This window comes from Falco biarmicus, chromosome 1, assembly GCF_023638135.1.
Source record: "Falco biarmicus isolate bFalBia1 chromosome 1, bFalBia1.pri, whole genome shotgun sequence".
Lineage (NCBI taxonomy): Eukaryota > Metazoa > Chordata > Aves > Falconiformes > Falconidae > Falco > Falco biarmicus.
In genome coordinates, this window is record NC_079288.1 from 45,201,745 (window position 1) to 45,309,268 (window position 107,524).

General features: G+C 40.8%; 1 protein-coding gene across 1 annotated transcript; it reads right to left on the reverse strand.

Annotated features, from left to right (window-relative positions):
- Nucleotides 1-42,067: 42,067 nt before the first annotated feature.
- On the reverse strand, nt 42,068-100,348 carry CPE (carboxypeptidase E). Its single transcript, XM_056331806.1, has 9 exons — nt 99,992-100,348; nt 61,512-61,708; nt 59,505-59,672; nt 58,439-58,556; nt 57,300-57,482; nt 50,542-50,681; nt 48,127-48,226; nt 45,837-45,955; nt 42,068-44,801 (listed from the first exon to the last, which is right to left on the reverse strand). The coding sequence occupies exons 1-9, from the start codon at nt 100,278-100,280 to the stop codon at nt 44,703-44,705; spliced, it is 1,413 nt and encodes a 470-aa protein (XP_056187781.1). The 5' UTR covers nt 100,281-100,348; the 3' UTR covers nt 42,068-44,702.
- Between the last annotated feature and the right edge of the window lie 7,176 nt (nt 100,349-107,524).

Below are 107,524 nucleotides of genomic sequence, written 5' to 3' on the forward strand. Positions count from 1 at the left end.
TTTAAAGTCAAATTTAACTTTTCTGTCCATTTTACAGTAAAAGGCGTTGACTGCTGCCATGAAAATCAATAAATTCATACACAGATTTTCAGATGTGTTTCAAAACTGCCAGAAAATATTGTGCAGCTTCACCCAATTTAAGCATTTTGCTGAAACACTCTGAAAGGAGAGCTCTGCATTGTTCATGCCTCTTTCATGAGGGTTTTAGAGATTTGAAGACCACAGAAGTGAGAAAGTCATAGTGGGATAGTAACCATGCAGGGTGCAACTTTTCTAACCTGATTGCCATTAAACCTACATATTCATCTGTTTTACATATTTCAACCCCTATAGGCATGAGGCAGGTTGTGAGCCAAAGCCCACTGATCTCAATAGGTGCATTTCATTCACTGAAATGGTTTTGGACAAGACTCAGAACGAGCACTTATTCAGTCTTTTACTGATGTTGCAATTTCAAATGTAGAAAGCAAAATTAAATTTCCAGTTTTGAAAAGATGGTCCTGTAGGACTAGAGTTCCAATTTACTTTTTTCAAATAGGTATTTGTTAAGCACCTATTTTATACTGTAAGCTTACATTTCCATAGTTAACAAGCACTGACCTGTGTGAGATTACTACCTATACAATGTCATACATGCAGATGGGACCTGAAACACAAATATACAGATAATGGAGTATCCATTTATTGACATCAAAGGGAGCTGTGTCATTGATGTAAACGATTTCACCATGGTTCCTACTTTTCATCTGAAGTTAGACCAGAAGCATAATGAGAGGGCATGTCATTAGGCATCAGTGGTCAGGAAACAGGAGGACTATTCTTTGAAACTTGCTGCAGAAAATAGTACTGTTTTAAATCTCACTAAAAATCTACAGCAATTTTTATTAATTGCTAAATTTACAATCTTACTGATGTTTCATAACCATGTGATAAAATATGCATTGTTAGTATTATACTTTGGTACTACAATCTTAAACACCATGTTTTCATAAACAAGATATTTTGAAAATATCATTCAGTTCTATTATTCATATAATTTACAATATGTAAACATACTGAGGATTTTTTTATATATTGCCTCAGCATTTAAACTATAGTCAATCAATGGAATCTATTTTATACATTCAATAATGTGTGATTTCGGGCCCTGATACTTTTATATTATCGTACTGATCAGGTACATCTTCTCTCTCAATAAAAAAGAACACTCAGATAAATCTGATTATAGAAACAATGTCAACATCAGCCAGTGGCATTGCAAAAACCAGAAACCTATGAGTACTTTAGTCTTCCACATGGTTCTTCCCCAAAACAAGTGGACTTGTATACATTTAATAAACTGTCTGCTGCATCCCACTGCCAGTAATGTGTTCCCATGTACAGAAATAAGCTATTAAAAGTATGTTATAAAATGCTCCAGATTTTCACCCTTACCAAAGATGTATTAAAAAAGTGAAACAACGTTTTATTAAAATAGGATTGATTGTTTTTTAGATAAATCCCAGTGAGAAGACAGGTAGATTTTTGGTAGAAGTAGGTACTAGTGAGAAATAGAAAGAAAACTCCTTATGAGTGGGAAACTGGATGGATGTCAATGTATGTGCATGAGTTGGCAAGCTGTCTTGAACAACTGAACAAATTTCAGTAGTTCTGGTAATTCTTAAAGAATTAAATGATAATTATCTATGTAGATCCAAAAAAATGTATTTTTCAAAGCTAAAGATCATGTGGATGAGTTGATGGTATTCTGACAGTAGATTGTTAGCAATGAACAAAACTAATTTCTGTTATATGATTAAAGGCAGTTTCAACATGTTTATTCATCTAGTAAACTTAAAAAAATCAAAGCAAGAAATAATGTTATACTTGGGGGGGGGGGCATTTTTCTGACCACTTATGAGCAAATGAAGTCATTATGCAAATGCACAATCACACGTTTGGCACAAGGAATTTACTAGAGTAGAAAGACTCATTTCATCAGCTTATCACATTATGCAAATCTTTTTTCAATGCATGCTTCTGCTTATTATTAATAATAAATAAAGTTTTGGTTTTTAGAAGTCTCACAGCTGGCCCTTCATAAATCTAAAATGCCAATAGCTATCAAGTATTGCAGATACGCCTTAGTGAGAACATTCCAACTGTTTTGGTCATGCTGTAATTTTTGTTTCAGAAATATGGTTCTAATAGGGTTTAACTGGGGAAAACACTGAGTAGTAATGCTTGAATTTTAAACTTACACTTTAAATTACAAAGCAAATGTGGGAAAATAGGTGGAATCTGTGCTGCTAAACACTCCCCATAAAGTTGACACCCTTGAGAATATTTCTAGTACCATAAAAATATCCTCATAAGTGAAATAATGTTTCTTTGTTCCACATTAATCAAAAGTCTCCCAGAGAGCCATTTTTATAGATGAAGGGGGGGGGGTAAAGTCTTTGAAAAACATCAGCCCATCCATAAATCAAACGACACTGTGGTGTTACGGAGAGGAAGAATCGCCCTAATTGCTAGCATATTACAGAAAAGGAGATAGAGGTCTTTTAAAGGTTGCATGGACACGTCTTTAGATTTTCTTGTATCTTGTCAAACAAACTTCACATGTACCTATTTTCAAAATGTGATTTTCAGCTCTTCAGAACACTCTCCATGTCCAAAATCTCAGTGAGCAGCAGGAATGAAATATAAAGCTATCTTTTTGCTCTGGAATCTTTTCTACTGATCATAAAATCTTGAAACATAAAGCAGGAAGGGAAGTAAAAAGGTCATTCATTAAGCTCACTACCTCCACCAAGCAGGATCAAACTGCATGTCAGATATTCCTGGCAGATATTTCTCCAACTTCACTGTTAAACTCCTTAGTAACAAAACCCTTTTGCAAGAATCTATCTCAATACTTATTTAACCTTATGATTAGCCGTCACATTTGCTAAAATCTAACAGAAAACTTTCATCCTTTCGTGCTGCAGTTAATTCATTGCTTCTTGGCTTATCCACAGCAGACAGCTTTAGAAGAAACATTTTACATACTTGAAAACTTAAGATGCTTCCTTCTTGTCCCCTCTAGATTCAACAAAGGTTTAATCAGCCCAGTTCTTTCCCAGTTTCATTGGTTCTGATCATTTTGGCTCAATGACCATCTCCAAGAGCCCATCCCTCCAGAAAGAGTGGTATCCCAAGGCTGACACCACAAAACAGCTCCAAGGCTCTTGCATCTCTGAGTGGAAGCTCTTGCATACCCTGCCACACCTACAGCTCACCCCACTGACAGATTTTAGGATGACATTCGCTGTAAACCAGATTCATCTGTCATCAGTATCAGCCAAACTGAGCTCTTGCAACAGACGGTGGACCTGTCCTGCTCTGGTGAGAGACACAATACCACGATGCTCCCAACACTGATGCTTACGTCAAAGTCCAACCCCTACTTGAAACTGCTTGCTGACTCTCCCAGAAGAACACCATTTACAAAGCTAATAAGAACACTCTCTAAGCTACTATCCAGCTAGCTAATTAAGAGTTGACAAAATTGCTGAATATAGTCTTTGATTCTGAATTAATCTTCTAATGATTTATCTTGCATCTAGACTGTATTTCCTTTGCTTATGAAAATACCCATGGGTCTACTAATGAAACAATATTTAATACCTTCTCTCTACTGACAAGGTGTTCTAGGTGTAAATTAAATAGATTTAACATATTTTTGACAGGCTTGCGTTGACTACAATTTACCTCATTTTGTTACTCTCTTCTTTTTTTAAGCACTTACAGATCCTAGGCTTGATTATTTGTTCCAGTATTTTTCCATGCATTGAAGCAAAGCTGACTCATTGTTAATTCTTTTTCAGTCCTTTAAAAATAGACACTAACTTTATCATTTTGTGCCCTTCTGGAGTAATATCCAATGTCCCTGATGTAAAAAAAAATCCATTCAGTTTTTCTGCTAGACAAACTGTAAGTACTAACAAACTCTCTGCGAGGCCCTGTTAGATTATGTCAATCGACCTGATCCTGTTAGATCATATAAAAAACCTGAAAGTATTCAATTTTTTACTTAAATCAGAATTAGATACATGGGAAAAATTCTGTATATTCTACATAGATAAACATAACATTAATAAATTATTTTAAAATAGACATTAAAAGGTAAAATGATAATAGTTATATTTTTAGGAGTTCCCAGGTAACAGGAAAAACTGGTATTGGAAAAGAAGGATAAATATGTAAGACAGAAGAAGAACAATAAGAATAGGAGGGAAGGAACAGCTAAAACTGACAGGAGAAAGAATCAAAAAGAAAACAGAGGGCATGACCAAGTAGTAAAATCTATTAAAAGCCATTTAGGCAACAGACAACAGAAATAGCCTCAGTCACATTATTACAGTAGAAAAAAAAACATCAGTGGAATGGAACAGAAAGGAAAGAAACAGAAACAGAAACACAAAAAGAAAAAAGGAAAGCAAAGACAAGTGAGTGTAAGCAGAACAAACAAAGAATAATCAAATCTGGATTTAAAGTGGCTTTTAAAATTTAACCATACTCAAGATTTATTCTTTAGAAAAATGTTCAAAACTGTATTTAAAATAATTTGAACAACTTCTTAAAGTACTTAATTTTTGGTTTGCAGCTTCAGTTAGTATATTATGTCTCATTTGGATCACAATAAGATAAATGCCCCAAATTACAGCTTCACCAAAACAAAGAAAAAGAAAGAAACAGATGTAAGGATACCAAGGTCACTCCTCCTTATGTTCCTTGGCCACATACGACTTCTGAATCCCTTACACCAGCAGAGCTGGCAGAAATATTCTGCTTAGCTTCTCATTAAGCAAAGGACTACTATTGGTTTACAAAGCCTTTTTCTACTGGAAAACCAAGCCCTATGTTTGCTCTTAATTTTTTCTTTGCTGCAGCCACTTAAAATATAAGAAATTCTTATCTGAAATGAAGGAGGCTGTCCAACTTACATTTAAGACATGATATGCAATAGAAAATTGACATATGCCTGTATAAATAATTATGCATAGAAAACCCTGACTCTATTATATATTCCAGGCATCAGATGATGTAGCATCATCTCACACACCCTTTCTGTGGAAAGCTTCCCTTAAATTTCTGTGATCCTTATAAATCCACAAATCATTACTAAAACATTTAGCTTACAACCTGCAATATTTTTCAGGTTGCATTATGGGGTTTTTTCTCCACATCTCCCCGAGCTTCATGGAAATTTCCAGTAGTCCTGAAATAATGTTATGTACAGTCCCCCAGTCAATGCATGTGGCAAATCTTTAATGACATTGCTGTTGGTATTTTGAAGTTCATCCAGTGACCTTTGCAGAGTGTGTCCCAGAGACAGTGGGATACGATACCCTCTCTGAGGGCAGCACTGTACCCTCCTCACTCCCTGATACAGCAGCACCAAGGAGTCTTACTTAGTCTGATAAATAAACAAGACAAGACAGAATCCAAAGGATGTGGAAAGGCAGCTCTTTAAAAGATCAGTTAAGAAAACATAAAAAATAATTATAAAATAGAGATTATGAAGATAAACCGAAGTTCTCCTAGCTCACATTTGCCAATCTGATAAAACGTGGTTCCATCCCTACCACCAATGAATGTGAAAGTATTGTCTGCAGAGCACCATTTGTCTGCTGTAATGAGAAAACTGATCAGCAAGCACCCAGTAAAATTAAGAACATGAGAGAGATTTTTCAAGAAAGAAGTAAATAAGGCAGTAGGGAGGATATGAAGTTGCTGATGCTGAATTTTTTGCATCCAGCACTCCTTTTGGTTGAGCCAAAAAGCTATCTGCAGACAAACAATAAATGCAAAAAGCCAAGTAACGTGTCAAGTTATGATGCTGTAACATTGCTTTTTTGTGTGAAGCAAATCCTTTGCAAATGTTAATTATACTTCAGGAATCCTTTATGAAAAATTTATTTTTAAACAAAATTTAGAGAGGGAAGAATAATAATACAGAGAAGTGAAACAATACAAAGTCACACAGTAAGCCAGTGAAGTGGCTGGTCACTCATTCAGTTCCCTGGGTCCTGAATTATGGAATGATTTCCCCAGGATACCTCAGAGTGGCATAAACAGGAGTATCACAGAGGAGAAAAAATTAGAAGGACACTCGCAGTCCTCGGTTCCATGAGATGGAATCATCACTAATTACTACCAAGCTTCTCCATCTGGCATTGTGCAGAGGACTTTGGCAATGCTCGTTTTCCAGGTTCTTACACATTCACATTTCCCCCCTCTCCATTTCCCATCTGTACCAGCTTCACTGTTCAGATTCAATATTGAGGACTTAAGGTGTGGGGGGAAAAATGTCTTCAGGGCTATCACCAGCAGCTTTTCAAATGGATGTTAACATCTTCAGTACCTGGGGAACTATTTGCAAAACTGAATTTAATGGAGGTAAACTAAGAAAGAGACAGTGAAATTATTTTAACGTACAGTCTGAAAAAAACCCTGTCACATTTGCTAACAGAAATTAGTGACTTTCTCACATTGTCCTACTCATTAAGGCAAGTATATGATCGGATATTCCGAAAGCGCGATAGCTGGCTGATAAAACAGGGGAGTTGTGACACTGGTCATCATGGAAGCAGTTGCCATGGCAGCAGTTGCCATGCCACTTGAACGCCGAGCGCCAGCACAGTTTGGGAAGAGCAGGCTGTGTGCTGCACGGTGCTGGCTTGCTCCGAGTTTGACATCTCATTCTTCCACGCTTGCAGAAAGGAAGATGCTTTAAGTGAATTAGAAGATGTGCAGCAGCCTGCCAGACTAAACCCCAGGTAATTATGGAGAATAGAAAACTGCTCCAGGGTATGCGCTTACTTATGTGAAGATGTATTTCAGTGTACATACAGGATATCTGTACCTTGGCAAGTAGTACAGAGGACCTGCCGTTGGTGCTGTATGGCTTTTGGGGTGCTTACACTGGACGAGCAATGCAGCCTAACTCATGCACTCCCAAACACAAACCAAAATAAGATGAAAGGAGAGGATCACCAGCAGATTCATTTTGAAAGGATATGTTTGACCCAAATAAAAATGATAATACAGACACGTCATCAGCTCCAGCTAAGATGGGGTTTAAAGTGAAAGTCTCTTTTACTAGCCTTTTAGAAATGTTGTGAAGAAAACCCAAAACTCTACAAGGGCAACATTTCACAATCAATTTAAGGTAATAAAAACTGTCGTGATTTTGTGTGGCAAGCATACTGAGGCAAACAAATGCTTGAGGGCTGCCAGATGCACTACCCTAAATCTCCAGCTTCAGATTCTCTTGAGCGTTCAGTTGGGTGCCTAAGGGAGACAAGTTATTTTGCTGCCGCAGACTTTTGATGCAACTTTGTTCCTGTACTCCAAATTAACTAACAGGATACACAGCCTGTGATTACAAATCTTCTTACTGGAATTACTCACACCACAGTTTCTCAAAGCTTATTACACACACACACACCAGTTTTTTGTCAAAGAGTTGGATGAAAATCAAATTACTTTTCTGTATTCCTTTAAATAAAACTGCTAGTTTTTTAAGCAGCAGTGTAAACTTGGGTGTGTCTGAAAATTTAACTTTGGAGGAGGGAGGTCAAGACAGGAAGGTAGAAACAAATCTCTCCTGCACACATATGCTGTGATACACAATGTGTCTGTCACTCCCTCCACCAGAACTGTTTCACCACAGACAGACACTGTACAGCATTAAAAATGATCTAATTATGCTAGTTATGGAAAATCACTAGAAGTTAACCATCTTTTAGAGTAGGTGGAGCCTCCTACATCTGAACTGCATTAAGTAGGACGACACAGAACTCCACAATCTGCTCTCCAAGTCCAGTCCTTGGGAACTCTCTTCTATCCCCTTTTATAGGAGCTAAAGTTGATGGGCCAATTTCCCAGGAGAGATAAGCAGGGAAATAGTTCTCTACTTCCATCAAGATTTCAACAAACGAATGTCTATCCCATTTTAAAGAAAAAAAGGAAAAAAACCCAAAAACCTAATCATCACATTTACATTAGAAAACATTGCAATTAATGCTTATGGCTTATTAAACTGTTACGAGGACATAGTACGTTATCTAAAAAGTGCCAGATGTGTAAAAACACAGAAATTTGTCAGTCATCATGAGCACTCATTTCCCTTTTCTTCCCATTTCTGGCCCAGACACTTTGGGGTGCTGAATGCTCAGGCATCTCATGGAAAGCTTGGACAAACTTTCACAATTAGATTCTTCCAGGATCAGACTGAACGGGAACTGCCAAGTAATGCTATCCATCCTCCTAAGCTACTGCGAAACAGCAAAGCTCTGCAGAGCCTATTTCACCCCGGCAGCTGCAGACCAGGTTCCTCCCACCAGACTTACAGTGTTTCTTTGGGCTTTGCCAGTGCCTCCGGCCCGTTTCACCCTGCTGGTGTCAGAGCCTGGCAAACTAGGGATCCACCTTGACTACCTGACACCTACAGATTTTTTCTTCCCTTCTGTACAGTGGGAAGAACAAGGTTGTGTTTCTCCACTGGATACCTCAATAACTGCTGAGGTAGGGCTTCAAATCCCTCCCACTGGAGGTAAGGAGAGGGGATATTTAATGGCAATTAATAAATAAATAGATAAATAAATCCACTCACTAATGCACTGCAGAAAGCCTGCTGGTTATTTTGGTCTCTTTAAAGCTTACTTTTAAATTGAGTGGAAGGAGTGGGTTCCAGGCTTTATTATTCCCTGTACCAGAAGGATCGGTGTGTGGAAATCAGCTTTCCTGTCATAAAAGAAGCAAAAATCTGTGAAACAAAACTCACAACAGAAAAATATACTACACATAAATATGTGTAGTTTCCTATAATCCATAAGGAAATGAAAATGACAGTATCAAGTCAGATAGCGACTTCTGTTTGTGAAGTATCACCCTTTAACATAAAGGGGTTGGAGCCTGCTTTGAGGTGGGATGGAGGGGGCGGGGGCAGAGCCTGTTCGGCGAGGGGAAAAGTATCATCCTGGCTTCTTCCAAGGTCATCCTTACTGAGCTTGATGTCAACAGACAACATGCTGAAAATAATGCAGCAAGTAGGATCACTATCAGAGAAAGGTAGAAAATAACCCCGAGGTTAGTTTATCCAGCTCAGAAAGTCATTCCTAGACGTGCTAAATTTATTGTGCCATTAGACATGGTGATGTCTTAATTAATCAGTAAAATATTCTCAAATGTGATAAATTGAATCTAAATGGGGCTTATAATTGCCAGTTTTCATTCCATATGGACAAACCTACCTGCAGAAGAGTTAAAAACCTGTAATTATTAACAACTTGCTTCACTGTTGAGGTTCCTGGGTTTTGAGGTTTGGTTGTTGGTTGGTTTGTTGTTGGTTTTCATTCCATTGACATTTTAAAATCAAGTCCAAAACAGATGGAGAGAAAAATCTGAAGCAAAGAGTAATGACTTTACCCCTCAGTCACCAATATTTTCATAGCTACAACATATTTACTGATGACCTTTTTGGTGTAGAAGCTACATAACCTCAAGGTTCCACATTTCAGTTGGACTTTGCAATATGCATATTAACAAATCCATGGTAGGCAGAGATGCTTCTGAAAATGGGAGATGAACCCAGACAATCAGCTACCAAAACACAGATTATGTGGGCTATAAGCAATTAATTCCGGCACAGGTAGTCACAGACCCCTCAAACATTGCCTTCAGTGAAGTTACGTTTCTCAGCCTGCTTTGCATTAAAATACACGTGTGTGTATATATGTGTATGTATATTTATTCAGTCGTAAATGGAAACCTTGTGGCAACATGCTATGAACTGATCCTTGGATTTCAGAAGGTAAGGCTGATCATTGCATTAAACGAATTGAGAAACGCAAGGGTATTCTGTCAGTTCAGTTCTACTTGAAAGCAGAAATTAACGATAGTGTAGGTTCTCCAGCAGGATATTTAGGTTGAATCTAAAGGGGAAGGAGCTCATAAGATGTTTTCAAGCACAGTATTAAAATAAGTTTCTGATGCTACTTTTGTTAGGATTTTTTTTTCCAGATTCATGGCTCGTTTTGGGTTTTTTTTTCTTATTGTTTTTTTTTCTTGGGGGGGGGGGGGGGGGGGGGCGGAGTGGGGAATAGCTATAAACAATACTGCTTGCTAGGTGAAACACAGACCTGCAACTGCAAACACGTGTTAGGCTAAAAGGTGATTTCCTTTGCATCATTAAGTTATAACTGTAAAAAAGATAGCTTTAAAGGGCTGCCCTGAATCTGTGAGATTCTGCCAAAAATCAAAAGAAATCTTTGTTATAATACCCAGTTCCTGCTGGGAAGGATCCACAAAACACAGTGTGCAGAACTGACATAGATGAAATTTCTCCAAATTTTCTCTGAATTTCTACTAGCTCAGCCGATAAGCCCTTTATGTTCCATGAGCTTCAAATGTTCTAAATGCAGCATTTTCCTTCACTATTTTTGATCTCCAGAGCACTTTATCTGAGGAGCAGGCTGTGCCAGAGGAGCTAGCTCTTGAAAATAGCCTATTTTTTATTACCTTTCTGATGATTACAAGTTAGTTTGTTAAAAGTTTACTGTCTTTTTTAAAAAATACACACTCACAGAGAAACAATATTTGATTGGAAAAAGGATTCTAATGCTGAATCGCAAATCACCCATAAATTCAAGTAGAAAACAGATGAAGTCCTGAAAGTAGTTTCCATGGAATCAGTGAAAACTACTGACACAAAATAAAGTTCTGTTCCAAAAAGTAAAGTCATTTTACCCAAGGGCATTGTAGGCTTCACTTGTGCCAAAAAGCACGAGGAGGTGACGACCACACCATTCTAGGAAGTCCCGTGTAAGGACATGGTATCAAGTGGTAAGACTGGGTGAGACAGAAGTGCTTAATATTGTATTGGCTCTTTATTCCTATGAATCACAGAGGAGCTGATTTGTTATCAGTAATAACAGCCCTTGTCCCCACGAGAGGGGGACGATACAGGAAGCATATGCTCCAGGCTATTTATGAGGATGTTGCCAGAAACGGGTGTAACATTTTGAATGTGGTGACCTGCACCTTTAGAGTATAATTGTATGTGAAGTCATAAACTGGACAGACAGGACATGTGAGAGGGATGTAGAAAGGAAATATAATGAAAACGATTAATACGTGATAGTTTCCAATCCATTATTTTCTCAGGAAAAGGACAAAACAGCATATTGCAGAGCTCTTGGACTCCACCTTTTAGTTCCTTTATTCAGGAACAACTATATTCAGCTCAAATTTCTGTTGTATCTCTCGTAATGACAAACATCTCATCTAGCAGCACAGTTAATATTTGCTCTAGAGATAGCTACGTATTTCTGGCAACAATTAGGGAATGACTGGGATATAAGATCTGCACTGCTGGGTTCTGTGTCAGTGGGGTCTGCCAACGTTTACTTTCAGATACCTGTGGACTGTTAATCCATTTCTGCTATCACTCAGAACAAACTGTCAGTGAATTTGTGCCAATTTCTTCATAACTTAGCAATAAGCTTCATACATGAGAGAGTAAGCTGAGGTGAGATGGCTGAAACGTAATAACATTTAAAATTCAGCTTACATTCTTCTCAGTTATATCAGACATACAAAACTATTTTAATGTAATATTCACTACCAATTTCCTTTGTCTTCGCTCTGATACTCCCCAGATCTACCTTCTCCCTGGCCCCAAGGGTTACTAGAGCTGCGGGTATTCAATGTCTATGAATAGAGTTTCTCCGAGTTTATTTTCTGCATTACCCTTCTATCTATATCCAAATAATAGAACTGACTATTTTACTAGATCAAGTTTCTAATGACAGATGGGTTTCAACATCCAAATGCTAACATTTACGTCCTTGCAGAAAACAATCAATTTTTACTTGGCTTGCAGATCAGCAGTAAGCACAATTTAAAACAAAATCAGAAAAAAGTTGTATAGGAAAACCCTAAAGACTCTAATGTATGAAAGAATGAGAAACATTTTAATAAACCTATATGTATTCCTGGATGAATTTGTCACAATTAAAGTGCTTGTTAGAGAGACTTGGAATTCTCATTCATTCCATTTTCCATAGAAAAAACTTACCCTACTAAAATAGCCTTGGTGTACTAGTCAAAAATCCATGAGCTCTTGTTACACATCAGAAGTGGCTGTGGGTTTGGGTTTTTTACCAGAATGGATGATCAGCTGGCACTGCTGTCTGATCATATGGACTTCTGCACAGAAAAGCAGTTTTTCTTTGCACAAATACATTAAGCAAGAGTTTCAGACATAAAACTACAAATAGCATTGATGTGGTGTTTAGCAGGGAGGAGTTCTCTGTTAAGATCTTCATTCCAGTTACTTATTATGGAAGAAACAGATGGAATTCAATTTTTTCCCAACTGTTATGAACGATTAATATCTTTTCAGTCAATGCTGAGGGAGTACAAAGATGTACAAAACAGTCTGGAGACCAAAATATAAAATATGATTCGACATGCAGAATAAATACAACCATCTCCCGATTTGTTGATTCCCCCATCACTTCCTCACACATACTAGGCCACCAGCTTGCAAAAATGTAGTTTTAGGCCTTTCCTGTTATATATGTTCTGGCATAATAATTTCAATCCAATTCAAAGCCCTAATTCAAAGCCACTGAAATCAATCAGCACATCTCCTTTAATGCCAAAGGTTTCGCTGGCCCTAAGAAATCTGATCTTCAGGTCTTTGTTTGCCCTTCTTGCAGCTGGTCTTTGGCTTTAACCTCAGTTTAATTACTTGCCTTTCATACTATTCTGACATAGTCGTTTTTTCTTCCAAACCTTTACTCTAATTTCTTGTTTACTTCTAGTGGCTGAAACCCATCCTTCATAGTAATTATACTTTTTGAGGTTATTGTAGCTTCTGATATTGTCAAAGCAGAAATATTTGGTTGCAATGTTACTGAATGCTTTCCATATTACCTGTGAGAACCAGTGGCATTAAATATGGTTTATATTTTCAGTCATTTAAAGGGGTGGCGTGGGGGATGCAGCACTAAGCTGAAAAACATGTTCAGAGTCTGTTTTCTCCATGCTGAATCCCTCTCTCTCTCTGAAGCCACTTGGAGGTTTCCTACCAATTTAAACAGGAGACTGAGAGGGTTCTAAATTAACTTTTCTGAGATGTGCCCTCTCTGTTTTTTGAAAAGCCCTGATTACTTTCCAACATTTTCTTCTACTATTCTAGAATACAATATAAATCAGAGAACTTTGTTGTTTGTCACATGTTTTCCTGGAAAATTCATAGTGGGGATTCAAAGGAAGAAGATCAGTGATACATGCAAGATGTGTATACATATTTTTCTTTTGGAGTCACATCTAAGGTGGTCTTCAATGTTCTGTGATTTTTCCTGTTGTATGCAGAGTGACTCATTTGGACTTTGGCACTGTTCAATATTTTCCTGTTCTTGGGAAAAAAAAAAAAAAAAAAAAAGAGAGTGTGAAGAGGCCTATGCAGACCGGCTCCATCTGCGCTTCCTCACCGGCTCCTGGGCTGCCGGGAAGTCAAGGACGGGCAATGCTCCCCATGTTCCAGCATCACTTGCTCTTAACAGGCCATTGTTTCCCTAAACACTATTATTGTTTCTGGTTGTCACTAGCAGGAGATGTCACATGTACAGTCATTTAGGATCCCCAGGTCGCTGTGCCCTCAGAAGGGTGTTTACCCTTTGCTGTTCGCAGAGGCTGGCTGGCCGACACCGCTGCTGGCTGCAGCCAAAGGGCAGCTGAAGGACCTCTCCTCTCACCCAGGGACGGCCAGGCTGCTGTATTTCCCCCTCATGCGCCACTACACTGTGAGGTTTACATAGCCACGTCCGCCACTATAAAGAGGAATGTCAAGTTCCTTTCTAAATGCAAAGATGGTTCATGGCTGAGGTTTGGAGTACCTGGGAGTGGAAATTTCTCTGAAGCTACAGAAAGGCTTCTGCAGGGAGTGGGCAATCAGAGCAAAAGGATTTGTTGTATTGCTGTATAGATCATTAGTTAATTACAGGTCTTAATCATCTGTATATTGCAGAAACCAGCCATGCTGCAAATCAGATCTACTCAGCAAGCTTACAGACTGGCATAGAACTGAGTAAATGTGTGGGCAGCTCATAATCATCTCTTTAATCTGGTGGCACTGCTGCACATAACTATGTTCTGAAAGCAAACCTGATGCGTGTCACACAACTTTAATAATACTAGGGAAAACAAAATACAAATGTTCTTAAAGTTAAGGAATTTATAAAGAGATATAAAGAACATTAAAAGTAAGATTTAAAAGTTTACCATCTGCAATAACCTAAAAGAATAACAATAAATCTGACAACCCAAGCTGAACAGTTAAAATGCATTTGTATATTTTCAGAATTGCTGTGCTGTTATGAAAAATAATAATAATAAAAAGTCATAAACTATCCTACATTCATCAGCCTCTCTCATTATGCAAGGCTCTCAGCACACTTGGCTCACAGGTGCCAGACCAGAGCACAAGCCAACAGCTGGAGTCCTTCACCCAAGGATTTTCAGCTGCTGTGGAGCATCCATTATGCCCAATTCAGTTCTGACACTTACATTCAGCCTCAGAGGGGGGAAAAAAATACACAAATTCATATGACATGAAATATAATCATAACGAATGAGATTCAACTCCTGTTATGGGAGATTCACACAATACTCAGGTAACAACTTTCTTCTAAACAAGTTTTGGGAATTGGCCATGGATGCTTTCATCCAACACCTAGGGGGATCAGGAGGAATTCTTCCACTTGTCTGAGAGGATATTTTTTTATAAATAGGGACAGTCTAGATCAGATTAAATCACTTTCGTGCATTATGAACTGCCTTCTCATGATGCAATTTCTTTCCCTTTATTTTTGCTAAGGAAGTTATTTCTGCTCAGTAGGGTTGTGTGGCCTATTACATGATGCAAATACATGAAACAGCTATCAGAAAAGAATAAGAATTCCTTGCTGCCTCCCACAGGGGTCTCTGTCATGACCAGCTATGTAAAAAGCAACAGAAAATAGGCAGCATCTATGCATCTCATTCAGTCAAAAAATCCCACCGAACACTTAACTTGAATTAACTCGTGTCCATAAATTACTAAAAAGCATGCAGCCTACCAACCTAACCATACTGACAGTTTTCTACTGCTCAGTTGTAAGACAAGCAAAGGCAATGAACCCAAACAAAACTTGTTTCTGAAGTAACCACTAAACAAGCTTTTGGAGCTGTACTATTGACAAAAAGATATAAAAATACAGCTGCCACCCCAGCTAGCTTCTAGGAACACCCATGTGACAACAGGGCTGTATGATATCAACTGTCTTTATCGTCACTATGACGACACCACTTGTCCTTATGGCAGAGTGTGCAGCGGACCCTTCCAGACTTTTTATGCAAACCAGTAATTTTGCCAAATAAAGCATGGTCCAGGGCTAAGAGAAAAGAAATGCATGAACACATTCGCTTTCCTTGGACCAGGCTTTGTCAAGCTCAAAGAGATTGGTTTACAGTGCTGGGATAGTTAAGGCCCCTTTGTTGAACTCAAATTCAATAAACAGAGGAAAATATATTGTATAGTAGAGAGAAGACTAATCACTGGCTTTCCAGAAGCAGGAAGTATTTTGCACTTGCAAGCAATTTCCAAGCACTGGAAAAGTAGGTGGCTCTCAGCTGCAGCCTCTGCTTTCCGTTGCACGTGTCAAGCTGAGCCAGGTGATGCTTCAGTCTATACAGAAGCTGTCAATTTGCTTTACTGAACACCATCCACTTCCACCTTCCCCCACTTACACTGCAGCTGAAGGCCTAATCGAGGCACGCGTTGGTTGGTGCATGCAAGCCACCCAGGTCGTGCACTCAGTGCTTCGTTGCATTTCCTGACTGCCATATCTGCTCATTTTTCACCATGTATTTAGATGTTTAGCGTTTTGTGGCAGAAACCATCTGTTTGCTGTGAAGAATAGCTAATGAAATAGGTATCCCCCCACTGAGATATCTGGTTGTTAATTACAAAGAGGAAATCTTGCTTCTCATTTTTAAATAGAAAATACATTACTGGTTTTCATGTCGGTTATTTTTGTGGGTTTTTTTTTAAGATCCCTAATAAGACAAATAACACAACTTTGCAGAACGGTAATAGAGAAGTCCCTGTAAAAAAAGATTGCTTACCTCCTTCAAAAACACATTTATATTCTTACACCACTGGACACTATGTACATAATATCCAGCAGGTGACAGGGATCCAAGTTGAAGAACGCCACATAGTAAACGGCTTTGTGACCCCTTCCTCTTGCATAAATGTCTTTTTACTGTGTCTTACAATGAAGAATGTCTGATAAATAATTTTCAACAGTAAAGAGGCACTATATTCCCCAGGAAGCCAGGGTTTCTTTTCTAACTGCTAGTCTGCAATAGGACAGCTATCTGAATAGAAGTGATTGGAAAACTAGTGGCAAGGGAGGAAGTATGTATTTAATGGAAAGGAAATTATTCTGGTCCAAATAACGTGTCCCTACACATTTACACAGTCTAGCTGATGCACTAGAATTAGATTAACACAGCATTGCTCATTTCCAAGTGCAAAGGCTACGTGCAGAAAATGCTTAATGACAATACTAAGAGGAAACTTGCTGAAGCAGTAAGACACAGATGGCCAGAATTCAGTACTGAAACACCACAGGAGTCAGGTTGTACTGGGGCTGAGATGAGATCTCCCTGTGCACTGATCTGCTCCATAGAGGACAAAGAGTGATTGTGCCTACTCCAGAGAAAAAAGGAAATGTTAGAACAGCTATGTGCAGCAGATTTAGGGATGGAAATGTGCCAGAAGAAGGTTCATAATTTGTTTCTCTTGCCAATAATGAGCAAGCAGATTGAACATTTTAACATATAGATATCATTCTACATGTAGTTAAAAGAATAAAGAAAAAATCACCTCAAAATCTCTGTATCAAAAGACCTTGGTGACAGGGAAAACATCAATAAATTATTTGGTATTGCTGGATTTATACCGTAGATGCTTTGGGCATTCTTTGCAAATTAATAGTATGTACATGTCGAGATGCAAAAAATTCTTTTGCTCTCACTTGTTATGAGCAGGATTTAAGGATTGTTTTAAAATAAAGGATATTGTGAAGGAAGGGTGAGGTTAAGCACTAGGGAAATCAAAATAATCTCGTTGGCTTTACTACAAAAAAAAAATTCAGATGACATTGGGGCAAGTCATTCCATTTTGGTGGATTGGTTCTTTATCTACTTGATGCTGAGATTAGAATAATAATATTTCCTCCCTTCTGCTTTTGTGTGACTTGTGTATTTCACTCCCTTGAAGTCAGTATTTTCAGCAATACTGGCTTCTCTCTCCTAGCGTAATAGCTCACAAGTCTAAGCTGGAGACTTTAGGAATCGTAATTCTAACAAGAGGCATGTTTGTAAACCTATCATTTGCTAGTAGATTAATTGGACAGCAAAAGAAATATATCTCAGAGGTGAGTGTAAGAGTAACACACATGGACACATTTTTAACACTTTTATATGAGCACTGTTATTTCCATACAGAACTATCTGTGGTATCTATATACTGCACTGAATACAGATGTAACATGTTTATCCTCACAGCAGGGTGGAATTGTTCAGCTGGCATAGACATTGCAGGTAATATATAGAAAAAAAAAAATAATGTTTCTGGACCATAGACATTCATACTAAAGATTTCAACAGTACCCTGAAATCAAAGTTCATGAGCAAGTTTGCCCTGCTGTAGATCTTGAATACTAGATACTAATACTGTCACTTCAGAGCAACAGGTACTGCCCTTTAATGTCATTGTAGGTTATTTGACTCCATTTTTCAACTGCGATCAGCGAAATAAGGTCTGGGGCAGGCAGAGGAGAAACACTGCATTTACTTCGAAATGGAGAAGCAGAGACACACAAAGTGTTTGAGCAGCACTTTCTAAGTAGTGGTGTGTTATATCTGCCAGCAGCACGTTTCCAAATGTGTTCCCGAACAAGGGAAGAAAGTACATAGTCCCAGGTTATTTACACACGTTATGTCAGAAGCACCTTAACAGAGTAATTTTTAAGTGAGTGAGTGGCGTTTAACGTGCCAGCATTTAACCTTTTCACTTACTACAGAGGGGAAACTGCTTTGGTCCCATACATTTAGACATCTATATCCAAGAGAAACTTTAGACGTTTCAAATGACACAAACTTTCTGTAGGTTTCTTGACAGTTTTGCCAAGAAGTTATTTGGAAAGCCACAAAATGCATTATACAAAGTTCACTCAAAATCATGTGAAACTCACTGCTCTACTGCAATCCAGAGACTTCTCCTCCTATCCCTACAGTAAAGCCTATATTCAAGTATCTATTCTGGGTGCTACAGATTATTGGTATTTCATCACAGAAACTTTCATAAGGTAAGTTCTACAGCCTTACAGAATTAAATTGAAGACAGTCATAATGAAACATGGAATTAAACCTATAATCCGTGTTTGATTGTAGAATTTTGCAACTGCCTTATTCATCAAGCTGAGCTTTCCAGTGCTAAACCATAGAATGTGCTGAGGACAGTTGGCATTGTAATCAAACATCCAGACACACAATTCCAGGCGTTGACAATACATATGCACCTTCATGATCTGTGATTTAGGGCTTGTTCAAATCCCAGCAAAGGTCATAATCAGTGTCTTGTCTGGACTGGCATGCGCTCAGCTAGCTGAAGTCTCTGTTAGCGTTAACAAGGTCAAGTGCCTAATAAATATAACAGACAGAAAAGTCTTTAAAAAAAAATTAAGGAGATTTAAAGATGGATTTATCTATCTACCTAAATTACATACCTATATAGCTCATGTTTAGTTGTAAACAAAGAAAAGCTCTGAGAAAGGAACAGAATAAGCAAACACCAAATATAGTTTTTGTTAGTGTAAAAATAACTGTCTAGGTTAACAGGTTTGTCCTGTCAGATATTGCTCTGGTCCAGTGCTCATTTTCTCACAAACTCAGTGCTGTGCTGGGCTACCAGTAGGTCCTCCTGCTCCCAGGACTATCTCCTTAGCAAACACAGCTTCAGCAAGCTCCACATTCAGGCTGAAGCTGTGCACTGCTTCTGTCCTTTGCTTTTTATTGCTCTTAGGTCACAAAAATACCACAATGTCCCTATAAGAAAACAACCTATAAAATCTGTATCTAATATTAGGCACTTTTCACAGAATAAAGAATATATGTGAGTGGGCATGTAAAAGCCAGTCACAGAACAAGACAGAAGTATATGCAATTAATACATCGTAAAGGTGATGATGACTGGGCATTTTTATTTTCAATACCTCACCCAAAAAGTACCAGGTTTTTAGATGCAGAGAAGTAACTGGATTGTAATTTTGATAAATAGTCAAATGTATATTATCATTGATCCTGAACACACAGTCATGCAAAATATGTGCATTTTTGCTGTGGTTAATTGTGCAGTGTCCTTGCTCCTCAAGCTGGCTCAAGCCATTATACTACACTGCAAGTTCTAAAATAGCTAAGAATTAAATTGTAGTTAACAATAAATAACCTCATACTATTCAAAAGCCGGGCTTGCCAAAACTGCAACCTTCAAATTCTTTTTATGGTGTTTATACACAGCCTTTTTAGTTGTGGTCATTCTGAGCAGAACTGGCTGCTTGCTACAGGTGCTGCAGCCACCACAGCCCCCCCAGAGATGCCAGAAATGAGGAATGGCACTAGGGTGGGTGCCCAGGGTATAACACCACAGTCATCCGTAGGGTAGAGAGAGCCTGCTCTTTCACCAGACAGCAGAGGTGCCAGCTGGTAACAGAGATAACAGATATATTGCCCTGATGCATGACCTGCAAACCAAAGACAAGCAGACCAAAAAGCCCAGTTGCCGGTGCTCTGGTACAGAAGAGAGGGGCCAGGGCTTGCTGGTACCATCCTGGCCAACAGCGTTTGGCTGTGATGGCAAAAGAGCTGCACAGGTATAGGAAAAACTTTCCTACATGTGTGCCAAAACAGTATTCATCAAGTAGGCCTGGCATCCACCAGCTGCTCTCATGAAGAGCAAAACCAGGTGACAGAGACAGAAAGTCATGTTGTCTGAAATAATCATTAGAAAAGTCAGCTGCATCAGTCCCTCTCAACAATCGATTCAGTAACGGTGCTGAACTCTCCCCAGCTATAAGTTTGCATACACCAAGTGCATCCTGTAACCGATACTAAACAAAAAGGTACCATGGCACAGGTTACTTTTGTTATAAGGCATTCAGCCTAGGTCCAAACTGTTAGGTACAGCCCATGAAAATAACTCTGGGAACTGCTGCTCTGAATTAAAAATCTAACCAGTAAAAAATTGTTTCCTTTTCCCAAGTACTTTTTAAAATATTTATTAACACTTCACAGTGCTGTGACTATGGACAATTGAATTTTAGAAGTAAACTAATCCAAGACTTTTTCTGCTTCCAGAATCATACAATCTAATAAAGAAAAGGATATAAACTACTGAATGTGGCTATACCACATAATAACAGTAAAGACAATACCACTTTCACCACTATTCATAAAGCCTTCCTTTAATCAGTCCCAGCTGTCAAGATACCATCAAGCATCTTGTTTCATAACCCCTTAATCAGAATATTTTTTATTTCCACCTCTTTCTGTGATCCAGATTTTTCTACCTAAAATAGAGTGGTAGTTTAAATACAAATCAGGTTCTTTTCTTTTTAATCTGATTTTGAGAATTCCTCCCTGCTGCATAAAGTGTATAGATTATTTACAGTCTATAACTTTCAAGTACTCTCAGACACAGATCAGAAGCTAAAAATATCTTGAAGGCACATTCACCAATACATGTCAAACCCAACAGCTTAAGACTCGCTGCCTGGTGGCTTTGAACAGGCTGAGAGAACTGTGGTTTCAGCAGCAAAACTGAAGTCATTCTCCTGCTGAAGTGGTAGCATTCCAAGCTGGCAGCGAACCCCACCAGTCCTGTCCAGATGTCCTTCAGTCACCTTTAAAAGGCCATTTAGATAGGGAAGAGAACTGGTCAAATTTAAGGACACACAAGGGGGCTAAACACACAAAATTAAGTGTGTATGTCTGCCTGACCAGCTGTTCTTCCATAAGGCAGGATGAGTGACTACTGTCTCACACTTATCATTGCTAGAAGCATCTACACAGAATGACAGTCTTTCTGGGTCATCACAGTCAGTCAACAACTAGACAAACTGCTCCAAACCATGCTAAAACACAGGATTCTACATCTGAACATTTATTTACATAGATGTAGATGACAGAACAGGAATTCTTTAAACCAGTTCTACATTTGTTTGAAGTTGTATTCACTTGGTCAATTAAATAGAATAAGATTATTATTAATAAAACACTGTTTTCTGTTGGCTAGCTCCTGACAAGCTTGTATTTTCAGTGTTGCTGTTTTCCAGGTTCCCATCTTTTCATTATTATTTTGCTGCCTTACAATCTTCCTTATTTTCTTCTGGATACCCTGGGAAATATCTGGACTCTGCATGATTAAAGTTAATGGGAGCTTTGCCATCAGCTTCAGTGAACACAGGATCATGCTCTGTGCCAAATTCCATAAACCTTCTAGTAAGCCACACCTGTTTTCTTTCTCCTCCCATGCCTCATTTCTCTTCATTGCACATTTTTTCTCTGCTCTGACACCTATTAATCCATGCACTCTATCCAATCCATCATATTAATCTTTCTTCACCAGTTATGGTATCGTAGCTCTATGGCTGGAATTGGTAGGAGAGTGTGAACTCACTTATAAAAGCACTACTTTTCATACTGCCAAAATAATGTCAGTGCGGCACAGAACATGAGGCCAAAATGGTATGCAATGCCTTTTCATGCATCTTGATCTCATTTTACTTTTACTTCCAGTCCCACTTGGAAAATGACCACCCTATACATTTAGTCCTAAAGTGTTCTTATACCCAAGTGTTAAATCTTTGACATTGCTCAGTTTGTTGAATTCCAGCCTCCTCCTTCCTAGCAAAGGTAGTGAACATACTTTATTATTTCTGCCAAAGTGTTTCAGTATTTAAACTTTAGCAGTTCTTCGTTCGTTGTGCTAAAACCTTCGCTTTTTTTTTTAGTTTAAGTCCTCCCAAGTTTAATTAAAAACATGTCTTATAAAGCACCTATTGAGAGAAGCAGAACAAGTGAAACTATCTGAGGGAAGCACAGAGCTCCAGCTTTATATTAATAGTGACTAAGAAGAGGGAAAGCAAAGACAATCATTTGGGAACGATCACTCGGGCCAACAATCTCAAATACAGATTAAACACAGGGGGGAAGGGAAAAAAAAAACCCAACACTTTGGGAGCAGTTGGTTCCTTATTGAAGCAAGACCTGCTGCTCTGTCTCTTTAGCATATCCTCTCATTTGTTAAGACCTTTCATTAGTTGTGTGAATGTAATCCACTACTTCATCTCCAAAATGCGTGACAGGCCAAGCAGCAGGTGAAGGACATCCTTTATTCAGCTCCTTCTGACTTTGACTTTATTAGAGTGATACATCATCCAGGATTCAAATTAATGTCTATCCCAAGAGACATATTGAATGGCTTGATCCTTACTCTAAAGTGTTCTTTGAATTTGCTGTCTATAGAAACAAAGTATACTGCCATTAACAGAAAATTTATCTTCCCCTACTGGAAACTGTTCTGTGAAACCCAGGGTTCTACTCTTGGTAGTTTATACGATGTAATTCCCCCACACACCCATTTTTCTTGGGAAAAATAAAGCCTGAGCAGCTATAGTACTAAGTAAACAGCAAAATATTCTAAGTCCGTTCAAAAATCTAGCTAAATAGACAAATTCAGAGTACAACTGCTAAATGCTCATTGCTCACTCACTGTTTTTGTAAGTTAGAACACTGCCTAAAAGAGGCAATGACATCAAATATTTCATAACAGTACTACTGGAGCCGATTTTTATCTCTTTTATCGCTCATTCCCAAATACAAAATCAAGCAGTTCAATCCAATACCAGCACCAGACTGCTGGAGTCTCTGGTAAAGTAACTTGAACCAATGCATACACTGTTGCAATACACTACAGTCTCGTTGCTTCCACTATACCATACTTCATTTTTAATCAGCTGACAAATGACACCTTATCATTGTTGTTTCTTCTTCTGAAGATCAGACTCAAGAATAAAAGAAGCCAAGTAGCTCTGAAGCACTTGAACCAGAGCTAAAGGATTTAACAGCAACATCTACACAAACAGAAAACCAAGTAGGTAGATTCTTTTCAGTTTCCACCAGGTAGATGTAAGAGGAAGTATTAAAGCACCACCTTCAAATGCAGAATTTGCTCCTGAGCAGCACAAGCAGACGGAGGGGATACTAGCACTTTCACAGCAACCCCCATTACTATTCACCGGCTTCCAGAGCTGCTATTCCTTCCCCATCGTTCAGATCCCAGGGCAGCATTCACTGCAAATGCCCTGGTGTGGCTACATGTGTTATTCCACGTTGCTTTTATTTCCTCAGCTTAACTTCTATTGGCAATTCTTCTTTTCAGCCCTCTCCTAGGCACCTGATTCTTTTCGGTAATCAATATGCTTAAAATTAAATTTCCCAACAGGTTAAACCACTATTTAAGTAGTTGGGTAGAATTCAAGTTATTTTATGCACACAGAGATTGGGAAACGTTTTTACTGTGCTATTTTACCCAAGTAAATCCTTTAAAGAATATACTTTCAGAGTTTCCCCCCGCCCTGCCCACCTGCCCCCCTCCCCCCCCCCCCCGCCCCAGCCCCCTCCATGTGTAAGTTGGACAAAAACAAAAAGAAGCCAGTACTCTAAATGTTAATTTTCTTGGGTGGTTTTTTTGGGGGGGTTGGTGGTTTTTTTTTTCAGTTGATTGCAAGATTCAGTTTTAGATGTTACTAAACCATAGAAAGAAAGAGCTACTTCAGGGTAAGTTTTATTCATGTCACCATGCTGTATTACTACTTAAAATATTTCTCATCTAAGTTTCTTTCTATTTTGAGGGTTTGCTCTGTACAGTGCTTAACATCAGTGTAATTGATATTATGCCAACCCCTTAATCCACATTCCTGCACACACACATACTGCAAACCTCCGAGTTTATGGCATTGCAATTTACTTCAGCATCAACTGAACTGTACAAAACCCACTTGCACATCAATGGAATCACCCATTGTGGATTGGTTTTGTGTAGACAGAGAGTAAATCACCTGATAATCTAATGAGGATGGATTGTGTAAATAGTTCCACAAAGAGCAAATGTGCATAGATAGGGCAATAAATTGGAATGATTGATGGAACAAGCACCACGGTAAGATCAAAGACATGAGGCTGCAGCAAGCTTTTTAATCACCAGACCTTGCACTGCCATTAACCACTTCCCATAAATGCTCTATCAGCACTCTGCATTGGAGATTTTTCACTTCTTTCTGCCTTGCACCATTCAAGTTCAGTAGGATACAGCCTTTAGCAACACCAGAAACCAGGTGAAGTGCAAACAAGACCACTCTGAAGATGCATCTGCTTGAGTTAGGCAGCTCTGCATGCTGCTACATGAAGGCTTTGCCACCCTGGCTTGCCACCCCTGGGCTTCTGCTGCTCACAGTCTTGTCTTTCAAAGGAGGAGTTATTAGCTAGAATTGTGACTGCACTTTTGGGGGACCAGGGCAACATGACCTGACACCTCCTCCTACCCAAACCTTCTATGCTGTACCATGCTTTGTTTCACAAACGACCATGGCAATTTCGCCAGAAGAGCTCAGCATATGGAACGAGCACAGGATGCTGCCTGTCTCCCCTTGTGATTGTATCTTTACCGTGCTTGCAGTGCCAGCCACTAATCTGGGGGTTATCATTGATTTAAGCTTCAAAGTTCTCCCTCTGCCTTGAAAAGCTTCTCATTCTCCATTTGCTCTCTTCAGCTACTGCCTCCTCCACCCCCAGACCCACTACCTCTGTTATTCCCTTCCCAAATTTCTTGTAACCTTTATCCTTCGCACATCAATACTCCATTGCCAACTTAACCCCATATTTTCTCCCTGTATCTCCTCCAGTTTGCAATATAACTGCCTTACCACCCACCAGAAACTTCTCCCTAAACCTGAGCTCCCTTCCCAGGTGCCCTCCATTACTTCATCTTCCTCAAATGTTTGTTTCATTGCTCAACAATAGTCAGCTGCTACAGCAAGGGCTTCTTTTTCATCCAACTAATTATTGCAATAAATCTGCAGAAGATGCCAAAAGAGTGCTGAAATGCAATGAGAAATAAGCCTGAAGTACTCATTGCTCTTCCTCCACCAGATGGAAAGGAGAACATTTTAATTACCTGGAGCTTTGCAAATACTCAAATTAAAAAATCTTTTCCTCTGGTTCTAAAACTTTTCATAATCCTAAAGATCTTTCATCTACCAACAGTCACAAAATGAGGCTTCTTAGAGAGGGAAAAAAAAAAGAAAATAAATGCTCTTTTCACCTTGAATCATATTTCCTACACCATAATTTTATCAATATTTAATATTTTTTATTTATGTTTACCATCTGTAATCCTTTCTCTTTGCATTTTAGTTTCCTTCCACTGAAAAAATTAACAAGCGTGCTGACTGTGCTCCTCCAGAAAAAGGCCAACTTAGCTTTATATGCAGCATAAATACATTTGCTTAGGGGAAGGGAGAGGGAATTCAACATACAACACAGGCATGATGTACTTTTCAATAACTTTTTTCTTTTTTTAAAGAATCAGCGTATTAAATATACCAAAATATTAAGGAAACTTTTTAATTAAGAAAAAGAGAAATTTTCTTTGTGCTGAGCAGTGAGGGGGCAGTGCTTTGTTTTGTTTTGGTTGGTTGGTTTGTTTTTTTCCTGTCCTCTCCAGTGTTTAGGGCACGAAGATTAAAGATTCTCAATTAGACTTTTAAGATAAACCTGAATGTTTTGTTCTCTTTAAGAATGCAACCATTACAATCAGCATGCATCTTTTTTAAAAAATCATTTTGGAAAAAGTTTCCGAAAACCCCATACTTCCTCACAGTCCACCTGGTATCCTCAGGCATGTTTAAGGGACCCTGACTTCCAGATACTGTAGCTCTTAAGCTCATTCATAAGGCAGGCTCCCTGAGCAAACTGAGATGTCAAGGCAAATGCAAATGCTTGAAGAATCGATTGCTCAACAAAGGTTTGCAGGATTTTCTTTTAAATATGCAGGTCAAATTACTGGTAATGTGAAGGCAAGAATGAATGTTACTTAAATATTTTGGATTTGTCTTGTTTTTGAGGTAATAGCTGTGTTGCTTTACTCTTTGGGAATTTCAGTAAGCTGCTGTGTCTTCTAAACTTCAGATCTTTGCAGATCATCATAAGCACAGTGGCCATTTCTTACTAAATTGGTCAAGATTTGCTTGTAACTCTATAGTTAATCCATTTTACCCTGGAAAACAGAAAGTCAGATAGCAAAGCTGTCCAGCCTGAACATTGTAACTAGCCAGATGCAAAAGATTTGCAGTGGGAATTATTTGTACAACTGGTTTCCTTTTTGGAAATAGAATCCCATAATTAAAGAAAAATCCTTATGGGGAAGGTTTTGAACTTAAAGGAAGAGCACTACATCGCCAACCAGCCCGAAGACTTGATGGGCCAGTGTAAATCCAACTTAAAAAGAAAACAAATACATGCTACTGCAATCATCATCAGAGTCTGACTATAGGTCTACCTTACAACAAAGCAAAGAAAGAGAAAATTCAGATCAGATTTGTTATGTTTCACATAAAAAAAGCTGTAAATAGCAACAAAATGAAAACAAAATTTTGGCTGGAGATTGCAAAGCAATAATGGGCTGAGAATCTGTAACTGCCACAGACTGAGCTGGCACTCCACTGCAAAACAGTTATTTTAGCATTTCAGTCGTCCATGACTTGTTAGATGCTTCTTAATTTTGATTTATGTTGAGGAATTTGTGATCAAAGAGGGACATATGAAATTTTTCATTTTTTATCACAAAAAGTCAGCCATTCTGGAATCAAACAGCTTACCAGTAAAGCAAATTTTGATTTTTTTATTTTCCTCTTGCTTGAATAAAGACACTCTGCAGAATTTACTAGTAAGAACTGTGAAAATTACTCATGCGGAAGACTTATGTCTTGAGGCTAAATCAGTTACACTGACCTTTCACTCCTTACCTAATATACATTGTTTATATGTTAAAATAAAATAACATATGGAATGGCTCCTGCTTTTTTCCAACACCTGGAACTGTGCAGTACCTTATAAAGTGTGGACATTATCTCATATATAATATTCTGATGACATAAGACTATAGCCCCAAAATTATATAGTGAAACAATAGGTCTGCACAGGTTGCCTTGCTTTTCTACACTCAAGGAAAGACCGCTCCTCACTTGTGTAAAAAAGTTAATTGCATAAAATAATCTCTTTCATATATTAATCTCTTGCTCTATATGCAAGTGTGAAGACATCTTCCACCCAAGGCTGCTAACCTTAGACGTCAAAGGAATCTCTCACTCAGAAACTAAAAGGACAAATGTCTTAGTGTCGAAGTGTCAAATCAAAACATACATCAAACAACAGATGTTAACATATATTTTCTAACCAGCTGTGGTTAAAGTACAGCTACTTAAATATATATTTAAAAATTCATATTTCCAGCTTGCTGGCAAAATGACATAATAAAACGTCTCAAATGCAAGATGCCCCATGGTATGTGTGGCAATAGAAATGGAGGAATTTATCCTGTGACCCCTTCAGCAATCAAAGGCACCAAAAGGATTTCATGGGGAATTTTAACTGACTTTCATCTGAGGCCATACTACTGGGTTAGGGAAAGCATTTTCCATAAATTAATGACTTAATTCAGTTTTCACTTTTGCTTTCTGTTTCACTTTAAAAGAAAACCCTGAGGCTGGCAATACTGCAGTACGATGCAGACCCATGCTAGCTTGTCACAGGGGGCTGTTCAAGGATAGTGCCGCTGTTGACCTCAACTGCAAGAGCAGGTCCTTGCTAGAAAAGAGGCGAAGGAAGGAAGTAAAGTGCAGAAGCTTTCATCACACCAGAAGACAAGAAGGAAGAGATACAGTCAGGATAAATACATGAAAGCAATTGGTCATTGAAATGCAGCATTAAGCATTCCTACAGTTTTAACGTGTATGCTTACATTCAGATACTCGGTTGAGAAAACAATTAATTTATCTTAACGATAGGGTGAAAGCATGGGTATAAAGAAATAGTAACACCAAACCAAGCCATCGCAGGAGAAAACCAATCTAAATATTTCTGTTAATGCCTGCTCCCTGTGAGTGTGTTCTATACAGAAGTAAGGCAGGAGGAAGGAAGAGTTAGCTAAAAAGAGCAGATGGGTGGACAAGACGGAAATAATAGAGAGAGAAACTGCTTTAGTGAGGAAAATACTAGAATTATTAATTGGGAGACAGAAAATTAAGACCTGAGAAAAAGCTGAGCAGCTATATGGGATGTAGAAAGATATTTGACAGGGTGGATTCTTGAGGGACGTGTGGGATTACTGGTTGTTGCTTTGGGTTACAGCAGCAATTCATACCTAGGCATCAGAAATGGTGAAGAACATCTGAAGTGTCTCACTAATCCTTCATTGACTGAAGACCAAATCATGAATTTCACTAAGGAGCATTTCATTCTGATTACACAAGCAAGCTGCAAAGGGGATGAACTGAATCAGAACTTAAATCAAAAGTTCAACAGGGTATAATCGCAATATCAACTTTTTGGCTTATATTTCAAAAGATGTAACACAGCAATTTCCCTGTTTGATTCTTGGTGACAGCAGCACTATAAAAGAATTAATTAGAACTTCTGCTATGAGCTCAGGACAGCAGATACTATTTAAATAAAATTTAAGGGGTATGTGAAACAAATAAATAGTAATAATAATTTTTACAAAAAACAGTAAAGGAGAAAGCTTTTCAGTGTATTACGCAACCTTACTGAAAATTTAGATACATTACACCTTTTTTTACTAGCTATACTTGAATGAGGCAATCACTTAAATATATGAAAAATAAAGTACGGTACAGTATGTGTTAAATCAAATATCACAGGCTTGTCTATGCCTGGGCTAAATCCAGAAATCCACAGCAAAGCCTGAGAAAGAGGTGGACCTGCAATACACATGCAGCAGAGCTTCCTTGTGTCCCAGAAACATTACTAAGCTGTTACACAGCTTTTGCTCCTCGACAAAAGAGGAAATGAAAAGGGAACATCTGCAACGTCTAAAGTATTCCAAAGGGAATATACAGGAAGGATGTTTCAAAGCTATCTGAGCTACTGTCAAACAGGGATAGGAGATGCAAAGCCTAATGAAGGATATTAAACTACATGCTAACAGATTCTGAAACAATTATTAAGCCATGTAACCAAAAAAAAAAAAAAAGTTCTGAAAATAATTAAACAAATGGGAACAAGAATCAAACCCAGTGGACCTCTGTTGATCGAAACTGGTCCTGTTTAGATTTTTCCCTTGTGTTAAAATATTTGCTCACAGTAAGAGTAGAACGGTTAAGGTGAAGTTATTACTTTGAAAGAACTTGTAGCAACTACCCGAAAGCACTTTTTGTTGAATTCGGTGGTAACCTCTTTACACAGGTATTACATTGCCATCTAGTGTATGTAGTACATACTGTAAACACCAGGAAACAGACACAAAATTACATCGCGTAAAGGGGCTAATTTTCCCCTTAGCTGACTTTCCTCAATGCATTTTACCCTTCAGAAAGACATATTTCCTCCAGGCTACTGAATCCCAAGTAACATACGACTGGTGGTACAGAGAAACTCAGCACCATCAAGGAAGCACCACCCTAGAAGTAGCCACTCTGCTGGATCAGTCTGTGCATTTAGCCGGTACCTCCACTGAAAGGATTGGGAATTTTAACCATTCTTAGGTGGTTAAGGGTATATGGGTTCAATGGTTCTCCCCCGGAGGGGATGTGAGCCCTCACCCCTGACAGCAACGCAGCCACCCATTCTGGAGTGCCACTGGGTTGAGGAGAAGGGAAGTCTCTCTCAGGACACTTTTTGTAAGTAATTAAACTGTTATGAAGAAAAGGACAATGGCTAAGCTGCACCAACAAGTGCCTTGATGGCACAGAGGCACAAAAGACCAGTTGCTCCATGCAGGAGCCACGGGGTGTTCCCACCATGCTGCCCAAGCCCGGAGCTGCCAGCCCAGGCAGCCGCATGGGGGTCTCCCAGTCCTGCTCCGAGACAGGAGATTTGGGAGACTGGGGTTTCCCACAAGCACACCACCCTGCACGGACTGTTAGCAGTTACATATCCCACCCCTGAGCGCTACCCTTCCCTGCATTACTTGGTCAGCATCCCTGAATACACCATGAGCACTGCTAGGGGCACGGCCACCCAAGTGAAGAACAGGAGACACCTGGGTGAAAGGGGAGCTTGGCCATTTTGAAGCCTTGCCGCTTCACCAACTGCTGAGCAATGCCCTACCACACATTTGAACACACAGGCCTCACTCCGGTTTAAGAATTTGAGGTTTTAAACCAGAACCTCTGAAGCACATGTTTCTCCCATCTTTATGTATTTCTCTTTCTTAAAAAAGTTCCTTCAAAACACCAACAGGCCCAAATCCAGAATGCAAAGGTTAGCCTAAAACACAGTGAAGGCTACAGAGGAGCAAGTAAACACATTGGCACTGTATTCAAGAGGTGCTGGCCACCAGGTTCATCAGGGGGCCACTTTGACACTGCAAATACCCACCCCCACCCAGTCCTTCCTTGGGATCCAGGGTGCTGCAGTGAATGCTGAGCAAAAAAGAAAAAAATTATTTCATACTCACCCCATCTGCCAGTTCACCTGAGAGAGAAGCAGGCTCTCCACTGGAAAGAAAGAACGGGAAAGAATCCTTACCACAATCAGAAAAGGGAAGTTGTATCTCAGAAACACGCTTCTGCTTTCAAAATCCAGCCTCCCAGTTACAGACCTGAAGAAGCTCCTTCAAGACCCAGCATCAGTTACACATACTATGTTTTATGAGAACTGGCTACAGCTGTTCTTTTCAGTGCCTCACCATTTTAACAATATATCAAGGGCCTAATGTTATGCATAAACCAGCAGATTTTGCCTTCTTTTTGCTAGCTCCTAGAGCTTGAATTACTGGTTCTCCTTGTTAACACATTAGTGTTCTTTGCTGGTCTTACCATATGATATATTGCACAGGGTGTAGTAACAATAAATGCATTTAATAGCCTGTAGCCTTTTTTTTGGCCACTACGTTACACACTTGTATTTGTTATTACAATTAATATTCAAAATACACCCTTATCAAAGTCAGTTTTTATTTGTTACTGACCTGTATATATTACTTACATTGTACTTCAGGATGCAAACACACATGCAGCCCATAAACAGCTGAGCTAGGGGAGGCAGCCAGCTAGCACCCTAAATCATCTCAGTCTAAAAGAGCCAAGTAAGCAATAACCAACTATTTAAGCTAACCAGTGTACTTTTAAATGCAGCACTACACTGGCTCTGTCAGCAGATCTGAGAGGGCAGGCCCTTCCAGTAAGAAGGGAGGGGAAGGGCAATTAGGGCTGAAAATTTCTCTCCTTAGTGCAGCTGTTGGGCATTATGCCAAAAGAGAAGGTAGCAAGTGTAAATAGAGTTCTAGGGTGATTATAATTCCCTTTTTTCTAACTATGCTGAACACTAATTCAGCAAGATACTGGTAGCAGTATCTACCACCAATCACATAAATATTCCCATTCCCTTTAATAGGATAGCAACTCAAATATAAAAGTGAAGCAAGCACTTAAGTAGCTTGCTGAATAAAGTCTTCAATGTAATAATCTACAGATGCAGAACTAGTGAGAGATTTTAGTGCACCAACCCCTCCTGTGGACTGTCTCCCTCATTCTATCACTATCCTTAAACTTCCTCTAGCCTTAAATTCACAACTTTTCATAGGCAGACACAGCACCATCTAAGTTAGCTCAGACACTGCACTGTAGCCTTTTGGCATATAGTCAGAAAAAGCTGCCATTGCTAGAGCTAGAGCTTTTTGCTTTCCTCATTTACTAAAATAAAAGCACTTATGACTTATTACCTGATCACTAGTTTACTACATGATTGGGTAATAGAATAAATGGATGTCTCCTTCAGAGAGCAAGACATTAAAAAAGCTAATTCTTTCTATAACATGTGGTAGTATCTGCCTTATTTTTCTAAAAGAAAAAATATTTTCTTAAACTAAAATAAAAAACATTTTAAGCAGAAGAGATGATATATAACTGAACCTTTTTCTAATGATTTTTAATGGGTTGGGTTTTTTTAATCCAAAGTGGAAATAGCAAGATATTTATATAAAAATTCAGAGGAGAAAGAACTCCTCTGTTTAGATGCCTAATAACACAGAGATTTTAACAGCATCCTATTAATGAGCCTCAATTCGTTTGCCAGCTCTAGCAAGGCTATTGGGCATTTAAGTTAGCAGCTGGCCTTTCATCTGAACTCTGCTAGCATGTGAAAGATGTTATTCTAAGAAAGTAGAGGAGTGTAAAGAAACTTCTGAAGACACCATCCTACTAATTCCTAAGCTAGAGCAGAAGATGAAGCTTGTACTAGGAGAGCACTTCTGTGTGCCAGTTTGATGTCAAGCATCAGTAGCTGGCTGAAGTCAAACGAGGTTTCTCAAGCTGTTCACACTACAGCTTCACAAGGAAGTGTTTACTGATCATATGGTCACACACAATTTTCCACAGTAAAAGTATGTGGAAAAGCATTATTTGTACCCATTCAGCTATAGAACTGCTTCCCAAAGGCCATAACCTGTTACTGAGCATTCACCACAGTGGATAGCAAAAGTTCCCATGGAATTTAGCTGTGAGGGATGTGTATCCTCACCTGGAAGAAGAGGATTTTATGTTTTTGTCCTAAAAAATGGCATCTTCCATTTAAGCTTTTGCAGTGTCTTGCATGGTTACGATAGATAATATTTCTTTGTTAATAAAGGAAGCAGTATAATACTGGAGACAAAATTATAATATAGAGGAGAAAACCTCAGTGGAATTTCCTACAGCAGTGTGAGGCTTTTATTCACAAAAGGGGCAGTCATCTCAAATTTAATAACCAGATGTGTCCAGAACTCAATGCTTCCAAATATTTCAGGTATGTGAGGTTTCAGAACATGACACATTATGCCAAAAATGCACACAGGAGAGGAAACAGGTAATTGGGAGGGAAATTCCGCAGTAATAGCACATGCCAAACTGCCCTTGCTTAACGTGTGAAAGCTGGGAAAGAAGATCTTTGTGGTGGAAAGAAAAAGGACACAAGGTCATTTTCTACTCCCAAGGATGGCATTTGTAATGTAGAGTAGTTCACTGAAGTCAATGGTTTTAAATATAGAGTGGAAAATAGACTCTGGCTGTTACCCCTTTTTAAACACAACAGGAGGTGAGTCAGTTCAGCACATCTCTGTATCTTTACTCCTCCTCTCTAGGGACACCCAGGGTAAGGGCTAAACGGGTACCTAAATACCTGGATTTGCTGACTCACAGAAGTGTTGGATTTAGGGGTGGTACCTAAACGAGGATGGTCACCTCGTCAGCCAAAATCTGTTTGTCCCACCTCTCCAGCATGAGGATGCTACCCAGCAGTGGGGGTGCTTTGAGCACAATGCATTTCCCACTTCACAGAATTTCAAGGTGGAAACATAATAATGTAGTCTCAGCAGCAACAGGCAGCACAGAAGTGCTGTTTTAAGTTTTGTTCATCAAGTAACACTTAAATGGTATTTAGGGCATTTACATAGTCCTGAGTTTTATGATTAGATTTCCCACATACTTAGAATCCAAGTTTTTGTAGCTTTTTTTTTCCTTAGCTTTTCAAAACAAGTTTTCCAAATATTAAAGACTTTTGGGGAAGAAAAGCTGTAACAGGAAATGGTTGCACAACTTGATTTTTATCTTTTGGTTATTTTGATCTGCAATTTTCTAAGGGGAAAACTCAGTGGAAAAGTATGACATGGGAAATTTTTCCCCATTTTAGGCTTCTAAGTGCGTTCCAGATGGGGGGGGGGGGGGGGGGGGGGGGGGCGGGGCGATGGTGACAGGACAGAGAGCATTTATATTTAGGTATCTATTAATTTCTCAGATAAATAACCATATTATAGCTTTCCTGTCATTTTTTGTCCCAGATTGCTGTTTTCTTCTTTTCCCATCACCTAGACAGCAAGACAAAACATTTTAATAACTAAAAAAAATTACAGATTTTATTCTACACAGTCATGGCTGAGTGCTCTCCATTAATATCTTATCTTGATTCTGCAAGTGGGAAATGATTGAGATACATTCCTTGAACTTAAAACACAGATGAGAGTTGCAAAATGGTATAGGAAAAGCCTGTCATCTCCACATGGCTAGTTCCCATTATGTCTTTTCACGTCCTCCCCTCTTTGTAACCTCACTGTAAACAAATCATTGCGGGCTTATACATTACCAAGAGGTAGAAATGACATTGTTGGTACAAGCAAAATGAATATGACCTATTGCCTCAAAATATTCCAGCGAGTTACTGCTCGGCTGCCCTCAGCACAGATTCACAGCTGGTACATAGTGGTACACCTCCATTAGCTTCCTTGCAGCAACGCCAGTGACAGCCCCTGTGGATCTTCAGCCTCGCCTCAGCACCCTAAAGTTTCAATGCATAGTCAAGTTGCAAGGTTTCCAACATAGTATCTAGAATAAATATCTGGGAAACATCGGAAAATATACATTGAGATTGACAGAATCTCATTAATGGTAATTGTGACTCTGACGTTAGAGGAACTATAGGAGCATCAGTTATTTAAGTGATAACGGGGAGGTGTAGGGAAGAGTAAATCAAGCAGAATCCCCTTTGTAAGCCCCTCCCCCCCCCCCCCCCCCCCAAGTGTGAAAATCCATAGTACAATGATGTAATGCCCTGGAGAAGAACTGGTTTATAATTTGAAGTGTGGTGCAACTTTATTACTTTCCTTCATTGTACATTCCACATCACCATAAACACACAGCTTTCAAGTTCTCAGCTTCAGCTGTAGTCAGGAAAGAGTTGCACTGGGTGTGCTCCTGGATGTTTGTGCTCTTAGCTGCTTGGTTAATGAAGCTTATCCTGATATTTCCTCTCATTACTAAGCATGGTTTTGATTTGAAGAATAAGACCATTCAGTTCCTAATCCAAAACTAACAAACAATAAAGCAGCAGCTCAAACTATTTGGATGAAGAAGTTTTTCAAGTATTGAAATTGATGTGGATTAGGGTACTCAAATGAAGCCATTTCATGGGCCGTCCTCTCTTGGAGTTAAAATATGCCTTGCAAGGCAAATGAGAAATAGAATATGAATAAAAGTCCTGACGTCTGAGTCACCTACAGCTGACCATAACATACTGAGAAAAGTGCTGGGCCTTGTACCCTCCACTAGTTCAGTGAGAGAAAAGGCTGGTAATTCATTATTGCCCAACTAATACAGAGATCTGAGATAATCCCTATTCTTGCTGTTTTATGAAAGACAAAGACTAGGTGAGGAAAACACTTAAAGTGAGGCATTGAAATTCCAGGAAGATTAAATATATGTATATATTTAAATATAGAGAGATGTATATAGAGAGATATATACACACATAAAGCATTAATAATCTTTGTTTCCCTTCTGTAAGAGCTTTTTTATGGTTTGTACCATATCCACCTAAGTATCCATTTGCCTAAAAGACAGTGCAAGTTGTCATGGAGTAGTTCGCTCTAACACAAGAGACTTAATGGTACGAGGTACTGAGAGTGAAAGGAAGCAGAAAAGGAACCAGACTGCAGCTTATGATCAACCTTTCTAGCCCTGTCTTGAAGGAGAGGAATCCCCAAGTGACGATCTGGCAAGACAAGAAGTATAAAGACTACTCTTCAATGATTTCTATCCGAAGGCCCACAATAATGAGGTGGTTCATAAAAAATGATAAAGCAGTGCATGTTTGTTGACTCGACCTTCTATTACCAGCAGCAGTTGAGTTTCATCTTTTAGATAATAAATTTTTTTGTATTGCAATCTCTTTCACATTTACTGACCTGGAAACTAGCACCTTCTGCAGTGCACAGGCCATATCAGGGTTTTAGCACAGATCTTTGAGATACTGGAATGAAAAAAAGGAGGCTGTAGAGGAAGAACAATTACAAAAGGCTGAAGAAGGGGAGGAAAAATGTATGCCTTTGACAAGCCATCCCTTCCCATGGAAGCAGATGGATTTGAGAGGGATGGAGACTTGCAATACAAATAATTTTCTTGGCTATTATGGGAGCTGAAGCTGCTGGCATTATAAATATCACACAAGCAAGCCAGTCTTTAACTAGTAAATTCTAGGAACTGTGTATTTCCAAGAAAACTGAAAAACATGTAAGACTGAAGGAGGGGAGAAAGTCCTTCTAAGCATTTTAATTGATCTTAAAATCAAATATGTTCCTACAACATTTCAGCAGGTTTTGTTATATTTGAAAATTCAGTTCAAAATCAAAGCTAAAAAATCTTACTTGGCTTCATTCAGAGCACAGATAGTAAGGGAACCAACCACGGAAAATCAATACCCACACATTTGTAATGGCATACAGATACTGCCCACAGAATCCAAGCCTGAATCTCAGAATCGTGTAATTAATGCATCCAAAAATGGTCTTAGATTGATGAAGCAGAAGCTCAAAGGGATCTGTGATTGTCTAAAGCCTCAGGAAACAAACCAGATGGGATAATCAACTGAAAGGGCATACCCGTGAAGAATAAAGGATTGGTTCAGCCAAGGAACACAAACAGCATGTCTTTCACAAGGACAACAGTCTTGTTTAAAAAAATTCATGTGATGCATAATCAACTGTACAGCTACATGAACTGTTGCAAAGGTGAATAAGCCTCACTAAGAAAATACTGAACATTAGCCCTGCTTCTGAATTTGCCTAGTTTCAGCTGCCAACTATTTGGTCTTGTTCAGTCTTTCCTTGCTAGAATGTGAGTTCAGTTATGTGGCTGCATTAATAAAAATTATGAAACTAGCAAAAAATGCTTAAAAGCATTTTTCCCATAAAAATATACCATAAAATATCAAAAATCTGAATTGACATTTTTATAAATGAAAGATTCAAACGGAAGCAGAATAGTATGATTTTCAAAATGTTGCTGTTTATCTTTCAATAACCCTTATTAAAAATTATTTTCAACCTACAGTTTTCAAAGGCACTTAAGGCATCTAGGAAGTTTTATCATAAGTGAATTGTTTTTGTATGCAAATATTCACTGCAATCTTTTTAAAATCTTTTAATTCTGTATTTATTGTATTTTTATTTTGAAATTCATAGTGTTTTCTGTTTTCATCTTGGCTTTTCTTAAAGTTAAAATCAGGTTTTTGAGATCAATTAATTTTCAGTCTGAACTGTTCTGAATCCATGTTTAATTGCTTTGCTGAAGGAAAATTCCACTGGGTAAGAACTTAGTTCTTCTGTGACACTTGTTCAAGTGTATTATATGTCATTATTATTCTTTTTCATTTGGACTTCGTTTTCCTGGCAACTTTTTATCTGAGAATTCTTAACTTCATGTGCCAGCAACTTATGCAAACTCAGAACCAACAGTACTGAATATTTTTCACGTTAATTTGAATTTATCTTGGCAGCTTGTAATACCATCCAGTGCATTGGCAAACAAATATTGAATGACTTAACTTAGAACGTCCTCCAGATTTTGTCTCTTTTTGGTGGAAATCCCCTGCAGGCTGTGTCTAACTTTTGAGACATTACAAAAATGAGCAGAAGATTTTGCAGATGTTTAACATCTTGCATATTACCACATACATTAACAGGCATCTGACGCCGAGGCCTGTCAGACATATGGGGAAATAGCTAAAGACAGAATACAAAATGTATTTGGAAGGGGGTGTGTCATGTTCTGGTATCACAAACTTCAAAACCAGTTTCCCTTCATTTAGTCTTTCAGTTTCCTGAAGAAGGCACAAGAAAGCATTCCCTTCAGAAGTTTCTTTTCCAAAAGCCCTACTAAAACAGCCAATAGGATTTTTAGGTCAAAACGCAGTGACTGATTCAGGTCTACAGGCTTCAGCACGGTGTGTGAAGGGCATCTGGTGCACCAGGCATGATGCAAGACAGCCTGCACACTTGTCGTTTTAACACGGCCACCAACTACATTAGAGCTGTATGTTACATATTTTAAAATATTCCTGTAAGCAGCAACTGGATGCCATGCTTCGCTGGCCTCTTTGCTAAGGTGCATGCCTGGCCCTCCCGGCTGGGGGGTGCTTCCTTTTCTCCGGGGCACCTCGCCCATAACACAAGCGTCTGCCTGGCATTACCATATCTAATAACGCAGGTATCTAATTCAGATGTGATCCATAAAACCAGGAGCCTGCATTCCCTTTATGGCAAACAGAATAGGTGCATTCAAGGATTTCCAAGCAATTAAGTGCCTAAAATAGCCTGGAGAAGATGCTGTACGTTCTTGCTCTGCTCCTTTGCTCCCACACACATTTATGTTCATATGCAGACAGCGAATCCAAAAGATAAACTTTGCAGCATCGAAGCCTTTTCTTTGCAGTAAGAGCTTTCTGGGCCCTAAGTTTTCACCCACTATACATCAGCAAAAAGTGCCTCCCAACAGTTTTTATTACGTCTGTTGAAACCGAATGCTGGGACTGGAGTGAATGCCCCTCCTTTGCCACACAGCAGCGACAAACACTGTGCAGCATGAGGCAGCTAGCGCACGTCTTCCAGCCTGCTCCTGCTCCCAAAGCTGCTTCTGTATTTTATCCAAAACTTCTTTAAACTCAGAAGCATTCCAGACCCCACAGGAAACACAAAGCAGACATGCTGATGTACGTATATACAGAGATAAATATCACTATCATGATAAACCTTCAAATAAATTACCTGAATCTGGAGGGGAAAGAAGGTGACGCTGGGTTTACTACTATCCCTTTTTGGATGGAGTTTCTAAGTTCATGCCTAACCTACGGGATCCACGAGCACCTCCCAGCTTCCCAGACTTACCATCTGCCTGCCATGCTCTGACACGGAGTCCGAGGCATAGGCCAGATCTTTCCTTTTACACCACCAGCGAGGCGTAGCAGCTGCCTTCTAATTTCCCTGGAAGACACCTAAGCACGCAGGCCAAGAGCAAGCTACTGGTGGGGTCCCCCCTGCTCCAGAGACCCGAGGTTCAGGACACCAGGCCATGCTGCGGGACCCTCCTCCCAGCACAAGTGCAAACTTAGGATCTTAGGCACAAGAAAGCTCTGTAATCCACTCCTGATGGGCCTCGCCACAAGTGATCCCTGAGCTGCTCGGGCTGGGCCAGCTTGTGACACACCCGCTGAGCTGGCAGCGGCCGAGGAAAGCACGTGAGCCCACTTTAGCGAGCTGACGGGAGGGAAGCCAGGCTATGATCTCGTACTGTTCTTGGCAGCCATGTCCGCTCTGGAATCTTGTCCATAGTTTCTGAAATATGTTTAATTTACCTTTTGTGTCAGAGGTGCTGGAACGCGGAGGGATGTTGGTTCCGCGCCCCTGGACGCCAGCACACGCACCACGGCGGCCGGCGGAGCAGGTGCTCCTCTGAGGGAGTCCATGAACTGGAACCTCACGTTACCAGACGGCACTGCAGCACTGTGAGCCCCTCTGTCGCTGCCACCCACAGCCAGGTGAGAAGTTCATCCAGCTGGTCATGTAAAAGATGTCCCTGACCACATCCTCGGTGGGTGAATGTAACAAAAATGGCACCATGACCTACCCTACTCTCCTATCCTCCAGCAGTTCAGAGGCTTAGTGAGCTGAAGGTTGCCACTGGCCCAGCTAATCTCCATTATTTCTACTTTAGGTCTTGCAGTGTCTTAAGAAGTTCCGCGACCAATTCTGCACTTTGTGAAAGTGGGCTTCATTTCTTTATTATTTTGCGCCTTTCTCCAGGAGAAGATGAAGAACAATTACTGCTAATACAAAATCAGTAGCCTTGGCACCAGAAGTCCTGACTGCTCAGACTCCAGGCCTGAGGGTCTGATAAAAACCTCAGTGAAACTAACGGGAACCTTTCCAGAGGAGCTTTACCTGAAAGGCATGGACATACTGCACTCTTAGAATCCCATAGGCACATAATCCTATTCAGCCCTTCACTAAAGAATGATTAGCAAAAAGGTCTATAAAATCTATTTATTTCACAATACTAAACTGCTTTCAGTGCCTTCCCAGATGTCAAAATTCCCTCTCCCAGCACGGGAGACAAACTTCTCAGTCTCTCTGACAATTTCCACTGTGCACAGAGGGACGTGCGATTACAAAAAACTGTGGTGGCTTAACTGAATATGAAAGTAGAACAAAGCTACAATAACATGAAGTATTAACCATTAATTCAGGGAAAATCTAGCACTGTGATAAATGGTGCCTAATCATGGGTGTGTTTAAGTCATTGCTGAAATACAATGCCTGGGGCATGGAGAGGCAAAATAAGGAGAGCTGAAGAAATATCAGCACTGCAGAGCTATTTAACTCAATTAATATACTCCCATTATCACAGTTAGTAAAAGTAAACAGCAGTTGTTTCTAAATATCTAATTTTTATACTGCCTATTCCAATACTTGCTATATGTCTCAAAACCCCAGCCCCTGGAGGCATAGGATTACATCAACTTCTCAGCTGTCATTTTCTCCCATTAAAGCAGGCTTTGAAAATGGAAACCTGAGGCAAGCTCACTCAAAACCCTTATGAACCAGGAGACACACCAACCCACTGGGGGGTTTTATGGCATGACCTTCAGAAAAATCTCCCAAGTGTTCCTGTTTTCTGGGTTTAATTACAGAAGTCAGAAATACTGGAAGAGAGGCTGTGTCCACGACCAAACTTATGAGTCAAATTAACAAGCAGTAAATTATTCACAGCACATGTAGCTCTACATAACCAGAAACGTACAGGGGGAATGAAATACCAGCAAGGAGACAAGCAGAATGAGTTCTTTGCAAGATTCAGGAAGGCAGAAAGCAAGCTCTGCAATGATGTGTCTGGGTCCTGCATTTACTACAGGTAAGAACCAAGGCACTCCTCCCATGGAGCAGGCTGACTTACAAGCTCTAGACAGCTGCTCTAATTCATACAGAGGTAACCGTGAAACTGCTGCTGTTCTACAGCCTCCACTGGCCTGAGTCAAACTCAGCTGAGATATGGGAGAGAATCCGGCTCTTGGGAACTGTGCCTTTAACTTAAATCCCAGCTCCTCTAAACCTACTTGTCATCCTCCTCTGAATCCTCTTCATTTCATGGGATAGTTATATTGAATATTCCTAACACACCTGTTAGATCTGCTTAAAAAAGCTCAACCTGGCAGCGATTCTTTCTTATATACCTATCAGTTTAAAATTACACTTTAATGTATGTTATTATCAGCTCAGAAATAGCCACGACTGTATGTGAATTCACATATATCAATGTGAACACTACAATCTCGCAACAGGGAAACAATTCAGATGCAGCGATTCTATTTGACCGATTGCATTACTATAATCCTGATCACTGTAGTTATAAGGAATGTGTAGCATCACAGGTCTTTAAACACAGTGCAGACTGTGCTTTCCATTCCTAATGATTGGTATGGAAAAAGAATAATTTGTTAATACTGTGGAAGTGGGAGACACACAAAAGTGTATGCCTTGTCCCAACTGACACCGCATGGATGCAAAGCATCTCATTCTCATCCATGACTTGACTTGAAAACCTGCATGGAAAAAGCACTTAGAAAGACATATACACCAGGAGTATGCTCTGGCACAAAGTTAAGGGGTTATGGATGGCTCTCAACAGGATACCAGCATTAATCCCAGTCTCATTTCTCTGTTCAAACAGCAGATTAATTGGCACACACACTTCAGCAAGGATGTTCATTGCACACTTCACAGACATGCACAGCCGAAGTTTTGAACCTGTAAATTACTCACGCGTTTTACATTTTAAATAGACCTGTAGATTTATTGTACAATAGTACAGCATGTACCTTTTTAACCAAAAGCTCAGCATCACACAACACTTTAATCTTCCATTTAAACATACACAGTCCTACAACACAGCTCAGTTCAGCTAGGAAAGCTACATAATGAATGAATTAATTGAGAGTCCTGGCTATGCTGTTCTTAAGGGTATTTACCTACAGCAAGAACAGTGGCAGTGGTTCTGGTGTTGTAACATTTAATCACTTTAACCTGTTCTCAGCCCAGTAATAGCAGGCAGTCACCTAGAGCAAAATGAAGAGACCATTTAAGGGACACCACATTTAACTGCAAACGCATGAAACAGTAAACCAGAGGATCTCACACACATTACAAGTACAGATTAGAAATCTGTTATGAGATCACTTTGATGTAATGTCTGCACTAACTATGCCACACAATCCACCACACAGGAAGACTGGATGCATGACAGGCATCATGCCACATAGTAACATCATTTGGATTGAAACTGTTAGGTTTGGAAGGGGCAGAGAGGATGTTCTGTACAAATATACGCTTGCCTTATTACATTAGTTTACAAGACAAATGTAGCCTTTTGCCCACATGCCAGCAGTCTCTTGTTTAATTAATTTTTAGCCTGTTTACTTTGATTTTACCTGGTTCAGTTGAAAACAGAATCGTTACTTCCATACACTGTTTTGTGCTGGATCTTAGCCTTTCCAATTGTCATTAACACCCGAGTTGGTCTAACTGGGCATCCTTTACGCACGCTCTTGCACACAGCTAGCCACAAGACACGTTATCAAGACACGTTCAGGTAAGATTCTTTGTTTGCCACAGAGGTTCCTCATTGCAATGGAGATCCGAAGTTCATCACTCCATAACAACTTACAGCAACTGAAATTCCCCTGAAGTTTGGAATTAAAAATCCACTATGCAAATGAGCTACAGGTTACATAGCAAACTCTTCATCAGAGAGAGAACGTTTATGCCTTTTTATTGCTGTTCAATTTATCAATGTGTGTCAAACCTTAAGCTTGTTAATTTAAAGGACCAAGTGTTATTTTTATTAAAGAATTTCAAGTTCTCAGGCAACAGTACTTTCAGTAGGTTTTTAAATACCCAAAGGAGGTAAACGTCAATCCTACACCTGAACAGGTGATTTTTCACTTATGGCAGGAGCATGACAGTACATCATTGGTTGGTACCGAATTCCTACAGCATCAACTAAAATAATATGCTAATTTCAAAACACAGACAGTGATACTAAAGAAAGAGAGGAAGGAAATCTGTATCAAACACCTGATCTTGAATTAAAATAGACCAGCAATAGTGTGTAAGCTGTCATACAGATGAGATGCTTAGCTGCTATCAAGTAGCATACCAGCAGTGGTTTCAGAAGAATTATACCAAACTTGCACCCACTACAGTTCATGTGTATTCTCTGACTGCAAATTTCACTCATTTTAAACAAAAGACTAAAGCAAGTTAATTCAAGCACACTAAAAAAAATGGAAGGAAGAAGGATCTTTTAAAATCAAAGTTGCTTTTTGTATCACCTTCAAGTATTTGGGGAAAATTTCACCACACTGAAAAAATTTTCATTTCTCTGTCTTGCTTCTAGTAGTAGCCATGACTAACCAGCAGAAAAACAAAATTGAAAACAAAGCCCTTCTTGGGTTATAAGACTAAATGCATGTTCCCAGTAGACTTCCAGTTCATTGTCGAAACTGTAATGTATTAGTAGCTTTCCCTGAACATACACGAACTTTCAGCTGATTATCGAGACACCACTGACACATGTAAAGATTGCTGAAAAGGTAGTTATCTAATTAAAACAGACATCACCTGAAATGTTGGGGGTTTTTCTTGCTGTAAAACACACACAAGCAGCATATTAACAATTCGTACAAGCTCTTCTGTGCCCATTCAGAATTTTTCATTTGGTTAATAATTAATGAGAAATAATTAAAACCTGATCTTGAAATATGATCAACAGTTTAAGGAATAAAGCTCTGTTTCCTGACTTCATTCCATGACATTTTTAATAAAAGAGCTTATGCAGATTCCTTCTGCTTACTAAAATGAAGTCAGCTTATGTTTCTTACATATTTAAATTGCCCCAACACCAGAGACATACAAAACGTTATACTGAATTTTAATCCTTGTAAAACATTATTACACCGCACACTGTTATTATAAATCTTTTCAATAACATCCATTATCGAACTCAGTAAACAGCACTGTCTACTACTATGCACTGTCAAGTATTTCTGGCAGTATTGGGAATTGACTACAGCATATTCCTTTTTTAAAATCATGAGTTAACCTACATATTCTGAACTTGCAAATAATACACAATAGATTGTATTTCCATATAGGCTGCAGAGACATTCACTCATTTTTTTCTCATTTGTATATAAGAGTAAATTTTCTATAATATGAAAGAAAATTAATAACTTATCTAGCTAGGAAGCTAGTAGTTATTTGTAATCATATTAAACAAAAGATGACTGCAAAAATCAAAGTTAATTAAGTGCACAAAATCTAGAATTTGGGGACTTTCCACAGTACATTATACTATAGTCAACATATAATAGATTAAAAGCTGTAAAGTCAAAATCTTCAATTAAAAATTAAGTGTTTCTGACATCATCTTCCACCATTCCATCAACTCTTCTTTCTCCTCTTCCTTCCTTTCAGACAATGACTCCAGTTCAAAATCAACCTGAGTGAGGGAAACAATCAAAAACATTGGTAAGGCTTGTAGAAAGAGAGAAGTGTAAGCTTTTCAGAGTCATTTATTGAAAGAAGTTGTTTAACACAGACACGGGGGCTTAGGGAGGTACCTCCATTTAGGCTAGGTTTATTTCGAGGTGTCTCAAGGCTGATTTTAATACATGTAATACTAGCAAACCAGTAAAATAAACTTATCTAAAAATGCACATAGGTGAACAAAATTTCCAAAAGAAAGCAGACAGCTGTCCAGTCTTTGACATCTAAAAATGTTAACAAATATGGGCCACTGAAATTAAAACTGCCAGCCGTATAAATCATCTAGCAAGAAATAAAAAGTATTTTCAGAATATTACTAACACCTAGCAATGCAGACCCCTAACATATCAAAACGTATTCAATTTTATGCCATCAATAAGATCCAGGGAGCTTTCCTGACACGCGGCTCATTAGTGTAGATATGATGTGCTAGTATAGTATATCCCAGGATTTGATGGAAAAATGCTTCTAAACTCTTAGATGCAGCCTAGATCTTACTTGCCATACATGCTGGGGATCTACACAGAACAGCGCTCCATCACTGTTCCTGCAGAGCTGAACACTGGTTTTAACCTATGCAAGTAGTCACTTGACAAGATTAAAAATATATGGTCTCAATGAAAACCTCAACATCTCTTCCTTATTATGCTGCACTATTTCAATATGTTCTGTAAATGTTCTATCTGATTGGCGAGTCACACGTTAATCAATAAAACAAAAGTTTAAGTATCTCAATATTACCCTTCTCTGTGTCTTTTCATTTTAAGTAAGACAAGTAGGAGACGAAATGAGTTTACAATGAGATTACTCTCATGGGCTTGTGCAGCAAGTACTAGAAGAGTAGATTTCCAGACTGACTTCTAAATTAGCATATTCTGAAATAGTCTCAAAAATCACTTCCTGCTTATATGTATACCATGCATGACAGAAATAAAGAGGGTTTTTTTCATAAATTACAGACGATAAACCAACACACATGAGCACTTACCACAACTGCAGGGCTAAAGGGCACAGCCACTTTTTTAGTTATTGCTAGATAGCCTGGTGCTGAGGCTGTAAGTTTGTAATTTCCAGGCACAAGCAATCTCCAATAATCACCATCCTTGGCTGTAGAGAAGAAGCAGAAGAAAAAAATCCAAATAAATATGTATAAAACTCATTATGCAGCTAAGAAGGGACCGTATATCTTGTCAGAGCCTTTTGCATTCCTGTCAGTCCTTTCCTTTTGTCTGTCTGAACGGTTTCTTCTGTAAGGGCTGTATAAATACATCATTACAGATTTTCTTCTTTTCCGTTAACCAAAACACAGATATAAACTCTGAAGTTGTGCTGTAGCCTCCATGAAAGATTTTGCCCGCCGAGGCTGAAGGCTCTCCAGCACGCTGAAGAAAAGGACAATATGGGACATTATCCCACTTTAGAAGCAGTTTATCTTGCAGAGGAAGCTATAAATTGTCATTTCCTAGAATACTGCACATGAATCACCCCTGAAGCATCACCCATGTGTTTCAGTATCCAGGCAACATCTAGGGCTTTCTTCCACTGTTTAGCTAAACAAAGAAATGAAAGTTTGATCCAATAAGGTCAAAGCACTAAGGTCCTACTGCACTGAGTGCTACTGCAGATCATCTTTTTCAGTCACAGAAAAAAAATGCATCATCATCTTCTCTAGATATGACCCTCTCCCATTTTCACAGACTCAGATCCTCCCTGCACCAACCGTACACAACTGTCTAACTTGTCACAGGCTGACACTCTGCATGTCTCGATCTCCAGAAAACACTGCGAGCCTGTTCTAAAGGTCAGTTAGCACTGCCACTTAAAAGCCTTAGCCATGCTCTTACTGCCAGTTCCTTAAATGCTTTTTCAGCATGTCTGCAGCTACACAGAGCACGGTGGGAAATACTACTTAAAAGTCTGCAATTCGCATGGTCAAAACACATCAGTAGTCAGTCCAGTTGTTCCCAAACTTTTCTCTTCACAAAACAGAAAGGAAAAAAATACTGCTGCAGAGCTACGATAATGATCTCTTTAATTCCTGGCACTGGAACAAATTTTAACTCATGAACAAAGGAGCGAGGAAAAAAAAAAAAGCCAAAGAATATTTATGTTTCTTTTTGAATGTGCTAAAATTCAAGTACTTGTTTTCCTCAGTGTTTTGCAATCCATGCTTCCCAGGCTTATACACACACAATGATGTGAGAGAATTCACAATTAGATGCTTTTCTGTACTGTAGAGGAATGAGCTGTAGTACCATATGCATTACTCTCATACCCCAAAATACCGCTTTGCAGAGCTTATTCCCTTTTTATTATCCCTGAAAATTTATTTCCAGCCACCATACTTTTTGCCTTCTTATATACAGTGGAAGAAGGTGGCTATGCTATCACAGACTGTTCTGCTTGGTGGAAATGCTGGCCTCTTTGCAGGTGAAGTGAGAACAAATACAAACCGAAGCCACCTGAAGGGTCTAACAGTCCTGTTTCATAGTATCCTGCACCTCTAACAGTACAGTCAGACATGTCACTGAGAAAACGACCACAATGTAACTTCACGCATAAAGCAATGACATTTTTTTTTGTTTTTCCAATTATTATCTGGTGCAAACAAAATAAATTGTCATTCAGACTAAGAAAGTATCAGATCCACAGGGAAGACTGCAAGTCGGCACTGTGCGAGCTACCTTTGAATTCATTCCTAGAATAAAGGACACCACCACCGAAGAGGTGACACACAATTTTATATGAATACCAACATGATACTTCCCTCTTTTAGAACCACCCTTCTAAAAAAAAGGTCACATAACTGTAAACAGATGAGAGAATTTATCGTCATAGGAGGAAGTTATGTAAACTGAAAATCTGGCAAGAATTTACATACCAAAAGGTATGATTGCAACATTAAGTAATATAACACTTTTGAACGACAGTTTAGCCTTCAAACTCAAAATGGCACTGCCGACACGACTTCAGATCCTGGCAGAGCTGTGGAACACAACTCGTGCCACAAATCAGAAGACAAACTAAGCACACATAGCCAAAAGCCACCAGAACCAATTCACACCAGACCCCCACAAAGATCCAACAACTAGTTTCCAGCTACTTTAAGAGCACACTACAAGAGAAAGATTCACTAAATCCTGCAGGCAACAAACTTATTGAAAATTTCGCTCCCTTAAAGCTTCAGCTAATAAGCTCTGAAATGGCTCCAGGCTGCCAGGTAGAGGGAGAAGCACTATATTCCAGCACTTCTTGTTTTGCTGAGGCACAACACTCACCTGATGTAATGTCGTGGCTTATTCCCTCCACAGAAATTGTAGCATTTGCTATTGGATTGCCCTGAAGATCTTTAACAAACCCCTTCACTCCTCGATGAATCTAAAATAAATAAATAAAGTCAGTAACGCATGGGAAATCACTGGAAAATTCTTAAGGGTAGATGGCGTTTTCACCATATCCATCGGTGTCTCTAACAACGCATGTTATGGATCCCACGGTCTACAGGCTGAGCACTATCAAAGTTAATTACTAAACATCATAATAGAACAAACAGCGAAGAGGAAACGTAATTCAGCTGACAGTTAGACCACTCTCTCTGTGCAATGCAAGCATTTCTCAGAAAGATGCAGCAAATCATAATATATGTGAACATGGACTGGAAAGCCTTTGTCACCGGGGATTAATGAATGCACTGAAAAGCTCTGAAAGATAAAGTTGCATCAACTAAGACTTTAGGGCTAATAATGGACATAACTGCTTAAAGGTGAAACATTAACAAGGTTAAATGTGGGCACTTGGATTTTGACTGGCAATCCCTGTGTGAGATGCTTGAGCATTACTGTGTACCCAAAACATCCAGGCCTTTCAGCTGGGACCACATGGCCTGTGAGCGAAAGGCAGCGGTGGGCCATGCCCTAGCTCCTCCTTGCCTCTTCACAACACGCTCCAGGCAACAGCACCAGCAGTACCTAATCTGCCTCTTCCCACAACACGTGAAGCAAAAGTGCTGACTGACCACAGTGTGTGGAGAGACCAGTCCTGCTGGTATTTCTGTAACATGGTCTGAAAGCACTGAGCTCCTCAGGGGCAACCGCCCCTTCCCAGCCTGAGATAGGGAGCTCCCAGCACCGGGGAGAACAGGACGTTCTGAACCTGTGCAGGGATGCATCTCACTGGGAGCCTGGAAACGAAGTGCTGTGGAGTCCAGGCTTCTCTCTGGCTCTGTGATATTTGAAAAGACTTGTGGATCCCAAATTTTACTTTGAGATCTTGATGCTCCCCTTTATGAACTTGTGTGGTGCATTCAGCTGCTATGATTTAGTTCAGCAGATTCCTCTAATTTACACTGTGGGAGAAGCCTGACACCGATCGGCTCAGGAAAGCAGAAAGTACATATTTGCACTGTCCTCTGCAATCTCGGGTGAGCTGGAGCATAGAGCTGGGCCTCTTACCCTGTAAGAGGATAAAAACCAACGCCAGACAGACCATCTGAACTTCAAGGATAATTCAAGGATAAAGCCAGCAGCTCCACAGGAGCAAAGGAAGTTGGCAAAATAATCTCTTACACGTTAGTAATTTTGAAAATGCAGTGACACCATAGTTCTCCGTGATCAGAGAAAATTAACCCATGCGCAAAGGAGCTAACAATTTGAGATGGATCCCATAATAAATGGGTACAAATCTGCAGGGCAGGTACAGCTTTTTCTTCAGCCCACATCCAACTTACTAACAGAACAATGTAACTCAAACATTTCAAATAGTCAAATACTTCAAATTTCTGGTTAACTAAAGCATTTTTGCACAAGTAAGTTATTAAAGAAATTAATGTATTAATTGACCAGCTATGCTAACAAAGTATGTTTCTGATTTCAAGTCCCAGATGTGCAGCCATTAATGATATCAGATATATTTGTGATCTTTAACTACAATATCCAGGTTTCATAAATTTGATACTCCCACAGTGCTTGGAAACATCATTTCAGTGCAGCTTGTTACGCTGACATGAAATGATTAAAAAACCCAAAACCAAACAAAAAAACCCAAAAAACCCAACCCCAAAACACACAGAGAGATCTATTTCAGGAGTTTTAACTTCTAAAAATGCATTAGCACACTAAACTCATGACTACACTTCACACTTCCAACCAAATTTTGTGTAATTGTTAATGGAATCATCGCACTGACAGCTCTGTGTTGAGTATCAGCAGCTCACGCAATCAGAGAGCTGCAGAGTATCTACAAAACCAGGATCAAAGATGTCCCCTGACATGACACTGAAGTGCCAGGCAGCTACAGCCTAATCCAGCTGTGTGGGGTCTCTGCACACCCAGAGTGATTCATCCCACATCTGTACGCACACGTTCCTATCTGCAGAGGGCAATCCATCTCTCTCAGTATACACACCAGTGCTGGGGGAATTAATTATACACTCCGGGGATGTGTATTTCTTTTCATTGAGGAAACCAACACAAATCATTTAAATTAAATGTCTACAACAGCTAAAGTGAGATACTACAGTATTATCTTTCTTCTCCCCTCTTCTGCATATTTAGAAAGACCACACGGGGTTTACCATAAGAATTATGGAGCACCAATCGGGTTATTATGAAATCTTGAATTAGATGTTCTCACAGCACAGAGTTTACAAGTTTTATGTACAGTAACTAGAGTTTTGCCAGATTCTTTTTTGTTACCTGCTCAATGTAATTGATAAGGGAGTTCTTGTTGTCCTCCCAGTAGCCCTTCAAAGTTTCTTCGGGTGGGAATTTTTCACAGCTAAGCTCCACTGTGATTTCAAAGCAGTTGCTGCTGAGGTAATTGAAATCCTGCATTCCTACAATGGCAGAAAAGAGTTAGCGATGCATTTTGCATTGTTCTGATGTAAATAAAGGGGGATACGCGAGATGCTGGGGCTATTAAGAATAGCTGTAAATACAGCTGGCACAGTTCCATTTAATCAGCTTCATTCTGAATTCAGAAGCTTTAAATCAGAGAAACCAATGAGACATTTAAATCAGAGAAACCAATGAGACAATTCTCCAAAAAAAGTTTCCTTCCCATGGAAAGTTTACAGAAGACTTGACATCTGGCCTGTATACTTCTACCTGCTGCTGCACCCAGCCGGGATACTCCTGCTTGACATGTTTTTGGACAGCTGACACATTAATCACTTCTCTTCAGGAACAGAAAATTATTTCCAATTATGGCTGAAGTATTTCCATAAGCCAAGAAGAAGAAGGACATTTAATTACAAAGCAAATGAAACATGATAAAGTGACTATGAAAAAGAGGTTTGTAAAGATGGGTCAAAAACGTGTTGAGTTTTTCTTCTGAAAATATAGGGTATCAACTTGATTAACATTTTCCATAAAAAGCATCTGTTTGCTATTTTCTTTGTCAAGCTTTTGTGCATAGATTCCAAATATTTCCCACCAAAACAACAGATAAGCAAACCTCCTATAAACTTTATTTACATGGAAATTTTTCCATGGACGGAGGTATTTCCCACCCACTCGATGCCTCTGCAAAATCAATACTGCATAGCCTTCAAGAAAAGAGAAACATCATTATGAATGCAACTTTAATCCTAGGAATTTAGAAATATATATAGTAGCATCACTACTAGGAATAAAAACGTGATGGAAAAGAGGCACTCTTACATTTCTGAGCCCCTACTAGTACTACATGGGAACACTGGCTATTTTCTCAACTGTCAACTAATAACCAAGCTGGTGCCCAGTTTTGTAAATGCATCAACTAGCTGGAGAGGGACTGTGGCTGTCCCCAGGAGGGTTATAAATATATTCTTTTTAGAAGCTGATGTAGAACTAGCTCGTGCTTTCCTGCTCTATCTAGTCAGCAGAGTCAGTGGATTCTCAAATGGAGGACTGAAAAGAAAAAGGTTAACAAGCATTTTGAGCATCCCCATGGAGGTCAGGGAAGGATTTGAACGTGTTTCAAACACAGCTAATTCATTCAGCCCTGTGTTCCCCCATGCAAAATACATATGAGACCTAACACAGTCTCTTCACCAAAGCACTGGTATTGTTCACTGGTCCAAAAAAGTCCAGAGAGCTGATGTCCTATCCAAAAGAGAACCCCGAGGGCAGTAAATAGATTGAGTCAAGTGGGATTTTGCCAACACATTAGGGTGGAAAGTCTATTTTCTGCCAACCAGGCAATGACACTCCTAACTAGTGACAGCAACAGAGACTTTTCAGATTCCTAATAGAACGTTTTCATTTCAAAATCTTTTTTAGATGGCTGAAAAATGAGGACACAGCAGGCAAAGGTGCTCCTGGGAGAGAACTCTCATGTCCCACCAGGAAGAATGCAAGATGGACCATTCACTAGTACACAGTGCGGAGTTGGGTAAAATCCTGACAGCAGTGCTGACTGCCAGGCATCTGTGCCAGACACTAGATAATGCTGGTTTTCTTCATTTCTGTCTTCTTCTGCAAGAAATTACTTCATGAAGAGGAAAACTGGGAGCTGAAGGGCGTGATGTAATGTTACTGCGGTGCCAACAACTCTTGACCATTACTGCTCCAATTGTCAGGAAGTTTCTCCCTCCCCTCCAGCTCCCAAAGCAAGGTGACACTCAAGGATGCCCTAGTTTCTCAAGAACAGAATAAAAAAGCCATATATTTTCCAGTTTTGTGCATGTCCATATCCTATAGTTTGTTTCCCAGCTCCTGGCCTGGTCCACAGTTTATATGTGTCGCTTCTGAAAAAAATGCAGCTTGCATTGCTGAGCTGCAGGCGGTGATCTGCATCTCTGGACCGGAGAATGGCATGACGGTAGCCTAGATCTAAATGGTGGCCTACTACATCTGTAATCTGGAGAGCATTGTGCTGGCTATATACAATATGCACTCTTTATCTGCCTGTGCAATATGGTGATTAGGTGCAATACCCAAGAAATCAACATATTTCAGAAGTTTTAGTCAACACTGCAGCAACTTTGCTGCCACCAGCAAGCTCTAACTGCTCTATTCCTTCTTATTATGCACATGGCATACATCACATGGATGCACATCACCACAATCCCAAAGCCTCAGCCTCTTGTTTTAACAAAGGACAGCACAAAACTAACTTTCTTATACTTCAACAGAGACTGCTCTCTGAAGATCAGAAAGGCTTAGCAGACCTCAGATATAACTGAGATTCAGCAATGAATGCCCTTCATTACTGACCATGTGTAGGACTTTTATTTGAAACCAACCAACACAAACCCTCCTCTGTTGCACTGCTCTCCTACCCTGAAGGACTGCAGTGTCACTACGTTAGTACTTACATAAATAAGTTTCTAATATGAGACAAAAGTAATTTCTTCAGCTTTTAAAAAAGGAACTCCAACCATCACAAAGAAAGTGGAGTGCAGGGTGTGCCCCTGGCATCCAGGCATCAGAAGTACTTAGACCTTGAATTACAAGCTACAGCACTAAGCTAGTTCAGCTTCTATGCATATAAAGATAGTAACTTTTAGCAGGACAGGATGAACCTGAGCCTTGTGCATAATGGGGAAAATATGTGCCTCCTAAACTTGTTGTACAAAATCCTAAAAAAATGTACCTAACAGTGCTTCCAAAACTGGTAACATGAGAGGTAATTCAAGTTAGGAATTAATTGAGTGCCAAGAGCAATTTGAGAGTATCTGAAAATAAAAAAACCAACACTTAAACAATAACCTAATAGTACAGCAATGTCAGCTGCTTTGAAGTCCTATTTTTGTAATGACAAGAACCTGATCAGACTCAGGTGACTCTAATGACAGAACAAGCAGAACAGGCATGTGGTTATCTAGTAATTCATTACTATCTGTTCTTCTCATTTGCATTTCCAAATATATACTACACACAAAAGGTACACTAAAAAAACCATCAGTGCTGTTGAAAAGTTATGTGCTTAACAGCTGAGGAAATACCAAAACTAAAGCTATCTGTGCAAACTTAATTTGGCTTTCTCGTGCAAGTGAAATCATTAATGACATGCTCATAGGGCGAAGACCAGTGTTAAAAAAAGCATGGATATTATGTACAGGCTTGTTTTCCCCAAGGTCTGGTGACTAAAAGGGCCTTTCCTGAACACAGAAGAATGACCCTTTTGCCTTTGCTTGCTGCTCTCTGAAAAACCTACAACAATCAACTAATTACAGATGACAACTAATACAAAACAAGTGTAACAGGCATCATGGTCTGAGGTTTAGCACAAAGATGCTGTTGGAGTTAATTCCTCTGTACCCCTGCTCCACAGAAGAAAGTAACTGCTAAGCAGGTAATGGTGCAAAGAACCTCACAGAAAGTGTATTAAGAGACAGAAGCAAGCATCAAACATTCCTGTACATCATCTGCTCTCTCTACCCCAAAAGCCCAAAGCCTAAACAGAGAATTGCCACCTTGCATGAGGCTGATGAGGAAATCCTGAGGTTTGTCAAAAGTGATGGACATAACATGGGCACAATGGAGGTTCATCCTTACTTCCAGTTTGAGACAAAGGCTGCTACCAGATGGTTCTGCCACCAGACGTTCAGCCTTTCTAATGAAAGAACCCAGGTATCCAGAAAAACATGTGCAAGAGGAACCCATAGCCACATGAGAGAGCCACCCATATATTATCCCTGCATACTGAGGAACCAGCAAAGGAACTGCTGGCCCACCACGCACTGCTGTCTTTTAGAGAAGGTAGAAGTTCCTGTGCGTGAATGATGCGGGCAAAGAAAAGATGCTGCACAATTGAGGGCACCATAATAAGCTCTATAGGAAAACAGCAACTTCAGTAATTTATTAGAATGAAAAATCATCACTTCCTAGGTCAGAGTTCTTGGTCTGATGAGGTACTGTCAAAGGCACCATCTAGGAGACCGCAGCCTCTCTCACTTAGCTCAGCTGTCCCCCACTCTCTCCTTTCCCTTTCCCTTCCCACCGCTCTGCTAAAGCCATGCACCCCTTTGCACACCGAGCACGGCTCCAGCACCCACTCTCACCTATCTGCTATCTCTATTCCCAGTCACATTGCTCTGGTTCTTGTCCTTCTCTATAAACCTGTGGCAAGTCCTCTTTTCTTTTGCCTCTGTTCAACCCAGGGAGATGACACAGGGATGCAAGCCTAACCTTAGATCCCCACAGGGCACCGAGCTACTTTCACGTCCCTTCACAGGACCTGGAACATCCCAGAGCAACCCAACAGTGCCATGGCAGAGAAGCACCACTGGAACTAGCTCGGAAACTGGGGCAGGTACCATGGAGACAAGGTCTTCGGGGAGTTTCTCTTGATAAATTCTGAACTCTGGTAAGGATATACAATGAAATACTTTTCCTAAAGCAATACAAATGGCTTTTCAACAACTTACACCGCTGCTAACTTTAGTGCATTATCATACAGATAGCAAAAGGTCACGGATATAACCCATAATTTTACTGCCACATTTTGGTTTCCAGAGCTTTTCTGGCTAAAGCTTTCAAGAAAATTTTCACTTGAACTAAACAATGTTTCATTATTTTCCTTAGCACTAGACATGGAAGCAACAGAACTGTTTTTGCTGAATTTTTTTTTTCAAGTCTGCTTATGGCAAACTTTACCATGGAGGTTTTGTTCAAAAGTCACAGTTTGTCAGCCGATTTCTACACTTGGGAAAAAAAACCCAGATTCATGCTGCACGGTCCAGAGTATATTGTCATCTCAATTTTTTAATTGGCTGTACCATGTTAGGATCATAGATCCTGGTTAGAACCAGGATTCCTGTCCACTGACTTTTGTATAAATATATGAGAAAAAAGAAAGGGCTCACTTGGGGAATTTGCAGTCCAACTTAAAATAAGATCCAACAGGAAAAAATAATTCAAACTTTCCAAAAAGTTTTTCTAATGGAAAAATGTGCCTTTGGCATGTGCAGTTTAGTCGGAATCAGAGCATTTCATCAAAACAATGGAAAGACTGCTTTTTATAGCATTTTCCTAAGGGAAAAGCTGAAGTTAAATATGTCCATGTTTTTATAGTTAATACCTAATATTTCAATCATTTAATTTTTTAACTGAATTGAAACAAATCTTAACCATTAAACTTCTCAATATTTTGCTTGCAGTAAGGTTTTTTTTCAAATTATGCAAACTCTGTTTTGTCAAGGGTGTTTCAATTGTTCCAGTTCAAAGTCTCTGGAAAGCTTCACACAAAGGGAAATTTTTGCTTTTCAGTCATATTCAGAAATGTCAACATTTTACTTCACACCCCATCCCTGGTACCTGTGGTATCACAGCAAAGGAAACATGCTGCCCCTGGGAAGACTGGGAATAAGAGCCCTAAGAATATGCAGGTGAATGCAGACTGTGTGAGCACTACCTGTTATTGCTCTGTTTCTAATTTCTTCACATGACCTTAATTATTTTTCTTTTCTTGTAACACCATTACTGTAACAAAAGCAGAGTTAGGCTACCACCTAGGCTGTCTAATGTTTTGAGAGACTCCTACTCATTCCAGGTAAAAACTTAAAATTCTTTCAGAGGCTGCAATTGAATATTAAGAGGAAAGCAAACAATAAAACCGGTGTGTGCGTTCAGAGTTAGCTGGTATAAATTAACAAAGCCAACGCACAGGCAAATCACTCCAATGCAAGCTCAGTTTCCAGCTCAGAAATCCTCAGATCAGTTTTCATTCTGAAGTTTTGTCCAAGTTTAGCAGATACAGAAGACTCAAAGATTTAGGTACCCCAACACCTTTTTGCCTCAGTTTACAAAGAAAATGACATATCAAGTGTCTTAAAAGGAATGAAATGTCTCATTTCAGGCTACTCTTCTAGACTCCTAGAAAATTAGTCTTGAAGTGGCCATAGTAGCACTGCTGTTCTTAGCACAGAAGGCTCCACCAAAGTCTAGGGGAACATCACCCGGGCAAGAATCAGGCACTAATTAAGCCACAAAGCAGGGAGACACAATTATCTTCATGGCTGGTTTACTTCCCATAGAAATCAAAGGCCAAACTCATGTTGCCTGTAATGCCGCAAAACCAGGCCTCTCCAGTTCTTTCAGGGTTGGATGTTTTTATTATTGAGGTTAAAACAAGAGTCAGTAGCCTGCTTTCTCTCATCAGGGTTTGTCAGGGGACTTTGTATTCTTTTTTTAAAAAAGAAAAACAAAAGCAAAACAAACACCCAAACCCCCCTTAAGTTCTCATGACAGCATAGCAATTATTTGCCTGCTGCAGGACTATTAAATTTGCAATGACCTGAACCTTGACTGAAGAAAAAACAGTAAGAGAAGAATATTTTAACAAGCATCATAATGAACTTTATGGGACTTCATAAATGTACTACAGTGAGTGATCAGCCTTTGCTTTACCCTTAACCAGACCAAAAGTTGTGGCTAACCTGGTGGTATTCCAGACTATACGTAAACTAGTGAAAACTGTAGCCTAAAATGACCACCAGTGACACAAACCCCCACGCACTGGAGCTCACCTCCTGGGACACTGTACCATGCACCACCATTAGTTGTTCCATCCACAAAGCTGCTGTCATCATCATTTTTACGACACGGTGGTCTGTTCGGGTCAGACATAGCAGGATTAAAAGAAGAGTAACTGCGAGCCAGGCTTTGAAAAACAGCATCATCGGGACAGGAGCTGTACTCATGAGCACTGCCTAGGAAGGAAAGAAAGCCCAGGAGCAAGGATTATTAGAAGGGCAGTCAAACCGTCTGGGCTTGCAACCTAGATTATCAGCACTGCACAGCAGGGCTGTACCTGGAAACTACACAGGTATGTGTCACACAGCATCCCAATCTCATACAGCATTACCTTAATAACATAAACATTTTCCCAGTACTTCATCAATTGCCTGTATGAGGTTGCCCCATTATTAAGGTGACTATTTGGATCAGTCTCAATATACATGAAAATAGTAAAAGTTCACCACAAAATCTAAGTTATTCTAGGCTTTAGATATTTTCTTAGAAGAACCCACACTACATAGACAAAGGTGTCTCCCTGAAGAGTTTCACAGTCTGATATAAAAAGGATTTGCAATTAAACTGTGTTTTCCTTTCATCTACTTTCTCAATTACAAACAATACCACCATATCATGACCATTTCAGTCGTGCACATCCCCTAGTAGCAGAAAAAAAGAGAGTAATACTGCTGTGGCTAAATTATAACATCTCTGCTAAAATGCGATCCTTTTTATATGGGACCAACACTGAGAAAGTGGAAACAATGATAGTTGTTTCTATTAGCACACTACCACTTTCATAAATCCATTTTATTAATTTTTTAAAGGTGCAAGATCATACAGGCAGCCTAGACACAGCTCTCTTGCTTCACTTAACAGGGTACAGGCAGCCCCAGCTAATTTAAGAGTCAAGGTGCCTTGATTAAAATATCTGAGAGACTATGATTCCCTCAGGTATTACATCATTACATCTTCAAAACTAGAAAACATGGTCATACAGCAACTAGCTTTAAATGTGATTAATATGCTAAAACAAGTCATTACAATGCAGTGACACGATGTTTACAAAGTGAACCTCAGGTAGCAGAGAAATAAGTACAGAATGTAATCTCTATCTCCTACTGTTTCATGTTAGCTTCTATTTACATACCACTCCGTGTCTCATCATAAGGATAGTTTGCAACAAGGTCTCCTCCATGAAGATTCGCAGAGAGCACAAAGGGAATATCCATGATCCAGTGAATGACACCTTTGGTTTCAGGAGCAAGCTAAAACAAAATAGCATTACCAGCAGTTACAAACTGAGAATCCAAATTAGAAACTTACTCAATTATATTTAGTGGGCTTAACTCTTATCACATATACTGTGCAAGACATTTAATTGAACAGCAATTTTCAGTTCCAAGAGAACTTAATCAGTCCTTTACAACAGATTTATAATTAAGTAGATTAATATAAGTTTAAAACTGGTGTAAATTAGTTCAGAATGAGACCGCAAGTAAAGCAACCTCAATCTTTCACTTCTTCCTGTTACAGCCAAAAAGCTCCTACCAAATTTTAAACCAAGGAAAAGAAACTATTTCAAAATAAATAAAGAAATAAAATTGGCAGGAGGATGCAGTCTATTCTCTGCATAGAAAGTAAAATTACTACATTTAATAATTTGAAGACAGAATATTGCTATTAAGGCCACAGTCCTATGGGGCTACAGTCACAACACTGTATTTTCTAGAACTTCCTCTGGGGTAAACACAAGACAATGAAAATCTCTCCAGATACACACCTGTATATTTAAGGCTTAAGCTTAACAAAAATGCACATGTCATATGTGAGAAGAGCTATCTAGCTAGAAATGTAATTAAGCACAACACATGCGTGAATTTCTGGCAACAGTAAAAATGCAGAACATCTGCAGGAATAGCTTAAAACCAAGGGAGAAGGCTACACAATCTCTGGCCTTAAAAATAAAACATGTTTTGAGTGAGGAATTTTCTTAGGATTAAGCAATGTGGATCAAAAGGGTTTACTACAGCAAGCCATTTTGAGAAAAATTTCAAGAAGCATCAGACAGATAAATTTAATAAAATGAACCAAATATTCAGAAGAACGCGAGTTGTAAAGACCACGCACACAGCTCGCAGAGGTTGCGAAGTGTCTGCCTGCGTGAAAGGGCAGAGGTGGGGACATGAGTGCCCCGACATTCAGCCCCTGCTTACCTTCGGATTCTGATCCACAGCCTTTTTCATGTTTTTCAGCAGATGGTTGTTTGGACCACCTTCTTTCTCATTAACATAGACTATTCTATCTAGATCCGGGAAATTTCGGTTTAGATCTATCCCTTGGGCATTACTTCGACCAACAAACCAGTCTTTAAGCTCACCAGGCTGAATGGGGAGAGAGAATACAAAGAGAAGGGACATGAGCAGACTCAGGAGATGACATACCAAGCTTTATATGGGTATATTTAGCCACGCAAACATCAATCATGGGTTTACTTCTCATGTTCTCAAGAATAAGAAGGGATCATGTGGGAGCAGAAACTTCTGAGGCACCAAGAGCTGAGTCACCCATATTTCTTCTTAGAGCACTGTGGGAACAAAACCAGCCTCTAGCTCACTGAGGGTGCTGGAGGAGAAGATCACTCTCATGGTGGCAGATCCAGGCAAAGGATGGGCAAAATTACCGGCCTGTGTGGCCTTAATTCCAGTGCCTGATGAGCCTTGCCCCGAGCCCTGGCTTCTCCCCTGGCTTCTCCCCGTTGCCTCAGGCCCACGGCCATGGATTACAGGCCTCATTTTAGGGCACCTCAGAGCAGCTGTAGATTTCTCTGCCAGCCACAAGAAACATCTGTGCTCGCTTCAAAGTTCCTCTAAATGGCTTCAGGGTAAAGAAGGACCTTAATCTTTGTTTACATCAGATTTTGGTTTTATGGTGTCTGTCAGCTTCATTCACTGAAACAGTAGCACTGAATAAAGATGCAATGAGAATTACTGCAAAATCTTTTCTTTAAGCTGATTCTCTAAAACAGGTTTTGGCTTGCATTAAGAAAATGCCTTCAGAGTACATAGTTTTCCCTAACTTGCCTGTGTAAGCGTTCAGTACTCTTTTAAAGTAGGTTTAGCTGGTGACTGGCTTTAATCTAAGGGTACATTGGATCTACTGTTACACAGTGTGTACTTCTAAGTTAGAGCAACAGTGGCACTACAGCAAATCGTATTATAATTCACCTGTAACATGTAAGGCAACCATGTAAAAGGAACATACTTTGACTAGGGAGCAAAAGTTTGAAACAATATTATCACAGAAACTCTACAGAGAGGTATTTCAACGCAGTAAAATACCACAACTTGAGGACAGCTTCTACTTCGCTACCACGAGAGGGCGACACAGGACCGACTATGGTTTAAAAGAGGTTTGTGGTTTCGGGGGTATTTTTTTTTTAAAAAGATTTTGTAACAATCAGTTTAGCAAAGATCTTACTAAGGTTTGACTTATTTAATCATAAATAAATAGTCATATAGAAAGATTCAAAATTTCCATATTAATTTAAAAAATAACTACACTGCGTAAAACAAGAAAATTCTTACTGCTGTTTGGAACATAATACACGCCAGAAAACTCTATTTGTTAATTGTGCATTAACATGTTACATGTTTCTTGACTGAGTCGTCATCCTAAAATACATGCTAATTTTCTTGACTAATACCTTAACTAAAGTACCTCATGCCTGAAATTTAAAATCAAAGTTATTTGTATTAAAAAGATGGCTCACAAATATTGCTTGCTTTGGGATCAAGCTCTGATGAATGTGAATAACTCATGTAAGTGCATTTACATGAGACTATGCTCAAAGGAAACATCAACTTTCCCTGGTGTACCACTTCTGAAACATCATGTGTTACTAGAAGTTACTTTGTAGGAACCAGTCTGGTCAGTGAACTTATATGGAAGAATATGCATAAAGCATTGACATCATTATATTTTAAAATACAGTAAACTCACTTACAGGAGAGACAGCTATTTGTTGAAAACCTAAGCATAAAATCCTCCTTGTTAAACAGAACAAGACTACCGTACTATTGGGCAATAATTCAGTTATGCTGTTCCATTCAAGAATCACCACCAGGAGTTCAGGTATCTGTAGAACTGCTAGTCCAAGTGTCATTATGATCCTAAGGTTGACAGGCATTGATAACTATTCTGATATATGCAGCCGCACAAACCTGGGATGCTGCCTTCTCAAAGCCATCTGGATTCAGAGATGGCATGATATGGATACGCGTGCTATGGATCAAGTTGATAATAGTTTCATTTCCTTTCTGGTACTCATTACACAAGTACTGAGCCAAGAAGATGAGCAACTCCCTTCCGACAGCTTCATTCCCATGCATATTCCCAACATATTTAAATTCTGGTTCTCCTGCAAGAAAAAGGAAGAACATGACTTAGAACAACATACAAAAATAACCCATGGACAGGATCACACAGCACACCTGAGACGTAGGCATCGCTATTACCACGACTAGCCACAGTATCCCCAGGGAGCTACAAGCCTCCTTCCAAAAAGTGGATTTAGGTTAAACAAATTGCAATTTTCAGCTGTTTGCCAAAGACAGAGAAAGAATACCAGATGACAACACAGTATGCCAAACTAAATGCTAAGCACTGCCATCAACATTACTTTGTTGAGATCTAATGCAATTGATGCCCCAATACTAAGAAAGAGTGTCTTGATTAGGTAGTTTTAAAATATATAAACTGACACTAACAGAGCTTCTTGTCTTTAATGTTCTTTATAAGATTAAAGCTTATCACACTACACATGCATTAAACTGAAATTCTTTTACCAAAGCATTGCCAGTGAATAGCTGTTGAACCTAGTGATCTGCAAAAGCCTTATTCAGCTGATGCTCTGCATATTCAGCTCAGACTTTAGAAGCAAGGGCAATAACCTAACTCATAAAATGAATTGTTCCCACTTAACATTCAAATAAACAGTCCAATATTAAATATATACTTAAACTTTCCATATACATATATATCTATATTTGTGAATATGTATGGAATGTTTACGCATATATTCAATAGATATTGTATAGGCATATATAATATTCAATGTGTAATATGTCTTCAATATAAATTGTAGATCTATATAATATCTATAAGCCATCCAATATTCCCAATTGCTAATTAGTCTCATTCTTATGACCGTAGACATAAAAAACACACAAGATGTGTCTTGCAGAGCTTTACCTATTAAAAGACTACCTTTTGGGCCCTAATTACAGAGAGATTTTAGTATGCATGTAAATACCTGAATGAGATTTAAAGGATTGTTCTGGAACTAAAATGAAGAATATGCCGTTTTCTGGGTTGAAGCCACTTCTTATTCTTTTCCTTTTGCAATGTAGTTCTTCCGTTGTAACAGCTTTAATTAAACATTCTGGTGATTATATGCTCTGCATAGTCTTGGAACACATTTTGTGATGGCCTTTTGCACTACCACAGGGGCAAATTTAAGCCAGGAAGAGTGTTACACTAATAACACCTCAATAATTGTTAACGAAGCACACAGCTCTATCTATTTATGACTCCCCAGTCTGTGCTTGTTAACCTTAATCCAGTGCTAAGATGCTAGCAGACACAGTGCTATTATAATACCATGACTTCCTTCCTTCCAGCTAAGGTGGTTTTGTACATAGGGATTCATCCCTGAGGTTTTTTTGTCAGATAGGTTAAAAAGTTTTCTAGTTTCAGTGAAATAGCTTAATTTTATCTGATAGTCATCTTTTGACATTGAGCTCCTATTTACTGTTTCTTCCTACCTAATAATACAAGGGAATGCAAGAGATCTAATCATCGAGAGTAATCACACCATGCAATCCACCCAATCCCATTAAAACGGATGGATATGATTTAATAAAATACGCAGCACTGCACACCATGTATACGCATAATACTTAATACATACATATATTGACATGTTACTTATGGGAAAAGCACTTTCACAAGCCGAGAGACAAATTTGTTACTGTGGTAAATATGAACACACAGTTGCATTTTGCATTTGTACTTCACTAAGGAAGCCTGAAGGAGAGATTTCTTCTGATTCCCAGCCTTGTGCATTAATCACCTGTCTTTCTCTCCCATTTGAATTTTGCAGGCCTGGCTCAAATGGAGAAATAGAAACATGTTTCCCATAGGGTTCTGCTTTGCCCCCTCCCAAAGAATTGCTAAAAGTGTTTAGAAGGGTTGGTGAAAACAGTCACCGGGTCTGTAGTGAACCAAGAGTACAGCCTCATCTCCAGCGTATCTTTAGTAGTAATGACCCATCTCAAATGAACATTAAAAGCTGAAAGCAGATCATGAAGAGGCAGACAGTCACTGGAAACAGGGAAAGGCTTTCCTATGAAAAGCGATTGAAGAGATCATCCCTGTTTTCCTTAGGAAGAATAAAAAGGGTCAGTCAAATATACCAACTACTACGGCATGGAGGTAATGGTCTGGAAAGCGGCACTTCCTGACACCACAAAACAAGAGACAGTGATTTTTAGTGAAAAAGAACAATGACCATTTTTAGACTGATAAAGTATCATTACTTACAACACAAAGTGTGAAGCAGTATTCAAAGAATCCTGTTGGCAGTGAGGTATCAACAGAACTCCAAGTTTTGCTAGCAAATCAAGAGTTAAAAAACTGATCTAAAAGCAAATGCAGAATGAAAAGGGAAAGATAACAGCTGAATAACAGCCCTGCTTCAAAATTCAGCTTTGTGTTCATATTTCAGCTCTCCTGGGTATTTTCTTACACCTTTCTCTGAAGCACAGAAATCCAGCTCCTATCGACCCTCCGGCTGTAGGGAACAAGGCTGTGTGGTCCATGAGCACGGGAACTGTTTGCCAGCCGCCAGCCCTGCCTGTTTTCTTACTTCTGGCCACAGCAACCAACGAAATACTGAGTTTCTGCTCAGTATCAGAAGATACTGAATTTCAGACTATATCAGACTATTTTAGGAAAGCTCTTCATCATTTCAGCATGTGATTTACACTTTAAAGAACAACGGAAAAAATGGATCTTTCTCATATCTAAACCTTGCAGCTGCTCCAAGGAAACAAACTCAATTTTTATGTCTATTTCAGCGGAAATAAATTATTGCTACAAGCTGGCTCGATTAGCAGTTTGCTCATTAGTTGTTCATACCCATGACTGGCAAAGCCAGGGAGTCCATTCTGGAAAAAGGGACAATGCTGCTGAAGTCATTAGTTATCACGTTAATGGCCAAAAAGCCAAGGGAGCTTCCACAGACTACAATCTGCTGATACAACTTTGCAGCTAATAAAGCCCTTAATTTGTATTTGCACTTCTGCCTTTCTTGTTAGACCAAAAACTACAACTCAGCGGGTACCTGCTGGAAACTGGTCTTTTTTTTGGTTTTTTGGGGGTTTTTTGAGTCACTTTTACCGAAATTCTTTGCTAATCTTTTTCTCTAGGACAATAAAGTCCAAGCTGGAGGGCAGACAGCTAGCTGGGGCCGACAGAGAAACGCCCAGCACCCTGTTGGCTGAGCTAAGCAAGCCCAGCTGCCTGAGCTTCAGCGAGTGGCTGCAATGCGGCCACCATTCCGGGGCCACTATGGCTCACAAGGGAACCAGCTCCTTCTCCTCCACTTCATGGCTAGCGTGGATACCTCAAACACCGAGGATGCCAGCCATCTGGTCCTTAAGCCTCAACACTTTATGGGTCCCCTGGTCTACTCATTGAGTATGCCCTGGCACACCACTTCTACAAGCTTCAGGCTTCTCTGGAGAACAGCTCGCCCCATGGGGAAAAGGGCCTTCGGTCACCTTGGCGAGCAGGCTACTTGGCTGGAGGAAGAGCGGCTCTTCCCATTAATCCTTCATGAGCCATTTAATGCAGACCTTCATAGGATTCTGTAACTGTAATTGCCACACCAATTTTTTTTTTTTATTAAAAGACTCTGTAAATGTCAATTTGATGACCAGTAGAAACACTTCTGTTCCACTGCAGAACTGGAGGTAGCTTTAAGGGAGAAGAAGCCTGAAGAGAAATAACTGGCTTTTCTCATTTACTTGACCCACACAAAAAAGAAAAATTGTTTTAATGGATTCCCATGGTCCAAGATACAATAAACACAAAGGAACATTTCTGTTGGTTCAGTATTTAAAACTCTTATTTGATTAATTTTATTAATTTTCTGACAATATATCTTGGGAAACTATAATCTCTATTCACAATAGCCAAAGTATGCCCTGTGTAACAATGTGTGACATTTATAAAAGCTTACACATAATTTCAGATCAGATACAGCGGTTTGTTATCACAAAAGAATGAGTAGATACTAACACCTTTGGGGGCAAGTCATAAGAAATGAAACGCAGCAATCAAGTTTATAAATATCTTAGTGCGTCTGGGGAAACCTAAGCCATCACATCATTATGGCTTTTAGAAGGCTTTCACTTCCCTCTTAGATTGACTGCGTGGTACATTACAACCTGATAAACGATGGAGGAAAAAGCATTTTAAAATGTCGTGCCTTTCTGGGGCCTGACAAACATTGTGAAATGTCACCATCCACTTCTGCAGCTGCTGTCAGCTAAGGTCTTCTGCAGTTTCCTAGGAACAGCATCTACATCATTAATATCAGACAGGTCATCCAACTAAAGATGACTAACCACTGCCATTTTCAGGTCAGGCTGTATTTGTACCATAAAGACAGTAATTTTCTAAAATGTAGGGACAAAAAGTTTAGCACCTACTAATTATAGATACTATGAGTCAAGGTAATGTCATGCCACTAGTCACGGTCTAATGTCAAGCAGTTAACCTTAAAATGCACAGTATTTCACTCATGGAAGTGCAAGCTATATGGAAGAAAAAAATTAACTACTGTAAAGTTTAAGTGCTTAATGAACTGTTTTGCAAATCAGCCTCAAATACTTTTAAAGAGTAGAGCCCTTCTGCTTTCCTGTACTTCTTATGGAAAAGCCAGCAACATTCCTGAAATAACAGACTTAGTGTTTTTGATTACTTACAGTTGTTTGTAATTTTTAATTTGGCAACCAGTAAATTTTTCTCGTAGATAAATGGCATGAAAAATCTCAGAACCCCTGCTGGCAAGAAATTCATTCACTAAATGTGATTGAAGACTTTCTTATGCTCCACATTTTTGGTGGTAGATTAAAGAGAAAGAAATTCTCTGGAGATCAACTACATGGAAAACCAAAGACTGTAAAATGGGTTTCTCCTTTGAATATGAAAAAAAGTAAGAGAGGGAAAGAAGAAAATAAAAGGAGGAGGTGAGATATGAAAGTGAAAGATTAGAAAATTCAGATTTCTAACACCCTGTAAACTAAATGTCTGCAACCTGACTCAAGAGCATTTCCATAGAAATGTTGGTCTCCACAATTTGTGTGAAAACGGCACTGAAAGACAGAACTGCAATGCAGTATTGGTTTTTAAATCATTGTACAGGTCTTACATAATTTCAGGACATTTACTAAGATGTGTTGGTCTAAACTTGCTAAAAGAGAAACTACTGGAAGCTTCACAGGCAGCTTACATAAAGTAGAAACAGGTCAACACTGAAGACCTTTGCAAAATCCAATCTTTCACTTTCTTGCCATTAACTGCTAGAAAATCCACTGAGAAGAAAACAAGAGGAAAAGAAAATCAAAGATCTTTTCACAATCTCCTGCTTTAAAAACACACGCATTTTTTAACAGCTATGATACAAGAGGGTCTCAAGCTCTTCCTGGAAACTTTCATAATTATTTGAACACTACCACTTAAAATTAAAGTTAACAGCAAAGTCTGCACAACACATTGAACTCGGAGTGAAAGCTCACAGAGAACACCTATATTTCTGCTGGCCTTGACACGTTCAACTTGAGATGCGATCTCCATTCTACTGAGCACGAAGTCTGTCTGTTGGGCTTCCAACTAGGGTCTTGTATGTCTTTGCGTTGCAAATTAAATTCTCCAGACAGATTACCTCATGCTCAAGACAGCTATTTCCCCAAAAAGGTTCCGTATGACTCGATGCTTTCTCCAGGTTTCCAACGGCCCACCCTCACCCCAGCAGCTAGAGGACTTGGCGCAGCCTCCCACAGAAGTGGGCAAAGCATCTGCTCAGCTCCTGCGGTCCCCACCGACAGCTCTGACACTGGCTTATCCCCATGCTGGGCTTTCCAGCACCCTGCGCTTACACTGCGGTGTTGCACAGTGCAGCGCTGAGTTCGTATTTCAAGTAAAGCCCGCGTGCTTCACCAGAGAGTAGAACAGTTTTTGCCTGCTGGGTTTGTGTTACCACGCATGAACTGGGGCACTGATGATGATTCTCAACAGCACTGATGATGATTCTCAAAATTATAACAAATCATTTGTAAAGCAAACCAAGTTTACTTAATCAAAACCTTTAACTTAATAAGAAACACTGCAATGCGATATGCACAAAACCCTCATTTTGTGTAAATACGTTAAAAAGCCCTCTCTGAAGTTCAAAGCGGATTTAAAAAATCAAGAGAATTTTGGAAGTAATAAATAACCACCTATACACACAACTGGATTGACCAGATTAGTTTTAGAATCAATTGCATTTTTGATGCTCTAGGAAAAATTAACAGGACTTTGCATTTACAGAATTCATTACAGAGTCAGAGCAGCAAGTATCACTAGCTCAGCACTGAAGATGAGGTTCCTGAGAAACCTGGCACGAAATGAACTGCCCAGAACAACCCTTACCGGTCTGTGGCACAGTACAAGACAGGTACAGTTTTTTCACCTCCCAGTTTCTGCTCTCACTGCTAGGAAAAAACCTGGACCAAAACATATCCTGGGGTTCTTCGTGAAAGATGCTGGCAATACAGAGACAGCATGAGTAACTCTGTGTCTGCTGCGATACTGGCTGTTGGATGTAACAGATTCAATTCATCCTTCCCACCGTGCTCGGTAAGGGGGAGGGGGGCTTTTCCATTTGTGACTCTGTGTGACCAAGTGGATTTTCATTTCAAAAGCATTCACTCTATCCCTCAAGTTTTGGTTGGCACATCGAGCAAAGATTATTTATTTTTTTTTTTAATCCATCATTTCATCATCAAAATAGACCTTCTGATGAAGAGAAAGTTGATACATAATGTAAATGTGTATTTTGGGATGGTTCCTCTTCAAGTTCACTTAACAAGCTCTCTCTCCTCAGCAGACTCCAGAATCGGCTCTTTCACTTCAACTACCAAGGCACTCCCCAGCCATCAGCGCGCTTCAGAAGGACCCAGCTCATCTATCCCACCCCTTCCACATGCAACAAGTATACGGGAACTTTCAAAGCTAAACTAGTTCAAACGCCTGCTGCCAGCAGGAGATACATTTGGGCTCTGCTCTCCCTCATCCTTATTGCACGAGGAGAAGAAATAAAAGTTGGAAACAATCCGTTTATATCTGGATCCCAGACTCTAAAGCCAAAGAGGCAGGCTGAAATGCTGGACAAATCAGGCAAGGAAACAAGCTCTCCCTTTTCACTGGAAACAGAAAAAGAAAGTGAGAGGCCGTAAATAGCTCTTTGCAGGGAAGCGCAGCCAGGTGCTCCCTGGGAGGCCACTTCCAGGCTGGGAGTGATGAGCACTGTGGTGTCTCCAGCGTGCCCAGAGCAGCAGGCAGCCATGAGGAGTGCCGAGGTCCCTCCCAAGCGGCCGGAGCCCCGGGAGCCACTCAGGGCCATGTTTTGGGAGAAAAGGCACCCAGGGTGACCCTCGGGGCTGCACGACCTCGGCCCCCGGCCGTACCAGCACGAGCGAGGGCAGCGCGCTCACAGAGCCCACCTTCACCCAGCACAACCCTTGGCACGTTCTCCCTGTGGAGGAGAGCTACTTCTGACCGAAGGGGACGTTCTGGGTCCTTAGGAAACACTTTCTGTGCTTAGGGATCTAGGAATAACTGGCAGGAATCCCCCAGACTTCCTCCCTGGATCACCTTTCTGGGGCATCCCAATGGTACCCATGGCTCCACCAAGGCTACACATACTGGACGCTCCTTCTTCACTGGTAACAGGAACACGATTTTATTCCGCTTCTGTTTTGTCACAATCTGACACTGCGTGAAAAAACCCGTGGGCTGCAGATCTGTGATTCAGACAGACTGTGCTGAAGTGCATTGGCCATCGCTAACAGATGGAGAGGGATAACATCTCCCCATAAACGTACATCTGCAACACATCCCTCATGTAGACAGCATGTTACAGAGCAAGACTTTTGTTTGCACATTTATTTAGCTTCCCTTGCTTAGATGAGCCCTAGTATTTATTGATCTTAGTTTCTGTGATTCCTGGCCATAGATTTTACAGAAGGAGATACAAAGTGCCCTTTTAAAATAAATTACAGTAAGACAGATATAGGCAAACTGCAAATGCTAATTACGCTGTTACCTTGCTCCTTTGGGGAAAAAAATACACAAGATTGACTTGTGATGACTAACAGAGGTCACCATTTACGTCACAACATAAATGACCTGATTTATGTCAATATCCTCAGAAACCAACAAATACCCAGGCAGCTTCTTTTAGTCCTGATGCTGTTTTAGCATTACCTTTCAGCTCTAAATAATTTTTAAAAACAGAATTCCATAATTTTAGAAGTTAGGTGGGGTTTTTTGCCAGAAAACCTGCAGCTCCACTGTAGGCTTAAAAACCTGCTAAACTGTGTGAAACCCTGATGAAAAAAAAAGTGGCTCCCTGAGGTCTGTTCTGCTGCCGCACTTCACCTTCAGCCTGATTTTAGCAGCCAGTACTCTCTCAAGTTTCTGCATTTAAGATATGAATGCTATGTGATAACCTGTAGTAAATCTTGATTGTACTTCTTCTTGAGATAGCAATGGTTAAATCAGCTCAGTATGAAGCAGAAGAAAATAAAGGTTACCTCGGTAGAGAGTGATTAAGATTGGTAGTGCAGCACTATATTTCCAAACATTGCAACACTTGGCTTCAGGATCTTTCTACGGTATGCAAAATTTTATTTAAAATTGGTATTGTACTTCAATGATTTATTTTAGCCAGTTTAGGTAGTAAGGCAGACCGGGATGCTTGGAGGGGGTCAATCTTTTCACTCACATATGTCTGAAATACAGATACCCTTTAGAAAATGCAACCCATATCATCTTAAACATTAAAAAAAAAAAAAAAAAGAAAAAAGGTGGTAATTCCTAGCAAAACAGTATAGGGAGAGGAAGCTGAAGTGGTGCAGAGGCTAATGAAACCAAGCCTGGTGCGCAAGAGGAAGAAGTGAATCATATAATAGCTTGTTGACTCAAGAATAATGATGGAAATGACTGAACCAGACAAATCCTTTGTCTCAATAGAAGATGGGAGTGGATCCAGAAGGCTTTCAAGAGATGTTTTGCTGTTAGCCGAGGGAGCTCCAGACAAAAAAATCCCATATGGATACTGACCCCCACACCGCAAGCCACAGCACAGCTGCATAGCTGCAGGACACAGGACAGCCTTTGTAAGATAGAAACAAATGCTTAACAAAAAGTCTGTAATGGCTTTTAGGTCTGCTCAGGGGCACACAACCCAATGTGCTAAAAACAGACGTGTTTTTTCCTCATACAAGGAACAAACATAAAAGCTTGGTAACTTCTCAGCTGTCTTCAGAGCTTCTGCTGGGTGTTCCCTCCAAAAAGTAACAGGACAGCTCCGTGTTACGAGAAAGGAGATGTGGATACCTGTTGGCCGTATGGTCTTCAGCCAAGGACAACAGAAATCACAATCCTGCCCACGAACAGCACCTGTAAGTGCTGAAAGTGAACCTGCAGCCAAGTAACTAGGCATTTTATAATGAGCTCTATGTATGGCGATAGAGCTTTGTGCAATTTGATATAAAATGAACCTACCTAGGGTTTATTCTAAGTGGAAGCAGAAAGGTTAGTTCAAAGCAACAAGGCATGTTCGTCACAAAAGGATGAATAATAGCCATTTCCTACAATTATACACACTATGCCTCCAATATGCCAAGCACATTAAAGTGCAATGACCAGCAGGATCAAAACCCAAGTAGCTCTTCCTAACACTGTCTAATTATCGTTTCCTCTGAGCAACATAAAAAGCTACAGCAAATCCATCTTTTGTGGTCCCTTTCATCTCCCTTGAAACTCTCTTTTATGTTACCAGCAGTACATCAGGCAAGATCTTTCCTGCCAAGGCAGGAAGAAACATCATGTTAATGAAAATGTACATGTTATTTAAGGGCAAATTCCTTCACTAGTAGGAGTCTAAAGGTTTTCTGTTATTGGTATCTGGCATCAGCCTGAGTGTATTCACAACGATTCCTGCACGCTCATTTATATTTTTAGTAAGTGTAAGAAAACACTAGGAGCTGAAATGTTTTGCCATACTTCTGCAATTCACACCAATATTACAGCAGTAAAAGCAAGAGGAAAACTGTGCCCTACTTTCAAGATTTACTGCATTTTATTTCAATTTTATGCAGGTGTAGAAGTCTGGCAAGGTACAATGAAGAGGTATAATAAAGTTTGGTACTTTTTTAAAAGCTGGTTTCATGCATTTTTTACCTTTATTTATTAAAAAATATTCTGAGATTGCTGAAATTACTTCTCTCTTACATACTGTCATTCTTCATGGCTAGAGACCCCATGAAGTAGTAGCTAACTAGCCAGCCCACCGAGGAGCACATAATACAGGCAAAAAGCATCTCCTGAGAAGCCCTACTGCAGTTATTTTTACCTTGAGGTTTCAGGCATTTGGGTCTTTTTGAGAAGAAAAAAATTCTCTAATGAAGAGAAAATGGAATGTAGGAAATAATGATTCCAATCAAATAGGAAGATGTGGTGCCTGATCCCATATGCATCTGACAAGCTCATAACTCAAGGACAGTAATTCAACAAAAAACAGGGGAACAGCACCGAGCAGTGGAGATGCAAAATCTTTCCCAACTGCATACAAGCACATCCGTACTGCTGTGTGTATGTGCACACGTACATCTTACAGACGTGCATGAATGTCCCTCCCTGAGAGACTCCGGCACCAAGGAGGTCATCCCCAGGTCATGAAAATATTTTTCATGTTTCTGTTTGCTAACATCTTCTTAGATCTAAAGCACACTTCTAGCTAACTGAAGAAATTGCATTTGCAGATATTCAAAATCATATGAAATGACAGATTTGGCACAGTTCACAAACAAAATCAAAACCACATGACTCAATGGAGAAAGGAACTGAACTGTTTAGGAAGCCATGTAGTACTCCCTGTATTTATTAACCCTCTTACACCATATGATTCAGTAGTTCATTCTTATTTAATCAAACAATCTGAAAGAAAAGCCTTTTTAATCAAATGATTATATTTTTGCATGAAAAGACAAACTTAAAGCTGCTTGGATCGTTCCATAAAATACTAGCTATTCAGCTTTTGCCATATTTTCTACTTTTTTTAATATGCATTTTACTTAACTTTCCCTTTCATCCTGGGTTTAACTTTTATGATCACAGTGTGATGACTGCCAAAAGCACGTTTCAGTATATTTTTTCCAGCAGTCTGCTAAGCCATAAAGAAAAAAAAATACAGTTACAAAATGTAAAATAATCTACAAAATTGTGTTCAGGTTATAGGAACACAGGAACAGGATCCAAAAAAGATTACCACACTGTTCTTTAAAGGCAACAGATTTGGGAAAGAGCAGCTGGTGCATAAAACTCACCAAGCAATGCTACTAACCCAGCAGGCAGGAATAATACTTTTCTCCCAAAAACATCGCAGTGATATTTGACCTGCTATGGCTCTTCTAACTATAAAGACTTTGATAATGATACAAGAAAGACATTTTCCCTTTTAACTTTGCTAGTAGCAAAAACTACCATTGAAATCACATTGAGAGCTCAGTTTTATTGTCTTTTCTCTTCATTTAGGACTTGAAGCAGTGAAGGACGTTAAACATAGGCTTACCTTCAGCACATCAGCATCAGAGGGGCTAGTCTGGAACATCAAGCCAAGCACATGCTCAGGAGTTTGCCAGAATAAGGGATTATGGTCTCGTGCAAAAGCAACAACTTTGAGAAGAGATTTTTCCACTGACTCCTATAAATTCTGGATCAAGTCTTTATTTATAAAAAATTTCTTTCTGGATGCATTTTTTACATATTTGGTTTCTGTCCACATTTAACCACTTTTTTATTTTTTTCCTTTAAGCAAATGCTTTTCACCTATTCATAAATTATCTGGGGGTAAAAAAATATAGGCCCTAGTAAGACAACTTTTTTTTGCAAAGATATCTTCTTTCCACTTGTGTAACCCAGAAAACAAATAAATTTTTCATGTTAAAATTCTCCAGATGGCTTATTTCCACTGAGGCATCCTCTTCAAACCAGGTATGAACCAACAGATGTACAAGCTTGAAAACTCCATCTCGCAGCAGGCAATACGAAATTTAGAACCACGACATTATGTGAAAAGCTACCAGAAAAGGTGCATATAAAGATTTGGTGCTAGACACATGGCTGTAGTGGGGTGCTGATGGTTAACTGCACACAAACCTGCAGACTCCTATCTGGTAACCGACTATAGAAAAGAACACTGAGGTTAGTGCAACATTAAGTCTTTTTTCTCTTAGTTTGCTTGAAAAGGGAGACAGAAAGTAAAATTACATCTAGATTATACTATTGCTATGCCAAGAAAACTATTTCAAACCCTTCAGTGTTGAAGAATGACACTTTTTTTACAGAGGCTCTCAGTGCCAGGCTCTCAGGGTAATAATCTTTATTTCCCCCGCTGGACATGGGTGTCTACTGCTGTAACCCCATGACAGTGACCAACTCAAACACGAGGTTTTCTCGTAAAATATTTCACATCAGAAACAATGCTGTTATCACATCTCACACTATTCAGAAGGCCCCATTAGATCCAAATAATCAACTCAACATATCAAAGGAAGCAGGATATGAAGCAAACCTAAGTCTTTTATGGCAAAAAGGAAAAAAAACAAAAACCAGCAAACCAATCAAAAAAACTCACACCTAAACAACCCCAAAACCCAAGAGGTAATTTCAAGAACTGTAAGAGTTTCCTGACAAGGAACAGCTCCCAGACTTGCACCGTGATGCTGTTCTGTCATGGCTGCATGACTTACAACCTAAAGCTAAAACCTAACACTGTAACACAGAAAACCAGAATTTACCAGGCTTTTGGAGCTGTGTATTGTACACGCCTGTTATGAGCAGTCCATGCTTGGCTTACAGCTCTTCCCAACCAGGCAAAAATAGTCTGACCACGAGGGTTTTGCCCAGACAGACTCTTGATTGCTTGTCAATGGTGAGTGGCTTGAGTCATGTATAGAAACAGAAAAAAAAAATCTATATAGTTTATTGTGCTGATCACTGAACAGCAGGCTTTTTTGAAAACAAAAAAACCCAAATAAAACAGTCAGACCCAACAGCCCTCTTTCCCCCCATACAGGCAAGCACGGTGACAAGGGATAGGTGTAGTGCAGAAAGCCACACCGGGACCTCAACCGTGGGTTACTCCAAGCCACAGTGTGAGCTTTCCATACAAGTATTAATAATATCACAAATCCTAAACAGGCTCCACGATGGACAGACCACCGTGCTGTCACCGAACACAGATAGTACCTGCTCTCAGAGCACGTGCTACCCAAGCAGCAGAAGAGAATAAAAATATATGGCAAGCACAGGGCAGGCGATGATCTTACCGTAGTTCTCCTCTTCCTCTCTCACCTTTAGGGGACTACTGCGACAAAAGTAAATATTCTAGAGAGACCTAAAGAAGGGCATCAAACCGTGGCCTCTGAGACCGTTATGGGGAAGCTGTTTGCTACCACAGATGTCACTACAGGACAAACTGCAAGGAAGGTGGGTTGAAAATTTGCTCAGTGGACAACAGAAGCAATCATTAATGGCTCAGAAGTACAAATGCATATTTTAGTGTTTACTGACATTTTGGCAGTTAATATCTCAACAGCAACAAAATCGAGTACCAATCCTAAATGATACTTTTCAGCCTTTGGACTCAAAAAACCCTCCAAAATAAGCAGAATAAGCAACATTTAACTCAAATAGACAACTGAATACGAGTACATTTTTTCTTAAGGAACAGTTTATCTTCCTATGCAATGAAATTAATGAGGAAATCAACAGGTTTGTGCCAGAAAAGCAAGCCTGTACAAAATGAAAAGTAGTTCACAATTAGCATAAAAGCAAATGAATATTAGTAGAGGAAAAAATAATAGCACTCACTTCTCATTACACTGCAATTGTTCCTGATTACATCATAAATATGTTTCCACTGAATGAAAAAGTAAGGGTGTTGATATAACATTTTTGAAAGTCCGGGCAGCTATGCTGCAGAGAGTTTTCTCCACAGATTTTCCCTACGGAAGTACCCCAACAGATGTCATCTTGGCATCACATTGATGTGCATGAGAGAAAGCAGGATGACATGTGATGTTCAGCTGCTGTGTGCTTATCATTGGACTTCATAGCTACATATTTCTATTTAAATGAAGGAAGGAAACGTGCTATCTTATGGTTTTATTTTAGGATTGCTGAATCAGGATTACACCCATCCAAATCCACCTACAAAGGAAAATGCAAGTTTTATGAAAAGCCATGCCACACCTACTGAATATCGCATTTTTTCAAGTAACTTAGACAAAACTACAGAAAAGATTATTTTCATTATGCCCTTCATATGTAGTTTCACTTTAATCCCATGAATATTCTAAATCTCAACATACAAGAGTGAAAGACAACTTTTTTTTTTTTTTTTCAACCAGGTAAGTGAATAAGCCAGAAAAGCTGGCAACATCTATGTGGATATCGCGTATTCTCCTCCTGCTGGGAGATTTTGCTCTAAATGTCGTTCAAGGTTTGTATTTTTATTCCTGACACCCTTTGTAAACTACTCCTCGGTCTGATGAACCTTCCGGGAAATGTTTCTTCATCACTTTGACCACTGTAACAGTTCCTTGCACTGAGCTACTTGACATCGTGTCAGTCGATGTGGGTTGCTCACTGCCATTTTCTTTCACTTCTCCTTTAACATGTAATCTGCAAAACATCTTCCAGTTCTCACAAGCACCCCATCCTGGGGAAAGAAGGGGGACACGAGAGCATGCAGGTGCTGCCTCTCAGGGCTGAGCTCCGGACCCAAGCCATCAGGAGGCGGCCGGCTGAGCCAGGAACAGCCCCGCTGCCCCACGGGCACCGCCGGTGAGACAACAGGCAGCCTGGCCGGGCTGGCCACCCCGCAGGAGTCTCTGAAAGGCAACAGTCACAAGCAGGTGACGTTCTGTAGCTTGATGACACAGCACCAGCAGCAGAAAACCGTGGACTTAATGTTCACAGCCTCCCACTGCTGCTTACGTGGACTGAAACCTTCTTCCCTACATGGAGCTTTTAAGCTTCTTCCCTCAACTCCATCTCTTCCGAAGTGGAAATACTAGCCAGAACTAAACCAAGTCCCTTCTTCCAACGAGTGAACGACTTCAGAGGCTGCTAGCATCCTAGAGAGCCAGTTTTCAAGCGCTTGTCAAAGGAAAAGGTCCATGCCATAGCAATTTTGTTTTTAAACTGGATCTGCCTGTTAAATTTATCAGTAAGAGAGTAAATGCTAATATTCAAATTTATCATGAGCATTCACAGTCACTTCTTTCTTAATATGGAAATTAAGAGTCTGCTATGGTTACTGTTTGAGCCTGTAAACGTAAGGAGCAGTTCTGGCTTTTCGAAGGGCTGAAAACATTAATTCATGAAAAAAACTAACATTCTACAGGATATGGAAATATTTTAGCACACCTGAGATTTGACAAAAAAGTGTCAAACCAGGTTCCCTCAAATCCTGTGCCAAATTCTCTATGAATTAAAGAAGGATCAGGCTGAAGTTCAATACCACACTTAAACCCATTTCTGACGGTGAGCAGAGAAGTAACCTCAACTAAGTTTAGAGCAGAGCTGGCACAGAAATCACCACACTGGTTCACAATAGCGATTCACTTATTTAAACTTTACCCATTTTTTAATAAAAGGAAGGCCCAGACCTTTGAAAGTGCAAAACCTCCACACTTCAAATGTATAAGCACATATGTAAGATATTGGTAAGACCTGGATAAGTAACATTTCCCATCTTTTTTTATGTTTTTCTCATTACATGTGGTGCTAGCTTTATTACTTCATAAACAAGAGAGAGGATTTTGCTCTTTGGAAGCTTGCTGAGCTAGACTTTTTGTTACGGTTTAGTTTGGTGGTTTTACTCTCAGTTTTGTGGTATGGGATCGCTGTGTTACTCCGTGATGTGACTGCAACTAGTCACCCCTTACTAATGAATTACCATGTAAAGATGATGGGCAGAGCTGAGCATGGGTGGCAGCAAACCACAGCAGCAGCAGCACACTGCTGGTCTGATGAGCACCCATGGAACGCAGACATGCCTTCCATAAATAATTCACTCCAAAGATACACTGTTTTCAGTGACATTGTACATTTCAGAGCACTAAAGAGGCAAGAGAGATTCCCCTCAGAGCACATTTTATATGCTAGATGTCAAATACAGGAAATTTAGATTTTACTTTGGCATTAATTTCTCTGCCTGGGGATACTGAATCTGCCACATTTTGCTGGCACAAATGCTTCCCAATGCCATTTTTTTCTTACACAAACCCTGATGTAGGTAATTTCATAGAATTATTCTGCAAGCAAAATACTTGGTAGCAGACCAAGCTAAACTCCACTTCTTAAGACAGCCTGTTCAATGCCAGCTGCTACATGGACATACCAGCAACAGGCATGTAAGGAACCTTACAACTTTGTCCCCCTGCCATGCACAGAAGGCAAGGTATGGGATTTGGGATCTATTCTACTCTCTGTTACATGGTGCACGTCAACTGCCTTCCAGAGGAATTGCACTATTCTTTCATTTTTTACAGTAACGAACACTGACATATAGCAGAGAGAAGACAGAATTTATACATATATGCTCTATAGTATATATGGTTATCTACCAGAAGAGGCAAGATTTAGATGCTAGGAAAGGAATCTATAACTTGTTACTACCATGCCTAATGCACTATGCCTAATTTGCTCTTAAATCTCCACTATACATTGCAGAAACTATCCACAAAGCGGTGAAGCAAGTATGGGGCAGCTCAGCACACCAAAAGCACCCTATCAAGGTTTACATAGTAGCTATTAATCCTACTTTATATCACAGTGCGCATAAACTTCATTTCAAACCTTAATGGGCTTGAAGCAGGTACAGAAAAATACGCTTTTTCTCCTTTAAAAATTGTAAGGCTCTGGTATTATAATTATTTCTATCAACCATTACATATATATAGATATATGTATATATGGTGTTGCATTAAGACAGTACATTTCTTCCAAGAAGTTCCAAGCACTCACCTTACTTCAAAAACACTTGTGGGTTTTTAATTTCTCTTGCCCTTTTACAGACCATTAGAAATGGAAGAGAAAGAGAGGCACATTTAAACTACTAACTTGGAGGAGAAGCAAAGGACACACTTTTAAACAAAAAAAAATCTTAAAATGAGGAAAACATTTAATACATGCTAAGAATTTCCTCTGGAAATCGCTATGGAAATACAAATGCTGCTGTACTCCTGGAGCACTTACATGTCCTTTATTTTGCAGAACGGGAGGCCAGGATTTCCTGAGGTTAAAGTACAGCCCAGAGGATAATCACACCGGGCTTGTTCCACTGAGTCAAAATATTTCATAAGTTATTGCGGATTTCAGGGAGAGTTCAGCTAAGCTGCCGTAAGAGGTCAATTAAGAGAGGCAATTATAGAGAAGAATACAAGACGAGAATAAGCTACCCCAGGCAGACGGTAAGATGAAATAGGAAGTAACGTACCGTGTAGCCCCTGCAAGCGCGTGTCGCGCTGTGCTGCAAGGCTTGTAATGAACCAAGGGAGCAGCCTGAGGCCCCGCTGCGCCGGGGAGCGGCGCCCCGACACAGCCGCTGGCCCAGGAGGCTGCTCCATGGTTAAAGCTGATGTTTTGGACAACAGCGGAAAAATACTTTGAAGAAATTGGAGGTCCCCTGAAGAAAAGGGGAGCAAGTTACACTGCATGGGACCCCAAAAGAGGGAGGCCCAGCGGCAGAAGGTGCAAACCCCACAGCCCCCACTCAGACGGTGCGCTCTTCTGGAGCCAGAGGAACGGAGGTGCCCGGTGCTGAGCGCCCCGGGTGCACGGCCCTCAGAACAGCCGGCCTCCATGCTGCATGATCCCGGAGACAGGGCACGGGCCAGGGCAGCCCAAGCACCACACTTGGACTCAGCAACAGGCAGCACAGGCCACCACGTTAACGTGTCCATGACCTCATCACAAACTAGTGACCGTGCCACCAGCTTCCTACCATCATTCACCCTACGAGACCACACCGCCCAGAGCACCCCGCTGCTTTTCCATCACCTACAATTGCAAAGGATTGTTATGCTGGCAATCACAAGTCAAAAAAAAAAAAGCAAATCAGGGGAGTCGGGGGGGGTGGGGTGGTGGCATGTTTAGTCTTTATTGGCTTCTCCTTCCACAGGCCTAGCACGACCAACAGGCAGTGGCCTAAGAACAAATGGGGAAGGAACACTTCGGGAATCTGCTCATATTTGTTTTCGTAACTTAATATTACTACAAGTTTTTTCCTGTCTTTTTTTACATGACATTTCCTTATTTCCTGTTTCCAGCCTTTTCTCAAAAACCATCTCCCCACTACAACTTTACACAGTTCATTACTTCCTCTGTGATCATGGAATCATGGAATGGTCAGGGCTGGAAGGGACCTCTGGAGATCACCTGGTCCAACCCCCCTGCTAAAGCAGGGTCACCCAGAGCAGGTTGCACAGTCACGTCCAGAGAGGTTTCAAACATCTCTAGATGAGGTATTCCACACGGAAGAGTAGTTTCCATACGTTTCCACCACTGCTTAATCCTAACCCTTACCCTTTGTTTTCTGTCCATCCACTCTAAAAAATATTCCATTTGGCACAGTGATTGGCATCTATTCACCGGAGACCTGTTGGAAACCCAAGACAGCAGCAGCAAAGTCTCCCAGGTTACTGCCAAACTAACATATTTGAGTTTATTCTCTGTATGGCCTTGGCAAGTAAAGTAAAACTAGCGCTTAGCCTCCCAAAGGTCCCTAATGTTGGGGTTCTTTTCAAGTGCTAGGAACTGATGGAACATCATGTGCATTGGGACAATGATGGGACATGCACTGTCCCGGTTTGCCTGTCAAAAGGTTCCAGCTGCCACCTTTACAGGCTTAGTGCTTTAAAATTACACACCGCTCTGTCTGAACCATTGTAAACCTTCCTCTCTTATGTTTTTACACTACATCCATCATCACAGCATACCTACCCCTGGAAAAAATCTTGCAACCAATTTCTACTTCCACATAAAAAGCTGTGTAGCAGGTAACTGTTTATACAAAAACCAACTCATTTTTCCACTGTTGTGTTGACATTACTACCCAGGAACAACGCATCCATCTTTGTTATAAGTAGAATAAACTTGAATTAAGGAAAAAGTATCCTTAATAGTGACATTTTGGTCCACAATATGGACCAAAACTACGTCTGAATTACAGATCACTCTCGAAAGTCAAAGTAATCAAAAAATCAGATATATTGTGATTTCACTTTTACTAGAATTACAAAGTTTTGCCCAGTTCTTTCTCTTCTTACCATTCTAAAAATGACAATGCTTAATAATTAACTAAAAACACTTCTCAATTCATTGTTTGCATTCCACTTACCAGTGAAAAGTAATTCCACAGAGTCTATCTGCAAACACTGCTTAAGATTCCTGGTTCCTGAGGAAATCCCACAGAGATACAAGTTTGAAACCACAGTCATGACATTATGACAATTTTATGGCTTGACATGTCAAATGCAGGTCAGCACTTACATGGGAAAAATCAAAAGGTCACGAATTTCCTTCCAGAGTTCTGATTTAAAAAAATAACATAATAACGATGTAAAGAAGGAAGGAACAGAGAAAAACCTTTAAAATTTTAGTTACGTTTTATAGTAATTTCCAAAGTCTTCCTTGAAGAAAGAAAACATGAACTAAATCATAATAGGTATAATTATATTCAATTTGACTATTTTATGAAATTATGTTTATTTTAATTACTAGGAAAATGTGACAAAAAATCCACGCTAAGAAGTTTAGTAACATAGAGGCATCAACCGGCTAGGGACATTATTTCATACAAAGATATCAAGGAAAACCTGATAATAACAGCACTGACAAAGCAAGACGTTTCAATGAAGATTTCTTTCCTTGCCTATTTTCACAGAATACCTGGATATTACAACACCTCCAATCCCAATAGGAATTGTTATAGATCATCTCTCTCCAAGGGTGTCGACCTCCAGATTATTAACAATAAATTCATATCTGTCCTTGTTAAAAATTCTGCGGTACTTCCTTAACGAGTGGATTGTTTATCCTGGTCCTTTCTCCAGTTTTCCATTTCAACTGCCATACCGCACGAGGAAATCTTGTAACTGGAGGTGTGACAGCAGAACTGACAAGTTTAACCTACCAAAGTGGGTGACAACAGTGATGACGATGCAGGTTTAAGCACAGGCTAGCAACACAAACAAGCACCCAAAACCCCCCATCAGCTCAAAACACTCTCAGGAAAAGCTCTATTCACATAGGGGAAAGCCTCTATTAACATCATTGGATTCAGCCATTTGACTACAGAAAGTGTAAGTATACTTTCTGGTACAACTGCACTTCTAGTTATTTGGTAGGCACCCTACGATGGGATGAGTTTGTGCATCTCCCTTCTGAATAAAGCTGGCCTCCACACATATATATTGCCCATATATCAGTAATTAAAAATAATGAAATTGACCTTGAATATCTTCTTAACTCTTCAGCAATCTTCAAGCCTCTTTTAGGTCTTGGTAAATAGGCTTGCCATGATTCTTCTAAACGTAACTGAACAAATCTCTCAAGATGGAGAGAACTTTTTAACTGGCATCAAAACACTTCTTTCTCTTTTGATATAGCCTACAGAAACCCCTTCCCAGAACAGTGGGCACTCAGTAAACATTTTCTGCTGCTGCATTATAATTGTTCACATAGCAACACACTAACAGTCTTGGGAGAATTTTGTTTCTTCTTTTCTGAAGAGCTTTCACAGACTTTAACATTAAGTAGATTCTTTTATTTCTTTTCTCTATTTGTAGAGAAAAAAATAAAAGTTATTCAAGATGCACCATATGCCTCTAACCTATCTGCTCTTACCCCTTCAATACATGAGAAAGTTTTAGAAAGTTACCTTTGATATTTTTGTTCCCATTCTCTAAGACCACTTCCTTTCTGAAGTTATTTATGTTTTTCCCCTTTGAAATTACTGAACTGCAAACAAAGTAAGATCTTGACTTGAACACGTTTTAGCCTTAGTGGATTTTAAAGGCTTTTGAGCCCGATGTGAACATTTGAAATTCCGTTTTCTGAGGGTATCTTTCATTCTGCCACCAGTAAATGGTATTTTGGTTTGCCTTGATCTTCTGGTGAGACAGGACTGCTGTGTTTGCAGTGGCACAGCTACTGGCCTCACTCCTGCAAGTCGAGCAAGCAGGCTGACCTGAGAAGCCTCCCCCGAGCACACGGGAACTTTAAAGAGTTCCAAAAAGTTCAGAACATGTTTTTCTGTAACATATAATAATGCTAGAAGTTTTGAAAGATGGGTCAACATATGCCAGGTCATCTGCTGCAAAACCACTTAATAAACAGCTGGCAAATTTTGATGCACCATGCAAGAATGGCAAACTGAGACTTGAATTTCAACTATACTTTCATGCTTCAAACCTTGATTCATAGTTGAGTAATTTAACATGTTTGTTCACTTTTATTAAAACTTATTTAACCAAACTGTATTAGGAAAAAAAATATCTCTTTCTTCAAGGTGAAACCTTGCCTCTGGAAAATTATGACCACCCCATGTTATCATGATCAATATAAATACAAGACACAAGACTTGTGATTTTTGATATTTCGAAGTCCAAGACGTTTTATTTTTCTAAACCCACAAGACTCTAGTGATTTCTATATGGATAATATTATTCTTCTTTTCCTCTCCTGGTAATTTTTCAAAGAGCAAAATCCAAAGGAATTAAAAAAAATGCATTTTTGTTTTGTAAGGCTTTAAAAAGAAAAAGCAGGTTTGGAAAGAGTTTCTTGTTTGGTTCTTTTTGGTGTTTGGGTTTTTTTGTTGTTTTGTTTAATTCCCTCAAGAGCTCAGTAAAGGGTTTTGAAGCAGTCTGAAATTACAATTGCTATTAGGGACAGCCAAGCAAACAGGGAAGAAAATCAATCAGAGTATCAACCTTCCACACACTGAAGACAACGAAAGCTGGGCTAATAGCATCAAGAAAAGGCAGAACATCACAAATTAGCTACATAACTGACTAGAAACAAGTGAGGAGCCTGGCCTTCGCGTAGTGTATCTGTTAAACCTTCGGCTGTGCACCCTGTTAGCAACGTAACACCATTTACAGCACAAGCTCAGACTCGCTGGGGTGTCGATTTTTATCTGTGTATTATCTTCAGATGATCCGGCATTCATTCACTTATCAAACAGAAGACTTAACAAAATCTCAGAACCACTGGCTCCTTCTCGGCCTGCCCTGCCCACAACAATTTTGAAGTCTCCATGAAACTTGGCTGCTGTGGCCAGTGAATGCCATCAGGGCTGCCGTAATAACGTGCAAACAGAATGTTTGCCATGCTGCTTTCCATCGCTTTATGAAAAAGTAACTGCAGCATGAATATGAAGGGCTAGAAAGTTCACCGAATATCTATTTCTTTATGTGGAATCCTATCTAAGATAAGGGCTAACATAAGTTTTTTGGTCTTCTAAAATTACTTTCTCCCCTTGAGTATTCAATGAGCTTGGAAGATCAGCTCAGCAATTACTCCACAGGTCTGTGCACCTTCAGGGCCACATCGACAAGCTTCTGCTGCAGCTCCCAAGAAACGGATCCTCCACACAGCTGATGGCTGAGAGGTCAGATTTTTCCTTTCTGCAAGGAACTTTTGGAAGATTTTTGATGTCAAATGTACACACAGACAGGAATACGTACATGCAATCACGATTTTAACCTATTGTAAGTTATTTCATATTGTTAGTAATGGCTTATGTAGACACGCACAGCCCACCCTCATCTTGCTCCCATGGTATTTGGCAGCATAGGTAGTATGTTAAACTGGACCCCTTGATGTCACTGGCAGAGCTTCAGTGGACTTCATCGTGTGCAGAACTGAAACCTATACAGATTTCCACGCTATTTAATTTTGACTGCTTTCCTGGGAAATGCATTCATCACTGTAAACCAGTTAATGGGAAAGCTGGAAGAAGTAACTCTCGACATATACTTCCTGAAATGCACTTAGAGCACTTCTGCTAAATTCAGAAATTAAACACGTGCTACCCAATTTGCCAAGTAAACACAAAGAGAGACTATGCTGCATTGATTTCAATGTATTTTTGAACAACAGAGAGTAACACAAGGACAACCAAACGGACAGTTAACAGAAAAGCAGGAAGACTGCACTGAAACCAACCTACCCCTAAGCAACCAGGGGGAAGAGTTTGACCCACGCTCCTCTTGACTCTGCACACGAAAACCTCAATAACCAGATCAGCATTTTTCTGTAAATATATTGATGCTGAAACTATCACAACGTTTTGTTTGCCTGCTTCCACTCCTATTCACTAGACAAGATCCTGTACACTTACTGCCGCTTGTGCTCCCCGGCTCTTATGCTCAGAGGTTTCTATTCAGACACCAACTGCAACGAAATACCCGTTTGTTACAGACTGCAGCAACCAGCAGCAGCAGAACCACTAACTTCACTATTTGTCTATTCCTTTTATGTATTTAAAGGTAAATGTGATTTCTATCTCTGTTCAAAGCTTTGAAAGGGACATTTAATGACAATGCTATAAATGGCAGAGAAGGATCCCTGCCTGTGGTTTCTCCCTGGCATTTTTAATACACGTTTCCTTTTACAGCTGCAGCCACTTAAGTTTTCCTGGGATTCTGCTGGAGATCCTCCTACAGAAAAGGCAAGTTTTGTTCTAAACCACCATGTTATAAACAGATTGCTGACTAACATGCCACATCCTTGCTGCAAATTCCAGCCACAGCTTCCTTCTAGGTAGTACAATCTTGATACAGCCGACAATGCAGCCTCAGGGCTGGAGAAAACTGGAAGTCTACAGAATCTGTAGCAAACCCACATTTTCTTTAGTCTTTTCTGTTTCCTCTCCTGTTTCACCTTTACTGTATTTTGAGAGGCTGCTTTTAAAAGACAACTGCAGTGATTTTTTTTAAAAAAAAGCCACACAAACAACAAAAAACTATTGGGGAAAAAAAGGACAGGAAGAGTGAAGAGAAAGGAGGAAGAAAAAAGGAAAGAACAATGTTTTAAATGAACCCTTGCATGAAAAAAATACATGTCATTCACAGCTTTCCAGGGTGCAATGAGTTTAAATTACAACTGGGAGCTCATAAAGGTTTCAACTTACTTTTTTTATACCAGCAATAGGGTAAGGTCTATCTAGCTCAGTGTCCATGCAATTAATTTTAACAGAAATAACCCGGGAAGTGCTCCCAGATGACAGGCACCAGCAATAAGCAAACTGTAAATTGTTCAGCTCTAGATGATCACCTGTCCTTTGCAAAATACAGCTCTCCTCCTAACTCTGGTTAGCAGCACGATACTCAAGGTCCTGCCTCACACCAATCTATTTTATGCTGGGAAAAAGCCATGAGATCTGTGATACATATTTAAAGCAACTTAAAGTGAGTTTTGCTACCAAGTGAATAAGGGACTCCTAGCATCACCACGCTCTGTGTGAGCCAGTCCCTTCATAGCAGATGAGTAAGAGCAGAGGGCAATGCCACTGCTCATTAGAGAGGGCCCCAAGGAACCCTCCAGCAGCCCTGCAACACGAGCCTCCACCTCCTCCAGCCACATCAACTGCTTTTTGTTTCTTTGTTTGTTTTCTTTAGACTATTCTAATCCTTTCAGTTCCTAGGAAAGAGAAAACGAAAAATGGATCGGGCTGCACTAACCAGCATCTCTGGTTGCTGTGGTGTCGTGGTAACAGACACCACACTGCCCCTCCCAGCCCCCACCAGCTGTGCCAGCGCCACCGCTCCGGGGTCCCAGCGGCTGAGCCGAGGTCCAGGCAGAACAAACCCTGCCCAAACCTGCTGGCAAAGTCGGGGCCATCGATGGGCACTACAACCTTCTCAAGGCGCAGGGTAACACTCAAGCGCTCCACTGCGACCTTATAGCGTGATTTCACTGGGATTACAGGGATTGCACTGGAATGCTACCCAAAGGTGCGATTTACTGGGACAACGCTTCGGAAGCACAAATCTGACAGCAGCTCTGTTTACATTTGCACAGAGCATTCTGGTGCCTTCCATTGATTTTTTGTACAGGAGAGATATCACCTTCTGATTCAGCTGTTTCTAACTACAGGCTTCTGAAATTGCCCCCATAATATGGAGTTATATTAATTAATCCGTTTAATATAGAAAATGTACTGTTAAAACAGATCTATTGGATCTACAGAGCTACCGAAAGGGTACTGTGAGAAGAACTCATCTTTAGCCGTTTATGGCCGGTTGTTTCAAAAGCACATTTCCATATCATTAGTTTTCAGGGCTACCACTAAAATAGATCATAAAATATACAATTAATTCATGTATGTTCATTCCAACTCATATTAACAATAAATCTAAAGAATTGTGTTGGGCATTCCAGACAAGAAAGCCTTGCTGCAACTATTTCAGTTTCAGACAGGCCAATGACCAGACGTTGCTGCTCAGTATAACGTTATGTAGCCCCACCGCTACTCCAGATGTAGTTGTTTCTCAGCTCGGTCATCCTTCCTCACACTGAAATAATCTGTGAATATTTTAATCAGATGCAGTAGGCCCATTTAAGTGCCATGGAAATGCAGCAAGAATGGAAATGGCATTCCATCCTTGGAAATGAGCAAAATAGAGAGAAAAAAAAAGTTAATTCCCAGACTATAAGTATCGGTATGTCAAATTTCAGCATCTGGAGAACTGAAACAAATTAAATGCTACCAAAGGAATGGAGCAGCACCTAGCCAAAATCAGTGGCTTCGGAAATTAAGCTTTAATACAAAAAATTTCCAAGAAGCCAGAACTTCTGATTATCAAACCAGACACCAAAAGTGATGACTATGCCTGCGGTGCTGAGCGCACCCAGGACACCCCGGTGCCAAGCGGTGTAGGTGGCTCACACCCTCGCTGATCAGGACCAGTCCCTTCTCACCATCCCCACTAAGATGGGCCCCTCTGGGTGTCGTTAAGAAGTAACTACTTGTGGGTTTATCTAGTTCAAAGTGCTTACGGTGATGTGAGGCTGTGCCACAGCCCGTCAGGCTGGCTTTAACAGTGTGTTGTGAGCGCCGGTGGATGCAGGTGATGCTCTGCCACGGAGAGGTAACCTGGGGGACTGCTCCGGGTAAGAGCAGCAAGCAGTCCTGTGGCATCCTTGCCGCATCACTGTCGGGGGGACTTGGGGCAAACTGATGCCCAAAACTGCACCCACACTTTCTCGCAGAGAGAACGGGATGACCAGCTTAAAAAAAAACAAACCCAGGGAGGGAACTGACTTGCAGACAAGGGACTGAGGGTTGGGAGTGGGCTGGGCAGAAAAACTACTTGGCTTTCTTCATGTGCTCAGTGCTCATTTTGACAGAGTTAAAACAGAACTAAGCTGTAAAAACATTAAGTATCGAATGTAATCATTCTGAAGCTATTTAAAGGAACTAGAACATCCAAAGCTATGTATTTCTTGGGTCTTGCATTTTAAAGTGAAATTATATGAAGAATTTATTTTCGCATCGAAGTGAGAGCTCCAGAATGAAAGCTTAAAAGATTTGTGAAATAGATCCTGAGTCCTTGTTTCATTTTATGTGTACTACGCAGTACACCATCAATATCCAACGAGTATCACATCAGTATCTGTGGACAAGCACTACACAGCTGCAGAACACCATTATGAATGCTTTCCATCACTGACTTCAGAAGAACATCAGTAACCTGAGAATGCAAAAATGCTTCCACTCCTATGCTTTCATAGTGTTTATTATCAAGATTTAACTTCAAATTCCGTTAGGTTTTAAGTCTGCCCAGGAGAGCAAAGCCTCCAGACAGTTTTCCCTCCAGCCACTTTTCCTAGGACGCTAAGCCCACAGGCAGACCTCTACGCTGGAACACCTAAGGTCTGACACAAACATTTTCTGGCTATTACTTGGTCACTCTTTAACCATCCATCTCTGTCTGGGGAAAAATTCTTGAGAATCATTAATTATCATTATAATAATTATCAAAGAAAAAAACAGTGAAAATTTACAAGCGTCTGAGGAATTTCCTCACTGTCATACATCTTCCAAAGGAGCTTAACTCCCAGTCCAGAGTGGTATTAAGGAAAGCAGATGAAGACTCACAGCTATAAATAGATCAAAGATAAGGTTTATCTCAGACTCTACGAACTGTCTTTCTTATCAAATACTTTGCCACAAAATATGTTTTCAATGGTATATAGTCAAACTAAAAGGAAATACTTCTTCTTGAAAGCATGGGCTGTGACGTAACCTGGAGGGGCTCCATCTGGTTAGACCTTATTTTGTTCATTTAACTCTGCAACGTACTTTTCCTTAACACACAATGCAGTGAGCAGTATCATCTCAGCTTGTTCAAGGTGCGGTGCTGTAGCTCCCGAGCAGCTTTGCAGTGTGCAGCGAAAAGGCTTCGTTGGAAGGAGAAGGCTCCACACACCCCTGCAGGAACATGCAGGACTGCCTATTTGTGCAGCAAATAGTTCGATTCTGCGCTGAGTATAAAGCAAACTTCTGACATTCCCCATGCTGCTTCCCAAAGCCACAATTCATCTCTGTACGTGCTGTGACTTTTCAGAATATTTTTAGTGCATGAGGCAGCTTTTCAAAGACCTCTTAACTCTTGTAATTCATCCTACAAGCATAAACCAAACCAGGTCGGCCAACTCTTTCTGTAACAGAACTGCACCTTTAAATACCACTAATGCCAGATGGTCTCGGCATATAAAGCAGCATGAGACAACATATTAATGCTACTCAAACAAGCAACTTGTGCCAGCAGCAGACCAATGAAATCAGCCTCAGCCTGCTAATCCTCTCTGTCTCCATGGCAACATCTATTTCCGACAATTCTTCAATTTTCAAGTCAGATGAGCTTGTTGGCTCTTAAACTTCTCTATTGAGAGGGTCTTCTGCTGGCAGGTACTTTTTCACTTTGTACTGGCTACTGTTATAATACAGAATTTATTTTCATCAGCTGCTCCATGGAGTATCAAGGAACAGATGCTCCTCTGTTTCTGTTTATTTATAGACTTTTCCAGTAAAGATTTCCACTATAAGATTTCCACTATATATTTCCACTACAGATTTGTTCCCCTAACTGTAACACATGGAAACCCTGCAAATACAGACATCTCTGTTGCAACTCTACCTACCAGCACCAAAAGGAAAGGAAGAATTGGTACCTTCTTCATACTCCTCTGCTACCAAGGCAGGGGTTTAAAAAGAAAACAACAAAAAAGAAAAACAACAACAAAAAAAAAACCACAAACCAACCAAAAAAACCCAAAAAGAAACAAACAAAAAAAAAAACCCACAAAAAATGTGTATCTGCAGCAGGCAGACAAACAGTGAGAGAAACTCTTGACTCCTCCTCCCCATATGGCCATTAGCATAACTGAGCCAGCACAAGGAGTGGGCTACCTGCCACTCGGCCAGATCTGTCAGGGCAAGGGCAGGAACGGCACCTTAAGGTCAGCTCGAACGCTGGCCCGCACACCATCCACATGAACCTCTGTACTGGGTACGGCACACAGCCACACACCGACCTGCGGCAGGGAAGGTGAGAACCCGGCAGGGAGGTGAGAACCTGGGGCACGGGGAGAGAATGTTCTTATCCCACAGACAAAAAATACACGGCAGAGCCAGGAAAGAAGCCAGACATCCTTTATCACAAAACCACTTTTCCTCTCTGTGAAACAACTTCCTACAACGACAGTGTCTGAAGTTCAAACACACGGTAGCCCAGCTCCCAACCCCACAGCCTTTTTCTTCTCTCCATCCCACCGTGTACTGATGTCACCACAAAGACAGACAACATTTCATTCAGAAAGACATAAACTTTGATCACTCATTCCTTAAGTGCAGGCTATTAGAGAACCAAAGTCACATTTAGCCTTCTTTCCTAAGGGTGCACACACACGAGTTGGCTTGAACATTAGGATTTATAAGCCTCCTGCTTACAACAAAGATTTCAGATGTGCAGCTCCCACTGACTTCAGTTTGATTTGTGGATGCTCAGCACCTCGATGGGAGGAGAAATTAAAACACTGTCTACTCTACAGCAGGTGAAATCTGACATGGAGAGTCAGCTTACCATAGGCATAAAGCTCCATTTGAAATAACAGGTTTCTACACATGTAAAAAGTGTTTATTTAGGTCTGCATCTCAGCCCAATTTTGTGTATAGTTCCAGAATTGTGCTTTGGTGCAATAAGTCAAAATGCAGAGCCAGCCAAAACCACAAAACATTCAGTTTAGCATAGGAAAAAAGGTTAATTTTGAATAATAAATGTGCAAGGAATACACCGATCATAGCCGTGAAGGGCAGTGATGCTGTGGGTGGGCTCCCTTTACTTTTGAGGGACACAAAAATAAAAGGACATGCAAATTACATGTCTTGCAGCTAGAAAACTCAGGGAAAAAACATGCATTAATTCACACACATGTTAGCTAGTTATCTCTAATGTAGTGGTACAGGAAACAGCTATGCAAAAAGTTTTGACCTTTGAAATGTCTCACCGTTCTTTCACTTTTTTTGTATCTTTCAACTGTTGGTTGTATTTCTCATAGCAAAGCACTGCATGATTTTTCTTTTGTTTGGGGAACTAATATGCAAAGGTCAGGGTCATACTTCCTAGGTACCAAAAATACCTACCAGATCATTCGACTGGTATACTACCAAGGATGTCTCTGCTAAGAAAACGCTTATTAAACTGTGACCAGTCAGATGTCCCACGTGACCAAACAGTTCTTTCTGCTCAGCTTTGAGGCAGACCTATATCTAAGGATAAATACTCGAAATGGCGTTCTCACTGTAGGTAGGCTCTGCAGCCAGAGAAGTGGATTTCTTTTGTCGTAAATCAGGCAGCTCACGCTCCATGGTCACAAACAACTCCATACAAAGAACGACTATCTCAGCTTTCTCCACAGGACTTGACTTGTAAGTAAACCAGGATGTCAGGATTTGCTCATAATTCAGTATGAGCCACCAGCAGGAAGCAGCTGCTAGCTTATACATTTATAAATGTCTCACCTTGGAAAAAGAATTAAAGATAAATTTTTACTGCCTTCGAACTGCCAACCATGGGTTTATGATTCCAGATTTCCTCTTCGCTGGCCATTCTAACATATGTATCTGTATGGACCCGAGCCCCACAGCCCTGTGACAACCACCCTGTTACCTGCTGCTGCCATGGGAAGACGCAGCCAGTGGCGATTCAGCCAAGACACCCTCAGCACACTGCCAGAAACCTCCACCCCAAAGGGAAGGGCACGACAGACCGAGACCGCGCTTTTAGTCTGGTGTCCTCGTCCCCAACAGTGCCTCTGGAAGCAGTAAGCGAGGTGACAGCTCCCGTGCTACAGGGCAGCTACCACATTGTGGCACGTGTTCATCATTTGGCAGAATTCCAATTCCAAAATCCCAAATTCCAGCAAGCTGTTTTCCAGCTCTGTTGTTCTGCAGAGCTCCTAACCCACTCACAACAGAGCACCAGCTTTCAGCCTTAAACCTGAGATAACACACGCAAATCTGTGGCAGCCAAGAGGCTCAAATTCATGCTACATGGCAAAGCAAACCTAACCACTCCGCTACCATTTTACTGATAGGGATTATTTTTTTCCAACCTTTTAACTACAAAGACCCTTGGTGTCTTCATTTAACCTCAGCATACCAGAAAGTAAGCCTCAAACATAACATCCTGATCCCACTGAATTCACTGAACCCTGGGTTTTGATGTGCACACCAAAATGAAGTATATGTAGTACATGACCCTTTACTCCACTGCTCATACAAAAAAAAAGAAGTGACATGACTTTTTTTTAGGAGGAACATGAATTAAAATAGGCATGAAGACTTAATAATATAAATTAATCTGCTAAGATCAGGCCAGGTTAAAAAATGGTGTATTTCAGAAAGCAAGCATATGAAGCACAACAAAGCACTTTAGATGAAGGCTGGGATACATCAGGCCTTAGCCATAAGCTCCTGCACACATTCCCAAGTTCAACGCCTGCCCAATGTCACCTCCTCATAGTCAGCAGAGAAAAGAGACATTTTCAGAGGATGCTGCAGCCCAACCAAGAGGGCTACCTAGGAACCAGCAAGGCAAGATGATAGCATGAGTATGGATGCACAGCAGCAGGCTTCTAAACCACGTACCACCTTTAAAAACAAAAATCGGGTAGCATGAACAAAGAACTAATTCTAAATTAATTTTAATACTAAATTATTAGCTGAGCCTAGCAGCAACTCCACTGTTACAACCAAAACCTTGTGTTTATTCTGAACAGGAAGACCTGTCTCACACTTTTTGCCCTCTGTGTAATTTAAGAGCTTCATACATTGACCACTAAATCATAGATAAATGAAAAGTTTCTCCTGAATAAAATAAATTAAGAATTAATATCATAACAAGATCACTTTTCAATAAATCACATGGTTATAATTTACTGCCTTTGACAAAATGTCTCACAAAGTCTTGGGAAATCCCTGTGCTTTATAGACTTCTCACTGATCCTCTGGAGTCTGCGTTAATGTCACCATAATAAAACATCCCTTTAATTCAGACCAGCAAGAAAACAGGCTCACCTCGTGTCTTCTTTGGGAACGGTCAAGGTGCTCTGCAGCTGCAGGAGGCGGTGACAACTCTTCCTTTAAAAGAAACTGAAGTAATCTACTCTTTCAAAAGGAGCAGGATTGTCAAAACCAGCCTGAGTCAGATCAACAAACTGGATGTTCTGCATACTCTGACTAATATTAAGCCTGAAAAAATAAAACAACTGCTTTCTGTGGAGTCCTGTTTATTCTTAATGATTACAGCCCCTTGTTTGCCTTTTGTGTCACTCCTGCCAATAAAAGGGAAACTTCTGAGGTGGGTAGCTGGGATCTACAGGGCTTTTGCAGGTACCACACAGCCTCTCTTAACCCTTTTCTAAATGATCTAACAAGGGAGGCCTTTAAATAGCAGCCAGTGATGGAGTTTGGAGTAAGGGTGTTGTATCTCTAGGAAATGCTGCAGAGCCTGCCCAGCACAGCTGCCGAACCACACGTACCGTGAATTTCCCCTGACTTCAATGGGAATCTGAACGGCATTAACAACCAGCTGCAAATGGGACCCATCAACATGCCTACCTCGCCATGATTTTCGCTGGAGTTTTGTGAGCACATTTTTCTCTTGGTATTCTACACCTCTGTTCTTAGCTGAACACTATTAGAACTGAGGACGAAATAAGAAATATTAAGGAAATATCATTTATTTAAGAAAGAAGATACATAAGGAAGGAAAATATTTTCAAAAAACCTGTGTGTTATGAAATACATTCTAAAAAAAATATGAAGTTATTCAAGGGTCCTAAAAATACAATAGATGCTTCTAAAAATTCGCTCAGCACATACAAACAGCCATCTTATTGCCAGCAAATCCTACAGCCCTCCTGAGACCTGCACAACCTACACAATCTGTGAAGGACACTGGGCATCCCACTCCGAATGCAAGCAGCATTATAATCCTGCTGCCAAAGGATTATGCCAAATCCTGGCTGGGAGACTCCAGGGGGACCACCCTAAGTGGCACTACAACCCGTAAGGGATTGTGGTGGAAAGTTAATTACAGCCTCTCGTTTTCCGCAGAACAAGCGCGGTGCAGCCAGCCCCAGATCTGCATCCCAGGAGGCGAGTCCGCAGCGCATCCCTGCAGCGCTCGCTGGGAAAGCCAGAATGCCCTCACAAGCTCTAAAGGAAAATCTATTCCCTGATGCACAAAGGAAAGAAAGATCCCAGATGCAGAGGGCTACATGAATAACAGGTTCAGCCATGGTTTATTCCGCGTTTCATGTCATACATCCCTGCAGAGACACCAGGAGCTGCCCTCACTCACACGCTTGGTCTGGCACTGCGGGTGCTCGTCACCCTGCTGCCCAAAGAGCAGCTCATCTTTAAAGAGGATTGCAAATGTAAGCCATGAGATAAGGAGAGATGCTGAACCACAGCTGACAGAAAAACGTGACAATATAACGTGGTCAGCACAGCACCTCCTGCACTGACACACAGCTTATACCCACCCACCCACAGCCCCAGCTTTGTGCAATGCAGCGGGATGACTGAACTCAGCACACTCAGTGTTTACCAGCGACCAGCCCCATATCCCTCAGCAGCTCCCTTCAGAAAAGGAATGCTAAACAATTGGCCTTTGATAAAAACTGGTGTTTGCTTAAACCTCAAGCATGAAAAAATTAGGCTTCCTCTCTACAAGCTCTTGCCGTATACAATTTGTATTAATGCTCTGCAAAACTGGGAAACACTAACAGGGCCCATCAAAAAGCTCACAAGATTTCCACTTGCAAATTCTGAGCATAAGGAAAAGAAGCTTTAGAAAATCAAGCGCAATTAATTGTGAGTGATAAAACTAGCACAGCTGCACCTGATGACATCACCATAACCAAGAGCCGAGCCACGTGCTTTCTGCCACCGCCAGGATGCCCTGCCCTGCCGCCCCACGTTGCGCTCACCCACCCGACTTGGGGCAGCCCGCAAGCCCCAGGTGACACCGGGTGTGTCCCCCTCCTGGGACACACACCGGGGCAGCACAGCGGGTGCCCACGCCGGGCTGGCTGAAAGCTCGGCAGCCTCCTACACGTTTGCTTCTTCTTGCTGCCACTGCTTCTCTTTGAAAAAGAGCAGCGCTTGCTGACGCTTGCTCTGAAATGGCTGCAGTCATTGCAATTACAACCACTTAAAAGTCTTTAGAAATGGGGTTTGTGCAACGGTGAAATACAAACACTTTTCCCCTGTGAGTTGGTTAGCTTTACTGACCACAATTCTTACCACAGACAGCGTTAGTTCACACAGACGGTGGCACAGCTGAACGAGGGAGCACTTCAGTGACACCACGACACACAGGTACGGCTTCTCTATTAGCGGACGGATCTTGGATTTCCCCATTCATTAGCACCAAGCAGAGGCACGATTTTCACTTCTCTTTCAGTTACCCTTTGACTCCGTTTTTGCAGGAGGAAACAGCTCCAGCACTGCAGGGCTGGAGCGTGAGAAGCCAAAAGCCCAACCCTGGGTGACTGGGGGGGGTGGGGCTGGTCCGGGAGCCACCATCCCATTTGGGAAGTCACACAGCTTGTTCAGTGGTGCAACGCTCTGGTGTCCTTGGAAACGGAGAAGCCCAAAGTATGTCATATCCTAGAAAATCGCCTCTCAATTACAAATAAACCTTCTCCTTCTGTTTTTAAAGATGCTTGTCAGGAGAAGGATGAACAATAAAATCATTAACATTGAAAAAAACTTTCAAATTAAATACTGCTTTGGAAAAAAACATCAAGGATTTTGTTTCCAAAATGTCATCATTCTGGTATTCTCAGGATTTCCGCTTCCTTTTCTCTAGCATGAACAGTCCGATGAAAATGTCACAAATGTGCGGATTATTTTGTTGCCACAAAATCTGTATTTTCATCCATCCCCTCTCCCCTCTATTTGATGCAAAAGTAATTTTCAGAGCCTGTATATGTAACACACGTAATCAGACAATTACTAAGCCTTGCTTTGAGGATTTCTTCAGAAAACTAAACACTGACAAATAACAACTATAAAAATCTCAGTAATTTATTAAAACAAAAAAAAAAGTAGGAGTTGAAAGAAATTCTTATCTATGTTTTTTTCATGTAAATGGAAAAAAAATACTCTTTAAAGTGTCAGAATGTTTCATTTTCACATTAAAAGTGAAGCGGTAAGGGAGGGGACTGATCTTGCACCACTGAAATCAATGGTATAAATGAGTCAGAAGTGGCAGCATGCCTAAAAAGTGGCTAAACACTAACGGTGGAGGAACTGCTTTTGGCATTAATCAATTCTAAATATACTTCACTGCTATTCAAGAATACCAAAAAATGAGCTTAGTTATGGTAATAAAAAAAAGCCTCGGGAGACAGCACCCATTTGGTGCTTGTTCAACAGAACATCAGATATCCAATGCCTGTTTGCTCTCTCAGGAGCAGTCAGTATTCTCTTGCACCTGAATTAAGGCAAAATATTGTTTAGTCTGTCCCACAAATAATCTGTGCTTTACTATCAACTGTTCTCTGTTTTCCCTTGGTACATCATCAGCTTCCCACAACCACTTTCTCCTCGCTTTACCTCACCTTGCCGTATGCCATATTCTTTCAACTTTGCCAATTTTTGGCAAGCACAGGGACAAAAGCGTGTTTTCTTACATAATCAAAGCTACTCCAGAACATTTTGATCACTTCCAGTCTAGGTTCATACAACACCTACATCCAACCACTGACACAGTCTCATTCAAGTCTTCCTCTGCCCTAATCACCTAGTCCCCACCGACTCAAAGCAAGGTTATCCGCGTGGGACAGCTGTGTCACTAGAAAACTGTTAAAAGTTCAAGTATCTTCATCTCTGGATTTTGCCTCTCCTTATTCAAGGGCTTCTTCTCCAGCAGCAACTGCAGGCTCTAATCTCTCATGCAGGTGCAGTATCAGCCTAAAGAAATTGCTGCCACAAAAAAACAAAATCACAAAATATTAGACCAGCCTGGGTTTGGTATGACCCACCAGGGAAGCAGAGGTAGCCTGGTGCTCAAGTCTGCGGAGAAGGCACCACGTTCTCCGAGTGTTTAACCTAAGATGAGAAACTTTAGGCAGTCTCACGCTTCTGGCGTTCACCATGTCCCTGGGAAGAGCTCAGTGAAGGCCCAGTGTGTGTCCTCCGAGTGACTAATTCGGGTCCCCAAGATTTGCCAAGACACTTTGTATGCTTATGCAAGAAATGAGACTGGCTTATATACAGTCATTCTGGTTTCCAGTGCAGTATCAGGGCTTCAAAAACAAAAAACCTCACACTGTGTATTTACCCCATCAAAAGATGAAGCCTTAACAATTCGTTCCAGTTGCTTCATTCATGGAGGATTTGTTCCAGCTGCTTTGGAAGTCTAAAGCATATTTCTAAAATTTTCCTATTTCTCTCATGCATTTTTTTTCAAATACTGCACATGTATCATAAATTCATTTTCAAAAATAGCTGATACTCTAAAGTTGATTTATATGCTTGCATACAAAGGCGCTCACACAACACTGCACAGCCGTGCAATATGGTTATGCAATATATGCATGTATGTACATTATTTGATTTACTCAGTACAAAGCCTCTTTACTCAGTACAAGGAGTCTTTATTGGTGCTCTGCTGACACTTTCCTGATTTATTTTGTCATCATCTTGCTTACTAAGTGAACAGAAACATATTTTTTTGTTTTCACAGCAGCTCACTAGATAATTCACGTATCATGCCTGCATATTCCAGGCTTCTAGAAGCATGAGCTCTCTACAGACTGTAAACCTATGAACCACAGTATGCATTTCATTTATGCTCATACATGTTTAAAAATAAACCCCGTGACACTCAGGAGTTCTTGTAGGGACAGATTCTGTTCAGCAATAACAACTGGTTGGCCTGTCACGAAAAATTAACTATATGTATATGTGTGTCTGTGAAACTATCATTTTTTAGTAACGATGATAAATCAGGACCTGATCACACAAGCTTTAATCACAAAATATGTCTTTATTCCTGTCGTTGCCCTGGGAATCAAGCATGGATGCTCTGAGCCAGCGAGCATCCCCCCTCAGGTACGAGCTGCAGAATCAGCCTCCTATTCCCTGCCCAGCCTGGTACAAGGCTCCACTTCTTCCACTGCACGGCTTAAAAAAGCTCACACGGAAAAATAAACAGTGCTACCTTCTACTGCACAGCAGAAGAAAGGGCACGCTATTGAGAAGCACCATTAGGATAACACGTAGGTGCTTAGGCTCTGTAAGGAAGGCGCCGGGATGTTAATCTGTGCCTTTACAACTCTCCCGAAGGACCACAACCATAACCAGGCACGGGGTCTGGCTCACCGCCGTCCCTAGGCAGATCCCTGGGTCCCCCGCATGTGCCACTGCAGACAGCGACAGCAGCTGTAGCAGCTCTCCACTTCTTGAGAAATGCTCGGTACCTCACAGAGTGAAACTCCGAGGACTGAAATAAAACAATTAAATTGTGCTGGGTCAACCCCTGGTTAATCCTCTGCAAAACCCAGCATTTTCAGCATCCGCCACTAAAGATTGCCAGGACTCATCACATTCCCTGCCACGTGACTGGGACATTACAACATGTGGCATTTTTGTCTATAGGGCTCCCTTTGTGAGGGACCGAGCACGTTCTAGGGAACGCTTGACATGCGCTGCAGCTTTTACGTGGATGGAATCCACAGGAAATTTTCTTTTCTGCAGCCTGTTATTGCTCACTGATACGCAGTTGGAGTCTCTCTGGGCTGGGCTCAATGACAAACCCTTTCCCAGGTCAGTGATGCCAACCGGAGAAGCGGCGTGTCCCCGGGAAGTGGCACGGCCGCGCCGCGGGCTGCAGCGTGCTCCTGGCCCCTGCCCCAGCCGGCACAAGTGCCCGACAGGGACCTGGGGTGATGTCCCCTGACACAACGGATCATTCCGGCCCACAAATGGCACAGTGGCGACAGATTCACTCTGTGCTTCAGGACCACCCCTCACGCCAAGATGGCACCAAACCACAAGGAAAATTCTCAACTTTCACTGCAGTTCCTACATTTTTCATTCCAGGACAACGCTTTGCTACCCCGTCCCTCTCCTCCGTCTCCCTTACACTCAGCACCGCGTAACCTCCACCGGCAGCCCCAGTGCTGGCAGCGGCACCGAGTCCCCTGCGGGCGCGGAGCCAGGTGACGCTCAGGCCGCGGAGCCGCACGCAGCCCCGGCCGTGCCCGACACGCCGGGGCCCACGGCAGCCACGTCTCCGCCGACAACCCGGGGGCTCGAGACCCGGTCCGTGACCCGCCGAGGGACGCGCGGCGCCGCGCCGGTGGCTCCTGGCCGGCCCCGGGCACCTGTCGGGATGGCGCCCTTGGGCGCGCCGAGCCCGGCGCCGCGGTCCGCCCTGCGCGCGCACACGGCGGCATCCGCGCGCCCTTCCGCGCGCCCCGCGACACCGGCGCGGCTCCACGGGCACGTGCCCCCCGCGGCGCCCCCCGCGCGCTCCCGCCCCTTCACCGGGCTCTCGCCGCGCCTCCCCCGCAGGGCGCCACGGCCAGCCGCGGGGCGCGGGGTGCGGCCGGTGGCGCTCCCGCAGCAGCGCCCGAGGGACAGCGCCCGACCGCAGCCGCCGCGCCCCGCCCCGCCCCGCCGCCAGGTGCGGCGCCGCCCCCTTACCGGGCTCGTGCTCGCCGGGGCGGTCGGAGAGCTCGATGACCAGCAGCTCGCGGCCCTCGGCGCTGCGCCCCACCGTGTAGATCCTGCTGATGGCCGGGCACTGCAGCCAGACGGCCACCAGCGCCTCCCGCAGCTCGGCGTAGCGGTGGTACTCGAAGGAGATGCCCTCCTCGGCGCTCAGCCGCCGCCGCCGGCTGGCACCCCCCGGCCCCGCCGCCGGCTCGGCCGCCGCCCGGCAGGCAGCCAGCAGCCCGCAGAGCGCCAGCAGCACCCGCGCCCGCACCGCCATCCCGCCCGCCTGCCCGCGGCCGCGCAGCTGCCCGGCCCCGGCGGGAGGGAGGGAGGGACCGAGCGAGCGGGGGGCGGGGCGGGGAGGCGGGACCGGCCGCGCGGGGGGGCGCTCCCGCAGGGGGGGGTGGGGTGCGGACCCCGTGGCGGCGGAGCGCGGGGAGCGGCAGCGGCGCGGGGCGCACCGGGCAGCCAACACCTGCGCGCTGGAGCGGCCCGGGGCGGGGCTGGCGCGGCGCTGCTTCGCGGCCCGGTGAAACACCCTCCCCCGCCGTCACCCGCTCCCGAGAGCCGGGGAGCAGGCGGCGCCGCGGGGTCACACCGCACCGCGCTGCTGCCGTGACACGGCGTGTGCGATGGGTCCCACCGGGAGGGCGGCTGGCGATGGGCCGTGAGGCAGCGTGGCCCACCGCAGGCAGCGAGAGCAGCAGCACTGGCTCCCCGGTACTGGCGGTACTGGGAGAGCGCGTCCCGCGTGCCCAGCGGGAAGTGGAGCCTTCGCCGCACATCAGTGAGCCACCGGCTGCTCCAGCCCGCAGCCACTGCGGGACCCCCGGCGCCACCTGGGTCCCCTCCCGTCGCTATAGGCGTAGGTGTTCAGAGTGTGCCGAAACAGCCCGTACAGGACAACTGATAAAAGAAAACGGCTAAGTGCTAAAGAGCAACTTCCACATTAGTGTTTTTCATTGTTTTTAAAGGACAGAAAGCCTCACTGGAAAATCTGGAGACCTTCAGAATTTTGAAAAGTTTGAAAATCACACTCCAGTTTTTCCTTCTACAAACAGAATCTTGTCCCTGATAATCTAATACATATTTTACCCTGATCTGAAAGGGTGAGCCTGTATAATGTCCTGTTCCATCACCAAATTACGTCAAATCAATTTTCAGAAAGATCTGTTAATAACCCTTTGTGATCTTGGGGATATTTTCCTAAATTACAGGTTATCTAGTTCCAACCAAGAAGATAATGGAAATAACATCTTCCAGGAGAACATCTTCATTGATGCTTTGTGATACACCAGCTCAGAAACTCATCTAACACCTGAAACTCAGACCTGAAAATGCAACTATTACATACAAATACTGACATCTCCATTTGCCTAGAGTCACTTACGCTCGTTACCTGTAAGTGTCCTATCAGTCCTGGGCTATTGGAGGTGTTTCTTCCCAGCAAGCACCAATGCTCACTCACCCACTCCTCACCATCATCCAGCACCAGCTGGGTTCAGAAGCTTCTGTGCCCAGCGGAATTCCAGGGTTACAAGAATGCGCCCATGTGCAAAGGGACCTTCAGAGCACTTCTCAGAGCCTTCAACTCTTCATTCTTACTGCAACAAAACTTTGGGAGATGCCCACCATCACATCGCATCAGCTCTGGGGTTATGACAGTGCAAATTTGCTCTAAGCATTTTCCAAGACTTGGATGCTGATGCGTTGTTTTCTCTTCCCAAGACCACTGCTCAGCCGCAGGATCACAGAAGTGCCATCCCTCTGACAGCATGAAACGTATTACAAATTTGTTGATGACTTCACACTACTTTAGAATTATGTTCAGTACGTGCAACGCTCTCAGAGCTCCAAAAGGAACTGCAAATAAAGGTAGCTGACCTAGCATTCAAGAGATCCACATTCTTTTTCAGTTTTGTTGGCTACATTCATCACAGGCTAAATATTCCTCCTCTCCATCACTTTCCCTTGCACCCTATACACAAAGTAAACAAATCTGCTGATGTTGTGATTTTAAACTTTTTTAGTATCATTTTCTGGGAGAACTTTCTGATCAGTCAAAAAAACCCTTTGTGCAGTGTAGCAACTGCATTGGCTTCCCTTCAAATTTATTTGCCCAAAATACAGTGTCACTAGAAGATGCAAGTAAGCTCAGAAATAATCTTTTTCTTTTCATCTCTTCAAGCAGTGAATTATTATTCCACTACACAAAACTAGTCTCACGACGAGATCTGAATGGATTTACACTGATTTCCATACTTATTAACCACCCCTAAAATAATTAAGAAAATGAGTACCTATAAAAGCACATGCACACACACATCTTGTATAAAACAGGGCATTTTATATACTATGGAATGTTTCATTTTGAGTTCACATGTACTAAATTTTTTTTAATACAGGATTAAGAAATGATGATTAGATTCTCAGGCATCTTAGGAGCATTCGCAGAACTGAGCAGGAGGAATAAATCTGTGACTTCCTTTGGATCTGATCCCTCCCCGTTTTCTACAGTTCGGAGATGAGGACTGTCATCACAAGCAAAGGCCAAATTCCCTTGTAATATGGAAAAAGGTTCTGCACTTCCCTCAGAGGAACACCCTAACTGCAAGGGCGTTCTCAGCCTATGTGCGTAACCAGGCTTCTGGGCAGGGCCTTGTAAGCCTATGACACTAACTAAAGCAGGGAGCAGAGCTGCTCCCCGCGCAGAAAGTGTCCCCATCAGCAGATTTCAAATCTGGTTTACCTGTCTCTTATGTCTGTATATGGACACCAAATAGTAGACTGTATTTTGCTGCCTAATAATTTGGTACTGGTGAAGAAAATTTCACTGACATTTCCAAAAATATTTATTTATAGGCAAATATATATATATATACACACACAAACATATATATATAGTAATCATATATATTGACATATCACTACATTTTTTTGGCCAAAACAATTTGCTGAATGTGATTCAAATTTCAAACACTTTTGACTCGCCTGAATCTTTTTCAGCAAATCATGATTCACCAACAAGTATATAAATAAATCTTCCCCAGAAGCCCAAAAACCCTCACACTCACAGAGTTCTGCTTGCAAGACTTGAGTAATTCTGAACCTTTTTTTTATTTGTGTGGCAAGACAAGCAGGCTGAGGCAACCGTTTTCTTGTATAACCCAAAATGAGAACCATAAAGCTACATCCATTCAAAACAAGAGAAGCACATTAGAACAGCACAAATCCTAAAAACACTCTATGATGGAGGCCACACTATTAAAGGCAAAGTACGGTTAATAATTACACCATGGAAATACTCAGTAAACTTCTCTGATTTATATTTGGAAAGAAGTGAGAGGGTGCATTATACTGCATGAAGACGACTGTTTTTTTCTAACATACTAGGAACACAAGTAGGATGCTGGCCATAACGCATGCATAAGGAGAAGCGTGTTCAGATAAGCAAGACCAAATCACCAGCTGGTCTTTAAGCCCCCCTCGGAGGAGGGCTATCTTGGGCCTGCTAGTAGCCAGTTACATCACATTGGAAAGCCTTGGAAAAAATCTGAAAGACTAATTAGGGTATTCACACAGCACAGCTATTCAGAGAAAACAGCTATGGACCATATATGTCCTAAAGGACCAGGTAAAGGCTAGGAAGGGTTTCAATCAAGAAATTAATGATAGAGATAGAATAGTTCCAATCAATTTTACAAAGGGAACAGTTGATCTCAGTGTTGACAACTTTCTGGGCGAGTAGGTAGAGATAAGTTGTGGAAGAAGCTTTCACAAAACTTGCCTGAATGCTTATTATATACACATACTATACCTGGCAGCTCTGGTCACTGGAAACTGTCAAGGCAGAAGCTTCTATCACCAACCTCCCCAATGTCTCACACAACTCAGTGGCTCTGTTTCTTGGCTGCTTGCAAAACAGGGTTGAGATACGGAAAGTTGTGGCGTTTTCAGTACTTTGACAACAGGCTTAACAAAAAGCAGGTCAAAGGAAATATAAACAAAAAAAGAATGAATATTTAAAAATGCAAATACAGATGAGGCAGTTAGCAGGAGGTTACAGAAAGGGAAAAAACCCCAAAACTACCCCACCTTCCAGTTATGTATTGCAAGACTGAATCTTTTATTGTCTCCCCACCTGTTAGATGACTCACCCATGTTACTGAAACTCAACCCTATCAGGTGTTCATGAGCTTACTGTGGTGGTGAACCCCCATACATGTAACAATACTGCACAGAGCCTGTTCATAGGCTGCAACTCAAATTTCACATCAATGTACCTGACGTTTGCACTTACATGCTGTGTACCTACACAAATGGCTGTGGCTTATTGCTGCCCCTTCCTTCAATTTGCGGGAGTAATCACTGCAGCGGTGTTAGGTCCTGGAGACTGAATTGCAATGCCGTTCCTGAGAGATGGCACGGCTACAGCACCAAACACTCACACAGAGAAACACAACAATTAGTATTTCAAGTCCGGGGGCTAATTTATTCAGTGATTACATAAATGTGAATCAAAACTGATTAAAATTTGCAGATGACAAAAACCAGTGAATAATAAAGATACAGCGGGTCTGGAATGTGATTTAGATTACTTGGTAAGTTGAGCACTTTTAAATATTTCAGAGCAGCAAATTGCAAATTATGCTGAAGAGCAAGAAATACAAAACACACTCCTAACAGTCTGGCAAGCAGTATTGCTGGTAGCATGGAGAGAACACAAGAAATGGGTAACTTGACTGTGTTTTCCAGCATAGTGGTGCAGAACAGCTAATTTTATCTTTGAATGTTTAGACAGAAGGACAACGGTTAAGAGGAAGGATGTGATTATACCGCCAAGGTGGTATTAGAAAGGATGATCCGGGGACACAGTTCTGATATCTATGGGTGAAACAAGACATTGACAATCCAGAGACAAGCCACTGAAGGGATCTGAGAAACAGAGGTTACGCCTTGCTGTGGAAGACATTATATAATCCAGTTAGTTGGTGAAAAATACCATTAAAAAGCAATTTGATTGCTGTGCTTACTACCTTCACGGATAGAAAATTATAACTAGAACCCATGGCAAAAGGTTGCCTTCTCCCTGTTAAAAACTCTGTTGAAACCTGCCAGTTACAGGTTTTGATGGCTGAGACTTACCCAAAGGCTGCACCTGGCAGAGAGAGGCAGCAGCAATGGGATGGAGATTTGGAAGCAATGGACCAGGCACCACAGTCAGCAGTAACTAGCTGTAGCCATAATGTAGGTTTCGGTATCATTTTTCAGTAAAATGCATGTTAAAATCTAGAAACATACTGCACTTTTCTTTAAAATTATCTTAAAACAGTCTACCTCAGCAGTCACTCATTATAAACTCAGTGATGGAAATAAATTAAGTCATATAATCTACAAATAAAATCATAGTATCAATCATTATTTTCTGGCAAGCTTTGCTGTAGTGTAACATAAACCTTACTTAGTATTTCACATCAGCAGCCAAAAGCAGTTATTTTGCAATCCTAATCTTAACAATTCATTACACTTTTCAAGTTTCCATGTTTTTTTGACACAAAACCCAAGAAATTAATTCATCGCTTTTACAGGACTTGATTTATTGTCATGTCCTATGGGAGAGTACGAGCTGTTATTTCCCACAGATAAGCATTACTTAAACTAAACTGGACTTTCAGAAAAAGATTAAGTTGTGGAAGATGTTGCTCCCCCTCTTATTCCCCTATCCTACCACTTCTAAGAGTTAAATCTGTCTCCTGGCTAAAGAGGATAAAGAACAACAGATTGTGTGAGGTTTTGTTGTGCCTTGTGAAGAGCCAGAGACTGTTACCCATACATTGCTCTCATTTTTTTTGCTGTTGCACAAATACCTTTTAGTATTCAGAATGGCACACACTCTCTATACTGTCTCTCACTAAATATGAAAAAAAAAATCAGTGCAGTCTTATTTAATAAAAGGCCTAAAACCTCAAAAATCTAATTTCCTGACATAGTTCTTGATATTCATAGAAGATACGTAGTAATGAAGCAGGTCATTCACCAGGCAGCATCACTACGTTCGGTAATACATACAAGGTTCTGCATTTGAAAGGCGGCGTGCGGTGGTAAAATGCAGGTCTGCCCGAGTCCTGCGGCAAAACAAGCCTGTCATTTTCAAATGCAAGTTCCTCTCTCTAACAGAGGCACATTTTTTTCAGCAAAAATTAAATTTATAAAGCACAGCTTGCATAATTCTCCAGAGATCTGTTAAAGAAAGATCAAAAGCAATGATGTCATCACATCGTACACTAAGGACGTGTAAAATAACCCAAACCCCTGAAATAGCAATGGGTGTCAGAAAAAGATGGATTCAAGGGCTGAACAACAAACCTAAAAAAAAAAAAGCAAACACCATGCACACTACCTAAACTGGTGGCGTAAGCAACGTGTTAAAATTACACTCCTTATTTTAAAAACCTCTTGAAGAACGGAATATATGTTTTAACATTATAAGTCATCCTAAAGCTTTTAGTGCTCTGATTGAGCTCTCCAGTAGCTGAGGAGGCACCAAGCTCTTACAAATACCTTTACTGGGGTATTTAAGCAACTGGGTCATAGCTGTACACAATTTTGTGACAGGGTGCATATAGGCACAAGCCAGCAGGCTGAGAACCACTGAATAAAATCCTGTATGCAGGAAAAATCCGAAGCACTAAAAGCTCTTTGTATTTTTAGGCTAGGGGTTCAGTAAAGTAAAGCTAAGTATGGCTGCAGCTGCAGGACGAGAGTGGGAGTTGAAAAAGCAAAGAGGATAATGGCCATCTCTGAAATCTGATTAAAAAGGTTGCTTTGGAGAGTTCAGGCTGGCAGTGCGTATGGATTCAGCAAGTCTTAAGTACCAGTCTCTGCTATAAAGTGAACACAGGATTTCAGCTTCCATTCACCTGCCGCAGTCAAGTTTTTTTACTTCCTTTTACAGAGAAGGGGAATAACACTGATTCAACAGGGATACAGACAGAGAAGTAAAAGCTTCCACAAAACACATGCAGAAGAGGAATCTGAACCACTCCCACATCTCAAGTAATATCTGAATCACTCTGAATGTCATTAACACCTTGGTTTTTTTGTTAAGACACCTGATCTCATCTGCACTTCCACAGGAGTGCCTGTTCAGAGTATTACATACACCAGACTTCATGTGAAGCGGCATGAAAACTCAGGTGGTTTTGAATAAGCAAAACACTCTAAGCGTCTCTAAAGGGGTTACAGGGTAGATGAAGTGGTATTTGAAGTCTGTATTTTCATGTCAGCTGCTCTTCAAAGTGCAAGACCTTTGCAAGGGTTAAGCCCTTCTTAAATACTTCCACTGTTATGTCCTGGGCAACAGACAGAGTAGATTCAACAATATTAGACTACTGCTTCTATTAGGAGTACAACTCAAATAGTAGATTTTGAGATTCTAGTTTGGAAAGCTGTAGCTTAACTTGAGAATGCACTTGGCCCAAAAGTTGTCACTACACTGAGTAGCTATGTAATCAGTCCCTC

Excerpts from the sequence above, each read along its gene's own strand:
- CPE (XM_056331806.1), bottom strand. The coding sequence starts at position 100,280 with ATGGCGGTGCGGGCGCGGGTGCTGCTGGCGCTCTGCGGGCTGCTGGCT. Across the intron at positions 50,682-57,299 it reads ATGGTACAGTGTCCCAGGAG|GAATGCAGGATTTCAATTAC; the intron begins GTGAGCTCCAGT and ends CTGCCATTGTAG. Across the intron at positions 48,227-50,541 it reads TTATCAATTACATTGAGCAG|ATTCATCGAGGAGTGAAGGG; the intron begins GTAACAAAAAAG and ends TATTTATTTTAG.